Source organism: Medicago truncatula, chromosome 2 (assembly GCF_003473485.1).
Source record: "Medicago truncatula cultivar Jemalong A17 chromosome 2, MtrunA17r5.0-ANR, whole genome shotgun sequence".
NCBI lineage: Eukaryota > Viridiplantae > Streptophyta > Magnoliopsida > Fabales > Fabaceae > Medicago > Medicago truncatula.
The window spans coordinates 42990799-43133509 of record NC_053043.1 but is presented as its reverse complement, the minus strand read 5'-3'; the positions used below and the strand labels follow the sequence as shown (position 1 = coordinate 43133509).

The 142711-nt window shown below is 32.8% G+C and overlaps 15 protein-coding genes across 20 annotated transcripts; 8 read left to right on the top strand and 7 right to left on the bottom strand.

Annotated features, from left to right (window-relative positions):
* The first annotated feature begins 543 nt into the window (after positions 1-543).
* On the top strand, positions 544-6145 carry LOC11417352 (cellulose synthase-like protein H1). Its single transcript, XM_024776640.2, has 9 exons — positions 544-878; positions 1250-1577; positions 2019-2138; positions 2900-3016; positions 3312-3524; positions 3649-3790; positions 4452-4615; positions 4814-5164; positions 5581-6145. The coding sequence occupies exons 1-9, from the start codon at positions 622-624 to the stop codon at positions 6100-6102; spliced, it is 2214 nt and encodes a 737-aa protein (XP_024632408.1). The 5' UTR covers positions 544-621; the 3' UTR covers positions 6103-6145.
* Positions 6146-9569: 3424 nt separating this feature from the next.
* Positions 9570-12130, bottom strand: LOC112419451 (uncharacterized). Its single transcript, XM_024777147.1, has 2 exons — positions 10468-12130; positions 9570-10384 (listed from the first exon to the last, which is right to left on the bottom strand). Exons 1-2 carry the CDS (start codon positions 12128-12130, stop codon positions 9570-9572), a joined length of 2478 nt encoding a protein of 825 aa, XP_024632915.1.
* A 1122-nt stretch (positions 12131-13252) lies between these two features.
* LOC120578252 (uncharacterized) lies at positions 13253-15331 on the top strand. Its single transcript, XM_039830742.1, has 2 exons — positions 13253-14159; positions 14250-15331. The coding sequence occupies exon 2, from the start codon at positions 14418-14420 to the stop codon at positions 15270-15272; it is 855 nt and encodes a 284-aa protein (XP_039686676.1). The 5' UTR covers positions 13253-14159; positions 14250-14417; the 3' UTR covers positions 15273-15331.
* A 1013-nt stretch (positions 15332-16344) lies between these two features.
* LOC11422639 (cellulose synthase-like protein H1) lies at positions 16345-22781 on the top strand. Its single transcript, XM_003596894.4, has 9 exons — positions 16345-16761; positions 17331-17661; positions 18563-18688; positions 20255-20368; positions 20491-20703; positions 20974-21112; positions 21263-21441; positions 21662-22015; positions 22102-22781. Exons 1-9 carry the CDS (start codon positions 16499-16501, stop codon positions 22648-22650), a joined length of 2268 nt encoding a protein of 755 aa, XP_003596942.1. The 5' UTR covers positions 16345-16498; the 3' UTR covers positions 22651-22781.
* A 72-nt stretch (positions 22782-22853) lies between these two features.
* LOC11414968 (linolenate hydroperoxide lyase, chloroplastic) lies at positions 22854-27788 on the bottom strand. The gene is made up of 3 exons (XM_003596893.4): positions 27283-27788; positions 23831-24212; positions 22854-23629 (listed from the first exon to the last, which is right to left on the bottom strand). The coding sequence occupies exons 1-3, from the start codon at positions 27697-27699 to the stop codon at positions 22986-22988; spliced, it is 1443 nt and encodes a 480-aa protein (XP_003596941.1). The 5' UTR covers positions 27700-27788; the 3' UTR covers positions 22854-22985.
* Positions 27789-30910: 3122 nt separating this feature from the next.
* On the bottom strand, positions 30911-36683 carry LOC11422638 (condensin complex subunit 2). The gene is made up of 13 exons (XM_003596892.4): positions 36149-36683; positions 35953-36054; positions 35153-35270; positions 34508-34575; positions 34349-34409; positions 34060-34260; positions 33678-33964; positions 33013-33157; positions 32668-32930; positions 32547-32577; positions 32281-32426; positions 31857-31967; positions 30911-31547 (listed from the first exon to the last, which is right to left on the bottom strand). Exons 1-13 carry the CDS (start codon positions 36392-36394, stop codon positions 31356-31358), a joined length of 1971 nt encoding a protein of 656 aa, XP_003596940.2. The 5' UTR covers positions 36395-36683; the 3' UTR covers positions 30911-31355.
* A 1114-nt stretch (positions 36684-37797) lies between these two features.
* LOC11408861 (uncharacterized membrane protein YuiD) lies at positions 37798-42510 on the bottom strand. 2 transcript variants are annotated; one of them, XM_003596891.4, is made up of 5 exons: positions 42274-42510; positions 40064-40220; positions 38931-38981; positions 38732-38824; positions 37798-38299 (listed from the first exon to the last, which is right to left on the bottom strand). In XM_003596891.4, the coding sequence occupies exons 1-5, from the start codon at positions 42414-42416 to the stop codon at positions 38240-38242; spliced, it is 504 nt and encodes a 167-aa protein (XP_003596939.1). In that variant the 5' UTR covers positions 42417-42510; the 3' UTR covers positions 37798-38239. The 2 variants fall into 2 exon arrangements, with proteins under 2 accessions (XP_003596939.1, XP_024632407.1); XM_024776639.2 differs by having other exon boundaries at positions 40064-40228; positions 42274-42407.
* Positions 42511-55687: 13177 nt separating this feature from the next.
* Positions 55688-66044, top strand: LOC11420098 (kinesin-like protein KIN-12E). The gene is made up of 22 exons (XM_003596889.4): positions 55688-56172; positions 56941-57096; positions 57224-57307; positions 57491-57610; positions 58149-58262; positions 58366-58458; positions 58583-58672; positions 58781-58851; positions 58956-59030; positions 59130-59217; positions 59646-59704; positions 59962-60025; positions 60255-60320; positions 61002-61166; positions 61246-61350; positions 61690-61925; positions 62287-62356; positions 62547-62591; positions 62683-62742; positions 63529-63594; positions 63696-63775; positions 63920-66044. Exons 1-22 carry the CDS (start codon positions 55903-55905, stop codon positions 65823-65825), a joined length of 4083 nt encoding a protein of 1360 aa, XP_003596937.2. The 5' UTR covers positions 55688-55902; the 3' UTR covers positions 65826-66044.
* Positions 66045-67883: 1839 nt separating this feature from the next.
* Positions 67884-68856, top strand: LOC11420097 (uncharacterized). The gene is made up of 2 exons (XM_024776204.2): positions 67884-68667; positions 68700-68856. Exon 1 carries the CDS (start codon positions 68238-68240, stop codon positions 68655-68657), a length of 420 nt encoding a protein of 139 aa, XP_024631972.1. The 5' UTR covers positions 67884-68237; the 3' UTR covers positions 68658-68667; positions 68700-68856.
* A 4555-nt stretch (positions 68857-73411) lies between these two features.
* On the top strand, positions 73412-77142 carry LOC11422637 (E3 ubiquitin-protein ligase RHF2A). Of its 2 annotated transcripts, none has more exons than XM_003596887.4 (9): positions 73412-73572; positions 73775-73918; positions 74013-74059; positions 74814-74876; positions 74982-75090; positions 75173-75528; positions 75641-75751; positions 75847-76205; positions 76800-77142. In XM_003596887.4, exons 1-8 carry the CDS (start codon positions 73564-73566, stop codon positions 76157-76159), a joined length of 1152 nt encoding a protein of 383 aa, XP_003596935.1. In that variant the 5' UTR covers positions 73412-73563; the 3' UTR covers positions 76160-76205; positions 76800-77142. The 2 variants fall into 2 exon arrangements, with proteins under 2 accessions (XP_003596935.1, XP_003596933.1); XM_003596885.3 differs by having other exon boundaries at positions 75644-75751; positions 76800-77114.
* Positions 77143-79561: 2419 nt separating this feature from the next.
* Positions 79562-82344, top strand: LOC11413216 (fasciclin-like arabinogalactan protein 15). The gene is made up of 3 exons (XM_003596884.4): positions 79562-80972; positions 81645-81765; positions 81927-82344. Exons 1-2 carry the CDS (start codon positions 79706-79708, stop codon positions 81716-81718), a joined length of 1341 nt encoding a protein of 446 aa, XP_003596932.1. The 5' UTR covers positions 79562-79705; the 3' UTR covers positions 81719-81765; positions 81927-82344.
* A 6183-nt stretch (positions 82345-88527) lies between these two features.
* Positions 88528-90889, bottom strand: LOC11418029 (protein STRICTOSIDINE SYNTHASE-LIKE 3). The gene is made up of 4 exons (XM_003596881.4): positions 90291-90889; positions 89551-89832; positions 89300-89467; positions 88528-89038 (listed from the first exon to the last, which is right to left on the bottom strand). Exons 1-4 carry the CDS (start codon positions 90626-90628, stop codon positions 88636-88638), a joined length of 1191 nt encoding a protein of 396 aa, XP_003596929.2. The 5' UTR covers positions 90629-90889; the 3' UTR covers positions 88528-88635.
* A 10436-nt stretch (positions 90890-101325) lies between these two features.
* Positions 101326-103931, bottom strand: LOC11418028 (uncharacterized). 2 transcript variants are annotated; one of them, XM_039830741.1, is made up of 5 exons: positions 103717-103931; positions 103310-103461; positions 102765-102887; positions 101942-102044; positions 101326-101843 (listed from the first exon to the last, which is right to left on the bottom strand). In XM_039830741.1, the coding sequence occupies exons 2-5, from the start codon at positions 103402-103404 to the stop codon at positions 101610-101612; spliced, it is 555 nt and encodes a 184-aa protein (XP_039686675.1). In that variant the 5' UTR covers positions 103405-103461; positions 103717-103931; the 3' UTR covers positions 101326-101609. The 2 variants fall into 2 exon arrangements, with proteins under 2 accessions (XP_039686675.1, XP_003596927.1); XM_003596879.4 differs by having other exon boundaries at positions 103721-103930.
* A 10160-nt stretch (positions 103932-114091) lies between these two features.
* Positions 114092-120525, top strand: LOC11416031 (putative axial regulator YABBY 2). 3 transcript variants are annotated; one of them, XM_024776259.2, is made up of 7 exons: positions 114092-114287; positions 114456-114614; positions 116189-116317; positions 116504-116645; positions 118333-118381; positions 119292-119367; positions 120139-120525. In XM_024776259.2, exons 2-7 carry the CDS (start codon positions 114534-114536, stop codon positions 120247-120249), a joined length of 588 nt encoding a protein of 195 aa, XP_024632027.1. In that variant the 5' UTR covers positions 114092-114287; positions 114456-114533; the 3' UTR covers positions 120250-120525. The 3 variants fall into 3 exon arrangements, with proteins under 3 accessions (XP_024632027.1, XP_003596925.1, XP_024632028.1); XM_003596877.3 differs by lacking the exon at positions 114092-114287 and having other exon boundaries at positions 114338-114614; XM_024776260.2 differs by lacking the exons at positions 114092-114287; positions 114456-114614 and adding an exon at positions 115671-115824.
* An 8450-nt stretch (positions 120526-128975) lies between these two features.
* On the bottom strand, positions 128976-139787 carry LOC11422624 (ubiquitin carboxyl-terminal hydrolase 8). Its single transcript, XM_024776638.2, has 13 exons — positions 139489-139787; positions 139037-139285; positions 138050-138191; positions 137514-137573; positions 137314-137409; positions 136017-136322; positions 135752-135892; positions 135464-135634; positions 133279-133542; positions 133003-133151; positions 131022-131558; positions 130172-130442; positions 128976-129799 (listed from the first exon to the last, which is right to left on the bottom strand). The coding sequence occupies exons 1-13, from the start codon at positions 139581-139583 to the stop codon at positions 129665-129667; spliced, it is 2616 nt and encodes an 871-aa protein (XP_024632406.1). The 5' UTR covers positions 139584-139787; the 3' UTR covers positions 128976-129664.
* Positions 139788-142711: the final 2924 nt, after the last annotated feature.

Genomic DNA, 142711 nt, shown 5'->3' with positions numbered 1-142711 from the left:
GCACATGTACCATAGAAATTCTCATCTAATAAGAGGTTGGTCTTATTATAAATGTATGGCTATGAGTAGAAATTCTCATCTAATAAGAATTACTTGCTGCATCTAAGTAAGTCATTTGTTCATTTCATACATATTAAGACAAATATATAAGTGAAAGAAAAAGAAAAAGAGTCATGTTAACTTGTGCCCTTAGGAGTTTAAAATGGAAATAAAAAATAAGTTTTATATTAAAATTATATCTTTTGAGATTTTTAAGACATTGAATACACAATTTCCAAATAAAAACTTCTACATTTGATTACTTAACTTATGTCTTAAGGGCACAAGTTAACATTTACCAAAGAAAAATAGTTTTATGTGTGTATTGGTGTATTATCCATTATCATAAATGTAAAGTGAAATATTATGAACTGAAAGTGATGAAAGTAATATTAATTAGAGTTATAAATAGAAAAAAATAATTAATATTATATTAAAAAGGAAAATGCAACAGTTATTTTAAAAACAATATTGTTTTAAAACCAAGGGACGAGTGAGTAGGTTTTATTATAAATGTATGTCCGGCTCTGAGTTGCAACCAATAAAGAAGGCTCTGTTTTGTTTTCTCTGTTTGAGTTCAACATGGCCAATCAAAACCCTCTCCCTCTCTATGATAAATTTTTGTTGAAATACACATTTTCAAGAGTGATGGATTCCTTCACTTTGCTCTTCCTTCTCTTGCTTCTCGGTTACCGTATATTATATATCAACAATTATCCCTTCCCTTGGCTTGTTGCATTTCTTTGTGAGTCATGGTTCACCTTCATTTGGGTTGTCACCATGAGCACCAAATGGACTCCTGCATATACCATAACCCACCTAGACCGTCTCTTGCTTAGGTATATTGTTAGAAAATTACTTTTCTCCCTTTCAAAATTGTTCATTATCTTGACGCAGCAGAAGTTAACTCACGTTCGGCATTTTTCAGCGGTAGTTAACACACGTTGACACTTTTAAAAATGGTTGACCCGATTTAAAAAGTGTCAATGTGAGTTAACTACTGCTGAAAAGTGTCCAGCGTAAGTTAACTCCTTAGTCAAGGAAATGAGCAATTTTAAAAGGGAGAAGAGCAATTTTCATGTTGTTATGCTTTCAGTAATTTCTTTCTAATCTTTGTTTCTAATGTCTAATTAATTATTAAATCAAGAGTCCTAGTATTATTTATTATTTAATTATTAATTGTGGTGCTTACAATTTTTTTTCATTATAGGGAACATGAACTACCAGCATTGGACTTGTTTGTGACAACGGCAGATCCAGGGCTAGAACCACCAATAATCACAGTGAATACAGTGTTGTCATTGTTGGCACTTGATTATCCAGCAAACAAGCTAGCATGCTATGTTTCTGATGATGGATGTTCACCTCTTACCTTTTATGCCCTTGTGGAAGCCTCTAAATTTGCTAAGCTTTGGGTACCTTTTTGTAAGAAATACAATGTGCAAGTTAGAGCACCTTTTAGGTACTTTTGTGATGAGAATGCTGTAAGCAACATAGAAGAGTCGCCAGAATTTTATCAAGAATGGTTAAGAATGAAGGTAATTTGCTAGCATATGATTTTTTAAATTTGATTTTGTTGAGAGGTGAATTCATTAGGATAATATTCATATCTGAAATTTTTGTTTTAAAACTTGTTTTATTTAAAGGGGTACATTTTTATTGCGTTCATGAAGTTTTTTTCTTCTGACTAATCATAATATGTGACACATTAGGCGTTTCAACGTACCTCACGACTAAAAATATTTGAACCTGCTATGGAACTAATCATCTCGTCAACAAGGAAACCTATGTTTTTTTATATGGGATTGTGCTATCTTTCTAATAGATAGACTTTAGAAATCAAACTCATTCTTTTTTTTTTAAGGGACACCTGTTTTACGAACTCTTTTAACACTATTCTGATGAACAAATTTTACAAGAGTCGAGTAGATGAAATTTTTATTACCATCTCATGAAATTTTTGTTGTCTTTATTTGCAGGAGGAATACGGGTACCTCAAAAGTAAAATTGAGAATGCATCACAAAATCCACTTCCTCTTGTAGGAGAGTTCGCTATTTTCTCAAGCACAAATCATAAAAATCATTCAACCATAATCAAGGTACATATCAAGTAAAGTTTTTTATTTAATAAGAAGAAAAAATATTAATAAAAAGTATTCAAGGCAGATGTGTGAAAGATAAAAACTAGTAAATTACAAACCAAAGAACAAACTAACTCCACCTCAAAACAAACCCTACTACCAATTTTAATAAAGCACAACTTTCATGTCAAGCACATAATATGATTTATCTACTATTGATGTAAATCAACCTTGAATTATTTGATATTTATCTTAAGCCACTGTCATGACAATTATTTTTAGATTTAATACCAGAATTATTCCATAACAAGCTTCTTTTGTTGAAAAATCTTTCATTCGGAGCTTTCCAAATAGTTCAAACACAATATATACAAACTAAATATAACATTTTACAATATACTTATGATTTAAACATAGACTACAAAGATGATTGAGCATGTTCCATCAAACTATTTTGCATGACACAACTAATATCCAACCAACCAAACACTAAATTTTAAATATTTTCAATGAATGTAAGACACACCTGATATCATCTAACCCAATGGATCACCCCAAAAAATTATTTAAATAAAGATTCAATTTTAGAAATGATGTTTTAAAAAAAGGAAACAAAAAAGTATTTCATAAGCTAATCATGACATCTTTGAGAAGAACAAGATAATTTTCCATGGATAAATTTTGTGATTTTCTCTAATCTTAAAAATACAACTTCCTTGCGGCCAAAATATGTAAATGATGCATGCATCATAACATAATTGTTTTCTTTGTGTTGGTAGGTGATATGGGAGAATAAGGAAAATCTTCTAGATGCTTTGCCTCACATAATCTACATATCTAGAGAGAAAAAGTTAGATCATCCGCATCAATACAAGGCTGGTGCTATGAATGTGCTAGTAAGTTTTTTGTTTTGTTTTCAATTCCTTGAATGCAATTGTGTCAATATAAGTGTGTTATGAAATATTTAACAATGAAAAAAATGTGATATTGGACAATAATTTTCTTATATTGTCACTACAAAAAGCACATTGTCAATAAATCGTAATCAACCATATATAATTATTTAAATTCATATTGAAATATCACATATGAACATCCAACTTCTAAGTATGTCTCTTGTGATTAAAAGAGAATAAAACTAATGCTTTTAATTTTTTAATCTGAAATTTCTATCATTTGTATAATGAACAGACAAGAGTCTCTGGAATGATGACAAATGCTCCTTTCATATTGAACTTAGATTGTGACATGCACGTGAACAATCCTAAGATTGCTCTACACGCCTTGTGCATTTTGTTAGATTCAAAAGGGGAAAAGGAAGTTGCATTTGTTCAATGTCCCCAACAATTCTATGATGGTCTAAAAGACGATCCTTTTGGAAATCAGCTTGTGGCATTGTTTGTGGTGAGTGAAATTTTCTTGTTTGGAAACATTTGCATGAAGTTGAAAACATTAATAAAGTGTACATGTTAGTCTATAAAGAAACTTTTTTTGGGAATAACTTTTTTAATTATTTTGTCCAATATAGTACTTGGGGGGAGGATTTGGAGGACTTCAAGGGATGCTATACGCAGGAACAAATTGCTTCCATAGAAGAAAAGTAATTTATGGCCTTTCTCCTGATCATGACGACATTCAAAATAGAAAGAAGGGTGATGATGTTGTCAACGGTAATTTATATTAACTACATGTATATTTATTATTTATTATTCTACAATCATTCTTTGTTATCTTTATTGTTTTTTTTTCATATGTGTGTGCGCGCGGCTGCACGCATTTGAAAAGAAAAAATTACTATAATAGAGATGATTTTGAAACTTGTTATTTCTAAGTACTCCATATGATTCCATATAAAAAAAAAGTACTACATATGGTTAAAATTTAGTTTGAAAATATTAGGAATTTTTAATTTCAAGAAAATAAATTACATTTTTCTTTGTTTATTTATCTTTTTTAATAATTTTATTAGAATCATGTAAATGATAGGTGATAGTTTTGTGATATCAGCATAGTTGGGATGTTATTTTTATCATGTGATATCTTTGCATAATAATTTTATATAAAAACAAATCAAGAAATTATAACTGCAAACATCTAAATTACAATTTTATCAACCAAGTGGTTGGATACAAATGGTTAATCTGCTTTAGATAGCGTCAAATTATTTGAGAAATCCTAAATTTGATTCTTAGTTGAAATAATATATGAACACACTTTATTTACCTCATGACAAGATTGTATAGTAAAAACATTTGTCCTTTAAAAATTGAAGGTTTAGACAAAATAATCAACTTAATTACTTGATGCATTTTCTTTTGTTGAATTTTTTAGAGATGGAAGTGGTATTTGGAACTTCAAAGAGATTTATTGAATCAGCTACTCATGCTTTAGAAGGGAAAACATTTACTCGTATTGATAACCTCTGTAACACTCTTGAGACTGCAAAAAAAGTTGCTAGTTGCACATATGAATACGGCACTGCCTGGGGCAAACAGGTAAGCAACATAGACAATATATCCAAAGGCACGTCTTATTTAATTTCTTCAATATAATCTCTCAAAATTCATGGACGTTTGTAAGCTTTTCATAAGATGATCTAAAATGCTCATACTATGGATTAACTTTTTTATGTAATAATATGCATTAACTTAGGTAAAAATATATAATCTTCTAGTCTTTTTTGAAAATATTAGGTGGGTTGGATATATGGATCAACGTCAGAGGATGTACTTACTGGGTTGGACATTCATACAAGAGGATGGAGATCTGAAATGTGTTCACCAGATCCATTGGCCTTTATGGGTTGCTCACCTCAAGATAACATAGTAAGTATGATCCAACAGAAAAGATGGGCCTCAGGGTTGTTTGATATTCTACTCAGCAAGCACAATCCATTTTTGGGCTTTCTCTATGGTAAGCTCCAATTTAGAGAGGCTCTTGGGTATTTTTGGATCTTAAGTTGGGCATTAAGATCGGTCCCTGAAATCTGTTATGCTGCTCTACCTGCCTATTGCATTCTCACTAACTCCAACTTTTTGCCTGAGGTGAGTACAAAACATAAATACATGTTACCAACTCTATTTTGAACTCATAACAAATTCAAACTGAACATAACTATTTATCATTAAGATATTACATGCATTTGAACCCAAGATTATAATTACATACTACACTATTCTAGTTTGCTAACTAAAATATCAAGAAGAAAGTAATGAAAAAAAACGAATACAAGAAGTGCTTGTATAATGTTGAACCAAAATGTGCTTGTATGGAACAAGATTTAGCAACATAATATTTACTTGATCAATTCTTCTCTGCATTTTTTATTATTATTATTTCATATAGCTAGTGTATCATCTTTTTTTATTATATCACTAAAAAACATTGTATATTTTCTTATATTAAATAACTAATTTACTGCTCTTTTCACTAACGGTTGTATAAATGATGAATTTTACAGAAACTATGGATACATGCTGCTTTGTTTGTGACATACAATATATCTACTATATCAGAGAGCTTAAAAACAGGATTGTCAATTAGAACATGGTGGAACAATCAGAAGATGATGAGAATTACAACAATGAGTGCTTGGTTTTTCGGATTTTTAGCCATTTTACTTAAGTTATTACGAATATCTGAACCTGTCTTTGAAATAACACAGAAAATAGACCAATCATCTAATAATGGTAGGTTTAGTTTCAATGAGTCTCCAATATTTCTACCTAGTACAACAATATTGTTTGTTCAACTCACAGCATTGGCTACTAGCTTATTTGGATGGGCCACACGTGTTGGAAGTGGGCTTGGATATGGGCCTGGAGAAGTGTTTTGTAGTGCTTACTTGGTTGCATGTTATTTGCCATTTTTTAAAGGGTTGTTTGGGACCGGAAAGCATGGGATTCCTTTATCTATAATATTCAAGTCAGTGATGTTGGCTTTCCTTTTTGTGTATTCATGTAAACTTACCATTACATATTGATCATATTCAATTATTTGTCTTGAATGTATTCAGTATTGTACTATATCATTGTTTCTCTGCATGAAGTTATTATAAAAAAAAAAAAAAAAAAAAACGGTTACATGTAAAAGTTAACTATATTGATTACTTACATTGGTTAATTGTTTTTCTCATTAGTTATATAAACGTTACAACTACTGTTTCTTTATCTGCTTGAATGAATTGTTAATTTAGATTGTGGAAAGCACAAATCCAGAGCTGAATAGAGAAACAGAAAAGAATTTTGTAGAGTTATTCTTAGAAGATCTAAAGGTACGAGAAGCTAAAGCATTGAAAAAACAGCGACATGTTAACGTGGTTGTGCTCGAGTCTAAGAAGATTGTAATTCAGGAATGGGAACGGAGAGATTAACAGGAAAAAAATGGATTGCGTTATGGGTTGTTGCATTGCATGATAGTTTCAGTGAAGTTATTTAAAATGTTAGTGAGGAAATATTCATTTTAAAATCTTAAATACACTTCTAATCTTGTTTTGCGTAGTAAAATGAGGATTGTCACATTTTGAGATTATTTTCACAGTCTACATAATGTTTGTGTGAAATCACATAATTCCACACGTGGTTAGGTTGAAAATCAAATAGATTACATCAAGTAAAATTTATAATTTTGTCTAAATAAAATTAAAGTTGGTTCTATGGTGGAGCACTTCGATAATGGTTTACAATGGACTATCACGTTTTTTGTTTGAAACACGGTGAGATAGAAACTTGATATTGGTTCGACCAAAAATAAGTTGGCACAAGAGAAGAGTAAATTTCTACTTTCAAAAGACAATGTCTATTAATTAATGACTAATACCTCAAAATAGTCCTTGAATTTTGAAAAATCGACCAATTTCGTCCCTGAATTTTTCGAAATATCAAATTAGTCCCTGAATTTACAAAATGTCAATCAAATTAGTCCCTCCGTTAATTTGGTCCGTTAACGGAAGTGACGTGTCACGTTAACCTCTGACAAAGCTTACCACGTCAGATGACACGCAAGCAGGGACCAAACTGATTGATTTACACAAAATTTTGAAGGACGAAATTGATGGATTTACACAAAATTCCAAGGACCAAATTGATGGATTTTCACAAAATTCCAACGGCTCTTTTCCTTCTTTGTGAGTAACGGCTCTTTCTCCACTTCCTCATTAAGGACTATTTCTTCCCCAAATATATAAATTTGGAACCCTAATGTTATAATTCCTTACATAGAGTTCAAAATCCCCAAAATTTCTTCCATAAATTGATGTAAAATTTCTTCCCCAAAAACATATCGGTAGATTCAGTGTTTGGAATCATTTCATAACATAATGTATTGGTTCGAAATTTCTTCCCCACTTGTAGATTCAGTGTTTAGAATTGATGGGCGGTGCGCGGATGGGCAAAAACAACTACAACAACCGGTATTCATCTTCAAGCTCTATGTACAATGATGATGTGGGAGAGCTTCAATGTTGGTGTCCTAGAATTTGTGTTGTAAGAAGAGCAAACACTGTCAATAACCCAGGAAGGCCTTTCTATGCTTGCCCTCTGCATAAGGTTTGTTTAACAATGGTTATTTGATGTCAAAAAAAATTCAATCACATTGGTCCTTGAATTATAATCATATCCATCATTTTGATCCTCAAATTAATGAAAAAACCATCAAATTGGTCCTTGAATTATCATAACAGATATCAATGTGATCCTCTGCAACGTTTCGCCATCTTCTCAATGTCCAACAAGCATAATTGATCAACATCCATTTTCTCCCAAACACAAAACTCACCATCGACGTATTGCAGCCTCCGGTACTCATCTCGCTCTAAACAACCACCGTGATGCAAAATTATCGTAATAGAGTCTTCCATCCTGCGAATTATGCTAACATCGTCAAAATCAAAAGCAAAACAACATAAAAAATGCAAATCAGACTTCAATACGAACCTCAACAAACCCTTTTTATAATTTGTTTAAATCAGGACGTGATTTCGTTCAAAAACGCAATCAAACACACAACAATCACAAACAAACAACAACGAAACATGATATGAAGTTAAAAGTTGAAAAATAATGCCTAAAACTAAAACCAAAAATCACAAAAAAAACGGACACAAAACAGGAACAAACGAACAAGAGTGAATGGAAAACAAAGTTTAATGGCTATACCTTGACAAACCACAAAATCTAACTTCAAAACCGAATCTTTTCCAAGGATGATCGCCGGTGATGATGATGATTTTGGTGAAGTGAAGAGGGTGACAGTTTAGGCGGGAAGGTGAAAGGTTAGGGACTTGTGTGATGCTTCTGAGTGAAAATGTGAGGATGAAAGTGAATGGTAATAGAGGGGTATAATTGGAAACACAGGAAAAAAGAGACTGAAATGTTAAATATCGAATTTTGACAATTTCCATCAGTTTAGTCCTTGTACACGTGGCTGACACATCATCACTATTAACGGACATTTTGGACGGAGGGACTGATTTGATGGACGTCTGCAAAATTCAGGGACTAATTTGATATTTCAAAAAATTCAAGGACAAAATTGACCGATTTTTCAAAATTCAAGGACTATTTTGAGGTATTAGTCATTAATTAATGGTTGAAGTTTTGAACAATTTTCAAGTGCGGGTCTACAGTGGACCACCCACTCAAGTGCTCCACATTAAACATTGCCCTAAAATAATGAAGCATTTTCCTACAGTAGGGCTGGTAGGCCTAAGTGCCACTTGATGTTCCTCAGCAATCAGTGTCTAATTTATTTATTTATTTATTTTGGCACACAAATGATAAGATCCATTTCTGAGATTGGCTTATAAATGGATCAGTTTTGTCCTACATGTCCCTGAAATCTGCTCGCATTAAAATATTACCAACTCTCACAGAAAATTTGTGTGAACTTTAAGATTGGCAAATATGAGAATAAATAACAACCAGTAACTTTATTCTACTAGGATATAGGAAGTATCTTAAAGTGTAGCAAGAAATTTTATTTTTTCTGCCCTTATTTAATTCCAAAAATACAAAAATGCCCCACTTTTGAAAAAAATTGCATAAATGCCCTACTTTTCAAATTTTTCTGGTAACTTGCAACCCCCACTTGCGGGGTACCTTAAAAAAATTTAAAAAATTCACTACCCCGCAAGTGAGACTTGCGGCCTACTATTTTTTTTTTTTTTTTTTTTAAATTAAATAACTCACTTGCGGGGTGTGAGTTTTTTTTTTTTTTTTTTAAAAATAATACATTGCTACCCCCACTTGCGGGGTATGCATAATTTTTTTTTAAAATTTTTTTAATACCCCGCAAGCCCCACTTGCGGGTTTGTTTTTTGTTTTTTTTTTTAATTTTTTCTGGTAATTATTAATAATAATAATAATAATAATAATAATAATAATAATAATAATAATAATAATATTAATATTAATCACTAGACATCCTATAAACAAAATAAAGACTAAATTTCTACTGATGTCTAATATTAATGCAATCTTTGCGGGAATGACCAGGCATCCTACAAACACCGCATCTTCTCTCAGTTTCCACATCGTCCATCTCGGTCCTAATGCGAGTAATTGGTGGACGACCTTTCTTTGCCCTACGCATTGACTTGTTGGGAACCACCTTCGGTCCTTCATAATTAGGCCAATATGTCTGGTGGTGAACCACGTCGAAGTGGATGTTGTATACGGCGTATACACACTCATTCGTGAATTTGTTATCGACAAAAGTCTTGTAGTCGTGACAAAAGCTAGAACATGCGGCAATGACATGTGAGCATGGTAGGTGTAACGCTCTAAACCGTCCACAGTCACACCATTTATTTTGCAGGTCCACTTTGTATTCTCCCTTTGGCAATCCTTCTTTATGATCGATGGTTTCACGGACGGAAAAGGTATATCGATCCCGGTCAAACTGAGTGACATGATGACTGTTGGATTTAATCACCTCATTCCTGAGATATTTCATGCTGTTTTCGGAGAATGGCTCACCAGAATTTACCCTTGCCGCTGCCTCATGTCCTCTTTTAGCAAACAAGGCCGCCAACCTGTAATATGATGCTTTCACGATAGCTGTGATCGGAAGTCCTCGAATACCCTTATACACGTTGTTTTGTGACTCTACCAAGTTACTTGTCATATGGCCCCATCGTCGACCATCATCATGTGATTGAGTCCACTTTTGTTTGGGAATATTGTCGACCCATGCTAAAGCCTTTCGGTCTGCAACAGCAATTTCAGAACGGTAGTATTCGAATGTAGGGATGTTCATGGCGTAACCTGCATTGTTTTGAAAAAAGTTAGATGTGTCATTTTAAACAAATAAAATGTCGAATTTACGTGGAAAGAGATATGATTTTTACCCATGCATTCAACTTTCTTCTTTAGTTCTCCATCCTTGAATGATCTCATAAAGTTTTGTGCAATGTGTCGGACACAATAAACATGGCTTGTCGGAGCATCGTGCCATCCATTCTGTGGATCATCATACGCGCTCTTTATCGACACATGTCTATCAGAAATGAGGCATATGTTCTCTTGTGGGGTGACATGCTGCCTTAAATTTTTCAAAAAGAAACTCCATGCCTCCTTGGTCTCGCCTTCCACGATTGCAAAAGCTATGGGAAATATCTTGTTGTTCCCATCTTGCGCAACAGCTAACAACAATGTTCCCTTGTATTTACCATACAACCAAGTTGCGTCAATTTGGACAATTGGTTTGCAGAATTCGAAACCTGAGATGCACGGACGAAAGGCCCAAAAGAGACGCTTGAAGACGGTCTCATTTGCCACTTCTGTTGATGGGTCTGATTGAAAATCAATTATTGTTCCTGGCAAATCTTTTTCCATGACCATCAACCACTGTGGTAGTTCTTCATAAGACTCCTCCCAATTACCATAAATTGATTCAATCGCCTTATTCCTTGCTCTCCATGCCTTTCTGTATGAAACTGTGTAATTAAATTTCTCTCGGATGTGTGCAATTATAACCTTCACTGTAATTGAGGCATCCATATATAGTAGTGATTTAACACTTTCACATATCACATTGTAACTAAGTTTGTGATGATCTTGTGTCATTTCTGTTGAGACACATGTATGATCATTCATGTTCCCAATCTCCCATTTATCAGTTTTTTTCCTCCACGAGGCCCGCAATTTGAAACCACATTTTGTATCTTTACATTTGATGACATACCTTTCAGGATCTGATTTTTTCACAATATAATCGGTTGATTTTTTCATGTGATAATATTTAATTGCGAGAATGCAATCATTCTTGTTATGAAATTGCATCCCTGGGGCAATACCTTGATCGACCGGAAGAGCCATTGAATGGTAAAGTTCAGTTGAGTGGTCATCGTTGACGTTGCGCATGGACCTTGGTGGGTTGTAAGAAGCTCTAATTGGTAAAATTGGTAGTTGTGGCAGATCGTCTTCATCGTCTTCTTCGTTCTCGTCACCGTTTTGTGCGGCAAGGAGTTCTTCATCATCATTGTCTTCATCATCTTGAACTTCATCAGTTGGTTGGTCTTGGAATTGGGAGGTGAATATATTGATTTCATCGTTCAAAGTTTCGGGTTGAGAGGGATGAGGTTGAGTTATTAGTTGTGGTGGTTCGTACACATTTTGTGACCACTGTGATTGAAACGGTTGCGATGACGGGTTGTAGTGCGGTTGGGACAATGACGATGAGGGATTGCAGTGTTGTGTGTTATATTGTTGTTGTGGTAGATTTTGGTGTTGACTAGAACTTGAGGGGTAATTTAACTCAAAATTAGATGTTGGATTCTTCATCTCAAACGTAACATAAAGCTCTATGTAGGACAACGAACTATGACTTTTATGTACGTTAAACATAAACTCGACATCGTCGTTATCAGTTATTCTTAACGCCTGGTAGTGGATTGCGGTAGCTCCAACAAACATGGGATTCCGACACATAATTTCAGACACAACCATATTATGTCCGAGACATATTTTCTCCGCAATTCTTTTTTTGAGATGCAAGTAAGTACTAGCCATGCTGACTTTAAAACCTTTGGTATACTGACTTTGAAAAAAAATACCGGAATCATTTTGTTTAACTTCTCCATTATAGTACACAAAAACGTTTATATTTGATGCCATTGATTTGGTTTGGTCTTAAGAATGACTAAGCGTGTATGAAGTAGAGTGGTTTGATGCAATATACTCGTAACATGCGGACCACATTTATAATATTTTGTGAGGTAAAATTTAAAAAAAATTTAAAAAAAAAAATGGTTGGGGTACCACGCAACTTGTAGTTGCGGGTTAGGCCCCCACGCGCCCCCACGCGCCAACTGGAGGGTACCACGCAACTTGTAGTTGCGGGTTAGGCCCCCCACGCGCCAGCTGGAGGGTACCCCGCAAGCTGGAGTTGCGAGGTAGGACAGCACGCGCCCCACGCGCCAGCTGGATTGGATTAAAGGTACTGCTTTTTCATGGATTGCATGCATCACGTGATCAACCATGCATGTGTCATTTTGGTGAAAAATTTCTCCCAAGAAATTAATGTATTTTGCATGCAATAGTCATATCTTACTTGATTAATATGATACTGTTGAGTAGCATGCTTGTTGAACACCATGCTTCTGTGCTTCTGATGCAGTAGTCACTTCTATATTTATTGATGCAGTTGTCACTTCTATATTTATTTTAAGACTGTTGCTTTGCATGTGTTGTTGCTTTGCAGGTGTTGAATTAGTAAAAGATATGAATTGAATTCTTCACTTCATTCATTACGATACCACACAACTACTTCCCCTATTTACACATAACTTTACATTATAAATACTAGAACTATATTTTAACTCTTCAGACATATTCTAGTTATCTCAATCCTTTCCTTACTCACTCACATACAACCAATATTTCAAACAAATTATATAAAGTAATGGCATACTTGTGGTTGGAAAATGATCACAGATCCAATGAAGAACATATCAGAAGATGGGTATATATAAATATTAATTTGTTAATGTCGTTTTCATTTTTTAATTATTAATACTACTCTTAATATTATAGTTCAATATTAATTTCAATATATATTGAACTATTTAAATTTATATTTTGATTATGTTTTAATTGTATTCATTTCTTATTTTTTTTGTTAGGATGCACAGGGTGCACCTCTCGTCACCCGTACTAGACAACACATAATACCAAGTCCTCATATTGAAGAGTATCTACGTCAAACCGGATTTTTTGAGGTTTCTCAAATAGGGCGTTACAAAATCGATAGACACATCGTAACCGCTCTTGTAGAAAGGTGGCGGTCTGAAACACATACTTTTCATTTTCGAACGGGTGAATGCACAATCACGTTGGAAGACGTATATATGTTACTCGGATTACCTTTTTGCGGACCATTTGTTACGGCTCCTCCAAATCTTGCGTGGAACATTTGTGCTCAATTGTTGGGAATAACTCCTCCAGCAAATAAAACTGATGGTTTTACCCTCTCATTGTCGTGGTTAAAGGATAATCTGGTCGATAATAACTTCAGTGAACAATCTCCTCCGGAGGTAAAAATACAACACACTAGGAGGTACCTACTATACCTCTTTGGAGGGTTCTTGTTTCCTAATACAACTGGATTATTTGTGCACAACTCCTGGTTGTATTTGTTAATGGATTTTAATCTAACAAGAAACTATAGTTGGGGATCGGCAGTGTTGACTTACCTTTATCGTGGCTTGTGTGAGGCATCACACCCAAATATAAAAGCACTAACAGGATGTCATTTCCTGTTACAAGTTTGGGGATATTGTCGGTTGAGTTATATCGCTCCGAAAAATGATAACCCACTCCAGTGGCCGCTTGGATTAAAGTAATCGTGATCAATTTTTTTTTTAATATTTATTTCGTCACATTTTCTCACTTCTTATTAATATTATTATTTGATAAATTAGTTACTAAATTGTTTATATCATTTGTTAGATGGACAGGTGCAGGTTCAAGATATTATGAAAATCCAAGCCATGACACTATTTCTTACCGAAAAAAGTTTGATGACATACTACCCCATGATGTAATATTATAATTGATTTTTTAATTATGACTTTATATATATATATATCAAAATTGTTAACCTTACACTACATCTTATCTCTTGTGCTAGTTTAAATGGAGACCATACAAGAATGTTCCACACAACTTGCCTGAAGAATATTGGGAGTGGACTGCAACAAGTTACCTTATATGTTTTGACAAAGTTGAATGGCATCCAACTGATAGGGTCAAGCTCCAATTTGGTCTGCCACAAGAAATACCAGGGCCCCCACGAGACATGACACAGTACCATGTAATAGACAAACGGTTCAAGACGTGGTACAAATCAAATGGTTATCGCTTTCCAGAAGAGTGCGAACATTGGGACAACCGACGGAGCCATACTTTACCACGCATGCGGCCAAGATCACTCACCCACACTCATGCGTATATTGAGTGGTTGACAACCACATGCAACCCACGTCTAAGGATTTCAATTGAAACAAACCCATCAAATTCAGATCCAGACGAAGCCGAAGAGCCGGAACATGAACCTGAAATTCGCAACAACCAAACACCAATTCATGATGATTTTTGGGATCAAGACATTTTTTCTCAACTACATGATCATCAATCCCAACCACATACAACCCAAAACATTCATGGTTCTGTAATGTATGAATTTCTCGACACCCCCCAACAAAACATCATCCAACCACCACCATATACCTCCCCGAGAAATGCATATGAGCCCCATTATCAGTCAACTTATGGTTACAATGACCCAAACCAAGCTGGCGCATCCAACAACAACTACTTCTCCTATAATGACCCAAACCAAGCTGGACCGTCCAACACCAATTACCCCCCCTACAGCAACCCACAATACCCAATGTACACCAACCAAAACTACAACCACCCACCAACACCAACAAACCTATTATCTCACTTTTCTCCGGCTTCGTTGAACTCTACTGATCAATTTCTGGATATGGGATGGCCAACAAGGGAACACGATGTGTCATTGTCATTGGGTTATGGTAGTCAAATACAATCAGCTGCAGATAACAACGACGAAGACCAACATGACCCTCAAGTAAATCGCGGAAGAAATCGTCGAAGACGAGGGTGTGGGACAGCCGGGCATTTATAATAATTGTAGATATCATGATATTTAATATGTTTATTATTTTTTTTCCTTCTTTTTTTTTATTATTATTTTTATTTTAAAAATTAAAAAAAAAAACAAAAAACAAACCCGCAAGTGGGGCTTGCGGGGTATTAAAAAAATTTTAAAAAAAATTATGCATACCCCGCAAGTGGGGGTAGCAATGTATTATTTTTTTAAAAAAAAAAAAAAAATAACTCACACCCCGCAAGTGAGTTATTTAATTTAAAAAAAAAAAAAAAAATAGTAGGCCGCAAGTCCCACTTGCGGGGTAGTGAATTTTTTAAATTTTTTTAAGGTACCCCGCAAGTGGGTGTTGCAAGTTACCAGAAAAATTTGAAAAGTAGGGCATTTATGCAATTTTTTTCAAAAGTGGGGCATTTTTGTATTTTTGGAATTAAATAAGGGCAGAAAAAAAAAAATTTCGTGTAGCAATGCACAAGTGAACTGTTATGGTGAGAGTGAGATAAGAGCTGTTGTCCAAAGATAATTACCTACCCATCCAATTTGTAAGGATCCTTTTGATGCAATTTGCATTAATTTATAATTTATTTTCTTTTTCTGGTCTGTCCATGTATAGAAAACGTTATTCATATTCATATTATATAGACAACTCTCTTGCCCGTGTATGTTTTGTCCAAGTATATATGTCAGCGCCACGTCCATGGGATAAGATTTTCTTTGCAACCATTTTTTATCATTGCAAAAAAAAACTTTATATTTTACAAATATATATCCATATAACATTGATCCTTTCAAAATATTCTATATAGATATAGATCACGGGGTGTCATCATACTTATAAGGCTCCTTCAAAAAAAAAATTGATAAGTAATTTCAAACTTCTGTTCTCAAATCTTAACAAATGAAAGTAATCTTATATCAACCTTAAATTAAACTTCTCAATTGTCAAAAGAAAAAAAAAAAAACACACACATTCAAAGTGACTTTAAACAATTAAACTTAATAAATTAATTTTTCTTTGAAACTCAAAATTTCAAGTCGTCTAGTCTTTAATTTAACAATTAACACTACCAAGTGAATACAAGGAATATGCATAGAATCCCAATTGTCCATAAGACCACGCCAACCAACCATGATTTTGTTTTTTCCTTAAATATGTACTTGTCCTCCAAAGCATGAAGCACAAGTGGGATAGAATAAAAAGACACACATTTGTGGCTTGAGTAATTTCCTAAGTGATTTGTTCAATGGTTATGGAGAACAAAACTTCTCTCCCTCTCTATGAAAAAATATGGGTCAAACACACATTTTCAAGAGTTATGGATTCCTTCACATTGCTCCTCCTCTTCTTACTTCTTGCTTATCGTGTTTCTTCCTACAATAACCACAATTTTTCTTGCTTTGTTGCATTTCTATGTGAGTCATGGTTTACCATCACTTGGATTACAACCATGAGCACCAAATGGACTCCTGCACATACCAAAACCTTCCTAGATCGTCTCTTGCTTAGGTAAGTTTATACATCTCTATATACTTTGCTAGACTCCTCAAATCAAAATACTACAAATCCAACAATGCTTAATTGCATATTATCTATTTGCATGCATTCACGTAGTCAATACATCGGTGGTTATTGAATCGGGATCATTGTCCAAATTTTAATGCATATTTTGATTTATTTTTTTTTTAAATCTGAAATATTGACCTTGAAATATGAATCGTGTGATCTCAATTTAACTTTCATCGTTGTGTTGACTATGTGAATGCATGCAAATAGTGACAACAAATAATCAGAATTTATTAGTTATTATACTAATATTTTTTTCTTTATCCAAATTTTAACATCGGTTCTTTAACGCTTTTAACTCTTATCTCAAATCGATTTAGCCAATTGACCCGATATGGTATATACTATATAGAATATGATGCACTATTTCCCACATTGAAATCTTTTACTCCTAATTAAACTTTATACTAATATTAATTCTATTAGGCAGGGTATAGTATCGATGAGATTTTGTATATATTTAATGTTTGAATTTGCTAACTATTTATTTATTTATTGTTTTTTTCCAAAAGGGTATCTGATTCTGAGCTTCCAGCATTGGACATGTTTGTAACAACAGCAGATCCAGTGCTAGAACCACCAATAATCACAGTGAATACAGTGTTATCATTGTTGGCACTTGATTATCCTGCTAATAAGCTAGCTTGTTATGTTTCTGATGATGGGTGTTCAACTCTTACCTTCTATGCTCTTGTGGAAGCTGCCAAATTTGCTGAAATTTGGGTACCATTTTGTAAGAAGTACAATGTACAATGTAGAGCACCATTTAGATATTTCTGTGATGAAGCCATGGCTAATAATAATGACTTGCCACAATTCAAACATGATTGGTTGAAAATGAAGGTAATTTTTTTGTTATTTAGCTGCATTTCAATAAATAAAAAGATTTACTTACTTAATAAAATGGAGACAAAATCCCCTTTTGTCTTGAGAAATGATATATCGACAACCATTTTGAGTCAAATTAATAAACAAAATATACAAAACCATTTTAGCTTATATAATAATTTTTTCCTCATATAGTTTCCGCGTTAATATCCACATTACATTTTATATTTTTGTTTTGTCCCATAAGTTATTAAAAAATGGTTTTCAAATAGCACATCTTAAAAAAAATTATTAATATGTTGATTTTTATTCAGAGTACAGCTGTAAACCAAAAATAAAATAATTGTCCTGCAGAATATGTAAATGTAGTTGTACTTGAACACCTTACTTAGAATGATATCTTGATGTTTTATTATTAATATTTGATCCATTAAAATTGTCAAAAAATAAATAAATAAATTGATTCATTATTTAGACATAAATAAATACATGATATATATTGACCATATCAATTTTCAAATATAAACATGTGACTTTAATTTTAAGTGATTTTATGTGGAATTGGTGAACGTTTTATTCTTTGACCATGCTAGATGTCGTTTTCACACCTTTAATGACAGCCGATAGGTGTAAAAAATAGAGTAAGTGGAAATTGTTTATAAAATGATAATGCTCTTAAAAGGAAAAAAGAAAGTGGACTACATCAAAATTATTATTTTTTGAATGATACATCAAAATTATTATTGAAAATAGGAAAAATGTTTGGTCAGCAACAGTCACACACTGCAATAATGATTATTCTTTTATTGATTTTTAGAATGCAATATTGGATCTTGGATTAATAATAACAACTAAAAAAAAACTCCTTCATGTGTGAAGCTAAAAATGGGTTCTTGTGTTTTTTTACAATTTGCAGGAAGAGTATGAACAACTTAGTAGCAAAATTGAAAATGCAGCCCAAAAGTCAATTCCATGTCAACTAATGGGAGAATTTGCTGTCTTCTCACAAACACAAGCAAGAAATCATCCAACTATAATCAGGGTAACATTAACATTTATAGAAGGCAATAGAAATATTTTTGGCAGTGAAATACGTATCAGTAATATAAATGATTTTGTGCATACATTTTCCATTAAAAAAAATCACATACCATTATTACCACTTGCATTATTGAAGTCATAAAGTTTTCAGGCTGTACATTGTACTCTGATGACAGGTTTGTCTTGGGTAGGGTCGGTTTTGTTATTGGTTCAGATTGTGTTTCTAGTTTTGATCAATCTCACACTAAATCAACATGACTAAAGACTAAAAATTGTTTTTCCAATGTTTTAAGGTTTTATATTAGAATTGATTTCGTATTGTTTGAATTTTATAATTTGTATTATGGCCAAATGTAACCTTTATACTCAAATTTATTGTTCTCTCTTTTATCCTAAACCTACTCAAACAAAAATTGTTTGATCATACATTAATGTTTAACTAAAATCAATTTTACAAATTTAATTCAATCAAAATCAGTTAATAATATAGAATGAAACACACGCTTAAAATCATATTTATACTCATTCTTAATTTTGGGTCTACACAAAATCGACTTAGCTACGAATGTATTTTTTATCAACAAGCTCGTGAATTTGGTCTTTAAATCAATACCTTTCGTGACCAATTATTTTGTCTATGAGTAGGTCACTAAAAAGCAAAAGAAATGTAAAATTATTTTACACATACATATAATTATATTTTATCATTTAGATGTGTCACAATATTTTATCAAAGAAAAAAACTATCTGCTACACGATATATAAATGATGAGTCCTTAAATTACACTCCCCTTCCCTCAAAGATGCTTAAATTACACTCCTCTCCCCTCTTATGTTAAAATATACACTCCCCTCCCTTGAAAAGTAAAATTTACACTCCCCTCCCCTATAAGATGTTTGAATTACAACCTCTTCCCTTAATAATTAAATATGGACTACACTTTAATCTATTTTAACATAAATAAATATTTGTATAATATATATTAATTTTGAATCACCATTTAAAAAATATAAATTTGTTTCTTTATAATCTAAATGTCAATAATAATTAAATTTAAATATTTTTTATTAATTTTATAATTTAAAGTATAAAATTCACTTTTAAATAATCATACTTAATCGACTTTAGTAATTTTTCACATATTTTAATTTTATTTTGGGTTGTTTTATATTTTATAATAGAGTTTAAAACTATATGTTAATGAAATTGTGAATAAAAAATAAAGAAAAATATGTATTCAAAATTTGATTATATTAAAATGAACCCGCAATGCTATTTTTCATTTAAGTGTGTTAGATTTTTTTTTTGTTAGATTTTTAGAAATAAAAAAAAAATTGAGGGATTAAAGCGTAGATTTTAACATAAAAGGGGAGAGGAATGTAATTCAAGCTTCTCTCAAGGGAGGGGAGTGACATATTTTTTAATATGTTTTAAATAAGAGGGGAGAGAAGTGTATATTTTAACATAAGAGGGGAGGGGAGTGTAATTCAAGCATCTTTGATGGGAGGGAAGTGTAATTTCTCTTAGTTTTATTATCATCAAATGTTTTACTTCATATATTGATAGGTAATTCGAGAAAACAAAGGTATTTCTGATGTGATGCCTCACATAATCTACATATCTAGAGAGAAGAGGCCAAAACAACCACATCATCACAAAGCTGGTGCAATGAATGTCTTGGTAACATTTATATTTCTTCAATCAACTCCTTGAATTGTTAATCTTTCATTACAACATTGTAATAAGGCAATGTGTTTCCTTAATTTCGATTCAAAAGTTCTCATAATGTGTATTGTATACAGACAAGAGTCTCTGGATTGATGACAAATGCTCCCTTTATGCTAAACTTAGATTGTGACATGTATGTGAACAATTCTAAGATTGTACTACATGCCCTTTGCATTTTGTTGGATTCAAAGGGAGAAAAAGAAGTTGCATTTGCTCAATGTCCACAACGATTCTATGATGCGGTAAAAGATGATGCTTATGGAAATCAGCTTGTGGCTTTGCCTATGGTGAGTCAATTTACCATGTTATTAGTGTGAAGTATTAATCAACTTTGTCGATGACTCATTTTCGTCGGCATGACTAACCTCTGCCGAAGGAAAATATGGTTGGTCATTTTTAGTGGGGACTCTCTTCTCAATCACATTCTTTCAATCTACAAGACTCAAACTCAAGATTTTGCTTAAAGGATCTCCGACTCAATGCAGTTCTACTCGGACCAATATAATGTTGGGAAAGAAAAATAAACAAAAAATCATTTCTTGTTTTGTGTATTGTAGTACATAGGAAGTGGATTTGCTGGACTTCAAGGGATTATATATGCTGGAACAAATTGCTTTCATAGAAGAAAAGTTATGTATGGTCTTTCTCCTCCTAATGAAATTCAAAATGCAAAGAAGGGTCAAGGTTTCACCAATGGTATATTAAGATATACTTACAATTTTTTTTTCTTCATTATTTCAAAATCAATATTTTGTTGAAGAGAAACTAATGCTATTATAAAATAGCAGGACTAATTCCTGTTAGCCAATTAGCCTAAGAAATATAAACTTTTGGTATCTTGTGTAGGAACGTTTTTATCAGAAAAAGAAACAATGCAAAAATTTGGAACCTCAAAGGGATTTGTTGAATCAGCTACTCATATTTTGGAAGGGATTACATCTGACCTTCACAAATCTCTTGACCTTGAAGCAGCAAGCAAAGTTGCTAGTTGTGATTATGAATACAACACTGCTTGGGGTAAACAGGTGTGGGAAATAGGATTAATATTTGAATCAAAGACTACAAATTGGTTCCTATCATATTATATAAAAATATTTCAAAATAATTTTCTTAGCTAGGTCCAAACCTAAACTTTTATATCCAAGAGGGCTTTGGTGAAATGACTCGTGGAGTAATCTTTTTCAGCTTTAACCAGAAGTCTAGAGTTCGAATGTGTTTTTTATGTTAACTTTTTGGTAATATTAGGTGGGATGGTTATATGGATCAACATCAGAGGATGTACTAACTGGGCTCAAATTCCACACGAAAGGATGGAGATCTGAGCTTTGTTCACCAGACCCAATAGCTTTTATGGGCTGTTCACCACAAGATAACTTGGGCCAAATGGCCCAACATAAAAGATGGTCTACAGGGTTGCTTGATATCTTCCTTAGCAAGCATTGTCCAATTTTTGGTACCCTATTTGGTAAGCTACAATTTAGAGAGTGCTTGTCATATATTTGGATCACTAATTGGGCATTAAGATCTATCCCTGAAATATGTTATGCTCTTCTACCTGCCTATTGCATCATTACCAACTCCAGTTTCTTGCCTAACAAGGTTAGCATAATTCAGATTACATATTATAAAAATTGTTGTTTATCATCTAAACATCTTATATGTATGTGACAATGTTGCTCTAACAGGAACTCAGTATGTGGATCCCAACAACTCTATTTGTGATCTACAACGTATCGAATCTAATAGAGCACGTAAAGTCAGGATTATCAATCAGAACATGGTGGAACAACCAAAGAATGGGAAGAATAACAACCATGAATTCTTGTTTTTTGGGATTCTTAACTATCATACTTAAGAACTTGAGAATATCAGACACCAATTTTGAAATAACAAAGAAAGAACAAGTACCTTCTAATGAAAGTACCAATGAAAATGCCGGTAGGTTCATTTTTAACGAGTCACTTATTTTTCTACCGGGCACTACAATTTTGCTTGTTCAACTCATAGCAATTTTTACGAGTTGGTTGGGATGGAAACCACTAATAAAGAGTGGTGCTGATGGATATGGAGCAGGAGAGGTTTTTTGTAGTGCATATGTGGTTTTATGCTACTTGCCATTTTTGAAAGGATTGTTTGGGAAAGGAAAATATGGGATACCCTTGTCTACAATATGCAAATCAATGGTGCTAGCTTTACTATTTGTTCATTTATGTGGTACCACCATTGCTAATTGAATGGTCCTAAATTCATTTATGTTTTTTCATTGTAAAAGTTCTTCAATCTTGAAAGAACAATGAAAGGCATCATGTTCAAGTATAAGGAAGGTCTTTTATTCAACAATTATTTCAACTTTTGACTTCATTCACATTTCATTTCTTCTCTTTTTCTTACTTAACTTACTTGAGTAAACTATTGTAAAATCATAATTGAACTCTGCTCACTTTAATCATAATTTTCTAATCAAGTACTCTATGAATGAATACAATACAAGCTCAATTTTATAAAGAAAAATATAAATATATTAATATGTCTTTGATAATCACAGACGTTGAAAACCAACCCTAACTCTTCATTTGGCCTTCCTTAAGGCAGTAATGGAACTACCATCCCCTTTAATTAAATCATACCTACGTAACAAGTGTGCCACAATCAACGCCGCGGTGAAGGTCACGATGTCCTTACCTGCACACTGTTTATTGGACCCACTTGGCGAACCGGTTTGTGGCCCATTAGACCAATACAAATAGTTCAACAACTCGGCTCCTTTCTCTTTAGTGAACCGTTCCGGTTTAAATTGTTCCGGTTCATCAAACACGACCGGGTCCCTCATTATAAGCTTCTGAAACCCACATAATAACTCACCCTTCTTCACATTGAACGCGGAGTCATATGAGCTGAGCTGAAAATCTTTTCTGGCTCGACCAAATTGAAGTGGAACCGGTGGGTTCATTCGAAGGGTTTCATAAACCACTGAATTTATTAGTTCCAATTCTTTTAACGAGTCAAACCCAAGAGTAGAACCGCCTTTCTCTCGCGCTTCCTTCCTCAACTTCTCTTGCAAACCGGTTGGACCGTTCGCTATGCTATCTATCAATTTTGGAAGAAAAATTGAAAACCCACCATATGAGTTGAAACCCAACACAAAAAGCAAATTGTGGATTGCTTCATCTTCACTCAACCCAAACTCTGTTCCACTTTTTATCACTTCCTTGCCTGTTATCAATATTGTTTATTACACGTCAAATAAATTAAGCAAATGTTTTTTTCTTTTCACCTCATAATTTGATGGGACCTGATGCAATCAAATTATATAATCTAGAGTATTATTTTATGAAAAAGAAAGAAATTATATACTACGTATGAGGTTCTGAGAATTTTAACAAAAACTACACTTTTAAATAAAGAGAGCGTTACCATGTTGTTTAATGAAGTTGTAGAGCTTGTTGTAGTCTCCACTGACAAGAGCGTAAGGGTAAGAGAAGGAATGGAGGAAGATTTCTTCGAGTGGTTGGATGGTGCCGACACTAACTGTCGGTAGAAGCTGAACTGCAAGCCATTTGTTGAGCATGGAGGAGCCTGATTCGGCGATTTTGGGATCAAGGGAAGGATCAGCTCTGGCAAGTACCTTGCTTAGGAACGTGAACAGAAATTGCTGCAGTGGGGAGAAGTAACTTACTGATGAAGAATTGGACAGTGTGGCTTCAATTTGGTCCAAAAATATGTCCAGGTTTGATATCAGTTCTGGTACCCATATGCTTGAACTTTGCTTCAAAATGTTCATGGAGAAACTCTTTGCCTGCATGAAGTTTACTATATGTTTTAGAACTACTAATTGATCAAAATAAATGCTAATTGTTGTGTGATGAATCTATTTATATCACTGTATTTCTATTGTGGATTAGGCCTCTCAATATTATGAAATATTTTATGAACTGATAATTAAAATTGGTCAAACCAAGCACGTTTTCGATATTTTCATTTCTTAAAAATGAGAAATTAAAACAAACATTTTCTAACTCTTGAAATTTGAAAAGAGAATATGAAATGAAAACAAAAAAATGTTTCCAAAAACAAAACAGACCCTAGAGTTTTTACGTCAACTCATACTCAAGTTGAGGGATTGTCATTTCTTCCATTTTCCTTTACTTCATTATTTTACGCAAAGTCATCTCCTCCCCTTCAAACTCGTAAAGAAAGTCTTCAGAAAGCAAATTCTTGTGAAAAAAGAACAAAAATAATATTCTCAAAGAAAAAAATTGAGAAGTTGTGAGGATGCAAATACAAATGTGTGGTAGCCAAAAAAATCTTTCTATCAATTGTCATGGTCCCAAAAATATACCAAAGTCGAGAGATTTCAAATAATACGGGACAAACACACCACTATAATCTAGGCAGGCTAAATGCAAGCCAACAATGGGATATTTTGCTTGTTTGTGGCCATCACTAAAATTTGAAAATAAACAATGTAAACGCAAATTAAACATTAAAACCAATGTTTGTCAAAAAATATAATATTAAACTCAATAATTATTATTAACGTAACACAAAATAAAACTCAACATGATAAATAATGCTAGACCAAAAAAAGTACAATAAATAATGATATGTCCTTGTTTATAGCGGCGTCTGGTGTAAGTTGTCACTATATCCGGTCCTACAGTTAAATTTTGAGCAATGTTCTTTGAACAACCCTTTAGGGTGTGTTTGGTTTGCAAAACAGCAAGTACTAGACAGAACAGTATAAGATAGAACAGTACAATACAAGGTAAAACAGCACAAGGACAAATTTTTTATGGCATTGAATAATTTTTTATTTTATACGATTTTTGAGGGACAAAATGTTATTTTGGTATTTTAGACAATTTGTACGTGGGACAAAAAGTTGTGTTGTGGTTTGGTGAGGGACAAAAATATGAGTTTTTGTTATGTACCTGAAACAGATTTACAAATCAAACACTGGACAACTTGAGTTGTTATGTCCTGTCCTTCATTTTTTAGCAAATCAAACGCACCCTTGGTGTGACAACTTCTTATACAACCAAATTATACAAAGGGGTTTAGATAGTGGCATAAAAATCAAAGTAATAAAGAGAGAATGTAGAAGAACAATGTGAGTATGAGAGAGAAAGTTGTCACAAAAATATTAAAAAATAGTTGTTCAAATATCAATTCTCTTAAATTTTTTAACTAGAAAATCTTAAATTTTGTCGGAAAAAAAAATTGAAACCTTCAAAAATAATAAAATAAAGTAAAAAGTTGAAAACGACTTCCCACCATCCTAGTCCATACGATAACAAAAATATCTTCCCGTATATTTTGTCTCCTTTTACGATTTTTTTTTGATAAATAATCATTTTCGTCCTTTATTATATAGTCACAATAACCTTAAAACAATCATTGATTATTCACTAAGATAGTCAAAATAATATGTGACATTGAAATGATATGTTAATAGTGTCATATTAGTCTTTCATTATATTTATTTTTTTGAAAAATGCTAAGCACAAACGCTCAGTCACTCTCTTTTTAACACACGCCTACTCACAATGCCACGTTGCAAAAGAAGTTAACGCTTCACTTGTTAACCGGTTCAAAGTGTTACTGTATTCTTATTTTTATTTTTATATTTTAATTATATTGTTTTGGCTACAAATTTACATACTGCTAAATAGTCAATTGCATCCCTCTCTCAAAATTTATATTTTCTGTACATGGATGTGAAGGAGAAGGTTTGTGATGGATTAAGGGTTAAATTATTGTGTTTCATTAGTATTGATTGATGGTGGTTTTAACTAGGAAAAAATGGTGAATGAAAGTAATGGCTTGATAAATAAAATATAAAAATATAAGATAGCAAAACTCAAAATAAAAGAAAAATTAAAAATAAAACGTGATTGCAGTAAACTGAAACCGAGAGAACCGGTAGCCTTCTAAATGATTTAAATTGTTGATGAAGGAGTGTGTTTGAGCTTTTGCACATAGCAGTTCTCTATTTTTTTTATATTAGTCTCTCATTATAGTTACTCACTGTCATATAAGTATTAAAAGAAAATAGTTATTGTCAGCATTGAGAGATTATTTTGTAAAAAAAAATAAAAAATATTGAGAGATTATTTCAACTGCATGGACTATGTTGCCTAAAAGAACGCATAATTAAGATTATTTTAAAATTTCGATACATTACGAATTGTAGTTACTTATTTCATATTCAAAGACGAAAATGATTATTTAACTTTTTTTTACAATTTCTCAGAATGTTTTTTTATACCCATGCAGATTAATATTTCATAATCTTCCCACATAATTTTCCTAATAAAAATCATACTTATTAATTAATTTAATTTGAATAGTAAAGATATTTTACACTTCCAATCAATCATAAATATCATATCCTATCATTGAAAACATTTGTCCTTATTTACAATTATTTTTAAAATCACGATTAGTTGTGATCTTCTGAAAATGTAACACTAAAACAGAGTAAACAACAATTTTGATCTTTAAATATGTAAAATGTCATTATAATCTTTAAAATTTATCGAAATTGTAAACACATGAACAATATTTCTTTTGTAGTAATTGTATGGTCTAACTTGAAAAGAAAAAAAAAAAACACACATTTAAAAAATAAATCGACAAACTAAAGATACATTTGAACAACAAAATGACAAGGGAAATTTTTGCAGTTTCGATAAATTGATGGATTAGAGCAACATCGTCTTATACATTCATGTAGTAGAATAGTTTATTGTTATCAAATTATGACACCGCTGAGTTAGAAAGTTCATAATTAAGAAACAAAATTGACAAAATGAAATTTCATGATCAGAAGAAATCTAAGAAAGTAGGTAGTGTCATAGTGGTACCTTAGCATGTTGAGGTTCAGAAACATCTTGATAAACACCAACCCTGATATTTCCCGTAAATTCAACACTAGGAACAAAATCTCCAACCAAAACATCTTTTTTGTCAACAAGGTCCATATCAAAGAGATGGGAGAAAGACTTACAATCAAGAACTGCAATGATGTTAGGATTAACGTTGGTGAAGAAAGGGAACGTGGGTGGAACATTGGTACGGAACACAGTACTTTTGTACTTGTCCATTCGTGTTCTGAAGAAGTTTTCTGGCTTCTGGAACCAGAAATAATCTAACCTGTCTGATAAGGGACCTAGCAACGGCCATCCGTGGCTTCCCGGAATCTGCCGGATCGGTAGCTCCGTTGGCCTTGCTTTCGGTGGAGTTGCTAGGGACGGTGGTGGTATCGGTGGTGGGAGTGACATGGTAGAGAAGAAGAGAAGAGAGTTCGGTGGAGGTCACACTTTATGGTTATGTTTTGATTTGGTTTGGTTCAATTGCAGATATTAATAATTAAGTTATACTCCACAGACTGTAATAAATTGCAAAGTCATTCTTCAGAAAATTTAACATTACGGCATTCTTATAGAAAGAATATATTTGAATACAAATCTTTTTTTTTTTATATCATTTCGAAGTTTATAGAAATATTATATTTGAATACAAAACTTTTTTTGTTGATATCATTTCGAAGTTCGAACTTTATCTATATTATCCATTATTCTTACCCTATCAATTGAGTTAAGTTCATAATATTTTAATACAAACCTTTTATTTAATTCTAGTGTTCTTAGATTCTTTCATTCATTTTAAATATTCTTATTTAATTATTTGTGACGGTGGTTACCTTATTTAACTTCATTATTTGGATTTGTAGGTTTCTGTAAATAAAATAAAAAAACAGCTACTGAGTTTTTTTTTTTTGGTACAACAGTTTTTTAATTTTCTATTTGCTTGTTTTTCTTTTGTACATTTTTTTCACGTGTGAGAGAGAGGACTGTTACTTAAATGCCTGATCTCCAATATTAATTAATGGTTTTATTTATTTCTCTGTTTTTCAGAGGTTATTTATTTCTCTTTTTGTTGGATAGATTTATTTTCTTTTGAAAGGGAACACTTCATTATTGAAACTCAAGGTACAAGTGTCCATTGACATGGACCATGTGTCGAGGCATGGATCGTGTGTCGAGGGGTCATACTCATTAGTCATTAGGAAAAGAGACGTTTTTGGCCTTGTAATACGCCTTCATTATCTCCGCATGTCAAATCTATATGTGTGGATATTAGTTATTACGCATCTAAGCCTCTTTTTTTTTTTTATGAAAAGTAAGCCACAGAAATAATTTGATTAGATATATAAATATTCGATAAATTGATGGCTTTGCATACTATTTATTTAAGCTCGCAGAAAAAGATCTCCCATGATTAAGGATATGATGGTGAAAAAATAATTAGTGTAGTTGAAAACTTGAAAGAATTATTATAAAAAAGGGATAAGAAAAATTTCAAAAGGGCATTTCCCTTTACTTAAAGACCGATGTAGGACAACCTTAATGTTTGTAATTCTTGTAATTTTTAACGATCATTCAACACCTTATTTGATTGTGATTTCTTTTATATATATTTTTCTCTCTCAAAGTGTATAATTAGGCTCTGTTTGGTAAAAATAGCGGATAGTTGATAAGCTAGTTGATAGTTTTTAGCTGATAAGCTAACTGAAGTGTTTGGTAAAAATAGCGGTTCAACTAGCTGATAAATGTAAAATGACATAAAGGGTATTCTTAATTCATAATAAAAATTATATCATTAATTTAAGTATTTGTAATTTTGTAAACTAATTTTTCTTTAAAAAAATACTTTAAATTTATTAATTTAATATATCCTATGTATTATAAATTAAATTAAATTTTATTCACTAAAATTTTATCTTATATTTATTATCATTTAAGTGTTTCTACTTTATAAAGAAAATAACATTTACCTCAAAAACAAAAAAAAAGGTAGCACTAATAGAGTAATACTAATAGCAGAGAATAAAGAAAATAACACTTACTTACCTCAAAAAAATTAAAAAAAAAGTAACACTAATAGAATAATAGTATTTTGTTCCGTAAAAAAAAAAACGAAGGTATATATTTTTTCAAAAAAAAAAAAAAGTCAGCTGATATATATACAAAAATTGGAATAAAGGGATAGTAGTCTTTATTACGTAGCTTATTATAAAAATTATAATGGATAAAAATACAATTTAAATGAAATAATAAGGGTAAAATTGGAAGAAAAAGTGAGAAGCTATAAGTTATAAGCTCAAACGCTACTTGGAATAGCTTCTGAAAAATAGCTTATAAGCTCGTGAAATAAGCTATAAGCTCATGGTGAAAAAGTGTTACCAAACAGAGCTTTTTTTGTCAAACGAGCTTATAAGCTATAAACTAAAAGCTAAAAGCTCTTTTTTTGGTTTCCCAAACAGACCCTTAAGATGTTTAACAAACATTTTTCTATAAACTATGATACAAATTATAAACTGAGGCTTAACTTTTGAAGCTTTTTAGTCTCCGTAACCAAAAATAGTCCAATCTATCCAACGAGGGACACAACAACAGCCACCCTTAACGTCCCGGTATGGTTGGTAGTTTTGGTGACAGTGACATGATAGGGAAGAGAAATGGGTTCGATGGAGGTCACACCTCAATGGTTTGATTTTTCAGTTTTTTTTTACTCAAACAAAATTAACTTAAATTATTACCAAGAGACTTCAAAATACAACAAAGAAGGGAGTGAAAAATCACTCCAAAAGCATAAGAGAATGCACGTGTCAAAGCATAAACACTACTGTTAGCTTGTCGCCCAGTGAAAACAACCTAATAGATATTGTATCTGAATAAAATAGCTCTACAATAATCAAGAATAGAACCAAATTTGATCGATTGGATTTTACATGGTGAATGTCATTAATTACTTGTTTACAATCTAACTCAAAAATAACTAAGCTAAAAATCCATTGTATTTTCTGCTTGTTTCTTTTTCTTTTAGAACATTTTTCTCAAGCCTTAGAGAATGACACTCATGTATCTTCTTCTCCAATATTAACGGGTTTATTTATTTTAAGCGTTTAATTAAAGGGGAAAACTGCATTATTGAAACACAACAAGGGATAAACAAGTGCATGGACCATGTTGAGGGGTCATACTCATATGAGGCAGAGGAAATAAACGTGTTGGCCTTATACACTATCGTACTATATTTTCTTTCTCTCCACATGTTTATGCCTATATATTTGTGGATTTATTACACATTTAATTTAAGCCTGGCTTTTTTAAAATAAATAAAATCACGGTTACACGTTTAAATTAAGCCTTAGTTTATTACGGTATACATTTAAGTTAAGCCTCGGTATTTTTTCAAAGTTAAGCCTCAGTTTATAACACATTTAATTTAAGTAACCCTCCGTTTATTTTCAAAGGAGAAAATTTGATTAAATATAAATCAACATGGGAAATCAAATACAGAAGTGACTTTTTGATAGAAATTTTAACATCATACACCGTATAAGCATACAAATTTGATTTTCTTTATTAATATTTTCACTCTTCCGGTGATGATCATCATCATCATGAGAAAACCTAGTACGGGATGTATTTTATACGGTGTCCGACATAACTTTTTGTTCCAAACAACAGCTCTAGTCAAATATAGACTTGCACATGGGCCATGGACTGTCTTAATGGTACAAAATATCATAGAAGATAGAATCTCTTTACCAAATACTCAATCTCTCAACACATACCGTATCAGTTCAAAAACGAGTTATACAGTAAAACTGAAACCAATGGACTAATTTTCATTTCAATGTATATATTTCATCCATGCTTTACAGCCGAAACCTGTTATCCACGATCTTCTGTTATCCTAAAAGTGCTTTAGAAGTTTACTAATGAGATCTAGCCTATGAACAAAGGTTAGATGGAATTTGTGCAAAGAAATAAAGCCAGAGAACTGCACATAAAAACTTACCAAAATATTTCCTATTTACTGGGATGAAGCTATGAGTGTCTAAACTGCTCCACTTTTAGAGGCAACATCAGGTAGGCATATATATGTGAAGATCATCCAAATCGGGACAGCTTTGGATGCTCAACTCTTTCTCATTAGCCAAATGCAATAGGCATATGAAACACAAATGTGGAGATATGTCGGTAACAGTTGCTGAAGCATTGCATTCACTTGGAAAGTTGGCCAAAACATCTCTGAAAGATACCGTTTCTTTTTCACCCTTTAGTATGAAGAGATGTTAAGGAAAAAAAACAGTTAGAAAATGCTGCTCAACTACAAAGAGCAAAAGATAAAATTGATCGCCGAGGCACATATAACAGGAAGCGAAAATACAGCATTACAGTTGAATAGTTGTTGCCATAGAAAATAAAGTTGAAATAACATAGCATGTTATAAACAAAATACTGCAGCAAGAATATAATTTTAGTGAGGGAAGGCTACAATGGTAATGATGCTTTTTAATTAAACTAGGAGAGGATTGTATGGTACAAGGCAGAGCCTTTCAAGAAATTATGAAACCTTAGTATACCTGAAAACGAAGGTGAACGGATTCTTCAATATGGTTCCAAAGAGTAAGTTTCAGTGCCTGAACATCAACTTGTTTGGACGTTTTGTCATATTGAACTTCAATTTTATTGATCTGTGGTATTTTGAAATAACCAAACTTAAGCTATAACTCCAATGGCAATAACTTTTTGGAAAACTGTGATGAAAATAAAATTAATGATGAGGAATCTATGTCTTCATGAATGATATCCTGTCACCAGCATGCATATGAATGATACCCAAAATAATGATATATCAGCATGATGAGGAATATATTTTCATGAAGATATTGTCCTTTCATCAACATGTATATACCCAAAAAAAAGTTTATATATATATATATATATATATATATATATATATATCAACAGCAATTGCGTAATTATTCAATAGCGTCTTAAACCCACCTGACGAGCCTGAGAAATAAGTGTGCTTGAGTCATCCATGTCACTATGTGCATCATCATACTCACCATCACAAACACTTCCATTATCCCATGAATTGAATGGTTCATTGTTGTTGCATTGCTCTGTCGATCCATCAGTATATACACCTACGTTTTAGATGCAATTAAGTAATACATGAAAACACGCTAAAATATTCTCCATATGGAAAGACAGTGAATTGGAGGATATAAAGAAAGAAATGTTGGGATACCAAAAGCACATATTACCTGAGAGCTTTCTCGTCCTCCTCCCAAGACACTAAAGAAAGAAAAGAAAACATAAAGAAACGAATAAATATTAACCTGGAGAGAGATTGTTGAAACTAAATTCTAAATCTAAAGAACATACCTTTACATCAGGCAAAAGAAATAACTTGACAAGATTCTCTGGCTCATAGTGGCAGTCCTCTGGGAGTTTTGTAACACAATGAGGTCTATTTTCAGAAAGTAATAACGATTTGGGACTCTTTGGAGGAGCAAAGATATCTGGAGGTGTTTTCCCAAGAAAATTTGTGAAATCTAAATCAACTTCGATCTGTTTCATAGTCTTTGGCGGCCTAGTTTTGAGGGTTGATGCATCTTCAGTTGAACAATGAACTTCTGACTCTGAACCTGAAAGATTTTCAAAATCAATTAACAAGCTGAACTCCCAAATGCATAAAACCACCAGTCCATTACAAACTCCTAAAACCACCTTTAGCTTTTTGGTACTGCCAATGATCAGGACCAGCCCACGCATTTTTCTTTGACCTAAAACCCAGACTAAAAGATAGATACTCGTCGACATTTCCAAATAGTTCATCCATTTCAAGGTCTTGGGAAGGAAAAGGTTCTTCCTCCTACAATGTTATAAAAGATAAACCAAACACTTAATAAAAATATTTATCTTTTAAAGCATCTTCCAAGACAGGCAGGGGCGGTTTTACCACCCAGCTAGCCTGGGCACACGCCCGGGCTCTGTCCCGGATCTCGTAGGAGACCCATAGGTGCCACAGCAGTCCTCAACGTGCCTATAATTATCATATTATGCATAACATATCATATGTTATGTTACATTGTGTTGCAGTGGTTAAGCGCGCTACCTGATCCCGCTATGGCGTGGGTTCGATCCGTGGTAACACTCCTTTTTTATTTTCTATTGTATTAAAAATATTTTTATTATTCAAAAAAAAGGTCCTGTAGGGATTTGAACCGCGGTTCTCCATGTTAGTTTCAACAAAACATACCACTGCACCAATTCACAATTTTGCTATTGTTTTAAAACTGTTTAATATATATTATGAAAATATTTTGCCCAGGCTCTGCAAAATTTCTGGCTCCGCCAGGCACAGACGTTTTAGGGCTAAAACAGTACAAAACCTGAGGATAACTTGGAACATTAGGGTCTGCATCATTAGAGCCCATTTCGTTGACAAATGTTTGGTTGTCATGTTCATAGGGCCCAGTTGGGAAGTTCTCGTAATCTTCCATTTCAGCGCCAACTTCACAATCAATAGCTGCATCAAACTCTTGTGATGATTTCTGCCCATTAGATTGAAAGTCAAAAGGCCTTCTATCAGTTTCGTCTAATATATTTACTATCACCCTGAGAGTTGGAGAAATTTCCTCCTTAATTTGCATGTCCGATAACATCTGTTCAACACAATCTATAAAGAAGACAATGTAAGTCTCTGATCCATATTGACGTTTGTACTTATAATGTGGCAACGGTTTTGCCAGAGATATTCAACAAGCAACATACCTCTTGCAAAAGAAAGATCCACTGTATCTGAAACATCATGTTCGTTTTGACTAGCTAAATACTTCCCTGGCACATCTAGTGAATCAAAAAGCACCCTACATCTACCATATACCCCGAGGTTATTCATCAAAAGACCCTTGGCTCCCCCTTCATCAAATTTTGCTGATGTTTTACGATAGAGGGGATCCACAGCAAACGCAACTGAAAAAAGCAAATACATGGTCAGCACTCAATAAATCTCGTTTCCACACCATAAACAAGTAACAGACAGAATGAGATTTGAGATCACCATCAAACTTCTTTACATTAAGAGCTTCAAAAGATGATTCCAGTGTTGACAAAGGTGACAACTGCATGAACAAACACCACTTAGGCACTTAGAACTTTATCAATAAGTTTGAAGTTTGATTATTCAAGCAAGTCCAGTTCACAGATCAAAAGAACCGACCTTTTTGTCTATTCCTTTCTTGCTTTCTTCTCGTCCACCTTCACCATTAACACTCGCTAGAGTAGCGTCTGAATATCATGACATCATTAGAACTAGTAAATAATAAAATATAAAATAGTTATAAAATCGACATTAGTATACCGTTGGGAAACTAAATAGAGTAAATATACCTAGTTTAACAAAAATATTCATAACAGAATTATCTTAGTTTCTCCCATTTTCTCTTTCAACTATGCAATGCTCATAGTTTCTACTAGAAAGAACTCCAATCCTATAGGAGTGGGTACTTCCATTATAATGCAAACATCTGCATTTATGGTTGGTCCTCTTTGTTATAAAAATTTATTTGAGAGCAAAAGAGAGAAGACAAACTGTCAAAATAAGGCAATTTTTGTGAAGGAGAACTGCAGAAAGACTAAAAATTTGTAATGTAGAAAGCATACTGCAGCCATTCAGATTTCAGACATTCACAATACACCAAACATTAAGTAAAATTAGATAACGTGTCATACAATTGAGGAATAAAGTCATTATGTACAGTCCCAATCCACCAACCAAAGGACAAGGCACATTGCTATGAAGGGGAAAACAAGTTCAAAAAATACTAGACTTGAAAAAACTATAAAAGGGCGTGATCAATATAACCTTGCTCAGTTTCTTGGCCCACCCTACTCATTCTAGCAAGGACTTTATATGCCTCAGAATACACTGAATCCACCCTTAATGAATAAATTTTGACTCCAGCTTCAAGAGTGCAGCTTGCCTACCCAAATAAGAAATCAATCAATATTACATCACATGCATATATATGTCGATGAATTTATTAATGATAACACAGCTATCTGATTGATTCCATAATTTATCCCATCCGCGCAATTACAACAACAACCAAGCCTTATCCCACTAAGTTGGTAGGCTACATGGATCAAATTACGTCATAATGTGATATCATAATCCATAATGTCCCATCCGCGCAATTATAAACAAAACATTGTTTCTCAAAATCTAGCTATGAAGTAAGTACCAACACAGACACGTGTCGTACACACGTCTTCGATCAACAATTTTAGTGCTACTGAGACATAGAAATCTAGTTGTGAATGTAGTATTCCAGATTTTAAGTGGATATAAAATCATTGGAGATTCATAAATGCAAGTGAGTCTACATAAAGAAACACCATGAACAAAAAAATAAACAAACCTAAAAAAGGAAAAAATTAAGGAAATCTTAACGACTTAACCACTATGTAGCACCGACGTATCTGATTGAAGGCATGTATGGTGTCCGACAGTGTTCGACAACCACACATCACTGACACATATAATTACATTCAATGAGGTCATTTTATAAATTATTACTGATTACTAATGTCGACGTGTCACAGTCCTGTGTGTGGTGTATGTGTCAATGCTTCATAGCTTAAACTCAAATAAAAGCAACTTACCATTTGAAAATTAGTCTCCGTATTATTGTCATCTTCAGCCCTAATAATATCAGTAAGATGATCAATCAAATCCAAATCCCATGTATTTTTCTGATTAATTTTCTGCACACAAATAAAAAAAACAAAAACAATCAATAATAAAAATACTAAAAAACAAATTCAGAACTTGAACACGGTGGTGATTATCATTTATTACATTTTCTGAAGCAAGCTTAATGCAATTATGGAACAACTCAAGAATCTGTTGCTTATTGAGACAGGGATCAGAATCGGAGGGTTGAGATTGGAAGTTAACAGTACGGCGGATGGCAGCAGCGCGTGCAGCACGAGCAGCGGCGCGTTCGAGTTGGTCGTCATTGGAGCCGACGAAAAAAGTGGTTGCAGGCGTCGGAAGTCGCTTTTTGTGAACCGTTGTTGGATTAGGGCTTGCGAGTTCCGCCATTGATACAGTAGTGAGAGTTTCGCTTTTTTTTTTTTTTGGTTGATGAAATTAGTGTTGTTGGGAATGAAATAGTTGAAGAAGAAATTGACGACTATTTTCCCTCCATTTGTTTTGGGGTTTGAAAATGGAGTAGAGATGAATGAGAGCGAAAGTGGTAAGTGATGATGGCATTGTTTGGTATCACGTTTGACTTACTTTTCTTGCTTCCCAATGCCTGGCTACCGTGATATTTGTGAAGCTTGAAATTGTAGAGTTAGAAAAAAGCACGGTGGGAGGCAAAACCAACGTGGTAACAAACACACGCGATGTATAAATGATATTTATTGCGGTAACTGTGTAGTTTATGCATTTGGCTCAGTTTCGATCATTTCAATCCAACGGCTTTATTGTCATTTTAATTTGATTTGAATTGATGTGTATTGATACCGCGGTAACATTTGAGAATCACGATGAACCACCGTGGTTTCGCAGAAAATTATGGTTTTTAGAAAGATTAGGTGGTGGTAACCTTGATTTTGAATATTCATTATAATATCAAACATACTTGACATAGTAACAATCTTACACTAGTGTGTGTGAAAGGAGAGTCGTGCCCCTTATTAGTTAGGAATCTTATATATCGGTTAAGTTCACGGTAAATATGATATATAGAAGTTTTTCGTGAAGAAAGTTGAAGAAGAGGAATTATCTCATGTATGAGAGGTTGAAGAAAAACGACATAAGTGAGCTTTTAGTTAATCATATCGACAACTACTTTGGAGTCCATCTCAAATTCCACCCAAGATTTTGATTTTGAACAAACATATACTTTATCGGAAAGCCAATAACTCAACCTAAACGAAGTTGGGTTAGCTTACTTGATTTGTTATATAGCTAAACAATAGCCTGAGATTGCACTAAATAAGACATATCGTTTTTTTTTAGTAAAAAAATAATACATATTGTTAAAAATCATTTATTGATATTTTTTAAGGGATCATTTATTGATATTTTTATTTATATTTTATCATAATTAGTTTTTAAATTTAAATTATATTTTCTTATCCAGATAAGGTAAGTTTCACGATTAACTCATGTATCATGTTGTGTCATCAAGCTTTGGATCAATATAGAAATTTGAATTAATGAGACAAGATATTATAAGTTTCACGGTTAACTCATCATATCATGTTGTGTCATCAAACTTTGGATCGAGAGGAGTTATCATATCTTGTTTAGCGTACCAAACGGACCCTTAGAGCATAGAATTATTGATATTCGAGCATACACATCATTTGAGATTGAAGATTGAGATGGAGAGCATCGCATGACTTATTTCAAATTTCCGATGAAAATTACGTGAACTGTGGAGCAGACCAAAATCTCTAAAAACCTGCAAGGTAAAATCCAATTTACAAGTTCTAACATGTAACTTCGGGTAATATGAAAATTATAACGCCTATTAGATAACACGTGACAATCAGTTTTTGACAGGTCACAACTTGAAACGAACCTTAATCTACTAATCTTCTAATGGATGAAAATGAAATGCCACCCACAATGTGTGGAAAACAAGTCAAATAAAGGACAGTGTTATCCCAAATCGTGTTCAATCATCAACAATTAATTAAGACAGTTAATAAACCAATACATTATAGTTCACAAGAGAAGTTTGAATGTTCAAAAAATGGGGACGATGGATTTCCCAGTACCAAGGAGAACCCTTAACATACTTATCTCTTTACTCGCATGCATGCTTGCGACAAAAGCAAGCTTTTTTGCCATTTCCATGATGCTCTCCTTTTCGGCGTGCATGGCCAGTTGTGACAAGATAAATAATTAGTATCATTCACATAGCATTGCATCTTAACTTGATTTTCTCATTAAAAATGCTATAATGCACCCCAGTAAACCACCAGCAACAACCTGTGCAAAAGAAGAAGAAAAAATAGTAGGTACATTGATACTTGAATAATGAGGAAGTCGAGTTATAATGCTATAATGATTACTATATTACTGAACGTTCAGAAATAGAGGACTGCGTAAAGCGGTTCTCTTATCCGAATCTTAAATTTAAGATACTGATAGACAACTGGTGCATGGCAACTAATTCATGCAAATAATTATGTTCACAATTGTACTTTGAAAGATAAGGCCTGGAATTATGGGTTTGGCTACATATAGAAAATGGCATTGCAAGAGTTTTTGGAGAACCTCTGCTCATTCGAGAGAATATACTCCAAACAGAAGTATTACTTGTGAATGAAAACTGTTGGTCACTAAACATAATAAATAGTAGACATCTCTATAAGAATAAGTATGGTAACAACAGTAAGCTTGGAAAAAAGCACACCACACCTGAAGTGGAGTATGACCAAGTGAATCACGTAATGGTCTGACATTGGACAGAGGATGTTCTGGAGGTAATTCACACACAATTTGATTAAGCAACTGCAATGTGCAGAAAGCAACATATGAAATGAGTATGTATGTGTATATAAACCAACGGGGGGAAGTAAAGCAAGTCAATAACACTACCATAAGTAGAAGAACTTACTTCTGCTTGCCGGCCTGCATGAAGTCTAACTCCTGTTGCATCATACATTACCTATAAAAGTAACAAAATCTAATTTTGTCACTACTATATTAAGAATATTAAAATCAACCCAAAAAAAACCCCAATTACCAGTAAAAACATTTACATTTTCCAGGCTCTAAACAAATACCATCTTAACCAGAAACTGACACCAAAAATAAGGAAGCATGACTCAATAGACAAAAACTCCTTATGAATTTCTATTGAAGAAATAATTATAAAGAAAATAACAATCAACATATTGTAGCATCTTCCAATGTGCATGTAGTTTACATGACACAAAAAGGTGTTATTTACATATGAACTTAAAATTCGTAGACTATAAACTACGCATATAAAAGAAATAGTACTTAATACCAACATGGTAGTATTTGTAGAGTTGGTAACATGAGTCTTCCCAAAAAAAGAACCTAAGTTCGATATTTGAAGTTGCACATTTCAGAGGCAGCTCAGTCCCATATAAAAATATAAGAAAAGGATATCCCACTGCCGACTCAAGAATTTTCCCCATAGCAGACCCAAAGGGTCTCAACTGTGAGGATACCTTGGGGCGCCTACTAGGGTCGAAATCGCTAATTACAATGGATTAGGCCACAAAAATGTTAATCACAAACACATACAATGCAATTTCTAATACTCTGTCAATGGAAGCACCGACAATCATCATGGAAATGCTAGTGCAGTTGTTTTCAGTAGGTATGAAAGAATAAGGAATCAGAGCACCCGAGGTCTTAAAGAAGATAGATTCATTGCACACCAAATAAAACTTGTAAATGAAGCTGAAAGAGTGTCACAGGCTTGTTGTACTTTTTCCTTTTCCAAATCCTAAACTTATGCAGGTCATTGTTATTCGTTCATTCAAATAAACTTATTAATACCATCCAAGTTCATTAATAAGGAACGACTGACTAAGCCCAAACATGTAAGAATCCAAGTATAAAAAAAATAAGTGAAATAAAAATCAGAAATAAGAACCAGAAAAATGGAAAACCATGAATAAGCTTTGGTGAAAGTGAAAGAAGTTGCAAGTCAAAGCTAATCAAGAACAGAACAGTCTATTTAATCATAAATGAATGAAAGGATGAAATACATACAATACATGCCAAGATGACGGCGATAGCAAAGACAGATGACCCAATCCCTTCTTGGAAACCTATAGCCACAGCCAAAGCCGACACAGTTGCAGAATGTGATGAAGGCATTCCTCCCGAATCAAGCAACCTTTTAGAATCCCATCTCTTTTCCTTATACCTGAGTATCTAGGAGAAAAGTTTTGGAAAAAGATTAAGCTCAAACTTCCAAATTTCCAATCTCATAACAAAATCGTCCACTTCTAGAGACAAAACACACTTTGGATTTTATATTCATTTTCTGATTCCACTCACTATCTTTAGTTTGAATTACAAAATAACACATTGCTTTCACTTTTAATCCTGCTTTAATGTGTAAAAAAATAGTGAAAACAAAAAAGACTTTTCACTTCTTTCTTCACAGAATCTTTTTTTTAGAGGTTCTACACATAATCTTAAAGCATGAAGTGATTATGTGATTCCTTTCCTACACAATTGTTGTGTATGTCTTCAAATTGCAAAGTTGGAAAGCAGAGAAATCGTGAGACGATTTGGCAAGCGTGTCACGATTTTGGTAATGTCGAGAGCTGTTTTCAGGGTGTCCAATCGTGACATGATTTTGGGAAAACGTGACACGATTTTCGACTTGCTGGGCAAGTTTTTCAGGATAAGGTTGGTCGTACCTTGGGTCGTACGCATCAATTGTGACACGATTGATGGAAAATGTGACACGATTTTGACGCTGAAGACTGCTATATAAGTGTTCTTTGCATATTTTGAAGGAGAGCTTGAAGAGAGAGAAACTTGGGAAATCAAAGGAGGTAACTTTAGGGTTGAGGGTCTTTGATTAGAGTTCTCTTGGGTTGGGAAACATAGTAAACACCTTGGTGAGTGAAAATCATTGAGTGTCTTGTTCATTGGTGGGATTGGAAAAAAGGGTAGAAATTAGGGTTGTTCTATGTGAGCTTGTCAAAACTAATTTCTTGTAACTCTTTTGTATCTCTTTGTAAGAACTCATTGATAGTGGATTGGAGAGATCAATCTCTCCTCCAGAGTAGGTCAAGTTTGGACCGAACTGGGTGAACAATCTTTGGTGTGTTTGTTTCTCTCTTCTCTCCTTTTATCTTTTGCTTGTGGCTTTGTGCTTTTCACTTTGATTCCTAGATTAGATCTAGGTGTTGTTATTGTTGATTATTGCTTGTGTTTACTTTGAAATTGGTTACTACTTTCCTTTGCTCCACACATCATAGTTTGTATTGGTGTGATTTTGAGTCCGAATTCACAACAACAATTTTGAAAAACACAATTATAATTTAAAACAGTGCGACAATTTTGTAATTAAAACTGAAAACAAAAAATAATAAATGAAACGATATCATCCGGTATTTAAAACGCCACAAAATTTCTTGTATTTCACTCATGATAAAACTTTAATGGCTTAATTGCACTTTTGGACCCCTATCTTTCCAAAAGTTGCGGTTATGGACCCCTAACTAATTTAAATACAAAACAGCCCCCTATGTTTTGATTATTTGGCAGTTTTGGACCCCCAGTCCATTGTTGACTCGGTCAACACTGACGTGGCACCCTAAGTGAGGTGCCACGGGTCAATTTTTTTTATTTTTTTTTGCCTTGGGGGTCAAAAACTGTCAAAGAATCAAAACATAGGGGGCTGTTTTGTATTTAAATTAGTTAGGGGTCCATAAACGCAACTTTTGGAAAGATAGGGGTCCAAAAGTGCAATTAAGCCAACTTTAATAGTGTAAACTAAAACTTAAACATGTTTGGATTGGCGGCGCAATTTTGTAAAATCATTGTGCAACCTATATTGATTCCAAACATAAGTGTATGTTTAGTTTCACTGTTAGAGGATTCAAAGTACGTGTTTGGTATCACAGTAGAATTGTAGAATTGATTTTGACATGTTTGGATTCTTTTGAGTATAATTGATTTTGCTTCCAGAAATGATTCTAACTTGAAGTTAGAATTTATAGCTTTTAGCCATAATCAATTTTACAAAATCACAGCGGGATCAAACATACACTTAACCATATAGAAATCAAGTCATAAACCGCACAATCTCTCATATATTCTCCTAATTAAGCAAAGGCGATAACTGAATTAGCGAGGAATGGATCTATTATACCCCTAATTCACCATAATTTGCAAAATTGCAAAAAGTCGAAAAAACAAAATTACATAAAGTGAGAGTGAAAATTGAAATCGTAACGCACCAGGTGGTGAAGATCTTGAGAAACTGAGCGAGAGCGAAAGAGAGAAAAGCGGAGATGAGAGGAAGATTGGAGGAAGGAACAAAAGGGGATAATGATGAAGCGGTGCTTGCAGTTACATCGGCTCTTGTCAAAACCTCATTCATGATTCAATGTGAAAATGTTAAGATGTTGAACTCACCCACACTCTATCTTCTTCTTCTTGTAAGTTGTTGTAATAATAAATGATAAATGATTTCGTTCATTGTTAAATATTTTAATTCAACATTTCAAAGGCCAACAGTGTTTTCCTTAAAAAAAAAAAAAGCCCAACAATGTTTGCGTTGCGTCACGGATGCATACTTTTTATATTTTCTTTCAACTTTAACCATATTAATTTAAATTAATTATTTTTTTAATTAAACAACTATCCATATTCATCTTTATTACCGCCCCATTTTTTCCTTAAAAAAAATATCATGTTTTTTTTTAAGGAGCAATTTACATATATATATATATATATATATATATATATATATATATAAGCAAATGCTTTATATTTTGCTATAACTAATCTGCCGTACACCACACAAAAAATAACTAACCTATTTTTTTTTAAAGGAAAAAATAACTAGTCTATTGTACGTTGTAAAATTTTATATATTCTAACTCACATTTTGTTTCCACCTTTCTCTTATTTTTGGGATTCATAAAGCAGAGATTAAAATTTGTTGGTGAATTTTTTTTTAGTATTAAAGGTCGAAGAATTTTTTTATGGAGACTAAGACCAAAAGTTTGAATATTTATAGGGACCAAAAACATATTTAACTATAATTAAAAATATTAAAAAATAAATACATTACAAAAAAATGTGTGTGTCTATATGTATATTAAAAAAAAAAACATGACCTTTTATGTCATTTTATACTTATCAGCCACTTCAACAGCTAATTTTACCAAACACATTATTTTTAATAAGCAAGATTTTCAGCTATAAGCTATCAGCTATCAGTCATCAGCTATAAGCTATCAGCTATCAGTCATCAGCTATCAGCTAGCTTATAGCTTATTTTTACCAAACAGAGCCAAAAAGGTCAAAAACTAAAGATTAAAATAACAAATCCGTGAAATTAGCTCATTGGTAAGGATATTGCATTTTATACGTAGGGTCGAGGTTCGAACCTAAGACACTCAACTTCTCCACAATTGTGTGAGCTGGTGACAGTCAGTCATTCGTTATTTTTAGTGTCATTTTCATGATGTTTTGAGTTCACAAGCAAGCTTAAACAACAAGGAAAGCAGAAAAAATAGAAGATTTTGAAGAAACAATTATTTTGATGTTTTTATTGAGTCTGTAGCAATTTTAGACAGCCTATGGGTGTAAAAAGCATAAATTCTAGAAGTGCTGAAAATAGGCAATCGTGTCATGCCATGATATGCACATATTTAGGGTTGGGAATAGGCCAGGCCAGACCAGGCTTTGATAGGCCTGAGCCTGGCCTACGAAAAAATTTGCAGGCCTGAGCCTGGCCTATGGTGTAACACCCCGTTACCCAAAAGCAATTAAATAGCATACAAACATCAGAGTATTTCACCAAACGGGCATGCTACATTGCAAATTCAAAATTCTTAAATAGAAAATAGAACTATTTAATCAATCCACTTGATAAAATATGAAAACATAGCAGCGGAATAGTTTTCAATCCAACAACATCCTACGGCATTAAAGGCCTTAGCATAATTCATCAACATTGTTCAAAAGACAATAAAAGGCTCCACACCACAAGTTCCAAAATTTGATACATGGAAAGGAAAAGCAACAATAACAATAAAGATAAATCCCATCCCACGTATCAGAGCCCTAGACACGACTTTGAGCCACCACCAACTACTCAGGATCACCTGCAAGTTACCCATAGGAAGGGCAACGTTTTCAAGCAGAAGGGGTGAGATTCACAACAATAAATATAGATATTAAAATCATCAAATGAATCTAACACCCTATAACTTCAACATGTTCACTTGCAAATATTATAATTATTCACAATCACAACAACATCATCATAATCATCCACTTAACAAGTAGTATACAATGTATATAATATCATCAACATCAACAATACACCAAGACCACAATGAATACACATATATAAGAATGTATATCAAACATCAACATCATCATTACATCAAGACTCATGCAAATGACATGACCACTGCTAAGACACCATCTTAGACTTCTTAATGAGATGCAATTATGCATGTGGTACCAATCAGGACCGAGGCCCTCACCGCTTTTGAATGGTTAAAGCATTCATCAGGACCGAAGCCCTCACCGCTGTTGAGCAACTAGTACTCCAGGACCGAAGCCCTCACCGCTGTTTTTATGCATATGCAATGGACCTACCTGTGTATATCTACATACAACTGACCATGCAATGCAACTCCATATGACACCACTTAAATGACATGTATGACTCAATAAATAGCATACAATCAACCATCATCAGTATTCGGTAATGCAGCACTCCAATCAACCAAAACAATGCATGATTATATATACCCATGCTCAAACAACAACATCAACCATTATTATTCAAGCAAGCAATTTCAACAATCAGGGACAGAGTAGCTCGCCTCGCGAGCACATCTGCTCGCCATGGCGAGTTCACAAAAACACTAGCTCGCCATGGCGAGTTCAAGGCGAACTCGAGGCGAGTGAAAATTAGGTGCTCTCGGGAAAAAGTGACATTTTCTCACTCAAACTCCATTTCTAAGTTCCCTATTCATCTTTTTAACCTAAAACTTCCACCATTCCTCTTTATTATCATCTAGGTACCTTAAACCATCCCCAAAACACCTTATAACAACTTTTCAAAAATCAAGTTTTATCCGGGCTTACTCGCCATGGCGAGTTGGACTGCTCGCGAGGCGAGCTATGAAGTTGCTCACTCGCCATGGCGAGCACAGCTACTCGCGAGGCGAGCGATGAACTTCTGTACGGGCAGAAAACTGGTTTTACCCAAAAATCCCATTTTTCTCCCAATCACTCCCCAAATCAGTTTACAGATACATAGTTAAGTGTTCTACGCAACCAGAACCTAATTCTAACCCCAAAATCAAGCTTACAACTTCAAAGTCATCATTTTATCATAAAAACCCCTTTTTCCCAAATTCTCACCAACACTCTGTTAAACACAAAATCAGAATTCAATAACTATAATCTTGAAGTAAATCCCACCCTTACCTTAGAAATTGAAGAAGAAATGCACAGCAATGCTCAGCCCTTGGTTCTCTCTTGCTCTTGGTTTTCTCTTGTTTTCTCCCAAAAACTGCTTCTACGTAAAACTACTCTAACTTCTCTGTATTAACCTCCCACCAAAATGTAACTCCCTTTAATTATACTTAACTCCCCATAACTTCTAATAACTCCTATTATTTCCCAAACTCCAAAATAATTACTATTCCATACTTATTTTAATTATTATTAAATAAACCATATAATAAAATAATATACCATATAAATCACCCAAAAATCACATATATATAAATACATGCATATACTCCACATAAATCACCAAACCATCATATATAAATATATATATACTCCACATAGATTAAAATTAATTAAATAAATAACTAGGGCGTTACAACTCTCCCCAAATTACAGAATTTCGTCCTCGAAATCTTACCTCAAGCAAACAACTCCGGATACGACTCCCGCATCTTACTCTCCAGCTCCCAAGTCAAACTTTCACCAGTCGCTCCACCCCAAACGACTCTCACAAGAGGTATCTCTTTACCTCTCAAGGACTTCACCTTTCTGTCATCAATCCTCAGCGGCATAGTCTCAACTGTCAGGTTGTCCCTAACCTGCACATCATCATCCCTCGGAATCACATGAGAAGGATCCGCAACATACTTCCGAAGCTGAGAAACATGAAACACATCGTGCAAATTCGAAAGATGTGGTGGCAAACCAACTCTATATGCCACAGTACCAACTCTCTCTGAAATCTGATACGGACCAATAAACTTAGGAGTCAACTTCCTCGACTTCAAAGCCCGTCCAACACCCGTCAAAGGAGTGACTCTCAGAAAAACATGATCACCCTCCTGAAATTCAAGATCCTTTCTTCGCTTGTCATGGTAACTCTTCTGCCGACTCTGCGAAGCTTTCATCTTTTCTCTTATCAACCTGACTTTCTCAGTAGTCTCATGCACCAAATCCGGTCCCAACACAACACTTTCACCCGACTCAAACCAGCATAAAGGAGTCCTACACCTCCGACCATACAAGGCTTCGAACGGTGCCATACCAATACTCGAGTGATAGCTGTTGTTATAAGTAAATTCAATCAAAGGCAAGTGACTGTCCCAAGCTCCACCTTGCTCAAGCACACACACCCTCAACAAATCTTCCAATGATTGAATTGTCCTCTCCGACTGACCATCTGTTTGAGGATGATAAGCCGAACTCAACTTCAACTTCGAACCCAAAGCGTCCTGTAAACTTTTCCAGAACCTAGAAGTGAACCTCGGATCTCTATCCGACACAATGCTAGACGGAACACCATGAAGTTTCACCACACTGTGAATGTAAATCTCTGCCAACTGCGCTACCGGGTAACTGATATTAATAGGAATGAAATGTGCCGACTTCGTCAACCGGTCGACAACAACCCAAATAGCGTCATGCCCCCTCGGAGTGTTCGGTAAACTCGTTACAAAATCCATAGAGATACTGTCCCACTTCCACTCCGGTACATCTAACGGTGTCAACAACCCTGCAGGCTTCTGATGCTCAACCTTAGACTTCTGACAAATCAAACATGCATAAACAAACTGAGCAACATCTCTTTTCATACCGGACCACCAAAACAGCTTCTTCAAATCATGGTACATTTTTGTAGCCCCTGGGTGAATACTCAACCTACTCTTGTGACTCTCCTCAAGAATCAACTTCTTCAACTCCTCATTGTCAGGAATACAAACTCTACCTCTGAACCTCAACACACCCTGATCATCAACTTTGAAATCACTATCCTCAGTGTCATTACCAGAAGTCATCAAATCAACAAACTTCAAATCTTCTTTCTGAGCTTCTCGGATACTGTTCAAGAAATCACTATCAATTTTCAACATTCCCAACTGTATACTCTGGGGTGACAATTCACAGACGAGACTCATGTCTCTGAACTGTTCTAACAATTCAAACTCCTTCACCATCAAAGCAGACATGTGTAAAGTTTTCCTACTCAAAGCATCAGCAACCACATTGGCCTTACCAGGATGGTAATTCAAGCCAAAATCAAAATCCTTCAGTAACTCTAACCACCTCCTCTGCCTCATGTTCAGTTCCTTCTGGTCAAATAAATACTTCAAACTTTTATGATCACTGAACACCTCAAATCTGGAACCGTACAAATAATGCCTCCAAATTTTCAAAACAAAAACCACCGCAGCTAACTCCAGGTCATGTGTAGGATAATTCTTCTCATGAATACGTAACTGCCTAGAAGCATACGCTACCACCTTATCATCTTGCATCAAAACACCACCTAAGCCCAGCTTAGACGCATCACAGTACACAACAAACGGTTCTTCTGGTTTAGGCAAAATCAAAACAGGAGCAGTTGTCAATCTTCGCTTCAATTCATTGAAACTACTCTCACACTGAGCATCCCACACAAAAGACTTACCCTTACAGGTCAACTGTGTCAACGGAAGAGCCAACTTCGAAAACCCTTCTATGAACCTGCGGTAATAACCAGCCAAACCCAGAAAACTTCTGATCTCAGTTACTGACTTCGGAGTCTCCCATTGTGATACCGCATCAGCCTTTGAAGGATCCACTGCAATACCACTACCAGAAATAATGTGACCCAGAAAACTTACTTCATTTAACCAGAACTCACATTTTGATAACTTAGCATACAACCTCTTTTCCTTCAACACTTGCAATACAATTCTCAGATGCTCTGCATGCTCCTCCTCATTCTTGGAATAGATTAAAATATCATCAATAAATACTACAACAAACTTATCCAGAAAAGCATGGAAAATTCGGTTCATGTACTCCATAAAAACACCAGGCGCATTAGTAACACCGAAAGGCATCACTTTGTACTCGTAATGACCATAACGTGTCCTAAAGGCCGTCTTCTGCATATCCTCATCCTTCACTTTTATCTGATGATAACCAGACCTCAAATCAATCTTACTAAAAATCTTGGCACCAACCAACTGATCCATCAAGTCGTCAATTCTAGGAAGCGGATACCTGTTCTTGATCGTAACTTTGTTCAACTGACGGTAATCTATACACAGTCTCATACTACCATCCTTCTTCTTTACTAACAACACCGGTGCTCCCCAAGGTGAAACACTGGGTCTTACAAACTTTTTATCTAACAGGTCCTCCAACTGTTTCTTCAACTCAGCCAACTCAGAAGCTGACATACGGTACGGTGCCATCGACACCGGCTTAGTTCCTGGAACAAGATCAATTGAAAATTCAACCTCCCTCTCTGGTGGCACATCAGGAATCTCATCAGGAAATACTTCTGGAAATTCATTCACTACAGGTAAACCATCAATCACAGCTTGATTTTCTAACGACAATTGTGCCATTAGAGAATACATCAGAATACCATCACGTTCAAACTGTTTCATCTGTTTTGTAGACAGAAGCTCAACCTCACCTTCTTCTTCAGCAGAAGAGAAATGTACCGTCTTACTAAAGCAGTTGATATGAACTCGATTATATTCTAACCAATTCATACCAAAGATAACATCCATACCCGTCAACGGTAGACAAACTAAATCAATCACAAAATCTCTACCAAACATAGATATAGGACACCGCAGACAAACAAGAGAAGTGGTTACTGAACCCTTAGCTGGAGTTTCAACAACCATTTCCCCTTTCATATCAGATACATCCAAACCCAACTTATAAGCACATTCAATAGCAATAAAACAATGAGTAGCACCAGTATCAATAATAGCAATTAAAGGAGTACTATTAAAGAAACAAGTACCTCTGATAAGTCGGTCCTCATTAGGAGTCTGCGTACCAGTCAAAGCAAACACCTTTCCACCAATTCTAGTCTTCTTCGGCTCAGGACACTGTGAACTGATATGACCTTCCCCATTGCAGTTGTAACAGACAATGTCCCCACGCTTGCATTCAGCTAAACTGTGACCCTTCTGACCACACCTGAAGCACTTCCTATCATCCCTTCCACAAACATTACTCTTGTGGCCTTTCTCACCACACTTGTAGCAAACAATCTCAACAGGAGCATCTCTCCTCTTGGGCCTCCTATCATCACCCATCCTCTGCTTTCCTTTGTCAGCAGGAGCACTGTAAGGCTTAGGACGATTCTGTTGTCCCTTACCCCTCCTCTCACTCATAATCTTATAATGAGCTTTGGTGTCTTCTTCATAGATTCTGCACCTATTAACCAACTCAGAGAAGACTCTGATCTGCTGATACCCAATAGCTCTTTTGATGTCAGCCCTCAACCCATTCTCAAACTTGATACACTTGGAGAACTCAGCTGTCTCCGCACTGTAATGAGGATAAAATGTGGCAAGCTCCACAAACTTTGCAGCATACTCTGTGACAGACATGTCACCCTGTTTCAACTCCAGAAATTCTATCTCCTTCTTACCTTTGACATCCTCTGGAAAATACCTGCCTAGGAACTCCTTCCTGAACATGGCCCAGGTAACCACAGCATCACCCTGTTCCAACACAGGCAGCAAACTCACCCACCAATCATCGGCCTCTTCAGCTAGCATGTGCGTCCCAAACCGCACCTTCTGAACCTCGGAACACTGCATGACCCTGAATATCCTTTCAACCTCCTTCAGCCACTTCTGAGCACCGTCAGGATCATACCTACCCTTGAAAGTTGGTGGATGATTCCTCAGGAAAGTCTCAAGCATCCTGGTTCCATCACCACCAGTCTCAGCCTTAGGTTGCTGTTGAACAGCTTGAGCTACAGCCTCAAGCGCAGCAACAAGAGCAGCATCACTACTTCCAGTCATCTCGAGATTCTACACGACAAACAACAACTCAGAACAACAACAAAAAGCAACAATAAAGTTGACACTCTATCCTAGGTGGCTCAACAAGACTCTACTACTTGGCCGGACGGACCAACCTGCTCTGATACCAAATTGTAACACCCCGTTACCCAAAAGCAATTAAATAGCATACAAACATCAGAGTATTTCACCAAACGGGCATGCTACATTGCAAATTCAAAATTCTTAAATAGAAAATAGAACTATTTAATCAATCCACTTGATAAAATATGAAAACATAGCAGCGGAATAGTTTTCAATCCAACAACATCCTACGGCATTAAAGGCCTTAGCATAATTCATCAACATTGTTCAAAAGACAATAAAAGGCTCCACACCACAAGTTCCAAAATTTGATACATGGAAAGGAAAAGCAACAATAACAATAAAGATAAATCCCATCCCACGTATCAGAGCCCTAGACACGACTTTGAGCCACCACCAACTACTCAGGATCACCTGCAAGTTACCCATAGGAAGGGCAACGTTTTCAAGCAGAAGGGGTGAGATTCACAACAATAAATATAGATATTAAAATCATCAAATGAATCTAACACCCTATAACTTCAACATGTTCACTTGCAAATATTATAATTATTCACAATCACAACAACATCATCATAATCATCCACTTAACAAGTAGTATACAATGTATATAATATCATCAACATCAACAATACACCAAGACCACAATGAATACACATATATAAGAATGTATATCAAACATCAACATCATCATTACATCAAGACTCATGCAAATGACATGACCACTGCTAAGACACCATCTTAGACTTCTTAATGAGATGCAATTATGCATGTGGTACCAATCAGGACCGAGGCCCTCACCGCTTTTGAATGGTTAAAGCATTCATCAGGACCGAAGCCCTCACCGCTGTTGAGCAACTAGTACTCCAGGACCGAAGCCCTCACCGCTGTTTTTATGCATATGCAATGGACCTACCTGTGTATATCTACATACAACTGACCATGCAATGCAACTCCATATGACACCACTTAAATGACATGTATGACTCAATAAATAGCATACAATCAACCATCATCAGTATTCGGTAATGCAGCACTCCAATCAACCAAAACAATGCATGATTATATATACCCATGCTCAAACAACAACATCAACCATTATTATTCAAGCAAGCAATTTCAACAATCAGGGACAGAGTAGCTCGCCTCGCGAGCACATCTGCTCGCCATGGCGAGTTCACAAAAACACTAGCTCGCCATGGCGAGTTCAAGGCGAACTCGAGGCGAGTGAAAATTAGGTGCTCTCGGGAAAAAGTGACATTTTCTCACTCAAACTCCATTTCTAAGTTCCCTATTCATCTTTTTAACCTAAAACTTCCACCATTCCTCTTTATTATCATCTAGGTACCTTAAACCATCCCCAAAACACCTTATAACAACTTTTCAAAAATCAAGTTTTATCCGGGCTTACTCGCCATGGCGAGTTGGACTGCTCGCGAGGCAAGCTATGAAGTTGCTCACTCGCCATGGCGAGCACAGCTACTCGCGAGGCGAGCGATGAACTTCTGTACGGGTAGAAAACTGGTTTTACCCAAAAATCCCATTTTTCTCCCAATCACTCCCCAAATCAGTTTACAGATACATAGTTAAGTGTTCTACGCAACCAGAACCTAATTCTAACCCCAAAATCAAGCTTACAACTTCAAAGTCATCATTTTATCATAAAAACCCCTTTTTCTCAAATTCTCACCAACACTCTGTTAAACACAAAATCAGAATTCAATAACTATAATCTTGAAGTAAATCCCACCCTTACCTTAGAAATTGAAGAAGAAATGCACAGCAATGCTCAGCCCTTGGTTCTCTCTTGCTCTTGGTTTTCTCTTGTTTTCTCCCAAAAACTGCTTCTACGTAAAACTACTCTAACTTCTCTGTATTAACCTCCCACCAAAATGTAACTCCCTTTAATTATACTTAACTCCCCATAACTTCTAATAACTCCTATTATTTCCCAAACTCCAAAATAATTACTATTCCATACTTATTTTAATTATTATTAAATAAACCATATAATAAAATAATATACCATATAAATCACCCAAAAATCACATATATATAAATACATGCATATACTCCACATAAATCACCAAACCATCATATATAAATATATATATACTCCACATAGATTAAAATTAATTAAATAAATAACTAGGGCGTTACATATGGCCTTTCATAGGCCTATTATTTTGGCCTGGCCTGGCCTGAAAGCCTATTTACAAGCCTATTTACTATTAAAGTCACTAAACATTCCATTTTATCTACTTTTAAATAGGCTTAATAGGCTTCAAAGCCTATTCCAGTGTAAGATTTGTCTATCACTATAAGGCCTTAAAAACATATTTCACTATAAAGCATTAAAGCCTATTTAAAAAGTCCACTATAGCCTGGCCTATTTACTTAAATAGGCTTTTTAAAAAGCCTAAGCCGAGCCTTTTTAATAAACAGGCTAGGCTTAAACAGGCCAGGCCATAGGCCCCTGTAGGCCGGCCTGGCCTATTCCCAACCCTACACATATTGCAGCGTCGCTTAAGCGACCATTCCAAATTCTGTAGAAAAATGTTACGGTTTTGAACCCCTTTTCACCCAAAATCCCTAATTTTGATCCTTCTTTGCCCAATTATGTTTCCAAAACATGCTTATATGTCAACTAACTCACAAGGATACTCAAAAACACATTGAACATGAAAATTAATCTCACTTTTGGCCAATTTACCAAACTCATCCATTTTCACTAAAACACCAACAATAATTCAAATTCTCATCATCAATTCATGAATATGCATACCCAAACAATGATTCATCAACAACAACATCAATTAACAACAATAACATCAATTGAACAGGAATCATAACTCAATTCAACAACAACTTGGCAAAATTCACCAATTGAGCACAATTTTCACAACTTATCATTTTTACATATTTGAACATGTAATTTCACCAGCAATCTTACAATTATCATCAATTCATGAATACAAACATATCATCACAGTTGGAGCACGAATTTAGCAACAATTATCCATTATGCAAAAATTCATACAACATTTGAAAATTTACAAAAATGATGATGATTATGATAAAGACTAACCCCCTTACCTTAGATAAAGACTAATACCAACTTAGGCTTCAATTTAGCTCCTCAGCTCACTCCAATCCTTAGTTCTTCAAGTTCTCCTTCTCAACCCTTTTTCTTCTCTTCACCACTTTCTCTCTCTACCTCTCTCTAGAAAATATCTTATGAAATGAATGAAGTGATATTTTCCTAAGACAACTCATCAGGTATAACCCTTAATGGGCCTAACCTAGTTTCTAGTGGGCTTAACCCATTTCTCTTCAAACCAAAAATATTTATACACTCTAACCGGTAATTAACTAATAACGGTAAAATGTCACTAAACGGTAAAATCTCAATTTACTCTAGTAACTTAATGAAATAACTATTCTCACTATCACTAAAAGTAATTCCCACCAAAAATTATAATTTTATCCGTTCTCACAAAATGACCAAAATACCCCTAAGTCTAAAATGACTAAAATACCATTCTAACACGGAAACCCGTGAAAATGCATCCAATGATGAATAATCACACACAAACGCATAAAACACAAAATACAAGTAATTGAAATAAATCTAGCTAAAAATCAGGCTGTTACACTAGTTACGAAGTGGACCGTTTTACATTTGAAACATTGATCGATGTTATCTGCAGAACTAGAGATTTTTCTGCTACAATACTCTTTCTCGCAAAAGTTGAAAGTCATTCCATCTCTTTAGATGAAGTGATGTACAATACAATCTTTGATTGTTTATGCAAAGAGGGTAAACCAGATGAAGCTCTCGACCTGTATCTCGTGATGCTTTTGAAAAATATTTCTCCAGACATCATCACTTTTAATACTCTTATATGCATATTTGTGTGTCAACCAATTTAAAACTCTTCCTCTCTTGCACCAAATGAAGAGTCATAAAGTAGTTCCTGACTTGTTCACATATACTACACTGATAGAAGCATTATGCAAAGAGGGGAAACTTAATGTTGCCAAGTCTGTAATCCCTGTAATGCTTAAGTTAGGCATTAAACTTGACATTGTTGCATATAATTCTTTACTCAATAAGAATGTTTGTCTTTCCCTTTTGATTGCATTGTTACATGTTTGATAGTATCCTACACAAAGTAAATGTACAATGTTAGAAACGAATGAGAGAGAGATAATTGTACAACGAGGATAGTTCGAACAATATCATCTCTTACTGATCAACAAAACAAACGACAACCTTTATAAGTTGACCATATATATACAACTAAATTAATTTTTTCTTTCAAATAATAAGAGAGGTCATATGGCTCGTGTATTCTCATCACAAAAGGAGAAAGGTAGAAAACAACAAAGAACAAAATATAAAAACTTATCCGTTTTCCAAAAGTTTCTATTAAAGATAAGCATGGAACTATCTATCAACTAAATAATAACTAATCAAGATGAGGTACTAACTTAGATGATCCCAATCTTATTTGCTACATCAAATACATGCAATGGACATAAAAACATCTTAGGTTGATAATGCAACTCAAAATCAATTACACTAGCAAGATAGATTTTTGTAATATATTTCGCTCATCGATGCAATAGATTACAATTTTATTTTTTTAAAAATATTCATACTCAATCTTTTTCATCTAAAAAATATATTTACAAATTCTTATTTTTATTATTTTTTTAGGGGAAATTTTTTTTTTATTTATTTTTTCTTTAGGAATAAAAGAACTCAATAAAACATTTAAATGAATTTTATTATTTTACATTTAAAAAATTCAACAAACTATAAATTTAATTTTTTCCCAAAACCAATTCATCTTCAATATAAAAACCTCAAAAAATTAATTTGATTTTTTTTCCTTGAGAAACTAAATTGGATGCAAGAAAAATTAATTTGAACTTTTTTCTTGAGAAACTGAATTGGATGCAAGACGATTGTAAAAGATTAAATGAGATATCAATTTTTTTTGTTAACCCTTTGGTTTATAGAGAAGAGACGACAGTAATATAAAGTTTTTTTTTGTGGTGTCCGAGATTCAAATTTCAAATATTATATAAATTATGCATTGTTCTTATCGTCTGAATGAGTTAAAATCACGGAGACGAGTAATATGAAGTTTGACCACAAGAAAAGTAAACGAAAAGATTATTTCATAAAAAAAAAAATAATGGGGAGGGTAAAGTTAGAATTGGCTCCATCCTAAACAATTCAAATCTGTAATCTCAAACGGTCCCAAACTTTGAATTCAAATCCATCTCCACCGTTCAGCCAAATCACTCTCCACCTTTAGATCACAGAATCTTCTTCTCTCTCGCACACCCACTCTTCCTTCTTCTTCATCATTCCCAAATTTCAACTTCAAATTTCATTTCCCTCTTTCATTTTCAACTTCATTTCCCTTTTCAAACCCTAGAAAACTTCACCGAACTCAATTTCCACAAATTCTTCATCAAATTCCTTCATTCATCGCTACAATGCCGTTTCTATCAGAGGCTGCAAGCGCGATTAAAACCAGATTCGGATTCCACAATCATCCATCCGAACAAATTTCGTTGATTCAGAACACTCCAGATCTTGTGAAATCTTCGGTTAAAGATAATAATCTGTTTCAAAGCTCTGCAGTTCGGAATATTACCGATTGGGATGATGAATCTGTTGTTGGACAAAGTAGTGCCGCGGTTTCGTCCATGCAAAGCTTTGAATTGTGTGAAGATCCTTCTTTCTGGAAAGATCATAATGTTCAGGTAGAAATATTCAATTTGAACTTCACAAAATCTAAATTAAGCCTTTTAATATATCTATTTTTTTTGAAGTAGTTGCATGAAATCAAAATTTTAATGTGTTTCACTTTTGTGGAGTGAATGCTATTAGCGATTTTTTGCTTTTTTTTTTTGTAATTTGGTTTTATTTGAATAAAGGAATCTCGTAACTAGACTTAAGCATGTTTGGTGCTCAGTGACAAAAAATTGATTCATAAAATTGATTTTACTTAAAAGTGAGTTGAACATAAGCGTGGTTTATGTAAAAATGAGTGAGTCCAAAACTACAAATCCTAGCTTTAGCAACCAAACATGTCAAAATCAATTTTACAGGTCCATAATTAATACTCTTTACTCTAAGTTGAACCAATAAATTGATTATGAATTAATCGACTTTGTATAATTGATTTTACTTATAAGTGAGTTGAACAATAATTTTAAGTTGAACAATAATTTTAAGTGTGAAAATCATGTTTAGACTCAAACGCTAAAGAGCCTAGCTTCAAGTTAGTATCAATTCTGAAGGCAAAATAAATTCTACTAGGGAATCAGTTATGGCTGCTCCAAACGTGGAATCAAACATAGGCTTGTATAGCTATAAATTTGTTTGGCATTTAAATTAAAAATTACAGTAATTTTGCATTTAAATGTTTGATATATATGGTTATTTTTCTATATAGTTTAGGAGTGGAGTATGATTATGACTTGGTTTAAGCTAATGAAGTTTGATTTTGTTTAAATTTTGTGAGCTAGGTTATTATTAGAATGCGTCCTCTAAGCAATAACGAGATATCGGTTCAAGGAAACAGTAAATGCGTTAGGCAAGAGAGTTGTCAGACAATTACTTGGACTGGACCTCCTGAGGCGCGGTTTACTTTCGATCTTGTTGCAGATGAGACCGTTAGCCAGGTAAAATTTTGTTACATCCATTCGTTTTGGTTGGAATTAGAACTATTGTGCAAGTTTAAGTAATAAGTGTCAATGCTGTAGTTTTTTTTTAAGCTTGATTTTCACATTCACATAACTTATGTTACAGGAGAATCTCTTTAAACTAGCTGGTTTACCAATGGTAGATAATTGCATGGGAGGCTACAACAGCTGCATGTTTGCTTATGGTCAAGTAAGTCATTATTTTGATTCTCTTCTTGTTATTCTAGTTAGTTTGTTTATTTAGTTCAATATTATTATAGAATATTAAAGTAAGGAAAAAAATGTTTCATACTGTGATATCTTCTGTAGATTATTTTACATATTTAACTTTGTAACAATTTTACACACCGAAAGTAATTGTTTTTGCATTTAGACTGGAAGTGGGAAGACGCACACCATGCTCGGTGACATTGAAGGGGGAACTAGACGACACAGTGTCAACTGTGGGATGACACCAAGAATTTTTGAGCACTTGTTTTCAAGAATTCAGAAGGTATAATTTATTATGGTGTTCAATTAGATACTAATGGCTCAGTCATTATTTAAGAACAGTCTCGCCATTAATTAGGGTTTTATGACTCAAGTAATGAGTAAGCAATGTCTCTGAGCTAGTCCCAAATGAAGACAAGGTTTTTTACGATCATTTTATAAACACCATTTTTAAGAAGCAAGTTTGCAATGATCATTAAGCCATTCATACAAGGGGTGCACCTCAAGACCCCACTAATGCTATTATTGTTTTTTTCATTGTGACACCTTATTTTCACTCCTCTTTCTGCACAAGAAATTATAAAAGTAGTATTTTTATTGTTTTTCACTACTTTGTATATACATATTTAAAATATATGAATATATTGAAAATAAATTTATAATTGAGAAAACAGAAAACATTTTGCATAATACTTTTAAATTTTCACTTTTTCATACTGAAGTTGAATTGGTTATTAGTCTAGACAATAATATGGCTCTATTCATGTAGTTAAATTTGCTTGGATTTAGTTTTAGTCTGTTATTTTTGTAATTTTCACCAGGACAAAGAGGCCCGTAGAGATGAGAAGTTAAAATTCACGTGCAAATGTTCTTTCTTGGAGATATACAATGAACAGATCCTTGATCTTTTGGACCCTTCATCTAACAATCTGCAGGTAACGACTAACTATTCACATCACTTCTTCGATGTTTGAAAGAGGCATTTTATATCATACAACTTTCCGCTTCTTTTTTTCTTAAACAATAATCATGTCGCAGATAAGAGAAGACAACAAGAAAGGTGTTTATGTGGAAAATCTTAAGGAAGTAGAAGTTAGTAATGCTCGAGATGTCATTCAACTACTTGTTCAGGTATATAATGCCTCCACCTTTACTCTTGAGTATTGTTTTTCAACAATTGATTGTATTACCCCAACGAACCTCTCTTCGACGTACTAGTTAAAAGACATTGATTACAAGTTATGATTTTATTTAGGGTGCCGCGAACAGGAAGGTGGCTGCTACTAATATGAATCGCGCTAGCAGCCGTTCTCATAGTGTATTTACCTGCATCATTGAGAGTCAAGTGAGTAATTTTTCTCTATCTTCTGGTGTATGCAAAAGATAAACTTAACATTTTGTATTGTTTACTAGTATATTATTATGACACATTAATTTAACTATCTCTTGTTAGTGGGAATCTCAAGGAGTAACTCACTTTCGATTTGCTCGACTCAATCTTGTTGATTTGGCCGGATCCGAGAGGTAATTATTTGTAATAATGTATATGCATGTTTGTCTTCCTGTTATGCTATCTTGGTTTGCAAGTATTGTATGCCTGTTTACCTATATATCCTTCTTGACATTAGGCAGAAGAGTTCTGGTGCTGAAGGAGAACGCCTCAAGGAAGCTACTAATATCAACAAGTCTCTTTCAACCTTGGGGTCGGTATCCTTGTTGACAATTTTGTTTAACTGTCTATTTTATCAATGTGGCGTTCTACTTAAAAACTAACCTCATAGGTGATAATATTATAATTGCAGGCTTGTGATTATGAACCTAGTCAGTATATCTAATGGGAAGTCACACCATGTTCCTTACCGCGATTCGAAGCTCACATTTTTACTTCAGGTCAGTGTCCAAATTTTCTAGATTCGTATTGCTTAGGTGGTCCCAGTTCACAATTAGATTTCAATATTTGGAGATTGATAGTAGCAGATGTAAGTGTTTTAAAATGAAATAGTTGTCGCGAAGGAACTGTAAGTTTTTTGGATATGGATATTTGAAATTACATTACCCTTTTATTTTGCAAGTTCACAATAATAACTTTGGTATGACATACAATTACATTGAAAAGCTCTATATTTAATAAATGAGCCATAGAATCAGCAATACAGAACAAGAAGCTTGTCGGAGTGTTGCAACTTACGAAGATATTTGAAAATATCTTCATTAATGTTAGGCAAAAATTTACTTACTAGTGTCTGAATTAGTTTATGACTGAGTAAGGAGCTGCAAATTATCGATTAATCAGATCAGTATTTGTCTCTTCCTTTCAGGATTCTCTTGGAGGGAATGCAAAAACTATCATAATTGCAAATATAAGCCCCTCTATTTGGTTAGTGAATGTCTTTCTTTTAGTTCAAATCATCTTTGCATAAGGACTTGGTTACTTTTACATAAAAGAAATTTTGGAACCAGGAGTCATCAAGTTTCAATGTTTTGCTTGTTTGTCATAGTAACTGGATTCTTAATCTCACTGTCCAATTTTGTAGTGGCGTATTTTCTGTCATTAACCACATTATGTTTATTTGCTGCATCTAGTTAAATGCTTTTATATTTCAATATTTCAATGACAATAAGTAACTCCTGCAGTTGCTCGCTTGAGACATTAAGCACACTGAAGTTCGCACAACGTGCTAAATTCATCAAGAACAATGTATGTCTTTCGTACTTTTGATTCTTATTTATTAGTTTACTCCCAATATTTGCCCAAAATTGTAGATATTGTTTTATTCCAAGTTTGTACTCAAAGAGAGTTATAAGCTTCCGTAGAGAAATTTTAATATATTAGTCCTACTAATGAGAGCTTATTAAATAGTTCTCTTTTCTGGTAATCAGTTCAGGGAGTTTTAATGTGTCTATTATGTAATGTAATTTTTCTTCAGGCCATTGTAAATGAGGATGCATCCGGAGATGTCATTGCAATGAGACTTCAAATTCAACAACTTAAGGTACACTAATTTTAATTAATCTTTTCTTCTTATGTTCTTAATGTCATTGCATAGAAAGTGTCTGGTGGCCCATTCCCTCTTTTTTAAATACAGAAATGGTAAAGTGATTTGGTTCTAGTAGTGGCATGTCATTTCGAATCAAATAACGCTATATACATGCCTATTGAATTGGTTATGAGACGATTATAATGGTTAGGAAGAGTTTTGCTTTCACCTTTTAATTTCATGTGGACTTTGAAGGGTAGTGGAACAGCTCCATTAATTTTATGTGGTTGATTGTTCATGCCTTTATATATATGATATAGTACGTAAAGCCAAGTCCTGCATTAAAAAAAGAGCTAAGGTCTTACAAGAGTTTATAAAGAGTGATACTACTTACCTTACAAGACAATTTTGTACTTGCGGACCGGTCTCCACATTGTCCAGAGATTGTGAGATCCCTGGGCTGTTCTGTCCTATTCTTGCATTCTTTTCTTGTTTTCTCTTCTAATACCTGTTGAGTCTATCAATATTACAATATACTTTGTTGAATTCAATGAATTATTTGTCATAAAAAAGTGTTATGGTGAGCAAAACTACGTTCACATTTCATCTATAGAACACAACTTTGAGTTCATGTCATGTTAATTCTCAAAGAAGATTTACCAAATATGTGATATGGAATGCAATTTCATTTTTCAGAAAGAAGTATCCCGTTTGCGATCTTTAGCTGGCGGAGGAGAAATTCAGGATAATGACACTTCAGTAATTAGCTTTCCAGGTTCTCCAATATCGTCCTTCAAGTGGGAGGGTGCCCAAGCCCAAGGATCGTTCAGTCCATTAACTTCTGCTAAAAGGGTATCTCAGGTAGATATTTGTGGCGTGTCTGAGAAATCATCCAGTTTTATAACTATGTTTACTGATATGCTTCTTTTTCTTGTTACAGAAAAAAGATTATGAAGTTGCCCTTGTTGGGGCCTTTAGAAGAGAAAAGGACAAAGAGAGAGCATTGCAGGCACTGAGAGAAGAAAATGAAGCGGCCATGAAGCTGGTATATGTGAAATGAAGTATAGTCGTTAATGCGTTCTGTATACCATTTTTATTTGAATGTTTCATTGAAAAGGAAATCAAAAGACAAGCTTTAGATCCAATTGAGAATTTTTTATTATCAGTTTAAGTCTAATTTAGGTTATCATAGATCTCTGTTTTGGTATTTCTGTATTGTCCTTCATATTGAACGTTTATAATTATTCTTTTTTGTTAATTCATATTGTACGTTGATAATTATTCGTTTTTGTTAATATATATCTGTTATTTATCACAGTAGTTCTTGATTGTTTTGTGATGTAAATCTTTGGAAATTAACTGATTGCACTATGGGATGATTCAGGTCAAGCAAAGGGAAGATGAGATACAAGGTTTGAAGATGAGGCTCAAATTTCGAGAGGCTGAAAGAAAAAGGTTAGAAGCAGTTGCTTCCGGGAAGATTTCAGCTGAGACACACTTGCTGAGCGAAAAAGAGGAACATTTGAAGGAAATTGAGGTCCTGCAGGCCAAGGTGGATCGAAGTCAAGACGTAACTAGATTTGCTATGGAAAATTTGCAGCTTAAAGAAGAAATAGGAAGGCATGATTTCTTTTCTTTTTAATTTAATTAAATCAGCAGATTCAGCATGAGTCTTCTTTTTTGATTAACTTTGCTGTTATCTCTTTCTTGTTCTCTTGTGCAACTTAAATATCTCATTCCGATTTCACGATTATAAGAATAGTTGGGAAATGACCTCTTATGATAATTAATGAGCACTCAACTATGAATAATATCACATAGTTTCTTTACATTGTTTATCATAAAACATTAGTATGCAAATTGTTTGAAACCAGAAAACAAGCTTTTGCTCTTGTCGAGAGAAACAGTTAGCCATGTTCACAAAAACAGGTTTTTGATACGTTTTATTAATGCTGCTAATGCTTATCTATCTCCAAAACAGGTTGAAGTCATTTTATGAGGGAGGTGAACGGGAACTAATGAATGAACAAATCATGGTACTTCAAAACAAGGTAGGGACTAGGGAGGGGTGTTTTTGTACTAGTTCATTTAAGTTTTTAGTCAATCTTCCCGTATTCATATTTATTTGCTACTGTGAGTCTCACAATTGATGTGATCCGACTCTAAAGCGTGCTTATATGTAAGGGAGGCATCCCTCACCTTAAAAGATTTTGATTGTGTTTTCTTCACATTTATGTGCAGTTGTTAGAAGCACTAGATTGGAAATTTATGCACGAACCCGATATGGTAATGGCTCAGGTTTTCATATTTTTTTACAATAATAAATTTTTCCTTCTGTCATATTTTTAAGTTGACCTACTCTTTTTGCAAATTTTAGAAAACAAATGCTGACACCGTGGAGGACTTGAATAGTGATGGCGATCTTCTTTCAAATAAGGTAAGAATAATCGAGTGTTCTGCATATATATTCATATTCATGTTTTACCTCAGTATATATGCAAGTTAGAAAGCCTAGAAGATTTTGATTGTACCAATTTACAAGATTTTCAGACTAGTTGGTGTTAATGAATGAGCTTCTGTATAGATAACCGATATTGTAATTGTAATATCCAACAATTGAATCCAATGTGCTTTTCTGTTTGTATTGCCCATGAGATCTTGCTCAATTTAGCAATATTACAATAAATGTTGGATATATTTTGAATCTCCTGAAAGTAAGCCTCTCACAGTTTAAATCAAAGAATGATACCGGTGCTCAACTGTTAGAATAGAGAATGTGGCTTCGAACTTGCTTTCTATTTTGTTGTCTTCTGACGTTCTTCTTTGTTTACTTATTTTTATACCCTTTTCTACACTAGAGTTTGTTAGGGGAAACACCAATCTTGGACCAAGAGCAAAATCTATATTATTTTCTTTCTATGCACAAGTTTACTGTAGTTTGGTTATTTGAGCCCCTCAAAATTATAATACTTTGAATCTTCTCGGGGGCATACATCAATTTGATCATATGGCCAGCAATTAAATAAGGAAGCCTGCTATTTTTTCTCTCTCTTCAATTTATGCATGTCTATCTATAAGGAAACATGTTTGATAATATAAACAAATTATATATGCCTATGTTCTCTGTTTTTGCATATTCAGTTTCTTTTTTGCTTGCCTGCATTTTAAAATTTACATTTATACATTATTTATTTATTTAATTCTTGTTAATATTTATCTTCAGGAGCCAAGTCCAAAGTCACGTTGGCAATCTTCTCTTCGGGAGGAAAATGAGTTTCTCCGCATTCAGGTCTAAACCATTCTAGCTTGTACTGTGTTTTCTGCTTAATTCAATTTTGCAGTCAAATATCAGTGGTTTTCTATGACCTAATATTACCTTACCTTTGACAGGCTATACAAAACCAGGCAGAAATGGACACCATTCAGAAGAGGCTAGAAGTTTGCCTTGAAGAGAAAGAAAAATTGGAAAGGTATTGTTTGCTCTCAAATTTTTCACATAAACAATTTTGCCATGGTTGATTCTTTTAAATTGGACCAAATTTTTTGCCTAACGTGATTCTAGGTACATTTCCTTTTTCACACTGTTTCTGCATATGCATATGTTTTTGTTGTAGGCAAGTTGATGATTTGAAAGCAAAAGTTGAACAAGAGAAATCTTCAACAAGTGAAGCTACAGAAGGAAGGGAGCCAATTGGCCCTCCATCAATGACTGATATGCCAATTAACATCAATAGCCAACTTGAATTGAAGACAATGGTTGATGCTATTGCTGCTGCTAGTCAGAGAGAAGCAGAGGTTAATGAGACAGCAATTATCTTGTCAAGGGAGAATGAAGAGCTAAGGGTGAAGCTTAGAGCCCTGCTTGAGGATAACAGTAAATTAATTGAACTGTATGAACAGGCTACTGCTGAAAGTAACAGAAATATTACTAAAGGTGAGAATTCTCAAGAAATTGAATCCAAGGTTGAAAATAGTTACCTTCTTGAAAAAAGAGAAGAGGAGGCCACATTGAAAAGAGTGGTCGAAGATCTCCAACATCAGCTCATGGAAATCAATGAAGAAAACGAAAAGTTGATGAGTTTGTATGAAAGAGCCATGCAAGAGAAGGATGATCTTAAAAGAACTCTTTCATGTTATGAACATGGAAGAGTTGAAACCAAAGGAGAATTCGACTGCATGGAAAAGCTTGTTGAAGTCGATGGAGGGGAAAGAGACTCGGTAGTAGGAACTGTTTCTGAGGAAGCACAAGATAGAGGTGATAGTAGACATGAGGACAATCCTACTATATCCGGGTCTGATTTATGCCTTGAACCAGATGGACATGAAGAACAAAAGCTTGTACAGGAGGATAATGAGGTTGATATTCTGGACAACACTGAAAAGGACACTGAGATAGCAAATTTCCATGAGGCAAAGTCATCAATGGAATTGAATTGTGCTAAAGAGAAGCTTGAAAGAGTTGATGAACAAATCTTAGAGGCTGTCAGAACGCTTAGCTGCGCCGAAAATGAAATTGTACAGGTTGATGAGCTCTCTAGAGAAATTCAAGTGATAGAACACGATATTCAGGTCAAACATCAGCAGTTTAAATCCTTGAACCTTGAACTTAATGAAGCACATAATAGAAGAACGTTAGCTGATAAAAAATTATCTGCCCTCAAATACTCATTGTCAAATATTATGAAGCACGAGTCATTTTCTTATTTTGAGCAACGGGAAGCAAAGGCAAGAGCCGCTGTGAAAGACTTGGCATCTCATATTGACCGAAAGAAAGGGGAGTTGGCTTCTCTTCAAGCTTCCAAACAAGGGTTGGAAAATGCTTTAAAGAAGAACCAAGAATCTGAAGCTGAATTAGCCAAAAATATTGCAGGCATCAAATCCAAATTGGAAGAAGAGAATCGCAAGCGTGAAGGCGAAAAAGTTCTCTTTGCTATTGATAACACTCGAAGCGTAGATTCATCAGTTAAAAGTTGGCAATTTAGTGGTAAAGCATTTGATTTACTCAAGTTAGAAGAAGAGAAAACAAAGCTGCAAGCAGAGATGAAGCTTTCTCAAGAAAAATTAGGGGTTATTAGAAAGGAACTGGGAAATCTAAACAAGAAGGTGGCAAATGTAGAGAGTCAGATACAAGCTGTTGGATTAGAAATACAACAAGGTTTGAAGAACACGAAGGAAAAAGAGCTTTCACTTCAACGCGCGATGAATGAAAAAGAAATGTGTTTGGAGTTTAGAGATAACGGAATGTTGGAAATGGAACACTTGATCATTGATCTCCATCAGTGTTTGTTTGAGTATGATCTAAAGGAGGCTGAAACAAAGATTCTAGGGGAAGAATTGCAAATGGATTTTTTAAGAGCTGAAGAGTTACAAGCATCCATGATCATTGCTGCAAATAGCAATTTCTTATCTTCCATGTCTTGTGTAGGCACCTTTGAGAAGGTAGAGGAGCAGATGAGAAATCTAAGGACATCTATTCAGGAAACAAAGTTATTGTTAGAAGGCATTTCCCATGCCACCTAAACTATTTTGTTCTGTGATGTTGTAACTAGTTCTCTACTTAATTAAAGCATGTTTTGTTTAACGCTAATTATGTATCTGCTTGAAAACAAATTGACCCCATTTTTTCTAAATTGTAAGAGAACAACTCATGGCTGTTCTCCAAACTTCATCTGGCCCTGTGTTGTTGTGTCCCACTGTTTAAACTTTAAAGTCATTGCAGAGATTTAAAATCTGTGTCGAGAACTGTTCCCTCTGTTTGTCCTCTTGTGGCAGATCGTCCTATAGGCTTTAGAGAAATAAATGTAACGAAATGACATTTCAACTGATCATCTGTCCTGAGTAGCGCAGCGCAGCTGCTCTTATCATGTTATATTTTGGGTGATCTAATGTTTTGATAAAAGATTAGGTGTTGGAATGACATGATATTGCATATAATTTCTTGTTAAATGAATGTTTAGTTTTATTATTTTATTGTTCCGACGAGCAAAAGAGGTACTATCATTCAATGAAGTTTTGTTTGGGAGTTTGGAAGGGAGGGAGGACTTTAGGCGATGGAAAATATAGAGATAAAAAAATATTATAACAACAAAGATTGAAGTTGAAGAATTCATATAATCCCTCAAAAACCCCTTGAAAACCCTCAGAAAACCCTCCTATAATACAATATTTGAGCTCCTTCAAATGACAAGGATTTTGTATTACGACGAAAAATGAACCCCTAAAACCCTGTCTCCCAATATATCTATTTCTTCCACTTGCTCCTTCCCTTTTTTCAAAACTCTCCTCTTCCCTCTAAACTTCCAAACAAAACCTAAAGATTTAAGAAAGCTAAAATGACATGTCCATGAATATTACATAAAACTGTGGATACATGATGATTTCAGTTTCTCCTAATTTTTTCTCTTTCGACGTTTTCTTGATCAATTGACTAATACGATATCAAACCACTTGCCATCAACCACATTCCTTCCATTAGAATTAGACTCAAATATTTCTTAAAAAAAAAAGGAATTAGACTCAAATCTCTTAAGTAGTCTAATGTTGCAGGACAAAAACAAGATTAAGAGGAAAGATCACTAAGCCACATTCGAAGAGGAAGGTTAAGCATCCATAAACTGTTGAATTTGCAGAGAAAAAAACACTTTTTTTACTATAAAAAAACACTTGTCAAAGAATGAATGAATACCTTTTTATTTTTTTGCTAATAGAATTAATACAATTGTTTAGTAATAAAGAAAAGTTTAGTATTTTTAAGTATAGTTTTTTGCAACAAAATGATATTTCAACATGTAGATCGTCCTATATGCCTTAGAGAAATAAATGTAATGAAATGACAATTCAACTGGTCATCGTCCTGAGTTGTCCAATTACTCTTTATCATGTTATTTTGAGTGCTCTAATGTTTTGATAAGCGATTAGATATTGAAATTACATGATGTTCCATATAATTTCTTGTTAAAGGAATGTTTAGTTTCTTTTGAGTTCCATCCCCATGCAAAAGATGTACCCTAATAATTTCGACATTTTTTTAAAATCAAAAAAGACTTATAAACCATTTTTTTACTTCTTAACATTGTGCGACAATGAGTTAATTAAATGAAAACTATATAAAAGAAGTGAAATAACATAGCCTCTTCGTGGTGATCTTTAGTCTATTGGTCTAGATTCTCTCCTCAAACCCCACCCAACAAATTCCCCAAAAGTTATAATAACACTTTGTAAAATACTTCAAAAATATATATCAATGACTATCATATACAATATAAAACATGGCTTGATGTATAAATCATTTTTAGGATGTCAGTAAAAGTTGCATTCCAATATAAAGAAAATATAATATAATTAAAAAAAATAATAATATAATTTGTTTGTATTGTTAGTTATTTTAAACGTACGTGTTGCCACATCCTTTAATTTGTTTGAAATGTATGACGTGTTTTTTTTTTTTTTTGAGGGGATATGACGTGTTTTATTTATCAATGAACGACATGACAACACATAATGAGATGCGACATATAAAATAACTTAATGGGTAGGTTTTAAACTAAAAAAAAATACTCTTTATGTATGGATTTCGGTGCCAAAAGAAAATACATAAATTTTTGGTGGTAAATATCCAAAAAGGAATATAAATAGTAACAAAAGCACACCAAATCAACTATGCTCATATGTTTTCATTCATATTCCTATATTTCTTCTCTCAATCCCACCTTTTAATCTCTCCCAACCATTTCCCACTTTAACCGCTTTCAAAAGTACTCTCTCATTTATCATAAACCCTATTCTTCTTTCTCCTCCTGCTCCGGCCCATCATGAGGTAGCCTCTCAAATGCCTCGCCGGCGTTCTTCTCTCATGCCTCCGTTCCTACCACCACCTCTCTAGTCTTTTCCTCCTTCTCTTTCACGTTTTTTCTTCTTCTTTTTCTTTCCATAATGACTCGCCAGAACCAACTCCAAAACCGTCGTCGCAGCGTCGGAGAAGTGGCTGGAAATGCAACAGCGGAGTGTGCAGCAATCTGCTGCTGTGTCCCATGTGCGGTGGTGGATATGGTGGCGCTTGCAACGTATAAAGTTCCGGCTTCTTTGTGGAAGAAGGCAGCTATCAATAACAGAAAGAAAAGGTTGCTGAAACAGATGAAGAAGGATATGAAGAACTTTTTGGAGCATGAAAAGCCCGGTGGACCTGGACCTGAGACGGTTGTTGTTGGGCCCACGATGGAGGAGCTTTTGGCCCAGGAGGAATTGCCGGAGGAGGATTTATGGGCCCGGTTCAGCGTAAACGGTTTTTGGAGAAGCAGTTCTTCTCAGAAACATGAACCGGATGAATTGCAAACCGGAGAAAATAACCGTTAGTACAATCATTATTATTGTGATTGTATATGTTTTCAAAAAAAAATTATTGTGATTGTATATTGTATAATGTGATTTTTACATTTGAGATTGAAGATACAGGTGTTGAAATCCAAAAAGAATTCAATGCTTTGTTTACCTTTTCTGGTGTGTGATGTGGAATTCAATCATTTATGTGTTTTAAGGGTAAGATAGTAATGAATATGGTGCAAGTTTGCCACTATCTTCTAACTAAAATAAGAAAATGAGGTTGGTGGTGGTGTCATGAATTATCATGTCAAAGTCATTTAATGTCTTTTTGCCAATTCATTGTTTGTTATGAAAGTTGTCTCTCTTTTCAAAAAGAAAATGCACTCATTTTGGTTTTGAAACTATTCTCTTCTTCATGTCATTTTTGTTAAATCATCTGTACTTTTATTAATTTTACGGTTGATTGATCCAATCAAAATATAAAAAAGAGAAAAAAAAGTTAGCCAAGGATCGAGATTAATGCAAAATGAATAACATTATAGAATGAGCACAAAGAAATCCAGATTTATAATTGTTCTATATTAGTTACATCGTATCTCTATTCGTAGAATAAGAATGCCCAAAGAGTTTAAAGAAGGAAGTTTAGAGTTCAAATCCTAAGTAAATTAGTCACCATCTTTATTTATTTAATAGGTATGGTTCATCACTTCTTTATATTACTTTTGGATGATGAGTGTTAGTTGAACGAAGATAATTCATACCATGACAAGATCATTATCTTTTCTCTTCTGAGTAAGTTATCTTCTATCTCTACCTCGAGAGTTATTGTATCTGATTGAATAGGCAATTATCTTTCGAAATTATAAGCTTCGTTCAATAACCATTTTAACTATTTAATGAAACTTTAAAACCCTTTGAAATTGCAAAACGTCAATCATTTTTGTCCCTCCATCTATTTATGTCGTTTGGTTGTATATGATGTGTCCGTTAAGTCGACAAATGTCTCCTCCACGTGGGACAAATATTGTGACACATAAGAGGTTTTTTTTTTTTTTTTTCTTAAATTATTATTCTTTTAAAAAAAATGTTTTATTTTTCTTCAACAGTAACTTCATCTTCTTCCTATATATCCATAACTTCATTTTCATCCTCATTCTTCTCCATTTAAATTCAATTCCTTCTAAATCAATTGAAAATGATGGGTGGTGGATTTGGATATACAAATAAAAGGAAAATGAAAGAAACAAAAAGTTCCCCTTCCATGGGCAAAATTATGAATATTAATTCCCTCAAATGCCACTCTGATCGAGTTTCTGTTATAGGAGTTGCTAGAACTAAATCTAATTTTGGTTGAGAGTTTTTCTCATTCCCATTTTCAAAGGTAATTGAATCTTAATTTTTGTTTTTCAAATTTTTCACAAATTTGTTTCTCCCTTTTTGTGATTTTGATAAGCTAACTTTTTAATTATAAGATAACTTATAGCATATTTCTACTAAATAGATCAGAGGTGTTCAAAATCAAACCAATCCTATAGAAAATTTGCAAATCGAACCAATCCACATCGAAATCGCACAAAAAAAATTGATTTGGATGTATTCAAATAATTTTTTTACTCAACCGCATTAGTTGGTTTGATTTGCGTTTTTATTTTACCTATTAAACCAAACAAAACCGCAACATAAGAAAAACTGGTGTCGGTTTGGGAGTTGGGAGTTGGTTTGAAGATAATGTCTGAAGGGTAGTAGGTGGAGGAGGAGAAACTTATTTTTGGACTGACAACTGGGTGGGTGGAGTTCCCCTACGGGTTCGCTTCCCACGCCTTTTTGAGTTGACTGAAAACAGATGGGTGATGGTGGAAAACATGGAGAGGCGCGGGTGGGAGGATGGAGGTGATGCGTGGGGCTGGCGTAGGCGCCTGCATGCTTGGGAGGAGGAGAGTGTCACAAAATGTTCTATACTACTGCATGATGTTGTTTTGCAGGCTCATGTTCATGATAGGGGGAGGTGGCTTATTGATCCCGCTCACGACTATTCAGTCAAGGGAACCTATCAATATCTCACGACGACGGACAACCCTCCTGAAAGGGGATTGGTGGAAGATGTAAGGCATAAGCAAGCTCCACTAAATGTGTCGTTGTTTGCTTTGAGACTATTTTGAAATAGACTACCTACGAAAGATAACTTGCTACGTCGACAGGTATTGCATTCGAACAACATATCCTGTGTGGGAGGGTGCGGCTCATTAGAGAATTCCGAACACCTTCTCTTTAGATGTGAGTTCTTTGGTCGAGTGTGGACACAAATGTTACTTTGGCTTGGTTTATCATATGTCGCTCCGAAGGGATGTTGAGACCATTATCTTCAGTTTGAACATATGGCGGGTTTACCGCATTTTTCACATTCTTTTTTACAGTTAATTTGACTGGCTTGTGTGTGGACAATTTGGAAGGAGAGGAACAACCACATTTTTAATCAGAAGGCTACTTCAATTAGCGTTAAATCTGATAGAGTGAAAGTACTTTCATTTCAGTGGCTTAAAGCTAGGTTGCATATGTTTGCTTTCAGTTACCATGACTGATGGCAACACTATGTCTTGTATGGGTATTTTTATGTAATCTTCTTTGTTTTGGTTTTGAAAACACGGTGTCTATGTTTACGGCACCGGTGAACTGACATTTGTATATGTTTGAAGTGATTCTCTTTTGCACACCTTCTGCGAGACGAATCTCTTTTGGTTATTAATTCCATTTTGGCTTGTTAAAAAAAAACATAAGAAAAACAATAATTAAACATATTTCACCTAGATCGATACTCATAGAAATTAACTTTTTTTTTTATTTTATAAAATGACATATTTTTTCTCTTGTTAAGTTGCTTCTTTTCTTTTTATTTCAACAATGTATACTTATGTGCAAGTTGAACTTTTTGAGAATGATAAAATCTTAGTCTTTTATACTTCTTACATAATATGATTAATTTCTGTCAACGTTTTTAATTTTGTCTATGTTGGATGAAATATAAAATATTGTTTGAAATATGTTTTAGCTTTGTTAACTTGATTTTAATGTTGGATACAAAAATTTGTATCGTCTTAAAAAATTTACACCAACTGAACCAATCCAATTCAAGTTTGTTTGGTTTGGTTCGAATGACTTTTTAAAAGCTAACTGACATACTTTCTCTAAAAAAAAAAAAAACTAACCGAACCACATACTTTTTTATTTCGCGGTTAGGATGATTTTTATGCTCCAACCCGAACTAAACCGCATCACGAACACCACAAAACAGATCTGAAGTTATTATTGTTTTATGTTTTTTGGTTTTGTTCAAATAACTTTTTAAATGCTGACCGTACCAAAGCGAACCGCATAATGTTTTATCCCTCATTTAAGATAACTTTTATGTTCAAACTGAACTAAACCGAACCACAAACACCCTTAAAACAACCCCAAATTTTTTGGATCTTGTTAACTAGTAGTCTCAGAGCACTAGTTAAGAAAACAAAAAAGTAAATAGTTGTATTGAAAACTTTGACTACACAATTTTTAATGTACTATACTCTCTCTATTCCTTTTCTTTTGATGTTTTAGGTGATTGCACAAATATTAAGAAATTATTAAATTATAGAAATAATTGTATGGTTTATACTAAAATACTCTTACTTACTCCTTGATTTTTTTTCTCAAAATTCTAATCTCCTTAATTATTGACACTCACCACACAAATTGCATTTATTATTTAAACTTTCAATTTTTTCAAACTTATCACATGACTTTAAATTAAACGTGGGAGCTCTGCAATTGTTTTTTTTCTTTGGATTATTTCCTTCCAGTTTTAAATAGTGCATGGGTAGTTGAAGTAATTCTTATTATTTCATATTACTATTTCTCGGCAGTTGTACTTCATCTAAATTTTTTAACCTATTTTTTAATTCAGTTGTGATAAGTCAATAGTCCCAACTTATTTAATTATTAAAGTGTGTTTTTCAACAAGGATAAAATTGGATAAAAAACATTAAAAATTCTAAAACATCAAATTTTTTGAAATAAAGTTTAAATTCTAAAACATTAAAAGAAAAGGAATAGAGCGAGTATTTGATTTTCTTAACTAGTGATCCGGAGGTATTAGTTAACATTTTTCTTATTTTTTGTTTTTTAGGGAAAGCCCCTAAGTTATTATTATTAATTATTAATAATTGAATTTTGTTTTAATTGTTTGCCGATGTCGACATGAAGGTGGCGGTGCACACCGTGATTGCGTGAAATTATGATGAGACGACCAAACCAAGTACATAGAAATCCGCGTAAGGTGAAAGACTCGTCAAAGATATTCCACCAGAATGCCACGTGGCATAACCACAGTTAGTGGTGGACCAAGACTAAGTTAAAGGTATGGTTACTTTGGTCTCTTCCAAGTTGTAATAATAATCAAACTGAAATTAAAAAATTTGTTAACTGTACCCAAAAATAAAAATCAATTATTTTTTTTAAATTAATCAATTAATTGTATACAATAAAACTTTTTTAAATTAGAGATTAATAACTCAAATCAAGTAATACTACAATAAACTAAACTCTTTCAAATTTTTCATATTACATTTTTCCTTACCATTACATCAAAGTCTTATGCGACAAAATTTACTTTTTTTTAACCTTCTAATTTGTAAAATAGTTTTTTTTTTTTAGAGAAATTTTTAAAAGAGTCTTAGAAATTTTTAAGTATAAATCAGTAATCTAGTAAAATAAAATTCCTACAATATTTAATGTAATAAAGGTAAAGGAAAAAGGAAAAGATTAAGAACAAGAACAAAGACCCACACAGTCCACTCTTCTTACCTTACATCACCGCACCAAACACACAAAACAAAAGCCCCTTTCCCTCTTTCTTCCTTCCTTCTAGGGTTTTCTCAATTCACTTCTCGATTTTTCGATTTTCTCAATGGACGAGGTAATTACACCGATTAAACTCACTGATTTTCACTTTGATCCGATTAATTTCCTTTCTTTTCATATAATTTTTTGTGTGTTTCGTTCTGTTGAATCCTGCTTCATTGTTATTTGATTTTGATTTTGATTTTTCTCGAATAAAAAGTTTTGATTTTTCGATGTTATATTGGTGTTTGATTGGTTGAATTTTTGTTTGTTGTTAGGTTCCTGTGATTGAAGAGAATGAGACGAAGTCTGAGGCGCATTTGACTTCAGCTGCTGCTTTTGTTGAAGGTGGAATTCAGGATGCTTGTGATGATTCTTGTAGTATATGTCTTGAAGAATTCATCGACAGTGATCCTTCTACGGTAATGATTCCTTGTGTTTAGTTTGTAGTAGTGATCACCGTAGTGTTGTTTTGTTTGTCTTTTTTTTAACATTTTGATGTTACTTTTGCTGTAGGTGACAAGTTGCAAGCATGAGTTTCATCTTCAATGTATTCTCGAATGGTATTGCCTTTCTTCGTCTGTTAGTTTTTAAATCGGTTTTGTATGGTATCGGTAACTATTGGCGTTCCTTTGGTTGATTATAGTTGCAGTAATTATTGCAACTCTTACAGTTGCTGTTATGCTTCTTGGAGACCAATGGGGTTTCCTCAAGTGATATGGCTTTCTATTTTCTAGTTGACTTTAGTGACACTGAAAAAAGGGCTTAGTGATTTATGAAATGCTTTTTTCTTTTCCGGCTCCTGATTTTGAAGGATAACTGGCCTTGTATAGTGGCCCCTAAAGATAGGACAACACCGAAATCAAAATTCCAAATTGGGTGTTAGCCTATCTTTAGGTACCACTCTACAAGGCCTGTTATCCTTCATGATAGGCTAACACCCAATTTGATATAGCCAATTTTGTAGAGTAGCATTCCAGACACTATGCGTTTGTTATTTCATATATGTGGCCCCGTTCCATGAAATCTTGCTCTGCTAATTTGGTTTGATTCTTTTTAATTGCTGTACAAGTGAAATGCTTCTCAAAAGAAAGGCAACGTGATATTCATATTTTCACATTTCTTGTTTTTTGGTCCAACATTCTTTAGTTAGCTTGTTTGTGTTGTATGGAAATTGGCTTTCCTGACTACCATCTATTTTATAATTTTACCATATTGACTGATATATTTTGGATCATTGTTTTTGTGGCGCATTTGGCAAATGGAAATGCTTGGAGGGGTATGACTTTGTCATGAATTCTTACTTTTATCGTGCAGGTGTCAGAGGAGCTCCCAGTGCCCCATGTGTTGGCAATCTATCAGTCTCAAGGATCCAACGGGGTTTGTAATTTTCACACTGTTCTTTATACACTTTATTTTGTTATTTGTCTCCTGGCATTATATTTATTTATTTATATACTTTTCGTCTGTCTTTCCTCATTGCAGCCAGGAATTGCTCGAGGCAGTTGAGAGAGAGCGGAACATTAGGTTCAATCCGACTAGAAATGCCACAATATTTCATCATCCAACACTGGGGGATTTTGAGTTACAACATGTTAGTAGTATACTTGTGCTACTTTGGAAGTATATTTGTACCGTTTATCATCCATTATGTGATTTTTTCTGATCTCATACAGTTGCCAGTTGGAGCAAATGATGCTGATCTTGAAGAGCGTATTCTCCAACACTTTGCTGCTGCAGCAGCAATGGGGCGAGCACGCCATATTGCTAGAAGGGAAGGCCAGAGAAATAGGTCATCAGCTCAAGGTCGCCCACAGTATATGGTATTTTCAGCTCATCCTAATTCACCTCCCATGGCTCCTGCTTCTTCCTCCCCACCTCAGAGAGGGGATGGTGAACAGACTCCTGCGACCGGAGAAGAACCACCACAGCTCACTTTAGTTCCTCCAGTTCAAACCGACCAGGTTTCTGCTTCAGGATCTGGGTCTGCTGCTCTTGCTACTGACAATCTGGGATTATCTTATAACAGCAGGTAATGATTTTCCATTTTGGATTTCTGTAATTTTTTTGAAAGCTTCTAAATTAATAGTAGCCAAGTTTTCTAGTTGTTGACGTTCTTATCGGCTATGTCTTCAAACTTAAAGCAGGAGATCTCCTAATCAGTCTTCTCCAAGTAGCCAAGACAGAGCAGGACCATCAGAACTCCAGTCATTTTCAGAATCTCTGAAATCTAAACTAAATGCCGTGTCTACAAGGTAGTTGGATAAAGTGACTATTCTTTGTAATGTGTCTGTGATATTGTTCAGTCATCCCATTGTAACCTGAACTTCAAATTTTTACTGTCTTTAAGATACAAAGAGTCAATTTCTAAGAGCACAAGAGGGTGGAAGGAAAGGTGGTTCTCTCGGACTAGCCCTATGTCTGATCTTGGATCTGAAGTTAAGCGAGAAGTTAATGCAGGGATTGCAACTGTGTCACGCATGATGGAACGCTTGGAGACCAGAGACAATAATAGAAGCAGTAGTGATACTGCTCCAAGTAACTTAGCAGATGGCCCAATTCAGGGATCAAGTGATCAGCATTTAACAGACACTGAAAGGGACAGTCCTTTGAGAGACAATAACTCAAAAACATCTTGCACTGCAGGTTCCAGTTCAAATTAAGCATATAGAAGGAATTGCTTGAACTCAGATCTGTTTTGTCCTAAAGGTATAATCTTAACTATACTGATTTTTGAAGTTATTTAAAATGAGAATTGTACATGTTCTGATTGGTTTGTTTTTTGAATGGCAATTTTTAGTATGTTCATTGTTATGTTAGTATTTTTCTTGTCACGACTGATGCCGTGTCTGCATTGTTCTGATCTTGGATTCTTTGTAATATCTACCTTGTTTGTATTTTGAACCTTGAACCTTTAACTCCTCAACACCTTTAATCCCTTAGCTCAAACCAGTTGAGCTACCCAACCCCCCTTACATGTTCTGATTATAAACTAGTCGGAACAATTTTTTGTAATCCAATGACCATTATATTTCTTTGTAGATTTTGTGTGTTTTTCTTTGCTTGCTTTTTTCTATTTTGTCTGTTGTCTGCATAGACCTACCAACAAACATGCATGTTGTCTCGATTTTCCGTTTTCTGTTAAATAAAATATTCAATCATGTTTCTGTATGAAACTTGAAAGCATGCCAGCTATTTATCTGGATTTGAAAGCCTTTTGTTGGTCACTTGGTCTCTTATTGCATTAGTTCTAATTCTAATTATGCCATTACTGTGTGCTGATGGATTTTTCTATCATATCAGGTAGAAATAGAGTTTCCCATTACTGGATATGAAATACCGTGGATGTGGTGCATTGCCTATTGGCTGATAATCCTTTTACCTACAAAAGATGACCAACAATTCTCATATTGGAAATAAAGAACTTAAGAAAAAAAGATGCAATGGTGGTCTCATTTGTTTTAAACTCAGTAACCTTAATGTGATTGTATATTCAGTTCACCTTGTAAACTTATAGATATTCCTTAGATAATCTTTATACATAAAACGTGTCTCTTCTACCTAGAGATAAATCTTGTTTTTAAATATACCATCATCTGGGCTGGAGATTAGTAATAATATGCTGAAATCGTGTTTGATTGCGAAACTATCAATAATGTGCCTTTGAATCTGTGGTAGGAAAAATGAGGGATAACCTGAAGGGATATTTAACAACTTAGAAAGAGTGCGATAATTAAACCTAATTTTAGATCCACTAGAAAAAAGCTGGTTTACTATTAATTTGTATAAAACAAAAAACACACTAGGTTCCCATAAGTATTGTCAAAAATAGTTAGTCGATTGCTTTTCAAGTTTGTTTGAAGTAAATGCCAGTTATAAGGTACAAGTACAACTGAAAAATGGGGTACTTGATTGAGTATTTGCTGAACTATTATCAAGCAACCCATGCCAGCTGCGTAAATATATGTAGTCAGATAAGTCCTAAAAGATGGTAAACTCTGGTTAGAAAGTCCCATTGATTCTGCAACTTCTCTAAAGTAAGAAGAGATGTACAAACACCAAATACTTCTATTTTTGTGAATCCACTTCAGTAGTTATGTTCTGGCCAGTTGATATTCTGAGTGACAAGTTATCTAGGTGTCTCACCTCAAAGTGGACTGTGTGTAACTTATATCCAACTATGAGTCTATTTGAATTGGCTTATTTGAAATTGTCTCTTGACGTAACTCCTTATGAGAGACTATTTAAAAGAACTTATAAGAAGTTTATAACATATTTATAAGTTGTCTTAATGCCCAAGCTCAGCCCGCACGACATTGCAATAGTCGAAATTATGATAAAAATTCTCTATCAAAGTGGCCATTAGAACATACTATTTGCTACTAGAGTCAATATGGGATCCATCAACGTTAATTTTTGAAGCAATTAATAGCAGGGTGTTGCCAAACAACATTGATCAATTGTCGAGTAGCAGCAGAGTCACTACACTAGTATCCGTACACATATTTTGCTAGTAAAATAAGCATGATGTAAAACCTTGTGATACAATTCACTCCACGCAGATTTGAGAGAAAATAAAGTTGTTTCTAACTTTCCAAATATCATCATAAATATAAAAGCATTTTATTCAAGTCATATTGGTTTATCTTTTAGTAAGAGAACCCTATGCCAGGTGGGAACCACAGCCACTAATGTCAATCAAGATATAGCAAAATATCAACTTTACTTGCTTTGTGCACCAAGGAATGGTATCAAGCTGACCATACTGCCTCAAAGATAGATGCACATTGCACATTACCATGCAAATTTAGATCCGCAACATCAGCCAGTTGCTCCATTTTATATAAAAAAAAACTGGTTGCTCTTGCTCCATTATGGGTGTATATATACACTATATGAGTGAAACACTAAACTATCATGTTTCTCTAAACTCTGTTAAATTAGTTCATAAAATTGATGATATTGTAAATCCATTTGTCATTTGACCGTATCAGATTTGCCAATTTCTTTTAAAGACATGATCCATTGGAGCATATTTTTAAAAGTTTGTTTTAAGACTTTTGTCTACCTCTACTTTGCAATATAAAGTCATAATAATCAATTGCGTGTCTTCAATTTCATAAATTAAGCACATGTAGGAGTAAGCATTTTCTATTTGACAAATCAATTCAATATACTTATAATTTCAATGATGAAAATCATGATTAATTTTTCAACCAAACAAAACATTAGAATTATTGTGTGTTCTCCAGCTCTGAGTAGTAGCTGGCTAATGGAGTGGACCCCATGCAGACCAGGTCCAATTCTTCACTTTTCCGTAGAATCCAAATTCGCCAGCCACGTTGGTTTGTATTAGTTCACTTCCCCAATGCAACCGACACAATCAACTTAACTAATTTTTTTATTTAGGCGCTAAAATATATAATACATACCGCCACCTCCTCTCCATTACCCTCTAATTCCAATATTCTACTAAATTTTTTTTTTTTACTGGTTTAGTATTTAAAAAAATATAAACACCTGCGTCTGGGTTTCTGTACTTCTAACCATTTGAATAAATAAATAATACTCGAGGATTTTATATTTCATACATGGGAGTATTCTATATTTATGCATAAAATGTAGTAAATATAATCAATAAAAATTGGTTCAATAGGTAATATTCAACTCAAATTTTATAATGACTTGAGTTCAAGAGCATTGCGCTGATGTGATAATTTTGCTTGTGGATAACATCTACATTTTGTAATTCCTTAACAAATATCTCGGTTTGTTTGCATGACTCTTTCTTTTTATCAAAACATAAATCAAAGGATTTAACTCAAATGATTAATTAACTTCACAAATGACGAATTATTCGAAATAATTGAAACAATTCTTGATCAAGATATATCCACCTCTCAAATCAAATTTTGAATTACCACCAGGACCTCATTTCCTTCGGAATTGGAGGTTTAATGCAATAAACTAATAATCGAAACGTATACAAATAAATAAAAAAAAAAAAATTAAATCGAAACGTATGTTATATGCATTTAATCCATTGTTTAAATACTGTTTTCCACCATACGTCACATGAACAAAACAGAGCATTGAACACAAAACATCACAGACCTGCAACCCAATTATATTTTTTTCTGTCTCTATACTGCAACATGTAGTAAGTACTTCTCTCTACACAACCCAACTCTTCACTCTCTCTCTTCACCATGGCTCACCACATCTCTTGCATTCTTCTTCTTCTTATCTCTCTAACCATTTTTTCTTCTTCATCTTCATCACCAACTAGTCAAATAAACTCAAACTCAATCCTAATAGCACTTCTCGACTCACATTACACTGAACTCACCTACCTAATCGAAAAAGCAAATCTCTTACAAACACTAGAAAACACTGTCTCAAAACACAACATCACTATCTTTGCACCAAACAACGTAGCACTCGAACGTAACCTTGACCCAGATTTCAAACACTTTCTTCTCCAACCCGGTAACATTCTTTCCCTCCAAACCCTCCTTCTTTCCCACGTCATTCCAACCCGAATCCAATCCGGGTCAACCCGTTTCAAATCCATCTCTGACTATCACCTCCACCTTGAAACAAATACCACCACCGGAGAATTCATGGTTAACCAAGAGAATGTAACCCACCCGAATGACATTACCCGACCCGACGGTGTCATCCACGGTATTCAGAAAATTCTTATCCCACGCGCCGTCGTGGATGATTTCAACAACCGTCGTAGTCTCAGTTCAATCACCGCTGTTAAACCAGAAGGAGCACCAGAAGCTGACACGAGAAAATTGAAAAAATCTTCACCGGAAAAACCAGGTTCACCACCGGAGATTCCGATTTATGAAGCTTTAGCTCCGGGACCATCACTAGCTCCGGCACCGGCGCCGGGACCAGGAGGACCACACCATCACTTCAACGGAGACTTACAAGTGAAGGATTTCATCAAAACGTTACTACATTACGGTGGTTATAAAGAAATGGCGGATATACTCGTAAACCTAACGTCCTTAGCGACGGAGATGAGTCGTTTAGTCTCGGAGGGTTATGTTTTAACGGTTTTGGCGCCGAATGACGAAGCAATGGCGAAGTTAACGACGGAGGAGTTAAGTGAACCGGGTTCACCGGAGGAGATAATGTATTACCATATTATCCCTGAGTATCAAACGGAAGAGAGTATGTATAATGCTGTTAGGAGATTTGGGAAGGTTAGGTATGAGACTTTGAGGTTGAAGTATAAGGTTGTGGCTCAGGAAGCTGATGGGTCTGTTAAATTTGGAGATGGTGATGGGTCGGGTTATTTGTTTGATCCGGATATTTATACCGATGGGAGGATTTCTGTTCAAGGGATTGATGGGGTTTTGTTTCCTATGAAGGAGGAGAAAGAAGTTGTGCCGGTGGAGCAGGTTAAACCCATTTCGATGATGGGTCAACCCAGGAAAGGCGTCGTTGAACACAGAAGAGGTGCGTTACTACTTACTTACTTACTTACTTACTTCCTCAGTCTCAAATTGAATGACCTAATTATGGTCGAAATATGTTATGTGAATACTCCAAAAAGTTAAACTAAACTAGGAGAGGAGATGATAGTGATGCGTTTGGCTGGATGTACTTTATTTATTTCTAGTTTTGTTTTTGAAGTTGTTGACTTGATGAATGGGGGGGATTATCCTTATTATTGTCATGAAAACATGATGAACTGGAATTGCTTGACATTAAGATCCAATCCAAGTATTATGTAATTTAGCCTTTCTTATTTGTAATATAAATGTACATGTTGAACTATTAGAATGGAGGTAGTGAATACTATTAGAATTTCCTGAACTGCCTTTGATGTAAAAGTAGACCAACCATATGGTAAGTGTGGAATGGAGTGACTAGAATTGGTCACATGATCATTTCCATGTATTGCGACTGACAGTATTGATTCATATCTTTCCTCTTAAGCAAAAAAACTTGTGAGCTCAATAGAGTCATTATTTCTTTTCTTTTCTCTTAGCAAGTTATATATCTCTTCTTTTTACATGTTAATCTGCTGCATAAAGCAGTTGTTTAATGTAAATCCAAGGTTTGATTATTTGTTTATTTTTAATGTCTGTTGTAATTTATAACTGATGGAATGAATGTTTCTTGTAGGGAAACTACTGGAAACAGCATGCTGGATGCTTGGAACCTTTAGAAACCATTCTAGATTCACCTCTTGTCAATGAAAAAGCCCACATTTTTTTTTATGGCTAGCAAAGTTCCTTAAAGCAAGGTAATGCACGCTTGACAAACAAGCTATCACTGTGTTTTTGCATGAAAACTCATCTGTTTCTAGTTTACAATTTGCCTAATTGTAATTAATTATGCTCAGTTTTTAGCTTAATTTCCTTTATTATGGCTATTTACACGCTGCTAGCACATGCTTTGTTGCAGATTCACAGATTGATGGAAATCTCAACGATCTTAAAAATATTGAATATGAAGATCTCGCTGGAGATAATGGCCAGCTACTATGGGTGTGATTTTCCCACATTTTTGTTTTGCTCTTTTTGCTGTCTTTCATTATTTCCTTCATGTGGATTTTCGAGTGAGCAAAAGCTTCACTAGTCTACTTGTCATACATTTTAGTGCATATATGTATTTAGAGATTCAATTAAGAATGTTTCTCCAATGTCATGGTTGGGTAGGATTGTGTTAGGATTTAAGGGTTTTTTGAACTGTAACCAGGCATTGAACCATATTTTTGATAGGCTTGTGCCGATTCAATAAGTGATTTTCTGGAAAAAGTGGAAATACAATAGCAAAATGATTCTTTGTTGTAATACAACATGCCTGGCTAGGCAATTATGTATTTTCTGTTGTTTATTCTATATTACTTTACTTTATCTCTTAAGAGAAAGTTCATATGTCTATCTTCTATCTATGTATCTGTTCTAAGAAAAATGACACACGATTAACCCTACATCTCTAGAATCTTGCACATGATCTTTAATAGTTTGTATTAGCAAAACTCTTGCAAATTATCATTCAAAATGGAACATTGGACTTATTTCATTGTATTAACTTACCAGCTTCCAAGAAGAAAAAAAAGTTTATGCATGCATAGATAAATCTAGTTGATTCACTTAGCTAAATCATTCACCCAAAATCCTTACCCAACAATGATTTTATGATCTTTCTCTATTATTCTTTTCCCACTTTCCAACAACTTAAAACTGCAATAATTTATGTGTACACTAGTTTCAAATGATTCACTTGCACTATTGTTTTAAAGGATTCAAACATTCAGGTTTAACTATTTAGTAGTACTTTGAGAATTTGTGGTTATTGGTAACGAAAATTGTGGCACATAAGGGTTCTAGGATCAATAGAGTTTCTATTTGTGGAATTTGTAACCATGGGTGTTGTTGGAAAACTCACTGGTGTTGGCAAAGATGCCACAGGTTTAGAACGCATTGACGCTGCCAATGTCGAATTTGATGCAGGGGCGGTTACCCCAATAACTGCCGAAAGGTTACTCCGATAGTATTTGAAACATTTGCGCCATTAACTGACGTTTGGGTTGATTGTTCTTGTGTACTTTGAAGGTTATTATGTGTATTGGATGTGGAAGTTTTACCACTTCTTAAGCGCATACACACGTGAACATCAAGAATAATTTATGGAAAGAAAGAATATACCAACACAATGAAAAATTTCTAAGAAATGAAATTATAAAAAATTTGCACAAAAAAGGGTCCCATTAGACGTGCCAATTTGTTTACCGGTAGTTTTGGTAAACAATCGTTAGTTTTGAAATTTGTTACTTGCAGGATCAAACTAATAAATCCAATGACATATTTTGTGCAATATTTCTCATAAATGTTTGAATGTTCATAGATTTGTTACAAAAAGTATAAATTTAAACAACTATTTCGACTAAGTCGAAATAAAATGTTTGTTAAAAAAGTAAAGACAAATTTAAAGTAAATGCAAAATGATTTTAAAGAAAAAACATTTGATTAAATGAATAAAGAACATGGTACGCAAAATCATACATTTGCCTAGGACTCGTTTCTCTCTTTGACATGGATACTTTGAGTGTTTAGGATTTCTGTAAATGATTCATGACCCATATTTCTCATACAAAACTACTATATATACTCGTAAAAGATAACTGAAATATGATTTAAACTCCTGTAATCAAAGTTAATGTCTTTATAATCCCAAATATGTCGAACCATCAACAATCTAGAATGTAACCAAGTACCATTTCTTACTTGACATAATGTTTTGTTTTTACAATGACCAAAATCAAAATATGTCATATTTGCAGGAACCTTTGACATATTTAAACCTTTTTATTATAAATAAATAATGGCTTAAATATGTCATTTGTCTTGCACTTTTACCATATTTTGACATTAGTCCCCACACTTTTTTTATTTGACATCGACCCTTGCACTTTGTTAAAAAAATGCAATTGATCTATGTACATTTCAAGGGAGGATAATGTAATAGAAGGACCAATTGCAAATTTTTTACAAAGTGCAGATGCAAATATCAAACAAAAAAAGTGCAGAGACTAATGTCAAAATATGATGAAAGTATAAGGGACCAAACACTTAGAGTGTTTTGTATGGTTCTTCACATAATTGAAATTTATTTTTTGTGGTTATAACAAACTTTGAAAAAATTGTGGATTTGAGGAATCATAGATAGTTGTGAGTTTTTTTTTTTTTTTTGAAAGAAGTTGTGAATATTTTATGCACATGAGTTTTATCCTTATTTTAATTCTATCAAGAAACTTAGGTGTATTTTGTTAGATACTTTTCATATGGTTCCTAAATAAACTACTCATGAAAAGTGTATTTTTATCTAACTATCACGTGAAAAACACACGAAGAAACTCACATAAGTTTTGTACTTATTTCAAACTATTTATTCGTTTCTCAATTTTCTCATTCATTAAATTTCATTTTAAATTATATCTTATTTAGCATAGATTTTGTCAAATTTAATAGATAATTCATTCATTTTTTTAAATATATTAAATTGATATAGAAAATTTTAGATAATTATTTAATTAAACTATTTATTTTAATCAATTTGATATATTTATAAGCAAATAATTTTGTTTTCCTACATTTGTTCATTATTTTCATTCTAAAAATGCACTCTTGATAATTTTTCAACTTAGATAACTATGATTTATTTATGTTTTAAGTAGTTTTTTTTAAAACTCAGGTCCACTGACTGACTAACCCGAGAGATCCAATCTCACCGTCCATTTGAGGGTCCCCATTTAAATCTATATTTGAGGTAGATATTAATATTTTATTTAACAAGTTACATGTTATATCACCACAAAAAATTATGTGTTATATACAAGAAATCTTTTTCCTTTTATTACTTTTAAATTATATGTATTTTCAATAAATATTATACATATAACACAAACATTAATACAATTAATAATTTTTTCAATTAAGATAGCTACAATTTATTTATTATTTTGTCAAAAAAACTAGAATTTATTTATCTTATACTTTAAACAGATATTAATAATTTATTAATAAAATATGGGTCATAATATGATTAATCGTTTTTCTTTTATAACTACTGAGTTATATGAACTTTTAATAAATATTATACATAAAATAAAAACATTAATATTATTTGTATAACGTAGATAACGCTGAGAAAATACACTATTATAAAACAAAATCATGAAAAGTAAACCAATGAAAAATGCATACGTTAAAATGAAAATAAAGAAACGGAAAGTTCCATAGAGTAGAAGTTACTTGCAATAACCTTTATGGCTCGTTAGTTACAGATTAAAATAAAAGTGATTTTGACATAAAATAATTTAGAGATTATATTTTAAAGATTTTATGAAAAATTAGAATTTATTTTGCGTTTTTTTACCGTAATAAAAATCTTTTTTTTTTTAAACAAACAATCTAGTTTGTTTGGATTCAACTATATAAAATGGATTTTTTGTTACAAAATTAGTTTAATTTTTTAAACAATATTTTTCCTCATATGAAGCTGTTTTTAGATTTTTTTTAGATTCTGATTTTTTTAATAAGTTGTAAAAACCGAATGCAAAACTCTTAAAAGTGATTATTTTTTTAAAATAAGTGATTTTTTTCTTAAAAAAAGTTATTCCAAACGGGCTCTTAATATGCTGATAAGTTACTTATTCTCATACCTTATAAAAAAAAAATATGACACTACAAAGATTAGCACAAAAATTCCAAAAAAACAGTGGGAATGAAGAAAAATTGTCCCATCAACGACGGTACCAAAAAAAATTATAGGCTAACACAAGATTGACACAAAAAATGAACATTATTAGTTTTTCAATATTATTCGTTCCAGATTTGAAAGGAAAAGGGCTAATCTACAAATAAAAGTCCGTTATTTGTAAATTAATGTGTAAAAATTGAGTAAAATAATGAAAGTAGCCTACCCTTAAAAATAAGAACTGAGAGGTGAAGAAAGAAGAAACGAGTGGAGAAAGGGATGCTCCTTTGAGTTTAGAGAAATCGGTTAAAGGAAAAGAATTGAATTAAACATAAGAGAGAGGGGGTTGAGAGCTTTTGTAAAATTTTTTGGATCCGAGGCCCGTTTTAGTTTAGTAGTGAAAAATTTCCAAAAAATATTTTTGTATGACATCATCATCTCTCGTTTTCGGTGGCATTTAAATTTCAAATAAAAAAATTTACGGCATGAGATCTAAACTTGTCTAAAAATATGATGTACTTTTGTTGTTGTAGTGATAGGTGAATGACTCTAAAATTAAGAGTGCGGGGATGAAAATGCCTAAGAGAGCGGGAATGAAAATCTAGTGATGTAAAAAATTGATAATACAATATATTGAGGTTAAATTTTCGTAATTTTTTTCCCTGCATCTCTAGAATCTTGCGTATGATGTTTAGTTTGTATTAGTAAAACCCTTGCAAATTACCATTCAAATAAATATTGGACTTATTTCATTGGATTAAGTTACCAGTTGTCAGGCCCGACCCTTGGGGGGTGCAAACAGCTCAATGGAGCTGGGCCTTCCCAAGGTACGGGCCTAAAAAAAAATTATAGCCCAGTAATTAAGTAATAAATAAAGAGTATTACTTTTCCCACCCTATAGGATTCTCGCGCGCCCTGTGTTTTTTTCAAAAATGCATTTGAGGTTTCCAGATTTCATAATCCGGAATGGTGTTTTCCTTTGTTATAGGGTGAAAAATGGAGTTACGGATTTTTCCGGATTTTGTAATCTGCAAACTTCAAAAAATAGGGCGCGTTACATGATGTTTTCGGATTACATAATCCGGAAACCCCCTAAACACCATTTGTTAAGGTAAAATAGTTTGGATTATATAATCCAAACTGTATCAGCACAAATCCTAAACATATTTATAACATGTATAGCTATTTTAGGGACAATATTAATCTTCCTAACTCTTATCCTTTTGTTTTGGGTAATTGTTACCTGTTCTTAGTCAAAAATTGGGTTTTCGGACTCCGCCCTTCAAAATCCTAAATTCCATTGTTTAGACCCATTTTTTATTTTTTTTAATTATTCATATTCTCATAAAAATTTGAACTAGTTTGTGGTTTTTAAAAGCAAAACTCAAAACTGTTGAAATGTGAGAGATTCTGATGGCTGATTATACATAAGAATTGTCCGGATTATAAAATCCGAAATAGTAAACATGATTCCGGATTATGAAATTCGAAAACCTCAAGGACATTTTTGAAAAAAACGTAGGGCGCGCGAAAATCATATAGGGTGGGAAAAGTAATACTCATAAATAAATGTAGCGTGACTTACATATGAGTTTTACTGAAGTGGCCTAGCGGTACAGTTGCAAGCTTGCATTCCTTGGGTCAACCCTCAACACCCATGGTTTATGTTTTTCATTTCCTTTTTTCTTCCTGAGGTTAGTCTATCCTCTCTTCAATTCAGCCAAATTCTCCTTAATATTGAATTATATATTTACAAATGAAAACATAATATAATTTTTTCTTCTTCTTATTTTGTTATAACACTTGTAATTTTTAGCCCATACTTATTGTATAAGATAGTTAAACTCTAACAACAAATATTATAATTTTTTATTTGAAAGAACAAACATTATAACTATTCTCTAAAAAAACATTATAAACCTTCTATTTTTGACTTTGTACAAACTAAGGAAAATATAACCTAGAAGATTGATAAAAATATTCGCTTAAATTGTATTTCTATATTATTGATTAGAATATTAAACTTTCATGTGTTAGTTATAATAAAGACTTTTTTTCTTTACTTTTTAATTTAAATAGATAACTGCTCTTTTAAGAAAATAAGTTTTTATTTTATTAAGGGCATTTTTTAACATGAGAGCCGAGCCTCCGATTACATAGGAACAGCTATGAAGAAACAAAAGTATTCACTTGCACTATTTTTAAAGGATTCAAACATACAGGTTTAACTATTGGCAAATTCTATGGTACACCCAATAAATTTGGGTGTATCTGTACACCAAGTCGTAAAATTAATAATAAATGAGTTGTTTTTTTGAAGAAAAATAATTATTTTCTATCATTGACAACTAAGATAATTAAATTTTATATACCAAAAGTTTCGAAGAAATAAAATTTAATTTTTAAGAATTTTTATTACTCATAACAATGAATATTGATTATTTTTTATGACAAAATGTAAATTTTGTAATATGATCCTTATAAACAATGAAATGATGGTTTTTCTTATGAAATGATGTTTTCTAAAATATAAATATTGACAAATACTTTTTTATTTCATTAAAGTGATCTTTAATTTATATATTTTGTGAAACAAGAGTACCGGTACACTCAAAATTGTGAGTGTACCATAGAAATTCCCCTATTTAGTAGTATTTTGATAATTTTCTCCTCGCCTCTTTCTAGTTGGAGCCTAATGAAAGCAAATTTGATGAATTATATGAATGTGGTGGGTTTGTGGGTGTGTGTATAAACATCTAAGATTGAAATATTTACAACAATTTTCATTGGAGTATTATTGTAGTTTGATGAAGGAATGATAGTTCATTTTGTTACTTTCATGGTCTCTACTTTACAGGGAGGTGGTAAAAAAATCAACTTATGGTTTCTGCTACGTACAGATATTTGTGCTTCATGTCAAATGATAAACTGCAATGAAAGGCATCAAAACACTTCCTATCCAGAGTTTACCATCCTTCTCCTCCACTTCACTCACTGCTTTAACAACTTTTCCCTCATTGTCCTCCAATATTTGCAGAAGTTTACCGTCAGGGCTATACTTAACGACGGCTGCATGCATTTTGCCTCCAATATGTAGCAGGTATTGAATCCTTGTTGGGATAGGTAGCTTGAGTATGGCTTTTCTAATCTTTGGGTAGAGAGCATTTATGTAACTGTACATATACCTTCTACAATGGATAGCCACCCAAAAGTCACCATTTTCGTTGACTCTCACATTGTCGGCAAAACCAGGTAGGATTGCTAAGATTTCTAAAGTTCCAGCTTTATCTCCTTTTAGCCAATACTTGCATAACCTACAGAAAAAAGGGACTTGAATATAGTAATAAATGAAAAGTTTAATAACTTTACACTATGCATGCATGATGCAAACAAATTTTACAAAGATGTCCAATCATATTTCATCCTCATGTTGCATAATCAGTTAATCACAGTATTACTTTCTAAACATATTGTGTCAGAATGGGAAAATATTTTGAACGTCTTTGTAAAACTTGTTTGCATCATTAGTGTATCGTTATTAGACGAAAAAAGGGTTATGTTGATTATTCACACACCTTCCAATTACTCCTTCTGAAAATACAAAGAAGGAACCATCCTTGCTTAAGGAAATCCCATTTGGAAATTGAATGTTTCTAACAAGAACGGTGGTTTCCTTGGTGGCAGAATTGTATTTCAAAACCCTCCCACTATTGTCACCAGAAAGTATCAGCTGAATGAAATTCCTGCATGTAGAATGACATCAGAAGTCAGCACCAATAAAACCAGCCAAACTTTTGTGTTAACAAGTAAAGAGATTACTAACAACCTTCTCTGATATTTAGTGCTGCTATCGGTGAAGTAAACGTTCCCTTCTGTATCAATGTCTACATCATTAGTAAATCTAAATGGTACTCCTTCTGCTTCGGTTGCAAGAGATGTTGCGAAACCACCTTGAGGCCCCACCTTCATAAGCCCGAAATATGCATCTGCTATGTATAAATCACCAGTTTTCTTGTCAAATCTGAGTCCCAAAGGCCTTCCACAGATGTCCTCAGTTTCAACATAACTAAGTGGTGTTGCAGATGCCTTTAGATTGCATAGTTCTGACCTGTGTTCAGAAATAAAGCTCGAGAAATATTATCACACGATTGCAAAGTTACATAGCTACAAATTATCTATCGATCTTAAGAAAAATCTTCCTTATCTATTCATCTTAAGAAAAATCTTCCCCGGATGCAATGTAGCAGACTTTCACATGTATTTTCTGTAATTTTTTGGCAGATCGCTGCAAGAGCATGAGATCTTTACTAGTATATGAGCCTATGAGGTAAAAAGTCTGCACGAAGCAGTTTTCCAACATTAAGTTAGGAATAGAAGTACTATAGTAGCTTTTAGCCACATTTATCCCATACTAATAAGCTTGCACTATTAGAGTATGACTACAGCTTATGAATTTGATAACTATTGACAGTATTCTAGTAATGCAGAAAGATAACACAATGACAAAATTATCTTGCACTAAGCATTTAGGTTGGAAAAGTTATAAGGAAAGAAGAGAAGCATGACCTGTTGGGTGAGGTATATGCAAAATCAATCCAAGACAGTCCATTCCAAAACAAAATCCTTCCATCAGCAACACCGGTGTAAGGGCCACGACCATGAGAATCGAAGGCAATGCTCTCCGGTCCCTGCACTTGGTTCACAAACATGAGCTCCGATTTCAGCAACAAGTTGTCTTTGTCATGATCCAGAGGAACTTCAGACCATGATGGCAAGTTAATTTTGTGCACCTCAAAATCAGGGAAGCCTTGGATAGGGCTTTGCTTGAAGGGGTCTAATCCACAGTAGAGAGCAAACAAGAGAATTACAATAGCGAGTCCTCGAGTTAGCGTCATGTATGGCATAACTAAAGAGGTAAAAACTCAAATCTTTAGTAGAAGGGCACATGGATGTTACAATATTAAGCATAGAGAAAAAAGGTTTGTTGAATGCATGATCTCAAATATGAAAGGTAGGTAGGTGAGTCACTTGTAGTGTGTGTGTTTGATTTGTGAGTAAAGGTTGTTAGATACATATTGGAGATTTTCAAAATATAGAATTCAACATGCTAGATGTTAGTTGGTGAAACAATGAGGTAACTTTCTGTCCATTTTATGGTCAACAGTCATAGACATTCAGGTGAACTTAACTGCAAGGATGAAGTACTGTTTGCAAATGAATGTGGTTGGAATTTGACAAGAAAAATTAGTTTTATGATTTGATGAGACAACATTTAAGGAAGAAAAAAAAAAAGTAGAGTTGCAAGAGTGTCATTCTTTGATAACATATTTTGGTGGGTTAGAGTTAGAGGAAGTAGTAGTAGTTTGTGGGGTTAGAAGAAACTCTATCAATTAAATCAACTTCACTTCATATTCTTTATTTGTTTTTCATGTGATTTGGATTATGCAAAAGCAATCCCAAATATGCTATAAGTGATGAGCATGTGAGTTTTTATCATTCTTGTTATTACTTCAGATTTTGCTTAAAAACATATGGAAATTACACGTATAACTTTAACGGTAGTTAACTGCCGTTCGAGAAAAAAAAAACGAAGGAAGTCGAGCGATAATTAGCTACTGTTGATGTTAAATATGTAATTTTCACATGTTTTCAAGCAAAAACTGAAACGAGAACAACAATTTTTATGAATTTTTGTAAGTTGTTTCAAAAACATATCTCTCTATCTTTTTTTTTAAATAAAAATTGGACTCGATTTATTTTGAACAATTTATTGGCCTGATTTAAAAAATCAAAATCTAGTTTGTAACTTTATTACCTTTTTAATAATAACTTTTAGGGTTAATGGTGCTTTACCCCCTGTAATATAGGTCATTTTTTGTTTTCCCACCTGTAAAATATTTTTTTGATTTACCCCTTGTAATTTGTTTTTTTGGAATACCCCCCTAATAGGTCATAAAAAAACGAAAAAATTCTGAAAAAAAAAATAAAATTGTTTTTTTATGACCTATTAGAGGGTATTCCAAAAAACAAAATTTTACAGGGGGTAAATCAAAAAAAATAAATTACAGGGGAGAAACAAAAAATGACCTATATTACAGGGGGTAAAACACCATTAATCCTAACTTTTAAATTATAGATTTCATAAAAATAAAAAGTAAAAAAGAATACCAACGGATAAAAAAAACTATGATACTATTTTTAAATATTTTATATGCATAATATGCCTCCACATCAAGTTAGTTATACTAATGTTGATATGGCATCTAGCTGTCAAAGTCAGTTAGGGTCAAGTGTTGACTAACATAGTTAGAGGCAACATGCAACTAGACAAGTTAGTCAGAGTTAACAATATCACATTCTAAATTTTTTTTTTTGTTTTTTAAATTGACATTCTATAAAGTATTAATACTCATTTAGATACTCATTATCAATGAAAATATATAAGATTGAGAACAAAGAATGTGTATCGCTAGATCCCATTTTTACAGGGGAGACATGTTTTTAGGAGGTTTTTTTATCAAGATCTTTAGGTGGTTGTGCGATCTTTGTAAGGTATCTATTGTACTCTTTTTCCTCCTTTGCGGGTTAAGTGCACCTTGCACTAGCCTAGCCTATTGCTGATTAAAAAAAAAAACGTGGTATCAATATCCTTCAAGATCCACTAGGCGTATAAAAAATAGTTGGCCCTAGTTTTCTAGTGAGAGAAACTCCAATTTATCTCTAAACTTTCTTTCTCCTTCGTTGATCGAGGAGGGGTGGTTTTAGGTCATTTTTTGACCTAGAATCACCACTCTACATCTTTTTTCCTCTTTTCTTTCAATCTAAATAAGTAGTTTTCACATCTATCAAGTTTTTTTTTTGTTTTTTTTTTTGTGATTTCGTCGTCTAAGTGCGGCGTTGTGTTGTTCGTCGTCTTGTGCGGCGTTTGATTTCGCGTATTGTCGCGGTGTTTGTTTAGTTCCAATTGAAAGATCTACATTAGTCGATTACAAATTCCACCAATGATTTGGGCGTCAACGTTGCAGATCCGGAAACATGGGTATTTCGGTGACTTGAATTTTATCATATTATTTGTAGGCATTATGCCGTGTATGCTATTAATCTGGGTGCTGTGAGTATGTTCGCAGATTCACCCTTTACGTTTTTAGCGATGTTTGTATCTGATGTACTCTATTGATTTGAATGAATGAATATCGTTTTGTTTTTGTCAACAAAAAAAAAAGATCCACCGGGTGTGAAAGCCTATACTTCATCATAATTATTGTTTCTATTAAGCTTCGTGAGCTTCATCAAAGGAGAAATTGTCACTTCACGATGAAATTGGTCAGAGTTCTTTCAAAATTTCTCTTAATCTTCCTACAATTACCAAAGAATTGTCCAAATTGCAGCTAACACACTCATTAATAATCAAACTTGATGAAAAGAATTACTTGCTCTGGACTCAACAAGTCAATATATAGAGTGATTCCTGCATATATCTTCATCCCTTCTTTCTTGATCCCAAGATTCCTTTTCAATTCAATTATGAGAAAGATATCATTTCGAAAATCATATCTGATGAATAGTGGAAATGGCCTATAAAACCCGTATAGGTAGTACAAATACAATACGTTGATACATAAAAAAAAAAAATTAAGATAAGATTCAGCTTAGGTACATTTACAATAAAACACACACAAGCCCATAAAAAATAAATAGCAGCAAGTTTTTCTTGTTTTAAATTGGCAAAATTTATTTAAAAAGCTCAGCCCTTTAAACCAAAACAAACATGGACTATGACGATATTAAGGTACCCCTTTTCTAGTTATTACTTAACTCTAGAATATTAAACATGACACCCTATTTACATCAGACAACAACAAAGCATAATATATCAAGTCATGGCCAATATAACACCATGCCAACAATATATAAATATAATGATCACAATTTATAAAAGATAATAGATCAAAATATAAATTAGAGTTTTGTTTAAATCAAAATATGTTTTAACCCCTATATTAGAATATCAACAAAAATATTATTATAAGAACTCAAAAAAACATATTCATCAGTCTGATAAGTACATTTGAAAATGAAATGCTTGAGTACGATTCATTGGCATTTGTTGGTTACAACTTGTAGTATTTCAGAGGTTAATATTGACTGGGTAGAAACATTCGCTTTATATAACATTTGTTTGATTTGTGAGTAAAGGTTGTTAGATACATATTAATTGGAGATTTTCAAAATGCAGAATTCAACATTCTAGATGTTAGTTTGGTGAAACAATGAGGTAACTTTCTATCCATTTTATGGTCAACGGTCATAGACATTCAGGTGAACTTAACTCCAAGGATGAAGTACTGTTTGCAAATGAATTAATATGTGGTTAGAATTTGACAAAAAAAAAATTAGTTTTATGATTTGATGAGACAACATTTAAGGTGGGAATTGCAAGAGTGTCATTCTTTAATAACATATTTTGGTGGGTTAGAGTTAGAGGAAGTAGTAGTAGTTTGTGGGGGTCAGAAGAAACTCTATCAATTAAAGCAATTTCACTGCATATTCTCTTCATTTGTTTTTCATGTCATTTGGATTATGCAAAAGCAATCCCAAATATGCTATAAGTGTTGAGCATGTGAGTTTTTATCATTGTTGTTTTTACTTCAGATTTTGCTTAAAAACACATGGAAATTACACGTTTAATCTTAACGGTAGACTTTGTATAACATTTTCCTTTCATATAGTTTTATGATTTGTGTGTGGTGGTGGGGGTAATGACATCTACATTCTTTGTACAAGTTCCACCCTATCAAAGTTCTTGATTCTATTGGAATGGAAATCGTGGAAACGCTGGAAGTATGGAGAGAATTAGTCGAAGAACAAAGAACTATAGGAATTATGCATCTCTACCACTACCACCTTCTTCATCAATTTTTCTTGTTCAGTCAGTGCGATTACAAATTGTATTTTTCTAGTAATACAAACTTCCAACTTGTTGGGGCTGTTAGAATTAATTAGAGTTCGATATAAATAGTTGATTAATGTTGTTCCCACATTAAAGGATACTGGAAACACCGTTAAAATACCAAATAACCTATGAATTTTATGGTGTTTTTTAGCCTTCACAAGAGTGTAAACATCAATTTTCTAAATAGTTATAAGTTGGTTAATATTAATTACTACAGATTAGTAACATTTGTTAGGTTAGTTAGGATCACTTCATAAAGTGTATCCAACACTTGATGTAATCTTTTCTCATTCTACTATCAATTTTCAATAAGAAATCTTCCACTAAACTTATTTCTCTCTTTGATGGACTCTACCATGTTTATCAATAAAACTTATAGAAGTTGATTTTAGAATGACAACTTGGACCAATTCAAAATGAATCAAAGTCTATCAATTGAGTTATTCATTTTATTATCCGCATATCAAAGTCGGTGTTGATTTATAAAAAAAAATCCAAATCCCAAGGTCTTAGAAAAAATCATAAAGAATTACCCATTTAAATTTACAAGTCTATTTTATAAAAATGAGTTGAGCCTAATTCAAAACTTAATAATTTGAACATTACTCTTTAGGCTTCTTCAATTGTCGTTGGTTTAACGGTATTTAAATGTCGTTCGACTATTTTTAGATCAGTTCAATCACTTTTTTAAATCAGTTTAATCGATTTAAAAAGTCTCTCAAACATCAGTTAACAGGAAAGGTATTTTCGGAATGCTTGGGAGCAATTTGAGAAGTTGAAAGAGCAATTTTCTAATAATTTTACCAACTCAATTTGAATGAGGCCGGAAATAATCTTTTCATGATGATTGCTCTTTTGGCCGCCTATTTGCTCTTTATCCTGAAAAATAACCTTCAAGAGTTATCTCTCAAACCTTTAGAAACACAAAATGTGTTCAGAGATTATCTCCAAAACAGTTTACGCATTTGTAAAGGCCAAAAGAGCGATCATCCTCTTTCATAGTCTTCGAGTGGGACGAGATGCCCGAGTTAATTTATTCTTTTATGTGGTGTGAGGAACCGAGATATACCTATAGAGCTTCAGCCCCAAGTCATTTCTCTTAGTTAAGGACATCTTATCCAAGCTTGGCAAATGGGCAGGCAGTCGAATAGAACCTCATTAAAGAAAGGAAACTCCTTATTCCCAGGCCCTCCCAAAGTCTGCCTTGAAGAGGAAGTTTCTATTCAATCTATAGCTATCAAATAAATCACATATATATTCTCTTGGGAAGAAGAGACACACACATGTGGTAAGAAGGGAAGACAGAAAGAATAGAATTCATGATCAGGTTCATTTCAATTTTCTTCAAATTATTACAAATATATTCCATCCATTTTTGAGCTTCTATTGCACAATTTGTCCACGACACTATCAAAATCATTGAAGCATATTTAGTCTTGATATCAAATCCCAAGTGTTTCCTAATATGACTAATCACAAAAATCTTACTCTATCAAATTTTAAGACAATATCTACAAATAATTTCTACTCTAGAACCTACATATAATTCAAGGAGTGTATCTCCTACGCATACATTGTACACAAAAGATAGTGCCATGAGCCACTTTCAAGATAGTGGCTTGGTATCGTCATTAAACACTAATTAATGTGGCCATTCCTTAATTCACAAATTGTGTACAGGATAAAATACGTACGTACCAAACCAAAATAGTGCTTGATATGCAAAATCTTTTTTGTCAAAAAAATAAAAGGTATATACAAATTTGATTCCAAAACATCATCAACCATGTATTGTCAACGATGCCATCACGTATGACATCCTTTTATGACAAAACAATGTCGGTTGTTTTAAGGCTATCCTATGCTCTAGCAGAATTACTATGTTTGTAAAGGTTTTTCTGCAAGGGTCAGAATTCTGTTTCAGGCAAAACTTTTGTCTCCCATTTGCAACAGTTGTTTAACAACAACATTAATTCTCAAAATTAAAAATTAAGTTTTAAAAAAAAATTGAGCTAGTTTTTTTGTTGGTATTTTGACATTAAATATTAAAATCAAATTCGACAAAAAATTATATGTGCAATACATTTTAAATATATGTTCAACATCCTTTTATAGTAAGATGTTGTAATTAACTAATCATCAATTAAACCCAGTTAACCATGATTGTAATCATAAATTTTAAGTTTTCAAACTTCAAATATCTACATATATATATATGTTAAATTTTAGGTGTTCAAACTTCAAAATACGTTCAAATATACTTGATTTTTAGGTGTTCAAATATTCATGAGATTTGTTAATCTCAATTTGTTTTTTAATATGTACTTGAAAATTATGGTTAATGACGCTGAAAATTGTATTTAATTGAGTTCAATGAATGATTAACGGCTTAGAAAATCTCATTGTATTTATTATCGATCAATTGAACCATGTTAATCACATTTTTGAATTGTGTTAGCCTATTCTTTGTGTCGAATTTGATGATGTCAAAATATCCTTATCTCAATATATTCACCTACCTATTTTGAGAACTTTTTTTTCTTTTGAGAGAATTTTCAGAACTTTAATAAACCCTATTTTCTTGTTTGAAACCACTGATATTATACAAGACTCATTCGAGAAACACAAAGAATCAATTATGAGATATGCCACCTTTTTATTATAAGCATTTGATTCGTTAAAAAAATAAATAAAAGATAAAACCAACTTAATACTCACTAATTTGTGTGTCATTTGAGTAAACAAAATAAAAAATAAATAATTGTGCATCATTTCGTCAACCTTTAAATAATTAATGTAATGAAAAATTTGCACATCCAACTATAAAAAAGATTTCTATAGACTATAATGTCATGATAATGGTATGTCACTTATAGATATTAGATCAAATATTTCATTTTTTTTCCTTCATATATTTGCATATTATATATGCAAATATATGAAGAAAAAAAAAGAAATATATTTTTTGTTAATTACGTTTTAAGCTAAATGTCAAAGTATAAAGAAAATAAAGTAGTTGAAATACTTGTATTAAAAAAGACTCAATGACCAACATTGAATTCCAAATGGTAAGGGAATTTACTTGAGCCTTAAACATGTGACTAGAGGTTTGATTTATGACTAATGCGTATAAAAAAATTTAGTTGGGGGAGAATTCACTTGTGTACCTATAGATTTCTCGATGGAGACCGGTCACTCTAAACAATTCCTTAAAAAAATCAGTTGAAACTTCGTATCAATATTATCGTAAAAAAAAACTCATATTGGTCATAAGACTACATCCAAATAAATGTTTTCAAGTAAACCATCAAATTGGTTCTTGTCTTTGTACCAAATTCTCAATTTGGTCCTTGACTCTATTAATAACTGAAAATGGTCTCTGTCTTTGTGAAATGTTTCTCAAATTGATCCCTGACTCTATTAGTTGTTTTGTATTTTGAGTGTTAATGACTCAGTATCTTTTAGATATTATTTAGTGGTTAATGACATAATGCCTTTTGGATCTTATTTGGTACGTTGATGGCTTAAAATGCAAAACAACTAATAGAGTCAAGTACCAATCTAAGAAATGTTTGACAAAGACAAAGACCATTGAGTTATTAATAGAGTCAGAGACCAATTTGAGAATTTGGTACAAAGATAGGGACTAATTTGGTGGTTTACTCAAATGTTTTCTTTAATTCTTGTTTCTGTTTGAATATAAAAAAAAAATGATTTTATTTGTCCTCGTAAATTTAGTTCAATTGGTAGGGACGTTAAATAATATATGTAGAAGTCGTGGTTCGAACCTTGGACACCTCGCTTATTCAACCTAAGAGGTGAATTTTTAGTCACTAGACTACTTGACCCAAAAAAGACTTTATCATATGTATGATTGATTCTACTCGAATTAGAAATTGTAGATTTTGACTTCTACAATTGATTTTAGCCTTGAATTTATTGTTCAATATACTTTTACTTAAATATATACAAATATAAACCATTTTACGTTAAACTCACTTTTATCCGGAATCAATTATACAACATTAATTCATTCGGAACCAATTCTCAATACCAAACATATGCTTCATTTGTAAGCAAAGTTAGCCAATTTTTCACAAGTAGCAGAATTTGAAGCATTTTCACTCCAACTCACATCACAAGTGGAGAGTGATGAAGAAGTCTGTAATTTGAAACTACTTTTTATCTCTTCTAATAGGATATAACAACAACAACTGTATAAGGTCTTTCAATGAGAATATTGTCCCATAATTTGACGACCTAACATATTTAACTTTGTGATGCAGAGGAGTGACATATTGAACTAAATTATCCCAATTTATAATTTTATAGGGCCAAAGTATGTATATTTTTTAAAGACCAACTTGAATCAATTTTTTATTTTTTTTAAAGGATTAGACTGAATTAAATTTTCTTGGTTTATCTTTTTAAAATTGTATTTTTTTTTCTTCCAAATATCTACTTGTATTCCAAATATTTCTTGAAGAACTAGAATTAGTCTTGACTAAAAAGAAAGTGCAATCAATATAACATGAACAATCTACATCAAGGAGGTTTCCTTTTAGTGCGTTAACCTGCTATTTCTGCATGCATGTGGACTCTTCAACCATAAAAGTGCCATTATCTTGAAAGTTTAATTGGACTACAGATCAGAAGATCCATTCCTCTTGGTCCCCTCATCTACTTGTAAACAACAAGCTCTACCCGTAATTTCAGATATAAAGGATCCAACACTTCCTTTATCCTTTTTTGACTTTTTCTACCTGAAAAATCTCCTGTTTTCCAACACCCTGTGTTTTGTTTTTTTATAAAGAAATCTGTTGTTGTCTAAATTGGGTAAATTGGAGTGTTGGTGGTAAAATTTAGATTGATTTTGAAACAAGAAAAGAAAAAGAAAAAAAAAAAAGCATCTGAATTAAAGATAATTTCACACTTAGTTTAGTTTGTATGACTCTTCTAAAAAATTTGATTTGATCTGATCCAATTCAATTTAGGCAGTGTTTGGTAACAAAAAAAAGCTAGCTTATAGCTTGTTGGATTAGCTTATAAGCTCGTTAGATGAAAACGTGACGTGTTTGGTAACAAGCTTTTTTAATGAGCTTATAGCGTTTTTTGAAAAGCTATTTCAAGTAGCTTTTTAGCTTATAGCGGGTAGCTTTTTATATTTTCTTCCAACTTTAACCCTATTAATTTAAATTAACTATTTTTTTAATTAAACAACTACACATGTTCATCTTTATACCCGTCCCATTTTTTCCCTTAAAAAAAATGCCACGTAGTTTTTTTTTAAGGATCACTTTATATATATATATATATATATATATATGTGTGTGTATTTTTTTAAGGAAATGTTTTATATTTTGCTATAACTAACCTGCCGTACACCACACAAAAATAACTAGCCTATTTTTTTTAAAGGATAAAATAACTAGTCTTTTGTACGTTGTAAAATTTTATATATTCTAGCTCACTTTTTGCTTCAACCTTTCTCTTAATTTTGGGATACATAAAGCAGAGATCAAAATTGTCGGTGATTTTTTTTTTTAGGATTAAAGGTCGAAGAATTTTTTTATGGAGACTAAGACCAAAAGTTTGAATATTTATAGGGACCAAAAACATATTTAACTATAATTAAAAATATTAATAAAATAAATACATTACAAAAAAATGTGTGTTTATATGTATATTAAAAAAAAAAGTACTTTTATGTCATTTTATACTTATCAGCCACTTCAACAGCTAATTTTACCAAACACATTATTTTTAATAAGCAAGTTTTTTAGCTATAAGCTATCAGTCATCAGCTATCAGCTAGCTTTTCAGCTATCAGTTAGCTTATAGCTTATTTTTACCAAACAAAGCCTTAATGTGATTTAATTTAGACTTTTATTTTTTTTGCATAGCTTTAAAATTCAAACCGGTTCAATCGAAAACCCCTCACTGGTATGATCACTCTATATATAAGACCATTTATGCAATTAACCCGACATTAAACTGGTGAAAGTGAAATAGATACAATGAAAATCGGTTGGTTCGACATGTCATTATCAAATGGGTGTGTTATGTAAAAAAAAATTAGAAAACAAATCAATGGGGATAGAACATGGTACCATTGATTGATAAGTCAGATATTTACATCTAAAAAGTAGACTCATCTAAAAAAATTGATTTGATCTAATCCATTTCAATGTGGCTTATTAGACTTGTTTTACATGGTTTTAAAATTCAGACGCAACTGGTTCAATCAAAAAGCCGGTCTGATCACTATATATTCGACCATTTATGAAACTAACCTGACATTAAACCGATGATAGTCAGATAGGTACAATGAAAACTGGATGATTCAACATGTCATTATCAAATGTGCATGTTATGTTTAAAAAAATCAAAAAACAAATCAATGATGTTCCAACATGGTACCATAGACCGATAAGGTTAGGCTTAACTAAACTAGTTGCTTTGTTTGAATAATAGCTGTAACAGCTGTATACATTTACATATATACTAGTGTTTAGACGGGCACTCCTTGTCCATCTATCCGCTCTATTTACTGCACTAACACGTGTAAATTATTATGAGAAATTCATAATTAATGGTTTACTCCAAAAGAATCGTAAATCTATGCATCTTTATTGAGGAAGCATTTCATAATTTTAAATGCGACGACGAAAACTTGTTGAACAAACTGGCAAAAAAACAAAGACCTTTACACAAGATAGCAGCTATAGGCCTAAACCGAAGCGAAAACTTGCATGAAATTCCGGCAAAACTTTCTAGCAGAGTTGATTTAAAAATTACAACAAAATACCTAAATAGTATTAGGACAGAAGTATGCCCTTTATAGTGACGGACTGATTTGTATTATTATTGCAAAGGTCGCCGTTTGCTCAAGAGCCAAAGTTTCAATATATTGTTCAAGTTTACCCTGAAAATCACCAATTATTTCCTCCGAATCTCTGCAAGGATTCCTCTTTCTTTTGCTTCACAAGTTCACGTATGCTGGGATTGAAGAAACGATCACGAACAAATTTCCTCTCCTCGGCTTGAATCTCCTTGACAGGACAAGGAAATGGGTTTGGAAGCAGTTTCTTCCCTTGAAGGCGCGCAATTTGCTTCAGACGGGCATATGCTTTCTTCTTAGCCTTCTTCTCTGCTATATATTCCATCTAAAAAGCGCACACACAAAAAATGTAACTATTAGAGGGCAAAAAGTAAGAACAAATTGCGGAATGAACATATTCATGAATCAATTTAGGTTACATACATCTGCTACTTCCATTGCTTCATTCTCACTAATGCCATGCTCTTTTAACTCAAGAACCCTTAAGGCGAATAATCGAGACGGAGCAGGATCGATAGCAGAAAACCTGTTGAACTTGAAACATGAGGACCACAAACAAGTAGACATGAACTGTAACTAATTTAATAGTCCTTCTGATGCAGATGGAAGCATCTAGAAAAAAGACTACCACACACTATGCCTGCACCATCAATTTGTAACAACTATTCCATCGAGGAATTCCTAGTGAATTGATAAAACCAGCTTATAAAATAAATAAAATTAGCGAGGAGCGTTTATATTAAAAAAAAAAAAAAAGTTTTAAGAAACCAAGTAAATCACATAATAGTTTGTGGAAAGAGAACAGCTGAGGACCACAAAACCATCAACTGAACATACAAGGTAAGGTAACAATTAACAGATAGCAAAAGGAAACAGACTCATAGACACATATTCTTTTCATACAATCCGAGAAGACGTGAAGCAGGTCGTTTAACAGCTCGCATGAGTAGTTTCATACTTAAGAACTCAGTTCACCCACTAGAAAGAAGTCCACAATATTGAACATTGAAGAAAGAAAATTAAGCACTACAGTTAGATAACAAACATAAAAATTCTTGAAGGTCGACATTTACCCATTCATGGATCAAAATTTAGAATATCAACTACAAGTTTCCTTCATGTTGATGATGTCGTATCACCATATACAAGCCAAATTCATAAAAGACTACGGCAATACAAAAACTGGGATGAGATGTTTCAAGCATAGAATATGGAAAAACAACAGAGACGAGAAAAAAGACCATACTTGATGGGATCATGGTATTTTGATTCTGGGTATTTTTTATAAAAACTCTTAACATAAACATCCTCAGGAAAAGTGATGGTCTGCAGTTTACCCTCAGGTCGAGGAAACGTTGCTGGTGGTGCCCTGGTAAGCACAATAAAAACAAAATATTAGACGAGTTTTCAACCTTTATATAAAAGGAAAAAAGGCCATAAATGATTAACAGTTCTTAAATAAATATTCGTATAAAAAATTCAGCAGCAAACACATGACATCCAAAGAATTCCTAAATAAATAAACTAAAAAGTATAGCATAGTTCAAGACTGGGAAAAATAACGTCTCTAGCACCATAATCCTAAGTGTGATACAGGAAAAATAATTAAATAAATTTCTGAAAATGGAAAAACTCAGAATAAAGAAACAGACATTGACAAAAAATACCATTGTGCAACAAAAAGAGTCATCAAAGATAAAAATCTAGATAGGAGATTCTCAAGTGGCACAAAAAAAAAAAACGACATTGTAAGAGAAAATAAGTTCAAACATGAAAGATCAGGAGATTAACTGTTCCATGGCTTTGAGCCAAACGGGCTCGGCCTTGGCCAAACCCTTGACGAGCTTTCTGGACCGAGAAAGCAAATCTCCTTTCATAAACGACATTGTTCCCACTTCTTTGATTTTCGTTCTCTGTTGCTAGTTGCTTCAATGCGCCTCTTGCTGTTGCAGGCAACAAAACAAAATTTCAGTTTCAATTTCAGTTAAAAATCAAATAACACAGTTTCAATTTCCCCAATGACAGAAACAAATTTACACTAAGAGTACACAAAATCCGAGCATCACATTTTCAATTTCACACTAATTTCAGTTTCCATTTCCCTTCCCTTTTGTTTTGATTAGGGTTATGGAAAAATTTAAGGTGAAGGTGAAACCAAATTGATTAACAAACTAAAGGAATCAAATCAGAATCAGTACTTACAGCTGGAGGGCGTTGCGGCGGTAATGGAAGGCTGACGTCTCGGCGGTGGGCGGTAATGAACGGAGGAGGAGGAGGTGTCGCTGCTCTCTAAGACAAGAAGAAGGAATAGCGATTCAGATAGGAAAAAATAAAAGTGACATTTGTAATTTTCATAATAGCTCAAGGGTAGTATACTTTGATTAGTGGCCGTGGCTCCGCCACTCTGATTGTTGTGTCCCGTGTCTAGCATCCGTATCGATACTTATGTATTACTCTCTCCGTCTCGTATTAAGTGATAGAGTTGACTCTATCACATATACTGCTACATATTTTTTTATATTTAATATCTTCAATTATTTATTAGAAAAAAATTATAAAAATATAATATTTTAAAAATATTCATCGAGACGAATCCAACAACATCTTATATGATATTATTTATCTTTATATATTAGTAAAAAAAAAAAAATACAATCAAAATATGTCATATCAATAATACACATTTTCAAATATGCATCTAATATGGACGGGGGAGTATGAAATAAGATAAAAACTATCTTGAATGCATTTCAGCAACACAAAAACATAAATTATAGCAATTCATATAAAATTAGACGCTAATTAATAACAATTTTGAAAACTATTTCTTGTTAACCTATTCTATGGAAATCGCAACGAAAATAAAAAAGAGTGTTGTTGATTTGACGGTAATTGTTCTTACCTTGAAGAAACGGAGACCGTTAAACAGAACGGTGGCGGAGGATGAACTTGGAGAGTGGTGAGCAAACTTCGCAGTGTAAACTATTTGCAATGATGTTTGGATGAATTTTGAGTCGAAAATATGGGTTCATTTTAGATTAATCCTTTTCAGAATTTCGATCTCATTTGAATCAATTATTGTAAAAACAAATATTAACTTCGTGATCGACTTCCCACTAAGTCTAACTTAGCAACCCGTGGTATTTTGGATTTTCAGGCGTGTTTATATGTATCAGGTTGTGGCTTGATGGAAGATGCACGACATCTATTTTTGTCTTGCAACGACTTTGGTTCTTTATGGCCTTTAGTGAGGTCTTGGATTGGCTTTGATGGGGCTGATCATTGTGATATTTTAAATCATTGTGCTCAATTTTCACATTATACAGGTGGATTGAAAGCTCGGAGATCCTTTCTTCAGCTCATTTGGTTACTCACGACGTGGGTTATATGGAATGAAAGAAATCATCGGATTTTTCAACACAAAGAAAATTCTATTGATCAATTATTAGATAAAGTAAAATACTATTCATTGTGGTGGTTGAAAGCACATAAGGTTGTTTTTACGTTTGGTGATCATTTGTGGTGGTCGAGCCCTATGTCGTGTTTAGGCATTGGTTAACCACTTCTTGTAATTACTTAGACCAACTTGTATCTTTTATAGTAGTCTTTTCGGTACATCTTGTGCTGTGAAGATTGTTATGGTAGTGTTAATATATTCCATTTTTGCTTGTTCAAAAAAAAACATTAATTAATATTAGAAAATTACAATAAAGTAATAAATAAATTCCTTTGTGAAAAAAAATAAAGTAAAAAATTCCCTAAAAAATATGATGCAAAAATAACAAATAATATACTTGATTTCAGACCTTGTAGAAGTGTGTGTAAGGTCACATCTCGATGTTAAAAAAGTATACGAATGAGTTCAAAGACTCGTCTTTTTTTTGCCTTAGTCCAACTAAGCATGCTGAACTCGTTTGGGTTATCCGACTTGTAATAAGCTAAGATATGAACATCTTAAACAATTACTTCCACTACTTTTATGGAGCTTCTTGGAAAGTGAGAAAACCATAGGAGAACAACTCTTTTAAGGTAGCAATGAAAGATGATAAACTTTAGCGGGCTAGATGCCCTTTTGTAAATTTAATTGTAGTATTGAATGAGGTTAATGCTCACATGAATTTGTCTCATCATTGGTATCATTTGTAAAAGGGAGTCATATCAATATCGTCACAAATTGAAGTAAATACAGTAAATTGGTAATAGAATGCCATGTTAGACTTAGTTACAATCATATGCTTCTTTGAATATACTTAAACCACATTCTAATCTAATTTATGTTTTGCAAGTAGTATTGTGAAGATTTGAAATATTGAGCAGAATGGGGATGGGGTAGCACAACAGTTAAAACAACAAACGAAATAAAGTAACAAACATATGCACATAATTTTATTTCAGTCTTGATAAGAGATAGATAGTTTGAAGATGTTGTGTAAAAAGTAAATTTGGGTATATCACTAGAATAAAGGTCACAATTCAACACATGTAAGAAGAGGGGCAAGGATTCTCTCCATTTAGCAAAATAAATGGAGTATGCAATTTGGAGAGAGATAGACACATAAAATAGGTAGTGTGTCCTACCATTAAATGGATTCCGCCATCATTAATTACTTTTTACTTTTTTGTGTGTCTTTATCTCTCCAAATAGTATAAGAACATTTCTTTTTTGGGATCACAATGTTGCAATAATAGGCTTCTTTGTTTCTTACTTTGATAGCTCTTATTCTTTTCCATCAGAGATAGAGATGTTCATGTTTGTTGTCAATATTGTTGTTAAGATGTTTTGTATTTTTTTTCATCTTTTGATTATGTTCTTGAAATAAGCTTCAATTAGCATATGGTTTAATCTTTGGTTTTTTTTTTCTTTATCTTTTAATTATGCTCTTGTAAATCATGCATCAACTTCTCACTTTTAATCTCTTATATCTTACTTAAGTTCTCTCATATTCATTGAAAGTTCAATTTTTGAGGCGATAAATTTTCATTTACGTTTCCTAATTATGTTCCTTAATAGTTGAAAACATTTTCTTAATGAATTATATTTGGAGATGATTGGTATAATTAAACATACTATTATTATATTTTGGTTAATTTAAAAAAATGTTGTTGAAATCATTTTCTTAATGAATTATCGAGACATTTAGTTGTAATATACTATAAAGTTAGTTTTAGAATTTGAATAGTGGCTTTACATAAGGTACTCAACCAAATTTTAGTTAAAATCTTTAGGTTTAATTGTAGTTTTAGTCCTATATTTGTACTTAATTTTAGTCCCTTAGTTTTAAAATCATTCAATTTGATCCCACCTTCAGATTATTGGATTTAAGTCTGAGATATAGAATTGTTAAATGATGTGACATGTGATCCAATATTTCATGAAATTGCAAGATTATCCCCAAAAAAAGTCAGACAATTATCAACAATTATTGTTGAATTATATTAGAAAATGTAAACCATAAATTCACTGTATATAGTTTAACATAAACTTCAATTCATTACTCCAACCATTAACCGAGTTTAAAAAAAAAAAAACAATTAAAATTAAACTTCAATAAATAGGACAATCATTTTTTTGTCAAACCTTCCACAACTTAAACATTACGTTAAAAATAGACAATCATACAAACAACCTTGAGCCACCGCATTCGATCATAGAATCAGTCCCACTTAACGACTATAGTATACATCCTATTAGGAGAATTATTGATCGTGAACAAAATAACATCACCAACTTTTAAGCCCTTTTCAAGAACAAAATCGTACATCCTCTCCCTGTTTATTTCTGATGCATGCTTCTTGATGCAATGTGAACATCACAGTCATAAGATTTACTGATTTCTTCCTCAAAAAGAAGAATTTTAGATTGATTGATATACAAACTGTTCTCATCAACACATCGAGGAAAATGCTACAATAGATTTGTCAAGAAATCATACAAATTATAATTAATTAACAACAACTTAACAACATGAAAACAACAAAAAATGTTTTGTAAATGTCACAAACCAAAACATTGTTTCCATCCAAAATAAAATCAGTAACATTATACTTCCAATAATGAATATCGACATTTTGAATATTCCCTAATTTAACACCATTGACTTTAACACCATTTTTCCTTCAATCCAAATGATATATAACATAAACAAATAAATCATATTTTTTATCCATTAAAAAAATAAAACAAAACCATATAAAGGCCCATCCATAAAAGGCACAAACAAAAAAGTTATGCCAAAATCCATGACATTTTTCCACTTATCTATATTTTTTAAGTATTTTTTTTTGTCTTCGATGGACTATATATTTTATGGTATAAATATCAACAGAAAAAATTATACTTAATAAACGATTTTTAATTAAGTTTTATCAATATTATAAGCAATTTTAACTATTATCTTAATTTCAGTTTAACAAATAACTTGTTGTATCTTACGGGAAAAAAAAACGCATGTATTGGGCTGTAAAATGAAAGACCTAACAAAAAAACTACCAAAATTACATAGCTTTTTAGTGCATAAATTCTAGAATGAAGAAAGTAAATTGAAGCAATATATTGCTAGTTTTCCAAACACACCAATCAAAACATATAATTAAGATCAAACATAGTTTCCATTGCAGTCTTGCACAAAGTACAATTGTATATCAAGAAATAATCTACGACCAACATAAATATTCCTCTAAATTAATGTCCCACTAAATATAAAAACTATTTGAGTGTATGAAATCTATGCATTAAAGTTCTTAGAGTCGTGATTCAGTTAAATCAATATTATTTGTCACCCTTTTCCTAAATAATAATAATTAGTTTGCTATCTTTAAAACTAATTTCATCAAATGTTTCAAAAACATATTTTAGTGAAATGCATGATAGTAGAAAACCACTATCATAACATCATTTCCATGATACAATTTCACCTCTTTGTCTTTAATTTTCCCAGGTTTGACCAAAATGAAATTTCCATGAGACAGTTCCACCTTGTTTTCTTTAGATTTTCAGGCTAGACTAAAATGAAATTTTTAATGCATAAATTTAGGTGATAGTAATTTCTATTATAGATTTAATATCCTTTAAAAAATATAGAAACAAATTATAGTAAGATATCATACTTTCTAAAAAAAAAAGAGCAAGATATCATAAAAGTGCAATCAAACAATTACAATTATTCAGCTTTCTATTTATAATCTGAGTAAGTTTGGCTCTTTCAACTGATCATCATGCCAGACATCACCGTGGGAGACGACTTGAACACTAAAGTAACGGATCTTGAAATGCAATTGAAGTCACTTGAGATGAATGTAGAATCCATTAAATTGGATGTGACAAAACAACTTGCTGAAATGAAGGATAACATAACTAAACTTTAGGATAAGCTCTTTTATTTGTTGATGACGGCAACAAGTTCTACAAATTTCGCAAATCTGTGGACAATCGAAAAGTTTGAGGAGTTCGTTATAAAGGATTAATTTTATGTTTGAGGAAGTTCTGCGAATGTTGTGGAGCAGTACGGGAAACCTTGGTAGACACCAGATAAAATATTGAGGAAGTTGTGCTTTGAAGCTATGATGCTCGCAAAGAAGTTTGAAACATTCTCCATTCAACTTGTTCCCCAGGAATGTAATGGTGGAGCTATCAATCACGGCAGCAGAACATGCCGTTAATTGTCTCCTTAAAAATCAAGAAGATGAAGAGCAATTCCACTCATCAAGAAAAACGTATGTTGTGACTATCTATTTTCTAACGTTGAATGTTTGTTTGATGATCTGATTTACTTTTTTCAGTTCAACCATAAAAAAAAATTACAATTTATAAACACCAATAAAATACAATTATCTCATGTATATTTCTTAATCATTGATGTAATCATCGAGTCACATACCTGTTAAAGTAAGAGATTGACTATTTATCACCCACCATCACAAAAAACTACTTGGAATGAATCTATATATATATATATATATATATATATATATATATATATATATCAAGTGAGAGCACTTCTTAATATGAGAGATGAGAGGATTCAATACTAACCATTAGATTAATCTTCACTATAATCATTAATTTTAATAAATGTAGCGTAACATTGATCTCCTCCCCTTTTCTTTTCTTCCTTAAAAAAAAACACAAAAACTCTCCTGCATCTTCTTCTCTTCTCCCTTAACATTTGTTTTTTCTTTCAATCAGCCAACAATTAATTTCTTCAACAACAAAAAAATTTAATTGTTCTAGAGAATAAAACAAAAGCAAGTTAAGATAATCTACAACAGTAAGAAAGGAACTTATTTAACATTAAGAGGATAGAGGATCCAATTGTAGTGGTTCCGCGATAGTACGGGTGCAGGTACGATACGATACGGGTACGCAGATACGCAAAATTATTAAATTTAGGATACAATCGGCTAAGATACGTTAATAAAATATTTATACTAAAATTTATATGCATGTAAAATACTTAGAAAAAACATTGACTATATAACCATAAAAGTCACAATTTACAAAAAATAATACATGTGATCAAAATAAAAATGTAAAGTTTTCGTAAAAATCATATTCTATTTTCATTCACATGTTAGATATCAACAAATACATCAATAAAAGAACTCAAAACAAAGTTTGTTTAATGTTGATTGATTGAATCTCCTCTCTCTCTCGCTTTCATCTACCAAAAACATAATTTTTAATTGGTTAATCGAAAAACAATTATAGTCATTCATATCTTAAATTGACTCATATACATCTCCAATTTTTACAACACAATCTCATGTTTTTACCCTTCATTTATTCCTCCAGGATACGTCTCAATGAAGTATCTTATAAGTATCCGATAAAATATATATTTTAAATTAAAATAGTTAATTCTGATACTCTGTGGATATATATCTGAGAGTATCTGCGGAGTATCGGTATTCGATACTAGTACGTCTTCATTTTGGAGTATTCGGACTTCATAGGTTAACATCAATTATCAAAACATTTTCGATTCAACAATTCTCTACAAATCACAAAAAAAAAAAAAAAAAAAAAAAGGATTAGGTCAAAACAAAAGTAAACGTTGTTAAGAAGTGTTCTACCTCGAAGAAATGGTGACGGTGAACTGGAGACTGGCAGCGTGGGATGAGATGATGACAACGACGAAACTGGAGATCGGGGGCGAAGTGCGAACTGTTTGCATTGACGTTTGATTGGTTATAATATGTCCTTGTTGGTTCCTTTGTCTGATCGGTCAAATAGTGAAAAACAAATGGGGAGACGACAAACTCAATCTAATACTTTTTTCCTTTTTCTTTTTATCATGTTCTAAACATGCCTGAAAAGAAAATATTCAAAAAATTAATAATAATTATTTTTTAGCATAACATATTTGAATAAAATGCTAAAGAAATTATGATATAAGACAAACCACCGGCCAATAGAAAAGAAACATTACACACTTCAGAGGCAACATTGTTACATAGAGAAAATCATAAAATATATACTGATATACAAAATTTAAGGATATCATATTGTTGTTACCTCTGCAAATGAGATGCGGTAACACCAAAGGAAAAATTGGACCAAAAACAACAAACAAAACTTTTTAAGTAACTTTGAATACATCAATATACCTACCACATAAACACTCAGTTACATAAAAGGCTACATCTTGCTCCGGACTACACCAAACCCACTCCTTCTATATTTGCATCACAAATCATGTTCGCAACTAATATTATGCAAAACACTTGAAGCCACAATCATCCATTATAATCTATATTTTGTAAAACCAACATCCTATGATAGCATATAAAATGTAGTAGAATTGTTTGGTTGAAGGAAGGCTTATAAGAATTGTTTGGTATTACTTATATATCAACAAGATGCATCTTCTTTTTTGGTAGCCCATTCCAAGAAGTTTTCTGGTTAGCGTGCGAGTGAGGACAAAACACGCTGGAAAGACTCGTGTTGGTTTGTAGAGTTAGTCGGCATGTTTAAAGTCGTCTGGAATGTTACAAGATCAACTTATGCATATTTTATTTCTTTTTTTGACAGTGGAATTTGTTAGTTGCTAAAGAGAGATTCATTCTTATTAATATTTGAATAAGGGTCATTAATATGTTGAAGTCTTTGTTATTAATTTTTTTTATTACGTAAAAGATTCACATATACCAAAATATATAAAAATATTATAATAGTTTTCTTGAAGATATATTATGTGAAAACTATATCTTACAAAAACTACTCAATGTCAGATTAGGAACAAATCTTTCCTCTTTTTTGACAACCACCAAAGATAATAAACATGGAAAATTATGAAATAAATCACCCAGCATAGCAAAACTATACCTAGCCACCAACTAGCCACAACATTAAGTGAAGTTTAGGATTCGTTGTGTTAATTCAATATATCTTTGCGTTTATTTAATTTGAAACAAATGAAATGAGAAAGCCAAAAAAGAAAATCCTAAACTACTAAATAATGATGATATAAACCCCACGTGTAAGACTTTTACAGGAGAAAGACATGAAATGTGTATCATAAGATGTCTATTCACTTTGTAAATAAATAGTACACCCACACAGACATATATAAATGGACAAAACCTAATTTCCAATCTTTGTCATTTATTTCCCTACTCTTTCCACGTCACTACTAATAATAAAAATTAATAATCCTTACTACACTTTGTTGACTTACTACGTAATTAGCATTTAGAGCTTTAGAATAACATGATTTAGACAGCTTGATTTAGTACTTCACATCTTAGAATTCCTTGAACTTGATCAAACAGACTTCGTAGCCCATATTTAGGGTCAGACAAGACTTGAAAAAAGGTCCTAAAATTCTTTGAAAAGATGAAAGCGGGTACTAAATTAGTATCAAATTAATAGTCTATCTTCCATAAGCATGATGATAAGTAAAAAGGTCATACTAAAGATTGCCTTTATGCATGAATCTATAAAAAGAAAGGAAAATACTACATTATATCTTAAGGGTATAAGTTAAGAAACTAATTTTTTTTAAGAAAAGTTAAGAAACTAATTAAAAAGTAAAAATAAAATCTTAAAAATTATATATTCTTTATTTTAAAAACTCAAAATTTTATCTTTTCAATACAAATTTATTGGTTAATTCCTTTAAAAGTGAAAATAAAATCTTGAAAATTATGTATTCTTTATTTTAAAAGTTCAAAATTTTATCTTTTCAATACAAAATTTATTGGTTAATTTCTTTTTCAACTTCTTAAGTTGTATCTTAAGGGAACAAGTAAGCATGACTCAAAAAGAAATTTTGTTTTAAAAAATATAAGTTAAAATTTTGATTTAAAAATATAAGTCAAAATTTTGATTAAGTACTAAATGCCCAATTTTTTTTTGTTCGCGTGAACTTATCTCAGTAGGTAAGGACAATGCATAATATATGCAAGGTTCCCGGACACCAAAAAAAAAAGATGCACAATTTTTTACACAAAAATCACTTTTTTAACTCCTTAAACAATATTAAAAGGAACTTGTTAATACTTTTTATTTATTTATGAAGACACGGCATTATTGCATTGAATGACACAAACTTAATCATGTCTTTGATTGCCATTAATGTTATTTAATCATATCTAAAGTGAAATTTAGGGATTTGGATTCTCTCCAACCATTTCTCTCATGTTGTTTGTTCCGCCATAATCTAAGTCATTCATTCACTTTTTTTTTCTCTCTCTTTGGTACTGTTTTTTTTCTTTTCTTTCTTTCATTTATGAGTCAATCAACTATTGGATCAGAAAAGAAGAGGAGGCTGCACAAAAAAGGCATGAGAGGATCCAAATCTGAACTTTAGATACTCCTCATCAACTTTTGATATTATAATTCATCAAGAAGCAATTTCTTTAACCATATAATTGTTACAATCACAAATATCTATTGATTTTAACAATATTATTCTCTACTTGAAAAAATAATTATGTCCAATACTGAAGAATGGCTCCTTGCAACCATATAATTTTTTGTCCACAATTAAAAGCTCGAACTTGAGACCTTATTTAAGAGATTTAAGCTTAGTTTCATTTGATACAAGATCCTAAAATCTAGTTGTTCATTGATCTCTCCTGATATTTTTTATGTATATGTGCATTCATGAACATTAAAAATGTTAGACCAAGATTGAACGGTCTAGAATTTAAGTTAGGTATTTTATATTTAAAATAAATAAATAAAATCTACATGTTTTTTGCATTATATAATCTTAATCCAACGAATATCAATATCCTAAAAATATGAATAATGCTCAAATTTGCGACGACATGCAATCCAAATCCATTAATCAATGCATTTCTAATCAAATAACTTCATTATCTATCAAATTAAATGGTATGCATTGTCAAAGTTATCTAATATGCTAGCAAATATTTGTATACAAATACAAATAGTAATAATGAATTAATTAATTTTTCTCTCATAATCTCAGATCCCTAAACATTCTAAGCAAGCTAGGTGACATTAATATCTCGCCCCCCTCGTCCGCTACAGAAAGCCAGTAAGATTAGAGAGATAGGTCACTCCCACCCACTCATTTTCTCAATCATAACACTATCACCCCACACTACACCCACTCTCTTCTTTTACACGCGCACACAAACATACATTCATTCTTCTAATCAATCTTTTCTTCATAATCTTGTCAAAAATATATTTTCTTCATAATTCATAACCCACTTTTAATTAATTTTATTTTACCCTACTTATTAATATCTTGTTTTCCCCGACCAGTCTAGTCCCATCCTAACCATTCACAATTTTGTACACATCCTCTCTCTTTCTCTCTCTCTCTATCTCTATTTTTCTATTAAAAAAATTATCGAAGTTTTTTTATATTTATTTTTAACAATCTTTATGATTCTTTGGCTTAATATATATTCCTCTTGCTAGTCTATAAATTCTTGATCTAACTTGTTCAATTTATTTCAGTGAAGAGTTTCTCTCCTCTTTGATCTGCTTATATAAGCACAAACAAAGGACAATTACCTACAAATTTAAGAAAAAAAAATGTCAATGGATATGAATATGATGGCTACAAATGAACGTGTTTGTTATGTTCACTGCAACTTCTGCAACACTACTCTAGCGGTACAATTCTGAATTCTCTTGTTTTTTCTAACCTTGTTATCATGTCTTTCATCATCTAATTTAATTTTGTTTCCTATATTTCTTAATAACAAGGAATAAGTGAAGTGAATTTCTTGAATTTAACTTAAGATCAAGAATTAATTAACTTTTATGTTATATTTTATGAGAAAGTGCAACTGGGTTTTCTTCCGTATAAACTCTACTATATATATATATACTGAGAATTTCAGCTACATATAGTGCTAATTTGAAGGGTGGTAAATAAATAAATTATAAAATATAAGATTGAATGAAGCAATTCCAAGGTGTTTGTTTGTTTAGAAACAAAAATCCAAAATGCATAATTTGAAGGCTGTGAATGAATGAATAGGTAGGGCTAGACTCACAGAGAAGGTATATTAGGGTTCATTCTATTATATATGAATCCCTTTCCCTTTTTAAATTGATTTATTTAATTATTCAGGATAATAAATAGTATCATGTGATCTCATATGCCAAAATTAACATATTTATTTTATTATTTATTAAACATGAAAAGAAATCTCTTTCTCTGATATGTCTGTCAAAGTTGGGTGGTATTCTGTTCATCATGATTTGGCAGTGAATGGTCATCTTTTTTGTGATCAAGTTTTTTTCACAATTTTGGACATGTTGTAGAGATCTATTAATCAAGTCAAGACAAATTCATCCCAAGAACCAGAAAGAAAAAAAAAAACCTATTTCATCTTTATTTATTTTTTTCATAAAAAAATGTGTGTTGAAATTACTCCTTTTAAGAAAGCACCATCTTTCTTTCTCTGTTGAAATTAATCTTGTTATTGTGTTTGATTCATGATTATGAAAAATCAATCAAAATCTTGAACTTTTCTTTATTCATAGATAGCCCTATATGCTATCCTTTGATCTGTCTATAGCTTTTATGATTTTTTTCTGTTCAAGTCATGTCATTTTCACTCTCTCTCTTTCAATATGAGGTCTCTGAATGAGTCTTCACAATTTCTATCTTTTATCATATATGGCTTGCAGTGTCAGAAAATATAAAAAGTAATGCGCACCATTGTGAGAGTGCTAACTTTTATCATATTTAAACCAATGTCATATTTGTCAGATCCTATATGCAAATGCTTCCTCCTTGCTATAATAATAACTTGTTTATATTCAATTTCATATAGTACTGCACATGCACACTTCTTCCTATACCTGTACAGTAGTACACACCTCTCATTCTCTCTCAACTCTCAACCTCTTATTTGTCCTCTTATGTTTATGTTTTCAATTTTTCTTCAACTATCTAGTTGCATTAGTTTTCAAAGTTGGTGTTTGGAGTGTGATAGTTGACTGAAAAAAACAAAAATAAATATTTGTACTAATATTGAAGAAAATGATGGTCCAAAGTATGAATTTAAAGCATTGAGAATCCCAATTAAGAGGATAGAGATATGACTATATAGGCTTGTAGCTTTCTTTCTGTTCCTCCTATTAATTATGACAGATTCTTTGAGGTTATTCAACTGATTTTAGTTTAGTTTATATGCTAGGTAGGAACTATATAGTAATAAAGTTTTAATTTGCAGGTTAGTGTTCCATGCAGTAGCTTGCTGACTATAGTGACAGTTAGATGTGGTCATTGTGCTAATTTGCTTTCTGTTAACATGGGAGCAACATCACTTCAATCTTTTACTCCTCAACAAGATCACCCTCAGGTATAATTAATTCCATTTTCAGTTGCTTAAATTGTTCTTCTTAATTTGTGGTAAATGACTCTTATATATGGAAATGAAATGTTGCATCATAACATACATATATACAAGTTTATAACTAAACTCTATGTGTTTATCATGTCTTTTATATTAAGTTAAGTTTCTAATTTGTTTGTAATGAATTTACAGAAACAGCAGCTTATAAACTGTCATCAAGAAGCAAGCAGGAAGGAAGTTGTAGGATCATCATCATCATCATCATCTTCTTCTTCAAAGTGCAAAGCATTTCAGCCTTTAGTCCATGAGCAACCTAGGACTCCTCCAATTCGTCGTGAGTGCTACTCACACCCACACTCTATAATTTCCTTCTAAATTGATTAGCCTTTTGATCTACTAGTTAAAAAAATTAAAAGAAACTGAAAAATTTCAGATCCAATAACATGAAATATCTCCTCTAATTCTATGGTCAAAAACATTATAATTGAAGATCAATTTCATTTTTCCACCTAATTCAATTCTTTCAAATAGTATATATATTTATTTTTAAACTTGAACTAACTCTCAATTCAAAAAAAGGCTCTCTCAAATATCACTCTTTCCAACTTAAATCCTAAATATATAAAAAGGAAAAAGAAATATAAAAAATAAGAAGTTTTAATTTTTAAGTATATGAAATTTGTCACTTTAATTTAGTCCATACTCTTCATCTAAGTTTGGATCAGTGCGGTAGGAAATCTTGCATTTCAATCCATATTTACCGCAAATTTTATTTTATGAAGCTACAAATTGAAGCTTCAAGGTTACCGTGTCGTGTCATCGCGGTTTGCTCCTAATTCAAACATATTGTTAATATGTTTGAGACTAAAGAGACACATTTATATACATTTACGAATTAAAATAATGAATTTTTATATACTTTAAAAAATCATTTATGTTGTATAACAAGTTTTGAGTACTCTACTTGTACTCCCTATTCTATATAACATGAGTGAAAAATTGATACTCCATACTTTTGTTTGGTGCTAGTATTATGTGTATAAAATTACTTTCAAGTTTAATATCATTTTAAAATGATATAAATATAAAAAAAAATTACATATGATTTAATGATTGGATATTGGACATCTTATTACCCAATAAAACCTAAGGATACCATAATGTTAAACATGATATAATCAAAAGAAATATAATATCTTCGGTCTTAAATTTGTATCAAATACATTTACCTATTTACTTATATTTAAGACAATAGGGAGAGAGCACTTGATGATTAAGTTATTTATTATATGAATAAAGTTAACCTGGGGGGTAATAGGAATTGGTTAGGCCACAGACTGAACAATTTCGTTACATAAGGTCAGGCTTGAAGGACAAAATAACTCAGACTAGTTAGTTACAACACAACAGGCAGAAGTAAATGAAAGTAAGGTCATGATTGAGGCCACTTGTCCTAAAAAACTGAGTATTTTTCATAAGAGTGGCCGTTCATCTCTCTGAGTTTCCACTTTCTTTAGGTACAAAACTACCCAAAATTAGCCTATTATCTTCACATCATCATTTAACTGTCCCCAACTAGATGTTGACATTTCATAACAAAACTAACCCCATTCTTTAATTTATTGCAATCATGTTGTGCCCTAGAACTAGACCAATATACATGTGCTAATTAGTTTCACAAAATCTTTATTTTAGCCACTCAATCATAATTAATTCACACATTTACTATTTTAAGTAAGAATTTCATCTCACTCTTTATAACACCTCATGATGATTCTTATTGGTAGTGGTACTTCAATACCATTTTAGTGTCTTGAGTTTGCCCTATATAATGATAGTAATTCCTCCAACTAATGGGCCTGTTGTTAAATACTTTAGCCCCACTTGATTTTGGTCCTGGAAGAAAATCATATTTATTTCAAACAAAAAAAGAAAAGAAAATCATATACTTATTGTTACATATATACTATCCAATTTCTTTGATAGTTCAAGCTGATTATATAATTTTATGATTAATACAGCTCCAGAGAAGAGACAACGTGTTCCTTCTGCTTATAATCGGTTCATTAAGTAAGTAACATTTTCCAATTTGCAATTCTAAGATCAACTCTCCATCTATTCTTGTGTTTTTGTGTTTTTGTGTATCTACCTCTAATTAATGTATATAGTTTAATAGAGTTTGGTCTCAATGCTCTAAAAATTAGTTTAATCACAAAGCTGATGACAATGGTTATTCATGATTCAATTGATATAGTGTTGGTCGAACTACACTAATTCATGAATATATTAAAGAAAAAGACATATCAGCTATAACCATAAATAATTTTATACAAATATAAATCCATGTCAGATGAATTTTCAGCAAATCAAAAGTTTAATTATTTTTAGCAATAGAATACACTCTAATCCTAATAAAAAAAATATATGCAAAATAAGTATTGGAAACTCAGCAACATTTTAAAAGGAAAGTACATTTTAAAGTTCAATGCAACATTAATTATAGTTTTATCAATAATAGTCTTAGTTGTTGAAGACATAAAAATAGATGAAATGAAATGAAATGATAAATTATCAACATTATAGGAAAAAAAAGAAGATAAATAATGATATCAAAATTTTATTGATTTTCTCCGTATGTATTTTTTATGTAACTTTTAAAACTAATTTTAGGTCCTTAAAAAAAACTAATTTTAGACATGCAATTGCTTATTCATTAGATGCTACTATATACTATCTCCCATCCTATGTATTAGAAAAATTTGGATTTTTTTGTTTGTTCTAATTACAAAATAAAATAAAAATAGTGACACATTTTAGTCTTACTTAAGAGTATGCATCTTGAGCTTAATAATTTTTGTTTTTTAGTCTTAAATATATACTGTATAGGGCTACCTAGAGGTAGTACTTTATCAGATATGCATGTAATCATTCAACAAATTTACAAATATATATGTAAGAGCCTTCTATCTTTTGGTTTTAGGGAGGAAATACAAAGAATTAAGGCTAGTAATCCAGATATCAGTCACAGGGAAGCATTTAGCACAGCAGCTAAAAACGTGAGTTCAAATCTTAACATATAACTATTTTTCCTTTTTCAGCATATACATACATTCTGGCACATGATTGCATGAAAGTTCCATATCAATTTTTCCCATCACATGTGTGGCTTACACAATAAGAGATAACTTTGTCGTTTACATAATATTTTTGTTGAAACTTTACCATTCAAGGCCAAAGGTTAATATTGAAAATTTGAGGTATATATATAAAGGGAAACCAATAATATACTTCAAGTGCTTCCTATAACGAGGGTTGTTCTTATTTAAGCAACTATGGTGACAAATGCAATCGTGCATGCAAAGCTGAGTTTTTTTTTTTTTTTACAAATATGAACAAATTATCATTTTTCTTTGCATTTTTTATAAGCAAATTTAACAGTCCAATAATCTTTAATAGAAAATGAGGTAAAGTTATAGTGGCCCTAGACTAGTACATACGTGATCATTCCATTTTATGCTTTCCTTTTAATGATATTATGCAACTATAAGGTTGACTTTGTGATTGAGGTGAAGATGTTAAGAAGTGAAATAATAAATAGTAAAAATGTTCAAATTCCACCCTAAATACATTACTAGCATTTTCCCTTTTAAAAATATTTTAACAATATTAATTTGCTAGCCAAAAAGATGAAATTATCGCAACTTTTTGATAGCCAATTTGCACCCTTCAATATTAATTTGCAACTGCTAGATTGTGGTACAAAAACTTTGGTACCACTGATTTTTCTGCCAGCTGATTGTCTCGTTTAAATATGAATATATATGCAGTGGGCACATTTTCCTCACATTCACTTTGGATTAAAGTTGGATGGTAGCAAGCAAGCAAAGTTGGACCATGGGGTTGGGGAAGCTACTCAAAAGTCTAACGGATTCTATTGATACATATAAAATGGAATTAAGTCTATATAATTATCGATCCGTTGGTTTTTTTCTGTTCTTGACGTGAAAAAAAAAATGAGGTTAATACAGTTTCCCATTCACACAATTGCATGGGGGACTCTTATCAAAATTAACCTCTTCCCCTCACCTTGTTTAAGTAATAATAGTATATGTATTTCCCTTTCCTATAATGATTTTATTGTGATTGCATTAACTATTATGTTGAACTTAGGCACTTGTTGAGTAAACATTATAAATTATAAGCTTCTTCAATAATTTTTCTTGATGTGTTTTTCTTAATTAGTACTATATCTTATCCCTATACATAAATCTCTTTTTTATTTTATTTTAAAATTGACCTTATATATATATAATGATTTTTAAATTATATGTATTGATTATGTTTTCTAATTAACATACTTTGTTAAAAATATAGTAGAGATGTACATGGGTCGCTTTATACCGGGTTGATTTAGCCTGAGATTTAACCCAATAATAGACACTCAGGTTGGATTTAGTGGATAAACTTGAGATTAGCGTTGTGGATTGAGTAAGATAAATCCAGTCAATTTCAGATTGGGTTGGACTGGATTTCGAGTAATTAAAATCTCAAAATTATTTTTTGCGTGCAAATTTTAAACGTTATCTCCCTATCTTTTACAAATGTTAAACTTTCCAATAGATTTGAAGCTCTCAAAGTCACCATCAATGCAAGATTTTTTATATGAAACAACCCAAGGTTTGAGAGTGAAGAATATAAAGAACACCAACCAGAAATATGAAAACATGTGCGAGACAAAGCTTAAGATGTGTGATCGTGACCAAAGCAAAATGAATAGGTAGCAAATTGACACATTGTGCGTGAAGGTGCGAGGGAGGGACATTGACAAGAGTATTGGCCAGAAGCTAGGAAGCTTGTGGAACATTTGTTACAATTACATCCATAAAGAATATTCTACTAAACAAACATGAAGGGATGAGAGAGAGAGGGAGAGAGCATGTGCGAGGCAGAGCTTGAGATGTGTGACTGTGACCAAATTAAGATGAGTAGGTGGTAAATTGACACCTTGTGTGTGAAGGTGGGAGTGAGGGATAGCGTTGGCCAAAAGCTAGAAAGGTTACAGGACATTTGTTACAGTTCTACCAAAATAAACATGAAGAGAGGGGGGGGGAGAACATGTGCGAGAAATATGAAAACATGTGTGACACAGAGCTTGAGATGTGTGGTCGTGACCAAAGCAAGATGAGGCGATGGCAAATTGACACATTGTGCGTGAAGGTGAGAGGCATGGATATTGGTGGCAACAGCGTTGGCCAGAAGCTATGTAGGTTGTGGAACATTTGTTACAGTTACATCCATGAAGAATATTCTACCCAAAAAAAACATGAAGGGAGGAGAGAGAGAGTATGTGCGAGAAATATTAATACATGTGCGAGACAAAGCTTGAGATGTGTAACTATGACCAAAGCAAGATAAGTAGGTGGCAAATTGACACATTGTGCGTGAAGGAGGGAGGGAGGGATAACAATAGCGTTAGCCAAAAGCTAGGTAGGTTGTGGAACATTTGTTACAGTTACGACCGTGAAGAATATTCTACCAAAACAACATAAAGGGATGAGAGAGAGAGAGATCATAAACATTGATTTGAAGAGGGAGAAGGTAAGTGAGAAAAAATAGAATTTATTTCTTTTACACTTGAGTAGGATGGCTAGGAATTGGGATAATAATTATAAATTTTACTCCTCTCATCTTTTTCAAATTAACCGTACCTGTCACCTAATCTAACCCAACTCTTTTTTATTTGTTTGGTTGGATTAATTAGTTGAGCTCGTCCAACCCATGTACACTCCTATCAGCTGATAAGGAATTCTAAATTTAGGGAACCTTAATATACATGACCATCATCTTCATTGTTATGGTGGGAGGATATTTGTTTTGTGAACCTCTCCTTGGGTCTCCATCCAAATTGGTTCAAGCCGGTTGTGTTTGGAAAAATTGGGTCTACAATTATATTATAATTTGTGTCTTTAAAGGGATGAAATATCTATCGTTGATTTTTATTTGACAACAATTCAACCATGAAAATAGGATATTTCGTTGGTTTAAATCACGTTTATGCGGTCATAGGTCACATTACTGTAAAAATATTTTTAACCTCTTACAAATTGAGCTTTCTATTTCTTCCACAATGAAAGTAGGTAGAAAACGAGCTTCTTCCCAAACTTATAAAAATATTTTCTTCCAAAATGAAGGTCAGTACAAAACGAGCTTCTTCCTAATCTTATAGAAATATTTTCTTACAAAATGAAGGTCGGTACAAAACGAGCTTCTTCCCAAACTTATAAAAATATTTTTAAAATAGGTCCCTCTTACAAATAGGGTTTTGTATTTCTTCCAAAATGAAGGTCAGTAGAAAACGAACTTCTTCCCAAAGGCAGCTTCATGAAATGAAATTACTAAAGCTACGAACTTTATTTCATAAATGTTGACATGACATATGGTTAACACAGTGTTATGAGTGGGCTCAAAATGATCAAAATACGCATGCCATACATGAAAAATTCAACTATTTAGCGATGCCCTAAATCTAATGGGGCCATGGCTGTCTCAGAATCATCATATTTGATCCTTGATTCAAGGCACTCGCCTCACAACATTAGTACACGAGTACTATACGCCAACAGTTACAAATAGGGGAATTAGAAGGTGTGCATTAGCAATGTTGCTTAAACTTTTCAATTTGGAAGAAATAGAAACTCAATTTGTAAGAGTGTGCATTAGCATTCCATATATATATATATATATATATATATATATATATAGGGAATATTTTGACTCCAAGAGTAAGTGTAATATCTTACTCCAAATCTTGACCTTTAATTCTAATATTGGTTAATGGCTTAGATTAATTGATATGATAGGCTTTAATTTCATTTTCTATTGTAGTCAACACTTATCACCACAAAATAACAAAACAATAAATGTCTTTTAATTGCATGATATTTTTTCACACAAAAATATTTTTTGAGGGTTAAATTAAAATCATTTCCTTGAAATAAAAATTTCAAGATTCACTCATTCTATTCTATTCCTTCAAAAAAATTGCATAAGAAAAAAAAATTTGCATATATTTTTTTACGCTAAAAGAATTTTTTTTCTTCTCCCTTTACTTTTTTTACGCTAAAAAAATTGCATATATTTTTTTTTAAAGAAAACAATTGTAAAATTCAAAGAATTGCATATTTATTCTTTCTCCCGTTACTATTTTTTATACGACATATTTTTTTTTTATTTCTTCATTATAATCATGATCTTTTCTTATGTTTTTTTTTTGTAAACACGCATTTTTGTACTAATCTGTCACGAAAAAAAAAAGATGATAGAGGAAGTAACCCTAGTCTTTTCTTATATCTAATTCATTTACAATAATTGCATAAAAAAAAATTGGGTATTTTCTTATATAAATAACGAAAAATTAAAATAATCATCTCCATCGTAATTAGTTTTTGTTGTCACTAACATACATAGATGTTGATGTTATTTGAGAAAGAGCTCAAGAATTCAACATAACATAAAAAATAAAAATAAATAAAAATAAAAATAAAAACTAAAAACACGTGAATCCAACATAACATAAGTAAAATTAGTTATTTTAATCATTAATTTAAATTAAATAATAAAGACAACATGTACAAATGTAAGAACACTTACCTACACATGTATTAATCATGTTTAATTTTTATTTCAAGGAAAGGATTTTAATTTAACCCTCAAAAAATATTTTAGCGTGAAATAAAAAAAAAACAATAGAAGAAGAAAAAAAAATCATGTAATTAAAAGACATTTATTGTTTTGTTATTTTGTAGTGATAAATGTTAACTACAATAGAAAATGGAATTAAAGTCTATCATATCAATTAATCTAAGCCATTAACCAATATTAGAATTAAAGGTCAAGATTTAGAATAAGATATTACACTTACTCTTGGAGTCAAAATATCCCCACCCATATATATATATATATATATATATATATATGGGCTGCTAATTTACACCTACCTAAAAATATTAAGGTGCAAATTAGTAAGCTACACGTATTCTACTAAAACATCTTTTTGTTTCTATTCTAATTAAATTTAAATAAAATGGCAGTTTTGTAACTATCTTAAGGAAGATCCTTAAAAAAAGAAACAATAGAGACAAACTTTGAAGGAAACAATATTTTGAATGATGAAAGTGGGTGTAAATCAGTGAGGTGAGTGTAAAAAATTTGATAAAATTTATAAAAATGAGTGTATATAATCAAGTGCTGTAAGGTGCTAACTTACACCTTAGAAGGCGTTTGTTTGCAGGATATACAATTTATTTCTGGGATTAACTTTCGGAGGAACATAAAAGTGGAAACCTTATTACAAGAAAAATATAGAAAAAGGTGTTTGGTCAATAATTTAATTCTTGGGAATATTTTTTAATTTTTTTTTCATATAATAGCTAAAATATGTTTGGTTTGCAATGTATATTCTTTGGATTGAACATTGTAATTATCAAAATACCCCTAATGTCTATTCGGTGAAACCTTCAAAATATAAAAGTGTACGACTCTATTTTACATTACCTTCAAGATTTACAAAACATGCTCATGAAAATGTCCATAAATTATCTCCGGATATTCTTCTACACAACTTTAATTTCCATTGTTCATTCTAATCGATGAAATTGCTTATATTATTCTTTTGAATTAAATAAACATTTGTATATTCCAAACAAAACAAAAAACATTTGTATATTATTCTTTTGAATTAAATGAACATTTGTATATTATTCTTTTGAATTAAATGAACATTTGTATATTCCATTGTTCAAGATTTACAAAACATGCTCATGATAATGGATATTTGAAGGCTAACAGTTACGTATTCAAAAATGGCTCCGAACTGATAAAGGGTAGTAATGGATTTTCAAGTAGTATATGGTCTTATGGTTCCTGGGAATACAATATTCCTATCCTCATTTCATGGGAATAAAATTGAGAAGAAAGTGGGGGATCGTGGGTGTTTCTTGGTTCCTGGGTATTTCTTATTCCCAGTTTTTTATTTTGTTCCCATTTACCAAACAAAGGTATATTTATTTTCAGCCTTAGATTCCTACGAATGTTTTTTTCGGTAGCAAAACAAACGCCCCCTTAATATTTTTAGATGGATGTAACTTGCTAATTTACATCTTAATGCTTTTAGATGGGTGTAAATTAACAGTCTTATATATATATATAAAATAATAATCCCCTTTCACCTAACAAAAATAGTAAACCTTGGTCTATTGCTCATCAACACTGCAATATGGGAAAGAAAAAATTTGTACTGTGGCTCGTTAAAACAGGTTCTCATTAATATCTTTATTTACTATTATTTACGATGAATTATAGATAAATGAAAGACAAATAGACAACCAACTGTGAGGCTAATCTCTTTTAAATGACAAAATCAATTATCTTAAACACAACATTTATGAATATATGAGACATAACAATGCATGACTCTTTAAGCTCTTTTATAGTCAACCGTCTCTAATGTTAAGAAGCTAAAAATATCAAAATTTGATGATATAAAAACATGTTGATTATTAAAACACGGTTTCTTGTGTTTTAATCTCCAAATTTTCATAATTGCCTCAATTTATATAGAGAAATGATATTTGTACAACCATTTTGTGACAACTTTTGGACAACTTTCTCTCACATACTCACATGATTTTCTTTTCCTCTCTCTTACTTTTTCTCTCTCCATTGTTTTTGACCAATAAGAAGAGAGAAAAACAAAGTTGTCATCAAAGTTGTATGAAATGGATGTACAAATATCACTACTCAATTTATATATAGTATGTGTTTGGGTTCTTCAAAAATCACATTATGGTTGTGAGTTAGGTTTTAGCTTTATAAAGTCAAGGTGAGAATGCATTGGGAAGCAAGAATGATGATCGATCGATTGTGTATCCACACGGTTTCACTGTGTATTGTATCAATTTTTGAAAGTTTTATTATAGAGTTTGTCTAACATATGCAATATTACACATGTTAAAACAATTAAAAGTAATATATTTAATATAAAATACATAAATTTTAAGATAAATTTGTCATATTAAATTGTTTAACATGTGCAAATTTACACATGATAGAAAACTCTTATTACCATGATTGTTTGCACCCATTTTAAAAATATGAGAAAGAAAAAATTATTATTTACAACAATGATAATAATTGTCATTTACAATTTTCGCGGTAAAACCGAATCATGTCCTTTAAGATTGTAAATTCAAGTTTTTACCACTGAATTGACCCCTCTTAAAAAAAAATGTTTACACCCATAATTCAACTTAACTATAACAATGTTAAGTGTTTACACCCACTGATCAGATTGCACACCATTTAGGTACACATGGGCATGAAATAGTGTATTGGGAAAAACCTGAACCATATAAATAAATAAAATTTAACTCTTCAAAAGAGTTTATGAGAAGATGTATCCCTACTTTAAATGTCGATTTTGCAAAGATGAATTAGGTTGTATTCCAAAAATAAATAAATACTAACCACCTCTTATTATGTTTATGAATCCATACGAAAATGAAGGGGAGAAGGAAAGGAGGGAGGGAGGGAGTATGGCCATCGTATATAATACATGAATGAAGGATAGGAGATGACAGCAGTGGAAGAAATTGTAAGATAGGAAAACGTTAAAAGTAGAGAATCTGAAACGTCAAATCAGTTAAGTAGGTGGGGTGCATGTGTGACTTGGATCTTGTTGGAAACAAAGAAAGATAGCTAGATAGATGTGTGACTTGACTTTAATCTTTGTTTGCAGAAAACAATAATAAATGAATGTCTCTTCTCTCTTTCTCTCTCTCTCTCTCTGTATCAATTCGGACTGTCACTTACATTGTTGCCAATTTTTTAGTAGGACCCTCGCACCCAAATAGCCACAGATACAGATTCCTTCATCAACCAAACCAAACAATCTTTAACTTTTTCTTGCATTGCATTCCTACCTCTCTCAACTCACAATTTTGGTTGTAATTATCCATTTTTGTTACATCCCATTACTCTCTGCAAAATTGTCTTTAGAATCCTTTTAAATATTCATAATTATTTGATCTATTGTTATATTTTCCTATACTATCATATGTGGAGTACTACCTCGTTCCTCTTTTTTTTTTTTTTTTTGTCAAAATAAAACTACTTCAATTATTATACTTACTCTTTCACATAAATATTAAAAAAAATTACCGCCAACGAAAGTCGACTCAATCGGTAAGAGAATGATTCATGCCCTGCAAAAGTGTGAGTTCAACTTATGTCACCGATTTATTAATGGATACTTTATAATTACCTCTTTCATCATCTAATACCCAACTCACCTAAACTTTTATCTATTAAAAAAAATCTATATAGTATATCAAATTTGTTCATTATATTACTAGATGTTATTACTTTGTCGCATAATATAAGTTATTTTGGTAAAACAATATCTTATTTTATATATTGTTTTACAACATCACTGAATTCCTCCCCTAAAAAAAACATATTGAATTCTTAATTTTGTTCTTTTATATCCTCGTTATTTATCACTCTCATATTTATACTTTTGTAATATCTATTTCGTATACCGTTTATTAATGAAGTTAACGAATGGTGTGATTTTAGAAAGTGAAACATATGTTTTGAAGTCGGCGGGTAACTTGGCCATCACTTCTCTTCTGGTAGAGATGTAATAATTAATATCTTCTCTCACGGGGTGGGAATAGTGAAGTCTCGTAAATCTGAGAATCTGGCATACTTTACATCTCCAAAATGTGCGCTCTTATGGATTATGATCATTGGAAGTGTAAGATCAAACATGTTTATCGACTAACTATTGTGCATATAAGCTTACACATCTGGTTATGAATGATATTTTGGCTTGGTGGAGATGATTATTCCTCCTTCTCTTTAGTTGTTACTGTTTGATCATTGTATATCTTCTATGTACTTGTTATTGTTTAATGATTGTAGAGGGAGTTTAGTTCTTTAGCTTTCGTTGCGATTTTCAATATCTATATAAAAAAGCAAATAATAATTTTTATGAAATCGGCAATATTAATCAAAAGAGAGAAGAGCAATTTTCCTAAACAAGTGACTAAATTGAGGCGGGCAAGCATCATAACACGTAATATCTGAATTAAGGAGCAACCGCACACTGGTTAGCTTCTCAATACAAGTGTCGAACAACAATTTCCCAATCCAACTAAAGAAGAGAACGAATTTTGACTACCAAAGCTCTGCCCAAAGGACTAACCACATCCAGCTTAAACTAAGAAGTGCCGAGGATAACAGTGTTGCTCAAATCCAGGGTTGCTATGAGAACGGCAAAGTCTGTATTTCATTATTCAATGAAAACACAATTTATCGGTCGATCATATACATTTTGAGCTATCCAACTGAAAAACATCAAATTTGCACACTTGGTTCGTACAAATTTCTTGTTTTATTCATTTTCTTTTCGCCTACAGTGATCAATATTTTATTGATCTAAGACTGAAACCAGTAACACAGTCTTAGAATGGTTATCTTGGGAGCACAAATATCAGGTTACACAAAAGGAGATACAACTTCTATTCAGTCTCATAGTTTCCGAACTCGAGAAGAAAACACACAAGATAATATACAATTAAGATGGATCACAAAATTTGAACTCTTCGAAGAAAATACCGAAGCTCATTTAAACAAATATTCATTTCCAAAAGAATATATGAATTTCAGTCACGCCACATTCTGATTACCATAAAGAAAATCAAAATGTTGGCAACGTCCTGATTTACCTACAGAAGATTGAACTAACTATCAATGAATTCAAAATCGCTTACGGAAGCTAATGAACATAATTCGAATAAAAATATAAATGGACAGGATCCGGTCCAGCTCTTCAAAACAGAATTCTCTTTACATGGATAGACATTTGTAAACAATATGCTTTGATCCAATAGGTATGTTACTCACCTTAGTTTTTACTATGTTAGTCTTCCTTAGTATACTGTTCTAAGTTTTAAAGTAACCATTTCCCTGGTGAAACTCCAACTAGCCTAAACTGTAAGAGTAAATGGCAAAAGAATGCTAACTTGTCAAGTATACTTGTAAGAAGACTCAAAAAAGGGGCAGTTCAGTGCACCATGCACTCGACATTGTAGGGTTTGAAACCGGTTGGATGTACATGATCTTAACTGCATGAGCAGAAACTATTTCTGTAACTGGATCCTCTGAAGACCAGGTCACAGGGAAGGAATCTTATCTTTGCACCAGGGTTCACCCTCTGTACAGTTGTAAGACTGGGATGGGAATAATGTGAATAAATGGTATCTAGCTTCAATTTGCTGTTTGAACTATATGCTACTCTCTTCTCTCTGTTAATACTTCTGAAACTCTTCTGTAGAAAAGAACATAGGCAGCTGACGACTTTATCTTCTCCTTGCTGATGGGATAGACACGGCTATCATCAAAGTCATACCATTGATCCCCACCATGCTACATTAAAAACAAGAGCAGAAGAACATGAGGAAGAATATTAACAGTTGCTTAAAGAGCTGTTTATTTAATTTTTATGTATAATAAAAGCCATCAACAATTTCAGAAAGAACATGGTTATGTCGATTGTCGACCACATATGAACGATTTTTCATAATATTTAGTGAAAAGGCCAACGAATAGAGGCATAAAACTCAATCCACAGTTAAGGCAAAAATAATGAGTTGTCAAAGTCTTAAACTGTTCTTAATGTTTCTAGAAATTCAGTATGTTCTATTGATTTCTCAGTCATAACCCAAACTACATGCTTAAAAATGAAGAGGACAAATATTTAAAAAAAAAGAAAGAAAAAAAAAAATAACAGGTACTTACATGTACAAATGCGGTATAATGACCACCCCCCATGCTTCCAAAATGGTTACTGATAGCATAAAGTGTGTAATGATAAGACTTCTGGTTCCCATGGGTAATATAAGATGACAAATCAAGATTATCCACAGGGAAGTCAACCAATGTCTCCAGCTTGTTTTTCATGAATCGACTATATTGAAACCTCTTGAGATGAATGACCAAAATTTCAGGAAGTCTCCAAAGATCTAACTTCTTGCTAGCTTGACGATGATTTTTACAGCCAGGACAATACCTAACATTACAGAAAACTGCACCTTAGATACTAGTAAGGCTGAAAGATATGTAATTCATGAAGAATGGCCATGTTCCAAGTGTATATCCCTAGTATATAGAACATAAAAACAAAAGACCAGAAATAGTTAAATGAAGTGTTGACACAGCAATACTTTTAGACGAAGTCCAGCAATCATGTTTTCCCAGATCGTGTTTAAAAGTTTAACATTAAGAAAACAGAAATCCAGTCTAAACATAAAGATATTAGATAATATAACAGAAGGGAAAATATAAAGAAAATAATTATATTGAAATTTTATCTGAAGATAAAAGTATAAATAGAACCGTTAAAAAAAGAAGTGTAAATAGAAATCTAGATAATTATAAAACAAACACCTGCCCCTGCCACTAAGTGTAATAGCAGACATCATAGTAGAGTTATGAGTTGAAAATATAAATGTTGTGCTCATATGCGTCTGAAACTAAAATTATTTGCTATGTATAATAATCCCATCCATTTTAAAATATTTCTTAGATCGAAAAAAGAGCGACAGGCATGCACATCAAAGTTCTTTATATCATAAACACAGTAACTAACCACATGTCTTCTGGTCCAAGAGGTTCTTCTTGCAAGAATGTTTCAAGGCACTTATACAGAGAAACTGGTTCTTGAGGTCTCTTTGCTAAAAAGCTAGACTTGCAGACCTCAGGCAACGAACTAGAAAGCTGGGTGTCATATTTTTTAATCTGTTTTTCTGACCAACATACAAGCACGTGCAGCGGATTTAACCCTCCATTTACTGTAAGTGGCTCATTCATTAATATTTTGGAATTCTTGACAGTCCCCTTATCATCTGTTATGTAGAACTCCATTTCTCCATCTGAAGGCGTATCTAACCCATTTACAATGGTATCTGAACCAGAATCTGCAACGCCTTCAATTTCCGCAACTTCTTCCGTTCTCTCAGACACAACACAACTCTCTAAAGTTTCTTCGATCAAATCTTGTAATGGATGGAACCACTTCAGATACAAATTGCGGAGATCAGATCCATTTACAATATTACAGAGACTAGCCACAACAGGAATTCCAAATGCCTTCCAATTTGGAGCCAATTTCCCGTAGATATATTGCCTGACAGAATTATATCAAATACAATCTTTATAAGGCAAGGAAATAACAAGTGTTACCATAAAGAAAGTCTTTATGTGAATCTAAGGGAATGATATAGTATTTGATTATAAGTCAGAAAAGCTTTGTGAAACAACCTAGCTTGCAAATGACTCGATATCCTTTTATTATTCTAAAAAGGAAAATGCTAACAAGTGTCCTAAGGGCATTGTTTAAGCATCTAAAAGTAGCAACTTTTGCATTGGAAATTGTACGGTTATGACTTTAATAAGTGTTTGACTTGTATTTTCAAGACATAATTTCTTTTTGTGGGTTCCTTAAACAATGCCCTTAGGGCACTTGTTAGCAAGAACCTTCTAAAAAAGATGCCGTGCTTGATATTGCATTTGCTACCAACAGATTTCAGAACCTCAGTACACAAAATAATGGGAGGGAGGGTAGAACCTCTCTCAAGGCCTTGTAAATAAAACTTAAAAAGCTATTGGATTACAATGAACTGGACAATGCAATATGTGATTTTGAAATAGATCAGGTAAATGAAATGGTAGAGAACCATTGATTAGAGATCTAGCCAAAATTACAAAAGAAAAAAATCAGGTTTGAAACTATTAAAATTATACAAAAACATGGTAACTTAGATTAACATCATAACTGAAGTCTTCCCAATACTACAAGCTTTTAAATAATTAACATCATAACTGAAGTCTTCCCAATACTACAAGCTTTTAAATAATTAATTAATTTACATTTAACCATCACTGTGGAATTAAATATCAGAATCAAAATTCTATTTAATGAACTCATTGAAAATTATCCTTTTCAATGTTTAAAGGTTAACCAATTTGGGAAATACTATATGTAAGTCCGGGACTGCTCGAGAATTATCAAACAAGTTTGATGAAATTAAGACTACTCACAAACAAACATTCTCCTACGGAAATTTTAATTCAGATTAATTGGGTGCAACTGTTTGACTTTTGCATACAACTTAATTGCATTGAAAGCAAGATATCTCAATAAGTAAGAATTAGAAAAACCCTAGTTTGGATGAATTTAATCATAATGAAAAGCTACAACACTAACAATGCAACCATCAAACTGCATTTAGATAAAATAAGTAAATAAATAAAACTTTTAGGGTCAGCTCAAATTTTTTTCTCCAAAGTTTTGTGGACATCGGTTAAAGTCAGTTGATAATCAATGTGTTTGAGGTAAAAAAATTGTACATATGTTCCCAGTTTTTCCAGTTAAAAGGTTCGTCTGGCAGGACTACTTTCTAGAAAAGTTGCCTGTAATTGTATTCAACTATTGTAGCCTAAGATTGATTTTGAGTGTTCAACAGAAACAGCTCATGACATTCAACAGTGTGCATCACAAAAAACAACAAAAAAAAAGGTCGCTCTTTCATGTTTAAATTACTTTTGTCATCAGAAACATATTGACTTACTCCTCCATTCGTTGGTTTATAAAGACGACGAGAGGGGTATCCACATTATCTTTCGGAAATCGGTAAGCAACTAGTTTGTCAGCATCTCTGATCAATGATAATGAATCAGCTGGATCTTCAAGGAAACGTATGATGCGGTTGTTGTATACCTGTATCAGACCCTAGCTTCAGACATCATAGCTTTTTGCAAGATTGAAATGTATCAATAAAGAAACTCTAAGTAGAGGGGAACTGAGTTCAAATTTGAGTTTAAACAAATAAGTTAAAAGTATATACCTCGGCTACTAATAAAGCCTCGTCAGGTCCCAAAGAGCATGCAGTGCTAAGAGCACGAGTAAGATCTTCAAATTTTCCATGTTTTGGAACAGAAATTGTATATGGTGATAATTGAGACATTCCATCACAAGTGTTACTAACAACGGTTAAAGTCATTGTCCGCATTGTTGTTGAAGGTAGGGGCAATGATAAGTACATGAATGGATCAAATGTCACAGACACCTTCCTACAAACAGGACAAACTAACGTTGATTTATATTGGCCCTGCATAAAATGGTGAATGTGACCCACAAAGTAAAGAGTTACCATCAGGAAGAATAAGTAACCAAAATATTCCACATGAACATAATAAAGACAGCAAAGTTCATCTCAAAGAAATCTTTACAAAAAAGGAAAAAGCAGTCTTCTAGAAACAGGAAAGGAGCGCAGAGCATTCTGTATCATGAATTAAAAATCTAGCACATGTTCTTAATATTCCAACTCCTAACACATCTAACTACTACTACCATAAATTCCTATCCATTTTAGATTCCATTAATTGTCAAGATTAAAAGACCACTTAAAAGTAACAGCATTCAGCATCAAATGCATATTTATAAAAAAGGTATTACGACTTGATATCGTAATACCCTTGATCATTTATGAAAGCCTCAATGGTTATTGTTCAATTTTCCCACCTCTCACATAAACCCGTTATTCTTGCAAGATATGTCCCAACACACACACTTAAAGAAGTTAACTGTAATTTTCGAAACCAATTCAATTGTATCATATGATACAATTATCAACATGATACATGTGATGTGAAACTTATATTTGAAGTGTACAGAAATTAGATGACTAAATGATCTGTCCTAAATAATATATTGTCTGTATATATCATCAAGATTCTCTTGGATTGACAATAATCAAGCTGTGTTTTCTTGAACTTGTGAATTTAGCATGACAGACAGAAATAAGAACCTCAGTCATAGTCACAACCAATTGTTTAAAAGTTTAAACTCATTAAGCAACTGTTTTGTCTAAATTTGTAAATGTCCAAGTAATTATGAATGTGCATTATATATCTCAGGTTTTTATATTGGGCCTAACTCATCCTTACAAAAATGGCTTGTAAGGTGAGGGCTGCTTAAGCTTTTCTAAATTTGTAAATGTGCAAGTAATTATGAATGTACGTTATATGTCTCAGGTTTTTATATTAGGCCAAACTCATCCTTACAAAAATGGCTTGTAAGGTGAGGGATGCTTAAGCTTTTCTAAATTTGTAAATGTGCAAGTAATTATGAATGTGCATTATGTGTCTCAGGTTTTTATATTGGGCCTAACTCATCCTTACAAAAATGGCTTGTAAGGTGAGGGCTGCTTAAGCTTTATAAACACTACACATGTCATATCTCTAAGCAATGGGGGACTAAACCCCTTCACACCATGAAGGAAACACAAATGCCGCATTTGGATGGCTAGGGGCAGGCCGCAATGAAGGTGGAATTTCCAACAATAAGTGTTACAATTAGTAACATGTTAATATTTCTACACTGTACAGATTCTCAGATTACTGCTAATCAATTAGGCATTATGTATTTACTTGTAACGCAAATATAAATGCAAGTTTGCATGATCTGAGTTAGACACACAAAATTACAAATTCTATATGGTATCAGTAGTCATATTATCCTAGGGTTACTGTTCATTCTTTTTTTCATTAAGCTGTTCTAGTGATCTTCCTTTTAAGCACCATTTTCCATCAGTACCGGCTGTGTTCAGCAGTTGCACCTGTTCCTGTCAGATCCAACACCGACTGCCACCACAGATCGAATTGGAAACCTCCGGAAAGCACAATAGTGCTTTCCCCACCACCCCTATGCACTGTCACTGTCCAGGCGCATTGTGTACAGCTTGAGGAGGAGTATTAAAATTAGTTATCTGTTAATATTCCTAGAATGTACAGATTCCCAAATTAGTGCTGATCAATTAGGCGTTCCGTTTATTTATTTGTATGTAACACCGTTATAAATACAAGGTAATCTAACCTAAGTTAGACACACAATTACAAACTCTAAGATAAGTTTCTGTAAGAAACTATAGATTTATCAACAACCATGACACTAAGAGGTTCTTCCCATCATGTATCATTTATGTATCAATAATCAAGTAAAAATTTGCATAAAATGAGATGAGTACATACTTGGCACACATCAACAATGACTGAATCATTGCGAGCCAAATGATAATTCCAATATTCATCGGCAACTTCTTCATCTGGTCGACCATCTCCATCCTTTGCTTCTACGTAAGGCTTACATTTAACACGATTTAAATCTTCATGAAGTCCGTCCAATAAAAATGCAAGAAGCTCCTGTTGAGAAAGAAATATACATACGCAAATATTGTAGACAATGTAAGAATGCATGGAACATGAACCTTGTAAAGCCAAAAGCTTAAGACATAGAAAGAAAGGGCCAGATTAACTAACTTGGGAATCATGCTGATTAAACCCACTAAACTGAGGTGCAAATCTAGCAAGCTTTGATTTGAACATCCTTGGTGCCACAGGACTTGCGCCAGGAGCCCATAACTTCCTAAGTAAATCTCCAAACGCCGACGCTATCTCACCCTGGCAAAGAAATGCCGAGAAAGGAATATTTAGTGACAGACATCATAAGTGTAAAAGTATCCCAGCCATAAATCCTGACACATAAAACTAATAGATTATGGGTAATGAATAAATAGTCACATACATTCATGCCCAATGGGTTGTCAGAATTGATTTCTCTACTATAATCTTCCAGAAAATAGTCAACAAGCTTCGGCGTATGTGTTAAGCACTGAAGGGAACTGTTCATAAAGCAAGTATTTCCTAGGTTTTGTAATCCAGTTAGTCCCAAGGAACCAGCTTCACCAGGGCCTAAACAGAATGTCAAAGAACTCGCACGCGTACAATCAGCAGTACCATTCATCTTCATTGAAGCACTGCCAGAATCTTTTTTCCCTTCCCTACATCTCATTGAGTCTGACAACCCATAAACTTGCAATTCCAGAAGATTCTGTATGTATCGACATAGTAAAAGTTAGTATGGCTCATAAGGGAATTCAATCACATTCACAGCCAATAGTTCTCATAAGATACTGTCATTATTGTAAATTTTGATAAAATCCATAAAGAGGGACACACAAGATGAGGTATCAGAATAAAAAACAATTTAAAACACTCACAGAAATTTGAATAACAATCACTTAATGCATTTATGCATACAGGTACAATAAGGTAGATTTGAATATAACACTCTAGCATCCCTCGACAAATCTAATGTAAAAGGTCAATTCTCACTACAGGACACAGGTTGACACTTGAAATAAAGCAGGAATACAAAATGTCAAAACTTAACATTCAGAATTACAAACAAAAACTTCTGAGAAAAAAGCATAAAAAGAAGAGAGAGAGAAATCGTTGTATAAGGAAAATCTGAAGTAAATAAGTAACTTCTTAAAAAAAACTATAGTAAACAATTGTCCAAAATCCAAACTAATATTTGATCACATGTAAATAAATTCAACTGTAATTAGACCTTAACTATTCTATCCTGCACATTTACTGAATAGTGTTTGCAATATAGCAATCAAATATCATGCATCAATATAGAAATACCAATTAACACAGATCATATGCTCATAATAGTCTCTACATAGGTATCAAAGTCCTACGCAATAATTACAAATAAAGGAACCCAAGCAAGAGTCATAGGGAGAAGAAACACAGTGCTTGTCGTGTACAATAGGACCTGCATTCTAAACTTGATACAGTTCTTTTTCTATAAATTTAAAAACGTGTATCTATCAACTACCCAAAACTCTCAATCTGCAAAAATTGTAATCTTAGACAGAATGCTTAATCATCAAAGGGTTGTGGAACATAACAGATACTCATCACTGACATTGGAAAAAGGGAAAGGTTTGAATCAAATTTCAACCTAAAAAGTTAAATTACAAAGACAGGCATGAATGAAAACATATTAATTAAAATCTTGTACCGCATACCTCCTGATCAGACTGCCTTTGAAAGTCTGTGGGCACATGATTTTCGCCATCACTAAAAAGCAAGGTTATATGGCCTGAATAGTCCAAAATGCGTAACTGTACAATAATATGCATCAAAGTTGTCAATTTAGTGCAGTAACAGTTGAATTGTCCAATCACAAACACACATAAGTCGAACTGTAAATATAATATTGCATTACCATCTCTGAATCCACACTGAACAGTTTGCAGGCTCTTTTATAAAGCTCAACTGTATTGTCCTAAAAAGAATGAAATGAGTGTGAAGAGCCGATAGAATTTGAATAATAAGAAGATAATGAACAAATAAAATCCATGATTTCTTCGTGATGTGTGAATTATAAGCACTTGTGTTGAATCAAATTATCCGATATTGAATATACACTTGTATTGTGTTTAACATTGTCTTCAAAAACTATAGGTCTTAGCCCCATCCAAACACAATGTTTCACCTGAATGAGGAATGAATAATACGAATGCTTCATCTCAACCAGTCCTTTAATGAGTATAAAACAACAATGATAGAGGACATCTAATGTATGTCTAGTGTACCTAACATCTCAGTTCTCACTTCTCAGTATTCCATGAAACAACATAACTACACATTTACCAAATTAAATGCCTTACTACTAGTTACATCATGGACAGGAAACATGCTAAAAATAAATTGAAAGGGGGGAGGTAGCCACAACTAAAAGAGAGACACACAATAATATACCTTTTTGCTTATTCTTACTTCAAAGGAATTTGTTTCCCTTTGAACAGAAAGCCTGAGCTGTAAAGGATATACATCTCCCATATCAGTGTCGGTTGCTGAAAAGCCTTTGTCATCTTTCGTTGCATTTTTTGAATCACTATGCCTAAATGAAATATCAAAACATGTGAGAATGAAGATATGAAGATGTAAGTACAGAACAAACTACATATGGTGGATTTCAGAAAACTTTCGTCAGTTGCATCAAGAAGCATGAACTACAAACTATTTCTTATTGTGAGTCAACAACTAAAAACCGATACTTGCAAAAACAGCAATAAATCTCTGATCCACTTATTAAGGAACATACTATTTGATACTGGAAATTATAAATCAAGAGTATAAACAAAGACAGATATGCTAATTTAGTTATTCACGAATACAAAATCAGTAATATGTCCTTATAAACTGATTTCATCAATCGTCAAATCTATGTATAACTAACATTGCCGGTTGTTTTAAAGTTTGAGAGTCACGTGTATTATATATGCCAAGCAGAGCAGTCAAGTGTTACTCATATAGGCGATAATCACATATTAATGGTCAAGTGAGCCATTTCTATAGAAAATTGGAGAGCGAACTAACATAGAAGAATAAATACCCAAAATAGTTCAGCAATTAACACAAAAAATAATGACTGCACTAGCCTTCTCATCCATAACATCAGTCCTAAAGTATTATTCTTTTTCCAACGAAACAGAGTAATTAATAACGTCAAAAAACAGGACCTTGGATACGAACGGCTAGAATAGTTTAATAAATCGCAAAGTATCAATCCAACTACTTAAATCACACAAAGTTATAAGATCATAAATCTAAACCATATATCGAAATCAAAATGCTGCATCATGGAACAATCTAACTTGAACCTAATTTAGTTCAACTTTAAATTTCCATCATTGCTCACACAAAAATCAGATATAAAACAACAGAATCGAATAAAGCACTCACCACTTGAGTGCCTGCAACCACATATCACCAGAAACCAAAGCAAAATCCCTACCAGAAACACCCACTTCACCATTTTCCAGAATGTTCCGTGATTCTTCCTCTCTCTGAAGATTAAACACGAGATCTGAGCTGAAGATGTTGTTAATTATCTTCATAGGACCGTATGATGAACCCGGCGAAGATGCATATACAATCCCCTTCTTCTTATCCAAATCCACTGGCATTGCATCTTGTGCATCCTTCCACCACCTGAAACAAACACACACAAAATCATCCATCAACGCTCTTCAGAGTTCACACATTCAATCAATTTCTTCAAATCAATTCACACAAACTCAAATCACATCGAAATCATAGAAAATCAAAGTGAATCACAAGAGTAAAATCATTCAATTAAAAACAAAAAAAACTTCAAAATTATGAAATTGAATCGAGTTTGTAAGAACCCTAACCTGTGAGGAACAAAATAAACTCGTTGATTGTTGTTGTTGTTGTTTGAGTCTGGTTTTTGAGTGTTATCTGAAGAATCTTCTGAGGAACACTCCATTGGGTAGAGAGAGAGATAGATTTTGAATTGGGTTCGAAAAAATGGAGATTATGATTTCAACATTTGAGAGAGAGAGCGAGAGAGAGGAATGGGATTAGAGAGATTGAAGAAGTAACGCAAGTGAAAGAATGCAATGCAAATTGCAAAAATGAAGAAAAATGCAATACTAGTGTATCATATGCGTTTCGGAAATTTTATTACACATCATTTTCTTCGCCAACAAATCAAACATTTAAGACACTACTTTTTTTTTTTTGGTCATGAAAAAGGTGTGTGTTTGTGTTTTTTTTTTTGTGTTAATAACGGATTTATGGGGAATATGCTCTGATAATATACAGTGAAATCTGATATAAAAAAAAAACAAATTAATTAATGTTCCATTTAAAAATCAAACTTAATTTTTTTTGAATAGTTTGTCTTTTAATAAAGTTAATTTTTTGAAGGATTTTAATAAAGTTAATTAATCATTAAAAAAAAAGGTGTGTTTTTTTTTTTACCAAAAAGATGTGTTTATTTATGAACTACTTTATTAATTTTTACTGAAGTAAAATATTAATTGAATTCACACATCTTAAATATAGAGTAATGAGAAATTCTCGTTTTAAACCTAAGTCATTACACACATGGCTCGTGTATATCAACGTGTTTGCATTGATATACATATTTTATGAAATATTATGTCAGTTTAACTTGAATCTTAGTAATAAAATTTACATTTAATTTAAAACACACTTGTTCCTAACACAATTTGTCAGCAACAATAGTTTTAATACGTGTAGGCATATCAATAAATAATTGTAAACTAATTAAAGATGTGATCGTCCTAGCTAAACTATGAACAACCTAGTTGGTTTTTCTCCTAATAAACTCAAAGTTGAAAGACATTTGTATTTAGCAATGACATAGCTCCCTTGCTCATCCCTGATGCACATTCCTAAGCCAACTTTGATTCTTGCTCTATCCAACGATGCACCAGCGTTGTATTTGAAACAACGCAAATTTGGTTTCCTCCAATTAGTACAGATAGGTTATTGCTGATAAACCATCGTCATTTTACATATTGTTTGGGCAATTGAAAAATAGGTGTCCACTATCTTATAACATGCATCACGCAGTTTACACCACGACCATGAAGTTTAACCTGCATGGAAAAATGGTTCTTGCAAACTCCCCGAAGTAAGTTTTGTACTTTAGAAGGAACTTGCATTTTTCATCTCATGGTTCCAGTCAACATGATATTGCAGAATGATACAATAACCAGTTGACTCCGAATACACATCAATCCTCTCATGGTTCCAACTCCATTTATAATGAAGGATAAACTCTACCATTAAAATCTGTAGAATTTTTTATACGTCTCCGGCACTTACAAGATTTCAAATAAATCCTATGTCTCATATCCTCGTTTGATCGAACATCAAATCTACCATTTTGAGATCTTTCAGCTTGAGGTCATGATCACTTTGATTGCTTATGAAACTCATGACACCTAACTGATTATGGTCCCAAAGAGGAATATTGCTGCCAGTTTCAATGCACCACTTATATCCCCTTTTTACCACATGTTTGAAGCTCCAAGTACTATGCCATATATAACTTGGATTTTGTCCAATTCTTGATTCCATAAAGTCATCATGCAGGTATTATTTAACTTTGAATAATCTGATAATTATATCCTCTGATTATTCATGAACTTCCAAGTTTGCTTACCTAGCATAGCATTATCAAAAGCTTGTAAGTTCTTAAACCCTAAACCCCCCATTATTTTTGTGAATGCTCAATTTTTCCTATGACATCTTGTCTATTATGCCCCACCAAAACGAGTTGAACATTTTTTCAATAAAAAAAAAGTAATAGTTTTGGATAGATAGAAAATACTCATGATGTATGAAGGAATATATTAAAGCACCGATTTGATCAAAACTTTTCGCTCGACTTGTGAAAGGTACCTAATACTCCACGAGTTGATCTTCCTCCAAAATCTATCTTTAATGAATTTGAAAGTTTTTCAATATCGAATATAAATATATATGTATGTATGTGTGTGTGTGTGAGTGTTGTGTGCGAGCATATGACCGTAGATAAAATGTTAATGTATAAAACTTCTTTAAGAGATAAAACAATAACAATAATAGTTAATTAATATTATATTATGTGATAATGTATTAAATGCACTTTTAACCCCCTTAACTATTCAAAAATTGTGATTTTGGCCCCCTAAAAATAACAAGTTTACCCCTTGATTTTACAAAGTGTTGAATTTTTTCGCCTTTTATCCTTGACTTTACAAAGTTAGGGGCCAAAATTAGTATGTTTTTGTTGAGGGGCAAAAATCGCAAGTTTTAAAAGTTAAAAATGCATCTAAACCATAAGATTATCAGGATAATTTATGCACAGACAAAGTTTAGTAGTTTTGAGCATGGTAAAAAGTATAGTCTCATTTAAATTATCTTTTCTATATAATGTGATGGACCCATTTTTTTCGGATATATAAATAAATAGATAAAACTACATAAGCAATCAAGTTTGAGTGTGGGTCCTACCTAACTCGTCACCCTTTGACCAATTTTAGTGGCTTGAATGATGACAATTAGGTTTCACGAGAGTCAAAATGGATTCTTGAAGTATGGAATTAATTTTGGTATTTTAGTTGCTTTTGAGTAGAATTTATTTTGTCTTCATAATTAATTCTACTTAAAGTTTGAGCTTGTAGATTAGGAATTTAGAATTGATTTTTACAAATAAATTTAAAGTCCAACCCACTTTTATACGAATGTAACTAAACACAAATCATTTTACTTTCAATTCATTTTTAGTTAATATCGATTCTACAAAATCAATTCTTCTCACCGCTGAGTCAAACATACACTTATACTATCTTTTGCAGTTTAATAAAACGATACAATATTTTTTACTCCCAACATTTTTCCCTAATCACACTACTAGTTAGTAGTAGAAACCTAAAAAATTGAACTAAAATCTTTTTCGGGATGTAATAGAGCCTCTAAGCTAGAAGCCCTTCTTTTAGTAAAAATTAATAATCATTTTCATATCGGAACGTGTAACAAAGTAGCCACAATAATAGTCCTTCAATGTAGCAAAATTATAAAATAGTCACTCATGATGCA

Excerpts from the sequence above, each read along its gene's own strand:
- LOC11417352 (XM_024776640.2), top strand. The coding sequence starts at position 622 with ATGGCCAATCAAAACCCTCTCCCTCTCTATGATAAATTTTTGTTGAAA. Across the intron at positions 3,525-3,648 it reads AGCTTGTGGCATTGTTTGTG|TACTTGGGGGGAGGATTTGG; the intron begins GTGAGTGAAATT and ends TGTCCAATATAG. Across the intron at positions 5,165-5,580 it reads ACTCCAACTTTTTGCCTGAG|AAACTATGGATACATGCTGC; the intron begins GTGAGTACAAAA and ends TGAATTTTACAG.
- LOC112419451 (XM_024777147.1), bottom strand. The coding sequence starts at position 12,130 with ATGGCTAGTACTTACTTGCATCTCAAAAAAAGAATTGCGGAGAAAATA. Across the intron at positions 10,385-10,467 it reads GAAGAAAGTTGAATGCATGG|GTTACGCCATGAACATCCCT; the intron begins GTAAAAATCATA and ends AAAACAATGCAG.
- LOC120578252 (XM_039830742.1), top strand. The coding sequence starts at position 14,418 with ATGACACAGTACCATGTAATAGACAAACGGTTCAAGACGTGGTACAAA.
- LOC11422639 (XM_003596894.4), top strand. The coding sequence starts at position 16,499 with ATGGTTATGGAGAACAAAACTTCTCTCCCTCTCTATGAAAAAATATGG. Across the intron at positions 16,762-17,330 it reads CTAGATCGTCTCTTGCTTAG|GGTATCTGATTCTGAGCTTC; the intron begins GTAAGTTTATAC and ends TTTTTCCAAAAG. Across the intron at positions 18,689-20,254 it reads ATCATCCAACTATAATCAGG|GTAATTCGAGAAAACAAAGG; the intron begins GTAACATTAACA and ends ATATATTGATAG.
- LOC11414968 (XM_003596893.4), bottom strand. The coding sequence starts at position 27,699 with ATGTCACTCCCACCACCGATACCACCACCGTCCCTAGCAACTCCACCG. Across the intron at positions 24,213-27,282 it reads CTGAACCTCAACATGCTAAG|GCAAAGAGTTTCTCCATGAA; the intron begins GTACCACTATGA and ends AACTTCATGCAG. Across the intron at positions 23,630-23,830 it reads CAACTTCATTAAACAACATG|GCAAGGAAGTGATAAAAAGT; the intron begins GTAACGCTCTCT and ends TATTGATAACAG.
- LOC11422638 (XM_003596892.4), bottom strand. The coding sequence starts at position 36,394 with ATGGCGGAACTCGCAAGCCCTAATCCAACAACGGTTCACAAAAAGCGA. Across the intron at positions 34,261-34,348 it reads TAATGTAAAGAAGTTTGATG|TTGCGTTTGCTGTGGATCCC; the intron begins GTGATCTCAAAT and ends TGCTTTTTTCAG. Across the intron at positions 32,578-32,667 it reads TTCTTTTGCCTGATGTAAAG|TGTCTTGGGAGGAGGACGAG; the intron begins GTATGTTCTTTA and ends TTCTTTCTTTAG.
- LOC11408861 (XM_003596891.4), bottom strand. The coding sequence starts at position 42,416 with ATGAATGAGGTTTTGACAAGAGCCGATGTAACTGCAAGCACCGCTTCA. Across the intron at positions 38,982-40,063 it reads CCGTCATCTTGGCATGTATT|GTAATGTATGATGCAACAGG; the intron begins GTATGTATTTCA and ends TTACTTTTATAG. Across the intron at positions 38,825-38,930 it reads ATGCAGGCCGGCAAGCAGAA|TTGCTTAATCAAATTGTGTG; the intron begins GTAAGTTCTTCT and ends TGCACATTGCAG.
- LOC11420098 (XM_003596889.4), top strand. The coding sequence starts at position 55,903 with ATGCCGTTTCTATCAGAGGCTGCAAGCGCGATTAAAACCAGATTCGGA. Across the intron at positions 57,308-57,490 it reads GCATGTTTGCTTATGGTCAA|ACTGGAAGTGGGAAGACGCA; the intron begins GTAAGTCATTAT and ends TTTTGCATTTAG. Across the intron at positions 61,167-61,245 it reads CTGCTAAAAGGGTATCTCAG|AAAAAAGATTATGAAGTTGC; the intron begins GTAGATATTTGT and ends TTCTTGTTACAG.
- LOC11420097 (XM_024776204.2), top strand. The coding sequence starts at position 68,238 with ATGACTCGCCAGAACCAACTCCAAAACCGTCGTCGCAGCGTCGGAGAA.
- LOC11422637 (XM_003596887.4), top strand. Across the intron at positions 73,919-74,012 it reads TCGACAGTGATCCTTCTACG|GTGACAAGTTGCAAGCATGA; the intron begins GTAATGATTCCT and ends CTTTTGCTGTAG. Across the intron at positions 75,091-75,172 it reads GGGATTTTGAGTTACAACAT|TTGCCAGTTGGAGCAAATGA; the intron begins GTTAGTAGTATA and ends GATCTCATACAG.
- LOC11413216 (XM_003596884.4), top strand. The coding sequence starts at position 79,706 with ATGGCTCACCACATCTCTTGCATTCTTCTTCTTCTTATCTCTCTAACC. Across the intron at positions 80,973-81,644 it reads CGTCGTTGAACACAGAAGAG|GGAAACTACTGGAAACAGCA; the intron begins GTGCGTTACTAC and ends TGTTTCTTGTAG.
- LOC11418029 (XM_003596881.4), bottom strand. The coding sequence starts at position 90,628 with ATGCCATACATGACGCTAACTCGAGGACTCGCTATTGTAATTCTCTTG. Across the intron at positions 89,468-89,550 it reads AGCACTAAATATCAGAGAAG|GAATTTCATTCAGCTGATAC; the intron begins GTTGTTAGTAAT and ends TTCTACATGCAG. Across the intron at positions 89,039-89,299 it reads TCAGAAGGAGTAATTGGAAG|GTTATGCAAGTATTGGCTAA; the intron begins GTGTGTGAATAA and ends TTTTTTCTGTAG.
- LOC11418028 (XM_039830741.1), bottom strand. The coding sequence starts at position 103,404 with ATGTCGTTTATGAAAGGAGATTTGCTTTCTCGGTCCAGAAAGCTCGTC. Across the intron at positions 102,045-102,764 it reads AAATACCATGATCCCATCAA|GTTTTCTGCTATCGATCCTG; the intron begins GTATGGTCTTTT and ends CAAGTTCAACAG. Across the intron at positions 101,844-101,941 it reads AAGCAATGGAAGTAGCAGAT|ATGGAATATATAGCAGAGAA; the intron begins GTATGTAACCTA and ends TGCGCTTTTTAG.
- LOC11416031 (XM_024776259.2), top strand. The coding sequence starts at position 114,534 with ATGTCAATGGATATGAATATGATGGCTACAAATGAACGTGTTTGTTAT. Across the intron at positions 118,382-119,291 it reads GCTTATAATCGGTTCATTAA|GGAGGAAATACAAAGAATTA; the intron begins GTAAGTAACATT and ends TTTTGGTTTTAG. Across the intron at positions 119,368-120,138 it reads TTAGCACAGCAGCTAAAAAC|TGGGCACATTTTCCTCACAT; the intron begins GTGAGTTCAAAT and ends ATATATATGCAG.
- LOC11422624 (XM_024776638.2), bottom strand. The coding sequence starts at position 139,583 with ATGGAGTGTTCCTCAGAAGATTCTTCAGATAACACTCAAAAACCAGAC. Across the intron at positions 137,574-138,049 it reads AAGTAAGAATAAGCAAAAAG|GACAATACAGTTGAGCTTTA; the intron begins GTATATTATTGT and ends CATTCTTTTTAG. Across the intron at positions 135,635-135,751 it reads TTAATCAGCATGATTCCCAA|GAGCTTCTTGCATTTTTATT; the intron begins GTTAGTTAATCT and ends CTTTCTCAACAG.